We start from the raw sequence: 144179 nt of genomic DNA, 5'->3' as shown, positions 1-144179 counted from the left end.
GTGATCACCTGCGTAATGATTTTGATCTAGCAGACTTAAGGCGTCGTGTTGATGAAGGGCTTTTAAGTGAAGAAGATCTAGAAAGATTATTCATTAAATATAGAAGTCGAGGGATTTTGAAAGATCTGCAAGGTGTTAGAGAACAAATTTCTTATATATATTGAAAGGAAATATAGTATAGATATATCATTCTCTCAACATCTTTTAACTTTTTTTTTAAAAATAAATTTAATGGATCCACCATTAGATTTGTGGACTCATAAAATCAATGGTGAGTTTATCCATTCAATATCAAGAGATGGTTGTGAGAATGATTTTTATCATTTCTCATATTAAAATAAAGGAAAACTTCAGAAAAGCCCTTAAACTTCCATTTATTTTGGCACCACCCCCAAAGTTTAAAAAAACTCTCAATTAAGGGTATGAAGCCTTCAATTTCTTTCAATTACTCAATTTCGTTAGAATTTTTCGTTAATTTTTGTCAAAATGCCCAAAATACTCTTTTTAAAAAAAATTGCAAAAATGTTTTTTGTTTTAATAAAAAAAAAATCTGAATCATTACAATTTTTTATTTTATAATAAAGAAATATGGGTATTTTGAGAATTTTGACAATTTAATGGAAAATTCTAAAGGAAATGAGTAATTGAAAGAAATTGAAAGTTCGATACCATTAAATAATTAAGAGTTTTTGAACTTCGAGGAAGTACTCTGGGAATTTTGTGAAGTTTCTCCCCTTAAAATAGTATTGTTAAGTTGCTTAATTAACTTTTATATGAATGATTGTAACCAGATTTAGGGGCTTCCATTTCAAAACCAACGAGGCAACCAGATTCCCTCAAAAAAAAAAAAAAACCGAGGCAACCAGATGTATCAAACTTGGAATCTGAAACTACTTTCACAAATCAGAGACAAGAAGCAGATGCGGGAGGATCCTTGGATCTACCAACGAGTCATCCTCAAGAAGCGGATGGGAAAGATGCAAGTGTTGAGGCCCTTTCGCAACTTTTCGTTAAAATTCAGCCAGCTTTAAGCTCTCTTCTACGAGATTTGGCTGACTGGAACGCAGATGAAAGGAAATCACAAGAAAAATCGGTGCAGAAAAAAGAAAAGGAGGCAATAAAATCAACAGAAGGTGAAGGTGTTAAAAGCACTGAAACTAATGAGACTATTGAGAGTAAGTGCGGTATCATAGGCGTATTACGTGTATATATATAGGTGACAGGGTTTTTGAATTCCTTAATTATTAGCATTTAATTAGAAATATTCTGTTGTTAATGTGAAAATTTTCAGGGGAAAAAGGATTTGAATACCTTAAATATCTTCCCCTCTATCAAGCTGGCCTAAGAGGTGATTGGCAAGCTACAAAGGCCATACTTGAGAAATATCCAGATGCCGTTCGTGCTCACATATCAGAAGACAATCAAAATATTCTTCACATTGCAACGTTAGCAAAACGCTCTACTTATGTTGAAAAACTGCTAAAAGAGATGAGTCAGGAGGACTTAGAGATGAAAGACACGGATGGGAACACCGCCCTTTACTATGCTGCTTTGTCAGGAATTGTGAAAATTGCCAAGGAAATGGTGAACAAGAACAATAAACTGCCACTGATCCATGGAAAGGGACAAGTTCTACCAATTCACACGGCATCCACACTTCGAAATAAACAAATGGTGTCGTATTTGATGTCTGTAACTCCTTTTCAACAGTTGACTGCTACTGATCGCATTGATCTCCTTCATCAAACTATTTCCGCTGATTTGTATGGTACGTACGTTGTGCCTCGATCTCACTAATTTTGATTTGTTGTATTAATTTGAGAAATGCTAAATATTCTAAATTTTTGTTTTAAAAATTGGTTTCTAAATGATGTGTCACCATCTTATGAGTTGGTAATACATTTCTCAAAATAATAAATTTAATGAGATGGTGGCCCATAATTTGAGAACAAACTTTTGAGAAGAAAATTTAGGATGTGTAACACTTCTTAATTAATTTATAGAAACTTAAATTGGACGTCAAACTTATTTTATTAATCAAATAAATATTAATATATAACAGATATAGCATTGGATATTCTGAAAATGGATTCAACGTTAGCAACTGCCGAGGACAACAATGGGCGTATAGCATTGGAACTGTTGGCACACAAACCTTTTGCAGTTGGCAGTGGAAGTCAGATGTCAAAATGGCAAATATGCTTAAACTCTTGTTAGTTTGCCTCCAACCCTAACTTTTATATATAATGGCATTCTAACTAAGTTAATCAACGTACTATTTAAGCTCCACGTACGTAGGTGCTACTAAGATTGGAGGTGCTAGTTACTATGATCACGCTCAAATAAAATAGCCACAATTAATTTCTCTTGCCTTCACTTATACTTAAAAGAAAAAAAAAAATGTTTAGGCTTTTAAGCATAATCACATAGTTTTTGGCAACTCTTAATTTAGTTGCGCTCTATTTATCTCATTTTTGAATTTGAAAGAAGATTTGTGTTTGGGAGAGAGGATTTGTCCAATTCTCCATTTGGAAAAATCCTCGGGGGTGGCCGGCCATGAGAGGATGGTAGATTGACTTCCAAATTTTGACAGTACTCAGAAAGGCAAGTCAAATTTTGTTTTTAAAAATAAATCTTTTGTCTATTTCCAAAATTTCAAATATTCTTACAAAATTAATTCAAAAATTTCGAGGGTGGGCGGTAGGGGTGAAAATGCGGTTACGGTTAGTGGTTATTGGCTAAAACTACTAACCGTAACTGCCTAGGCAGTTGCTCGGCTACTAACCGCTAACCGCTTTTTAAAAGAAAAAAAAAAAAAAAATACAAAACGATGTTATTTCTATGGTAATACGATAATATCATACTACATACGACATCGTTTCTAAATTTTTTTACATTTTTATATATATTTAAAATTTTAAACACAAAAACAACATCGTTTCATGTATTATATGTATATATACGGTTAGCGATTAACGGTTAGTAGTTAGTGGTTTAAAAAAAAAAAAAAAAAAAACTGCTAATCGTAGCCACCTTCAAAAGCGGTTAGCAGGTGAATATTAATCGCCTGTCTTTTCACCCCTAGTGGCCGGTTAGGAAATTGAAATCCGCCCAACGCCAAACCCTCAGCCATTAAACCAAAAGTCATTTGGAAATAAATTTAGAAAAACATTTTAGAGTTAAAATCCAATACCTATTCTAATATACAACCTAATAGATGGGCCTGCATATATACTCTATGCTCAAGACATTGGGCTTACTTAAGACCCAACCTAATAGTGAAATAGGAGGGGTCTTACAGTGGGAAAAATGTAAAATTAGTTTCGGTGATTTATCTGATTTACAATTAACTTCTTACAGTATCAAAATAAACTTAGAGGTCTCGAGGTATGCTAAAATAAAAATTTAGTCTCTACAATCAAATTCTGTCAACTAATTTAACAGATTCTGTCAATATGACTATGACTTAAATAAGACAAGTGTCATAATTTTATTTGCTTTGACTTTTCACACTATCAGAATCTAATAAGTCAAAGAACGTAATTTGATTGTCGGGAATAAATTATTTTTTGGCATACCTTAAGGATCTTTAAGTCCATTTTAATACCATAATGAACTAATTGCAAATAAGGTAAACTGCATGGACCAATTTTACATTTTTCCATACATTATACAAGGTAAATATCATCATTGTCTATAATTTTTTTTATTTTTTTTATTTTTTATTTTTAAATTCATGCTAATCATTATTTTTTAAATATTATTAAGATTTTAAATTACTGGATTTTATTTAGGACTTTATAAAAACTAACATTATCAGCCTTGTATTTGTAATAAGAGTAATGTTATATTCAAGACTTCTATTCCTCTCTTATCCTTCTAAATCCAATAGTAATCTATCTCAAATTCAATAGTACAGAAATCATGTCACATTTAGGGGATAAGAGTCTTGCATATAGCACTACTATTGTAATAAAACATATATAATTTTTTTCTTCATGAAATAGACTATATTATATTTCATGAATGAAAAAAAAAAAAACATATTTTATATATATATAGACACACACGTAGTTATATCAAGACTCACAATTACATTTATTCAAGCAATATTTAACACATTTCGAAGAGTATTTTCTTGCATATTTTTAAATACTTAAGATGTTCTCATTACAAAATTAATAATAATACTATTGAAAAGAATAAAAATAAAGTTAATAGAGGTATATATAAATCGAATTTATATGAGCTTATATATACGAGCCAAGTTGAGTTTATATAAATTTGACTCATTTAATAAACAAGCCTACATAAATAAATAACAAAGCATTTCATCATCTTCATTTGTAATTCAAATTTAAATATTTATTTCCTTTTATGGATCTCACAAGGTTAATAGATATAGATTTAATATTTTTTTTTACCAAATGATCTTTGAATAGATTTTTTTTTCCAAATCTTAGGGTACAAAGAGGACGGGAACAAAGCTGTCATGCCGAGGTTTGCCCATCAATTGACTGAAGAAATTTGGAAAAATATTCAACAATTGCCAAACAAACAGTTCTTAGACCTCGTTGACAAACATATCTCTTTACTCTTTGTTGCTGCGAAATCAGGGAATATTGAATTTCTAACCATACTTTTACGCTCTTATCCTGATCTCATATGGAAGATTGATGAACAACAACGAAATTTATTTCATTTTTCTGTTTTATATCGGCAAGAGAGTGTATTCAATCTAATATATGAAATAGGCGCCCTCAAGGATATGATTGCAGTCTGTGTTGACGTAAAGAAGAACAACATGTTACACTTTGCTGGACAATTGGCTCCTATAAATAGGCTAAAAATCGTATCAGGAGCAGTTCTTCAAATGCAACGAGAATTGTTGTGGTTTAAGGTGTGTATTGATATAATTCAAATTTCCTTAATTTCTTCTAGTTGCACTTTCGTTATGCAATTTACACCTTTGTTATTGTAGGAGATTGAAAAAATTATGCCGCCTACATACTTGCATTTGGAGAATTCAGAAGGCCAAACACCCCAGGATATATTTATAGAGACCCATAGAGATTTACAAAAAGCTGGTGAAAAATGGATGAAGGAGACAGCAAATTATTGCATGCTTGTGGCAACATTGATTGTTACTGTGGTTTTTGCTGCAGCCTTCACTGTACCAGGTGGAAACTATCAAGACAATGGCAGCACTGTACCAAGTGTAAACCATCGAGAAAATGGCACCCCTTACTTTTTGGAAAGTAAATGGTTTTCGGTATTCTTCATATCAGATGCAATCGCATTGTTATCCTCTTCGACTTCCATATTAATATTTTTATCGTCAATTCTTACATCTCGTTACAAGGATGAGGATTTCCTCAAATCTTTACCTAGTAGGTTGGTGTTTGGACTCATTGCGCTTTTCATCTCCATAGTAGGCATGGTGGTTGCGTTTAGTGCAACTTGCATTTTGGTCTATAAGTACAAAACGGCAAGGATTCCATTTGCTATAATTATTCCGGCTGGTTTCCCAATTGTTTTGTTTGTTTGGCTAATTTATGATCTTTTGCTTGATGTAATCTGCTCAACATACCGGTCAAGATCTCTTTTTGGACCACGTAAACATGGGCTTTTCCAGCAAATTGAAGATGCGCCGCTGACCCCAACAATTGATCCGTAGAAAAGGAAGGCCAAAGAAGGAATGTAGCAAAAATAAAGAGTTTTCAATTGTTGTCCATCAAAACTTCAATTTAATCTTCATTTTAATTATTCTCGTTTGTGTGAGAAATATGATTTCACATTGCATTTTTCTAATTTGTAAATCCACGATTGGGTTTTGACTGAAATCAACGTACCATTTTCTGCAATTGGGTGATTAGAATAATGGTTTTTTTTTTTTTCCACAGATCTCTTAAGGTTAAAAATGCTAAGAAAACTATTACCTATTTTTGGGATGAGCATGGTAATAAAGTAGATGATGTTGAGCAGATAAAGAAGGTGGCTGAGGATTTTTATAAGAATTTGTTAGGGACAAATTAGTTGCAATTCACTGATGCAAAATCATAACGAATTAAGCAGCTTATTCCTATTGCTATTTCTTTTGAACTTGCAGCTAATTTGGAGAGGGATGTTTCTGCAGAAGAAATCAGAGATACTTTGTTTCATATGTAAGCTAATAAGGCCCCTGGTCTTGATGGATTCTCTGCAGATTTTTTTAAATCTACTTGACCATTAAATTTTCTCAGCCATGGGTCCCTGCCCATTCTCAAGGCTGGCTCCATCCTTGACCATGAAGAACCCTGACATTTCTCTTTTTTTTTTTTTTTTTTTTTTTTTTTTTTTTTTTATTCAAAAATATCTTTTACCATTTAAATAGTTTACAATATCTGGGATTCGGTTTAAAAAAAAATAAAAACTGCGGATTTCTTATCAATAAAGTTTACCTAATAATCTCCAAACCATATGATTAAGAGTACTGGATCCACATGACAATCTCATTGGGCCAACCAAGTTTGCCCAACCCATCTTCAAGGACTGCCACATCAGCAGGATAGTTTCGAAATTGCCCCATTTAATTAAGCAACTTTAATACATTACATATCTGGACTTTTCTTTTAATTTCTTTTTGTTTTGTTTAATTCCCACGGTTTCTTGAAGGGAAGCGTCCTCCAAGGAGTGACCGTTTAGTGTGTGTGGTCTATATTTACTTCTCCACTTCGTCTATCACCACCACCGAAAACAATAGCAGGAAAGTTGGTTCCCAATGGAATGTTGTTCTATCCGAGTATCGTCGCCTGTGTCTTCCTCTGTTCTCAACCTTCAGGTAACCTCCACACCCAAAAAAACAAAAAAACAAAAAAAAAACAAAAAAGACAAAATTGATGAAATTTCTTATTCTTTTGTTACGTTCAAGTGTCTCTTACTTCTCATAAAAGGTGCAAAACTTAGAGATGCAGTCTCTATGGTAAATTACTTGGTTAGATGAAAAGTCTATGAAAACATAAAGAAAAATAGCTTGTGTGTGACAAAACAAAGCTAATGAGTGTTTAGCATGTTAAAGTGAATAAGCTGGTAATCATGCGATGTTGAAAATAAGGAAGGGTGATGGATACTGAACTGAAATGGTTATGTTTTATCATCTGGGATTGTTTCAGAAAGAGTAGGGTAGATTATAGACAATCTTATAAACAGTATGAATATTGTCTTCTTTTTTTCTTTTTTTTTTTAATTAGCTTTTGGTCTTCCTTTGTGTCACGGTCATGTCGATCGGACTCAAATCATGTTTGTTGCAATGTTCAACTGATTTTCCTAGAGCACGGAGCCTGACATTATTACTGATACTATTTTAATGAATTCCTTAATTTTCCATATGCTCTTAAACCATCTGGCTTTCAATACTGCCTATTATATTGTTCGATGTATATTCCCACTCCAATATGAAAACTTCTTAGGTCAGAAATGAAGAGATTCCGAGAAGGATGTTGGGCCCAAAGATTGACTTGGTGAGATAGCTACCATTTAAATTCAAACCTTGACGAAATTGATGCATTAAATTTTTCTTCCCAACTAAGTAATTTTACGCTTTTGTCAAAAGTATTGTGTTCAAATGTTATATTTGGGTGAATTCCTGATGGAGTAATATGACCTAAAACTTTATTTTTTCTGCTCCCATTTACAACTTTAGCATTTCTCATGCACAATGTATGACGTATGGAGTTCACAATAGCAAACAACAATAGAATCATAACTCTTCTTAATCTATCATAGTGGGTTCACAATAGCAAACAATAATAGAATCATAACTCTTTTCAAACCAAGATTCTATCAAGGGGTTGACGCAAATTAAAGAGATAGAAAACTACTCATTTAGTGTTTTATATTAATAAACTGATCAAAATACATAAACGCAATGGCAAGGCATCTTATTAGACCTATATAGACCCTAAATTCAAAACCCTAAAAAATACTAATAAAAAAATGAAATAAAAATACTTTGTGACAACTTTTCCCTAATAAATGTTGGAATTACAAAATTTTCATAAAATACGAAATTTTAGCCCTTTGAATAAGCTTTCCAATGCCTTCAAGTTTGTCTTAATCTATTGTAGAAATCGAAAGATATAATTTTTTTTTAAAAAATAAAATGGGTCTATCCAAAAAGGGGTAAAACTGGCCTACATCAAATATTTACTAGTCAATCGAGTTTTCCACATTCCTCCTCGACTTATTCACATATTTCACTGACCCCTCTATTCCTTGGATCTTCCACAAAAAATTCAATCTCATTGGCTAAACCTTCTACAACATTTACCCAATATGACTGATCATACAAACAGAATCTTCCCAGGAACCTTGTCGCTCTAATAAGGTAAGAGCACCTTCTGCCTATCTCCAAAATTATCATTATTTTTCTACTCTTACTACTTTTGAAAGGCTAGTGCTGGCCCTCTTTGGCAGAAAGCTAAGTCTAATTTACTAGATGCCCATACCAAAACTCATAAGTGGGACCTAGTGAATTTGTCTTCTGGAAAGTCTGCAATGGAATGTAAGTGGGTTTACAAAATCAAGACTCACATAGATGGATCAATGGAAAGCTATAAGGCTCACTTTGTTGCGAAAGGTTTTGCTTAGGAATATGATATTGATTATGAGGGGACTTTTGCGACTGTAGCTAGGCTAACCTCTATTAGATCTTTGCTTTTAGCTGCTAACGTTTGTCATTGGCCGTTATTCTAGATAGATGTTAAAATTGCCTTCCTCTAGTGATGTAGACTACAATGCCTGGGAGTATATGAGGAAGACCCGAATGGATGATTGTGTGAAGACGCCCCGAAAGATGGTGACACGTTCCCAGACTTGAGCAGCAACGGAGGTAGTTCCTGGAATTGTGATCGATCGCACCTTGACTGCAATCGAGCGCAGTGCACTTGATATGGAGAAGGTCGTCTCTGGAACTACGATCGATCCACTCCTGCATCAGTGATCGAGCGCATAATCAAGCGCAGAAGTCCTTGGAAGTGCGACCGAGCGCACGACCAAGTGCACAAGTCCCTGGTAGTGCGATCGATTGCACTATACCTGTGATCGAGCGCACTTGGGGTAATCTATGTTAATTTTTCGCTGCTATTTGCTTTAAACCAACTTTGTTTACTTGTTTTTACTAGGATTAGGGTTTTGGGAGCCTTATTTCCGTCATTTACTAGTATTAGGAGTCTTGGGGCTATAAGTACATGATTATAGCCTCTTGAAAAGACAGTTTATGTTATTTGATTAGTTTTCTCTAAATAAGAATTACTCAGAGGAGTTTTCTTCATATTTTTTCGTGAAATTTTAGATCGATTCTATAGTTCTGAGAAAAATTCTCAGATCCTTGATAGACTCAAGATCTAAGAATTATTTATCCTTATTCTTGTATAGTTTTATTCACTTCCCACTTAGTTAGGCTGTATCAGTTGGTATCAAAGCTCAATCACTTTCCATGGCTCCAAACACAAGAGGAAGGAAGGGCAATCGCTTTGCAAGCTTGCACGACATGTATGAATGTGATGATTCAATTCATGAAGAACAAGAGGTGACACCTGGAAGGCGCGAGGAAGGGTAGATTGCGGCTATATGGGATCAGATTGAAGACCTTACCACCCAACTGGCTGACGCATGCCTCCATGACTAGCGTCGACGTCGACCCCCACCACTCGTGCTGGAGGAGGAAGATGAAGGCGACGACGGGTATGGATCTGCAAACCCTTTTGTGGAGCACCGAACGCAAGGCTGTTGACCCCCTGTGCAAACTCATGCTAATCGGTGGGAGAGCGGATTCAAACTTGAGATTCCATAATTCCAAGGGGGTCTTCAACCCGAGGAATTCCTAGATTGGGTGGCAATAGTAGAAGAGATTCTCGACTTCAAAGGGGTACTAGAAGATCAGCAAGTTTCTTTGGTCGCAACCAAGTTTCGAGGAAGGGCTGCGGCATGGTGGCAGCAATTGAAGCAAGCTAGGGCTCGAAAAGACAAGAGAAAGCTCGACAATTAGGAGAATTGTTGAGGAAGATGCGACCCGCCTTTTTGCCCGACAATTATCTACAAACCATGTATCAATGGCTGCAAAATTGGAGTCAAGGTTCGAAGTCCGTGGATGAGTACATGGAAGAGTTCTACAAGTTATTGACACGAGTTGATTTGTCTGAATCGGATGAACAATTAGTGTCCCGGTATATTGGGGGTTTGTGGCCGCAAATCCAAGATACATTGAACCTCTTTGATCCAGCCAAGATGTCGGAGGCCCACCAAAGGGCTTTGTTAATTGAGAAGGCGTTGGCACTAGGGTCTTCAAACACATTTGGGCGTGGCGGTGGTGGAAGCTACAACCGATCAAGGGGTCCGTTCACAGCTCGGGAAACCTCTCCTCAATTGACCAGTCCAAGTAAAAATCCCACAATCATGGGGCAACCAAGCTGACCCGGGGCTACAACCTGTCCCAAGTGTCTTCGATGTGGGGAGTTGGGTCACTGGATGGCGGATTGTCGCAAGGGAGAGAAGTATGGTAAGGGCCTACTCGTGGATTCGGGAAAAGCCTTCGATGAGAAAGGCTATGGAGAGGAGCAAGAAGCAAATTTCGATGACTTTGGTGGGGTCGATGAAGAATTTGCTACTAGGGATGACACTCCTCTATTGATGGTTAAGAGGATATGTTATACACCTCGGAAGGTAGAGGGGGATGGCGGGTAGCGCCACAAACTTTTTCACACAATTTGCACGGTTGGAGGTAAGGGATGCAAACTTGTTATTGATGGGGGCTGCTGTGAGAATGTTGTGGCTGAAGAAGCGGTTTGGAAGTTGGGCCTTGAGATGGAGAAGCACCCTACACCATATCGATTGGAGTGGCTCAAAAGGGCAACGAGGTAATTGTATCTAAACATTGCCTTGTGAATTTTTCCATTGGGAAGAGGTATAAGGATAAGGTGTGGTGTGACGTGGTGGCGATGGATGCATGCCACATACTACTAGGGAGGTCATGGCAATATGATAGGAATGCGCATCATGACGGAAGGAAGAACACCTACAATTTTTTGGTGGACAATGTGAAGCTCACTCTCCTACCTGATCTGAGAGAAGGGCCTAAACCTTCAATAGGGACGGGTCAAACTCTGTTGACCAGACATGAATTCACTAAGGAGATGTTAGAATCAGATTGAGGGTATCTACTAGTGGTAAAGAAGGCAATAAAATAGAAGAGGTTCCAGAAGAAGCCAAGGGGTTAGTAAAAGAATTTGCAGACGTATTTTTGGTGGAATTACCCAATGAGCTACCCTCTTTTCATGACATACAACACCAATTTGATTTGGTGCAAGGATCGAGTTTACTTAACCGGCCACACTACCGTATGAACCCCAAAGAGCATGAAGAGTTGAGGCGACAAGTGGAGGGGTTATTGGCCAAAGGGCATATTCGAGAGAGTTTGAGTCCATGTGCGGTATCGGCTTTACTCACTCCCAAGAAGGATGGTTCATGGAGGATGTGCGTGAATAGTAGAGCCATCAACAAGATCACTGTGAGGTATCGGTTTTCTATTCCCCGGTTGGATGATTTGTTGGACCAATTGAGCGGGGCAATGATATTCACCAAGCTGGATCTAAGGAGTGGGTATCATCAAATTCGGGTGCGGCCAAGTGATGAGTGGAAAACAATGTTTAAGACATGAGATGGGCTCTTTGAATGGTTGGTGATGCCATTCGGATTATCTAATGCACTTAGCACATTTATGAGAGTGATAAACCAAGCCTTTTAGCCTTTTATAGGGAGGTTCGTAGTGGTATACTTTGATGACATACTTATTTACAACCCCAATAGAGAGACACACATTCAACATGTGAGGGATGTACTTCAAGTGCTCCGAAAGGAGAAGTTCTAAGCATCACCGACCAAGTGCTCATTCATGACAGATTCGGTGCTTTTTCTTGGCTATGTAGTGTCTAAAGACGGGTTGGCGGTGGACAAATCAAAAATGGCAACCGTATAGGATTGTCCCGTTCCTACTACATTATATGAGGTGAGAAGTTTCCATGGTTTGATTTCATTTAATAGGCGTTTAATTCCTGATTTTAGCACCACTGTGGCGCCTATCATAGAGTGCATGAAGGCAAGAAAATTCTCTTGGAGTTAGGTGGCTACTAAAGCATTTGAGTTGATTAAACTTAAGTTGACATTGGCCACATTGGTTGTCCTTCCAGATTTTGAATTGCGATTCGAGTTGCATTGTGACGCTTCCAAAGTCAGCATTGGAGCAGTATTGAGTCAACACTACAAAAAAATGATTTTTTATTGACATAAGTTTTCTGACGTGTCAGGTGGTTTGACACGTCAGCAAATCCTCCTGACGGGGCAATTTTGACGTATTTCAGGCGTTAAGATTGTGGGTGTCAGGAATGGAAAATTTCTTACGTGCCAAAGATGGCATGTCAGAAAATTTTCTGACGTGTTAAATTTTAACACGTCATAAATTTCCTGACGTGTCAAAATTGACACGTCAGGAAATTTAAAAATTAATTAAAAAAAAAAATATATTTTTTAAAATTTTTTCTGGATTTTTTTTTTCAATTAAAAAATGTATTAATTTATTTTTTATTTTTATTTTTTTGTAATTTATTGAGTGGTGCAGAGAAACGAATTCTGCACCACTCGTTTCTCTGCACCACTGAAGTGGTGCAAAGAAACCCAACAAATTTGTTGGGTTTCTCTGCAGAGAAGATTGCACCACGAAAAAATTTTCTCGTTTCTACAAAAATTTTCTCCAAAATCTTTTCTCCGTTTTCTCACTTCTTTTCGATCTCCATTTTCAAAAACCCAAACCCACACCGAAAAATCTTCAAACAATCAAAAACCCAAATCAAAAAATCGAAAACCCAAATAAAAAAAACAATCTGAAAAATCAAAAACCTAAATGTTAAACCCAACAAATCTTAAAAAACATAAAAAATCTTATTCTCTTCTCTTATTCTCTTATCTTCTCTTCTCCTTTTTATTATTTATTTATTATTTTTTTTTTCTTTTGCTTCTCTTCTTCTTCTCTTCTCCCTTTCTTTTTCTTCTGCTTCTCCTCTTCTTCTCTTCTCCCTTCGTTTTTCTTCTCTTCTTCTTCTCTTCTCCTTTTCTTTTTCTTCTCCTTCTTTTGCTTTCTTAGATCTGCAGTGGAGAGAGAGAGGAGAGAGAGAGTGTAGGGAAAATAAATGAAGAGGGAAGAATAAAAAGAGGAAAAAAGTTGAGGTAAAATAAGAAGAGGGAAAATTTTCAAAATTCTACCCCTTTTTTTTTTTTTGACGCGCTATTTTTAGCATGTCAAAAAATTCTGACGTGCTAGTTGGACACGTCAGAATTTTCTGACGCGCCAAATTAGCGCGTCATAAATTTCTGACGCACTAAATTTAGTACGTCAGAAATTTTCTGACGTGCCAAATTAGTGCGTCAGAAAATTCTCTGGCGCGTCAAAAAATTCTGACGTGTCCAACTGGCACGTCAGAATTTTCTGACGTGCTAAAAATAGCACGTCAGAATTTTCCGACGTGCTAAAAATAGCACGTCAGAATTTTCCGACGTGCTAAAAATGGCACGTCAGAATTTTCTGACTTGCTATTTCAACACGTCAGAAAATTCTGACGTGCTATTCTTAGCACGTCAGAAAAATATTTTCTGACGTGGCAAAAATGCCACATCAGAAAATGGTGACATGGCAAAAATTATGTACTGTTTGCCACGTCAGAAAAAAAATAATTTTTTTGTAGTGCAAGGTGGAAGACTGGTTGCATTCTTTAGTGAAAAGTTGAGTGGCTTAAGGCTCAACTATAGCACCTATGACGTGGGGTTTTACACATTAGTGCAATAATTGAGGCATTGAAACTCTAACCTAGCCTACAATGATTTTATCTTGTACTCGAATCATGAGGTGTTGAAGCACCTCAATAGTCAAGATATACTATCCTCCTGGCATGCAAAGTGTGCTGCATATGTGCAACAATTCTCCTTCTCCATCAAACACAAGTCAGGAGCTTTGAACAAGGTGGCTGACGCCCTTAGCCGGAAGTCGACGCTCTTGACCACCATGGAGAATAAGGTAATTGTTTTTTATCTTTTAAAAGATTTTTTTATCAACTGACCCTCTTTTTGGCCTTATTGTTGATGATGTATCTTCGGGAGTTTGGAGTGATTATTGGCTACAAAATGGGTTCCTCTTCAAGGGGACTCAACTATGCATTCCCGACGGCAGTCTCCAGTTGAGGATTATTCAAGAGCACCATAATGAAGGGCACATGGGGCGTGACAAAACTTTCCAGCTGGTGGCGGAGAAGTTTTATTGGCCAAGCATGAGGAAGGAGGTGGAGAAATTGGTGCGCTGTTGTAGGGTATGCCAAGTATCAAAAGGAGCGGCTACAAATGCCAGTTTATATATGCCGCTACCTATTCCGGAGGGCCCAGGGACTAATGTGAGCATGGATTTTGTGTTGGGTTTACCTCAGACCCAAAAAGTTTCAGACCGCGACACGCGATTCCTTAGCAACTTTTGGCGGTGCTTATGACAGTTATTTCTAACAAGGCTTGATTTCAGTAGCGCTTACCACCCACAAACGGACGGGCAAACGGAGGTTTTAATCGGTCATTGGGGGCGTTGCTTAGGAGCTTGATGGGTGAGCATCTCAAATCATGGCACTAGCAGTTGTACCAAGCTGAGTTCGCTTAATATCGGTCCGTCAACCGGAGCATTGGCCTTAGTCAGTTCACCGTCATCTATGGGAGTAATTCGCGAGCACCACTGGATTTAGCACCTCTCCCTGATTTAAAATGGATACACACCAAGGCGGAGGATCTTATTGCGCAAATACAAAAAGGTCATAAGTTAACCATCAAGAACCTACAAGAATCAATGGCGAAGTACAAGGCCGATGCGAACAAGAATCGGAGTGCTTTGAAATTTGAAGAAGGTGATTTTGTGTGGACGGTTTTAACTAAAGATAGATTTCCTATTGGTGAGTACAATAAGCTAGCGGCTTGGAACATTGGTCTGGTAAAGATTGTGAAGAAGATCAACCCCAATGCTTATCAGTTGAAATTGCCGAGCCATATCAAGATGTTCGATGTTTTCAATGTCAAGTATCTTGTGCCGTTTATGGAAGACTCGTTGGAGGAGGATGTGAATTCGAGGGTGAATTCTATTCAACCTAGGGAGAATGATGTAGACTACAATGCTTGGGAGTATATGAGGAAGACCTGAATGGATGATTGTGTGAATATGCCCCGAAAGATGGTGACACGTTCCCAGACTCGCGCGGCAATGGAGGTAGTTCCTGGAACTGCGATCGATCACACCTTGACTGCGATCAAGTGCAGTGCACTTGATATGGAGAAGGTCATCTCTAGAACTGCGATTGATCCACCCCTGCATTAGCGATCGAGCGCAGAAGTCCCTGGAAGTGCGACCTAGCCTACGACCGACCGCACGGTCGAGCGTACAAGTCCCTGGTAGTGCGATCAATTGCACTATACTTGCGATCGAGCGCACTCGGGGTAATCTATGTTAATTTTTGGCTGTTATTTACTTTAAACCGACTTTGTATACTTATTTTACTAGGATTAGGGTTTTGGGAGCCTTATTTTCGTCCTTTACTAGTATTAGGAGTCTTGGGGTTATAAATATATGGTTATAGCCTCTTGAAAAGACAGTTTATGTTATTTGATTAGTTTTCTCTAAATAAGAATTACTCAGATGAGTTTTCTTCATATTTTGCCTTTAAACCTTAGATAGATTCTATAGTTTTGAGAAGAATTCTCAGATCTTTGATAGACTTAAGATCTAAGAATTATTTATCATTTTTCTTGTATTGTTTTATTTGCTTCCCACTTAGTCAGGCTGCATCATCTAGTCATCTTGTAGAAGAAGTCCACCTAACTAAACATCCTCCACACAAAGTTTTCAAGCTTCGTCACCCACTATTTCTTAGTTTGATGATAACACATTACCTTTTAATTGGAATTGAACCAAAATTATTAAAAAAAAAAAAACTATTATTAATTATTTTTTAAAAACTAATTTTTTTTATAAAAAAAAACGCTTAATCGTAGGAATTCATTAAGTTGTTGGCCACCCACATAATTGATTACCATTTCAGGCCTTTTTTTTTTTTTTTTTTTTTTTTTTTTGTTTTATATATTTATTTTATTTTTAAGTTTGAAAGAAAATAAAAAATAATATGGATTTTTTTTTTTTTTGAGAAACATTGTCTATTCCTTTAGAGAAACTATTCCTTTCACTTTTTAGAGGAATATATATTTCTCTTTGTAAGAAAATAACTATTCCAAGAAATAGGCTCTACCAAATTAAAGAATATGTACATTCCATTCCATACCCCTTTTCCGCGAATCAAACGATGCACTATAGAAAATGACTAATTTAATTATTTAGTTTGCATTCATTCTGGTACTATGAATGAAATTTGTGCAAATGAGAAGAAAGAAAAATATTCATTTACTTCCAATCCATAAACTTGTGCAAAACAATTTACGTACTTTTGAACTCATTCTTCATCTATTCACATAATTCAGTATTCTATATATATACATGCATCATACATAATGAAAATCTCGACAAGAAAGTAAACTTAATTAGCCTGGATGCTGATTTGCAGTCTTCAAGATGGTGCAAATGTACGAGTTTGATTCGTTATGTCCAAATGATAGAAATTGAATTCAAATTGGTTCATTTTGCTACAACTTTTTAGTTTGGACGTTGTTATATATATATATATATATATATATATATATATATTAAGAGTTGTTCACGTACAATTCTGGTCCACAACTATATATGGTGGTATAAAACATATTTGGCTTAGTGCCAGGGGAGGAAAGAGTATATATGAAGAAATTCATAAATAAATTAATAGGAAATAAATAAAATAGAAGAATAAATAGAAAATACAGACATTAGTGAAGAGCCTAAATGGCTATATCCTGCTCTTATTTCTTCATTATATTTTCAATATAAAATGCTCATATTTAAAAAAGAATTAGGGTATGTGAAGATAATACAAATTAATATGGTATTAGGTGGAGATATTACCAAATCATATTTTTATACAATCAAATTTGATTGTTATATAAAATCGAAGATGATGGCCGAAAACTTGTAAGAGTTGGTGACAAACAAAGCTAGCTAGTGACCAGAGTTGATGGCGGTCAGAAATGGTAGCAGCCGATCGACAACGATGACCAAAGATGGGTCTTTAACAACAATGGGCCAAAACATGACCAACCATGGGACAAATATGATAATGAACTTATACTTAAAAAGGGATGAAAATAGAGCCAACTATAGAGCTTTAAACGGCCGTGGATCATCAAAGCAAGACCAACAAAAGCCAAATTATTAGGCCAACAAAAGGCCAAAAGATGAGCTATACAGGCCTAATATAGGCCACTTGGCTTCTTATTTTTATTCAACCAATTATTATTATTATTATTATTTTTTTTTTTTTCTCTAAGTTTCGCTTTTTTTTTTTTGAAGTACTAATAAACAACTAAAAAAACTGACTGTCCTTTGAGAGATGCTGAAGCACAAGGACTAATTAAACGACACTGTCTTTTGTTCTTTTGAGAAGACAAGCCTTGGGCAACTTGACAAGCTTCACAAACAAACAATCAAACAATTTGGGAAACTAAAAGTAACTAATTAATTGTTTAACTAATTTCCTGGAATCCGCCATTGAAGTGCGACAGAGGTGTTTCATAATCAAATCTTCATCGTTTGGATCCAAGAATGCCATAGTGTGAGGACAAACAAGATGTTGAGTTGTTTTCACAGCAAACAATGTTTTCTTTGGAACAATTAGCGGGGACCATCCACGTTCTTTAACTTGTCACAAAATGATCAACATGTTAATTAAAACAAAAAAGAAAAATGCACTATCGCAAAAGCCAAAAAGCTAAACGCGCCTTACGATGAGCATCTTAAGTTCGAACAGGTGCTAGACCTAGTTTGAACGCCCACACTCTAATCTGGTACGTCCAAATGTCTTCATAAACTCAAATGACGTACAAATGTGATATGAATAATAATATTTAACTATAGGATAATGCATTTTTTGTATTTACTAGAAGCAAGACTTACAACTGTCCAAAACACTCATTATCTCATATGCGGATAATGGATTAACGGCAATAACCACACATAGATGTGGATGGTAATTGCAATATGCGAATGTTGATATACTACAAATTATTATTCGCATTTTGCGAATGCAGGTAATGATATTGCTAATGTTGGAGATGCTCGATCTTATCAATGGTGCGAGCCACTCTGTCACTGAAAAGCTTTTAAGATATCACGTGCCTGGTTTTGAAATATTTGCTTAATTTGAGAGGAATCGAGAGGGCCCATGGGAACCTTGGTGAAGAATTAAGATATACCAGCGAACTGGCATTGGCCCTTGGGAACCCATGGGTTACAAAATATGTTTATGAAACATTACCTATGATTAATACTTTTATATGACAAGGTTTTCTTGGATTCTACTAATTCTCTGTCGCTTTCTGTCGTCCGTTCTCTTGTTCCATTCACTGGACACAAGCTGTACACTGCAATATTTAACTATGTTTTCAAGTCACAGTAATCGAGATTATTGCAAATTTAGTTTCATTAGTGAGAAAAGAAAAGAGATCTCGGATCGAGGAAATGCATATATAATATTTAACTACGTACGATTATTCTACATTATTTAAGTGCAATTTTAATCGTGTTTATATGAACTTTTGGGCACTCATTTTTTGGAAAAATACTATGCAATTATTTTAATATAAAAGACATTTTTTTTTTTTTTTTTCTTTCTAGCTCTTTCTTATTTCTTTCATCTAACATTTATTTGAAAGAATATTTATGGCTATGATATATATATATTGACAAGTCATGTTTGGATGAGCATCAAGTTGGTCAAAGCTCTTCAACATGGGCGTTTTTCTGATGCTTCAATTTTTTTATTTTTTATATTTTTATTTTTTTGATTTTATTAACACCTTTCCCACAGTGGAATAATGCTTTCACATGACCACACGTCTTTACACAGGCGAGGGTGCATCGGTTCATGAAGTTTGTACATATCTCTTTATATTATATTTAGGATCAACTCTTTCTATGTTGTTTTCCTTTTGTAATGCTCGTATTAGACAATGAGGTAATACTTTTCTCCCTTATACTTGTGGGAGGACACAACTTGATCCTTAATCTATGATATAATTATATGTAATTGACAAGAAATCAACGAAAGAATATCAATTCAAATTCCGAATTTTGACAATTATCGAGAAAAATCAAGAATTTCCTTTATTTATTAAATTTATATATGTACCGAATTCAATTAAAACTACGTCATTATTGTGAGATTGGTGGTTGTGAGATAAAAATTATTGTACTTTATAAAATTCTAAAACTCCAAATTTGTTCCAAAAGGGAGTAGATTAAACATACACCTTCCATGAAAGAGGAAAGATCAACTCATAATTAAGATTCCAAGCACGCTCATTTGAGTAATTCCATCATGTACCATATTAAACGTGTAATAGGTATCGAGAAATTTAATTTAGAGTATGTTACAATTAATCCCTATCAAATTAACATGCCGTTACTCAGAATTCTCATACTTTGGCAGCATATTTTAATGGTAGTCTTATAGTAGTAGTAAGAGGAAAGATAAACAAACCAATAAGCATTATAAAGGCTCCGTTCGTTTTGGCGTAAAACGATTTTTGAAAAATAATTTTAGTATTTTTTGGTGTTTGATGTGATAGAAAATAATAATCAATGGAAAACATTTTTGGTTTGAACAAAAAAGCTTATTTAATTTTCATCAAACAGTTTCCCTTTTTTTAAATTTGTAAACTATTTTATTATTTTTTGAATTTCTCATTCTTAAACCACCAAGACTTCGCCGCGACCCCTTTAGGATACTGCCAGGACTTCGCGAGGGACACCATTGGGACTCCGTCTGGATAGTGGAGAGATTTCATCAGGGCTCTTTAGGGATTAGGTCGGGACACCACTGGGACTTAGTCAGGACACTGCCGAGACACCTCTAAAACCTAGGTCGGACACCTTCGAGACCCTGCCAAACCCTAGCCAAGACATCGTCGGGCATCTGTCGAGACACTGCCAAAATCCTGCTAGGACACAACAGGACATCGTTGGTGAGACTTGGCCAAGACACCATTTGGACTTCGTCGTGACACAGTTGGGACACCACTAGGCCTCTACTGAGATCCGAACAGGACATCGGTATGGGGTGGCAGGTGATCCCCAACCCCTATGGAGTGGTAGCCCTACTGTTGGCCACCCCTTCATTTAAAAAAAAATAATAATAAAAAGAAATAAAAAAATAAAACTTTTTTTTTAATTAAATTATTAAATAATTATTATTTTAATGTGATGTGGCAAAAATGCTCACTTGGCACTAACATAAGGCACAATTTTGGATGGAAAACCAAAGGAAAGATATGTTGCACCTTTTTGATAAGCTTAGGCTGTTAAAATAATAATTAAAAAAAAAAACATTTGAGGTATAATTTGTTTTTACACTTTGACTCAAGGATATATCTAAAAAATTCCTTTTATTTAATTAAGACAAATGCTAGAATCCTAACAATAATTAATTAACTAATAGCACGAATTTATAAAAAAATAAAAAAAAAACAGTCATTATATTTACATTAATATATAATGAATGAATAAGTTAATTGAGAAACTCATGAAAAAGTTTAAATTCGTTCAAAAAATAAATGAACCATGCTTAAAGAGAGTATTTAGCTCAGTGATAAGCTCGAACATGGCTTGTGTTTAAAATAAAGCTAAAATAAACCGAACTTGAACATTCTATATTCAACTCGATTCACTTACAATCTTAGTTTAATATGTGACCGTGAGCTACGTGGAATAAAATTAAATAGCAAAATAAATAAACCAATAATGTAGTGAACTGTGTTTATTACATTTGTTTTTATCTCTATATAATGATGAATACTATCTTTCACATCTACTGCTTTGTTTTGGCCAAAACTCATGCAAGGTTGAGAATCAAAAGACTCCCCGTTTCTTCGGACTGCTCAAGAGGCTCTGAAGCTCAATCTGTAAGGGCAAGAATTCGAATAGTAAGTAATGTCAATTACGTGTAGTAAATCTTCATCATATATATATTTTTTTTATCATCATGACTTTAGCATTTTTCTCTTTCTCTTTACCATTATTCTTTTATTCTTAACTTCGTATATTGTTTCAATTTTTAACACTAGCATCATACCTTTATTTCTTCTTTCGAACCCTTAAATCAAAATCTTGGTACTTTTGTCATGGTGGTTCTGATTAACCATTTCGCAAATCTGGTAGAAGAAAAGAAAAATGAAGAAAAGGAAACATGAATTTGTACTTAAACCAGTATTTATTTTTTTCTTTTTTTACTTTGTCCTCTTAAAAAGAAAATTTAAATCCAGCCCGGCCTCTAAACTTAAATTTGTACTTACGTATCTATGAGTTTAGGTTGTGTAAGTTCAAGGAAGAAAACATGAAATGAGCAAGAAAAATGGAAAAGAATTCCATACTGTATTTACTCTTCAATCATTCTCTCTCCCTCTAAATCTTTAACTTGTTGATATCTCAATACATAACTTATCTAAAAATGTTCATATCTCAATTTTCTATCAGAATTATTTTTACGAAACCAGCAAAAAAAAAAAAAAATGGAAGACGGTGCAAGTACTGAAATATCTCCAGCAACAGGTTCGTCCTACATATCTACTCCTCCTAAAACATCGTCTTCAAATATCTCAAGTGTGTCAAGTATTGAAATATCTCCAGCAACAGGTTCGTCCTACAGCTCTACTCCTCCTAAAACATCGTCTTCTAATATCTCAAGTGTGTCAAGTACTGAAATATCTCCAGCAACAGGTTCGTCTTACAGCTCTACTCTTCCTCCTAAAACATCGTCTTCTAATATCTCATGTGTGTCAAGTACTGAAATATCTCCAGCAAGCAATAATTCAGCTGGGACATCAAAAGGAAAGTCCCCAATCCCAAGTGAAGATCTTGAAGGTAAGTGTCACTATCTCTCTTTGGTCATAACAGGTGACTGAGTTATTTTCGATTTATCTTAGCTAGGGAAAAGTGTTGCGAATGCGTTTATACCATGTTTAAAATTTTTTTAACAAAACTCATAAAAACCCATATTTAACAAGCTCCCTTCTTTACTTTTTATTTAATTCTTATCATAGACGTGCCTTACATTCCAAGAGCCAAAAAGTTAAAATTATATAATTTTTTAAGCTTATAAAACGTTCCTTCTAAAACATCGTCTTCTCATGATAATGCAATCCATCAAGGAGCCGCTCCTAATCATCACTCGAGTATGACAAGTTCTGAAATATCTCCAGCAGGCAATAATTCAGCTGGGACATCACAAGGAAAGTCCCCAAGCCAAAGTAAAGATCTTGAAAGTCAAACTGATGCGGGTAAGTGTCACGCTCTCTCTTTGGTCATAACAGGTGACGGAAAAGTGATGCGAATGCATTTATACATCTTGCAAAAACTGCATTGCATGTGAATCTTCTGTTAAGCACACCTTCTGCATATATCTGCATACACCATTTCTGATTTATGTAAGGCCAAAGTGTCACCTTCTGTAGGCCAAAACAATAATAACAAATAATGAAGAAAACGAACAATTACAAAGGAAAAAAACAGAAGAAAGAAGACAAAATTTCACTTGCTGCACATACGTAAGGTCATGGGATAAATTAGTTCATCCAACATCTTAGCATGCATCCAAGTGGCATGATTTTTCTCCACAGGTTGAAATTAATACACTTGAGTTTTTTCTTTTTCTTTTTCTAAATAAAACATAAAAAATTTCCAGACGAAATAATATTACATGAAAAGCGTACCACTGGTGCTCCCCTCCTTCGAGCTGCCATAAGAGGTGATTGGCCGGCTGCTAAGACATTTCTTGAGGAAAACCCAGAGTATGTTCAAGCTCCCATAACTAGAGAAAAATCGACAGTACTTCACATTGCGGCGGCAGCACAACACACCACTTTTGTAGAAGGATTGTTGTCTTTGGAATTAGGGATGACTCCGGAGGACGTGGCAATAATGCAAACCAGTTATGGATATACGGCCCTTCACTCTGCTGCTCAATCAGGAAACGTCGATATTGCTGAACAGCTAGTGCGAAAAAACAAAGAACTGCCATTCGTCCGTAATGAAGAAAAAGAAATGGCACTCCATGTTGCAGCTTATCTAGGACAGACAAACTTGGTCTCGCATCTATTCTCTGATACTTTTTTTGAAAAGTTGACTCGTGAGGAACGCATTAAGCTCCTTCATTATACTATTTGCAATGATATGTATGGTAAGCCCTATGTCTCACTAGAAACTTTGTTTGATGAATTTGAGGAAGTTACACAAGCTGGATGGAGTTACCACTTCTCTTGCAATATTTGCTACCATACTATAAGGATTTCTTAATTAACCTTTTGACAATGACTAAACTAATGTGCCGTTGTTATGGACAGATATAGCGCTGAAAATTCTGGGAATGGATGCAGAATTAGCAACTACCGACTATAAAGGTAGCCCATATGGGTGGACAGCTTTGAAAGAGTTGGCAAAGAAACCTTTTGCAATTGGCAGCGAAAGTCGACCATCATACTGGAAAAGTTGCTTAAATTCCTGTATGTTTGCCTCCATCCAGACTTCTTTATTTGCAGGGATATATATATACACACACAACACTTCCAAGCAGCTGTTTTATTACATTAATCACAACTGGATCACCTTGGCATAGGGAAATGCTCTTATTTGATTTCATCAAATCTTTAGATGATATGATCTACTCCTAAGCTAAGGAAAATTCTATGAGAGAAATTATTTTCTATTTTATAAGTCTCAATCTATTGTAATATACTTGTAACTATTTCCTTTACACACACACAAGGACATGGGGTAGCATTTTTTCTTTTCTTTTTTAGGAAAAAAGCTAGCATTTTTACTTAAATTCAAAAGATAGAAGAGATTTAAAGCTAGCATATCTTAAGAAGTCAGTAATTAGGACATGACTAGCCGCATCGATTGCTTTAGTCATCTCTGCATTTTCATTTTATAAAGATTTCAATATAATTTCTTATTATGGAAAATGGTAAAATAATTAAATATATTTAATATTTCTTTATTACCAATTCACCTATGATTTCTGAATAGATTCTTTTTCTCAACCATAGGGTTCAAAGGGGTCTATAACAAAGATTTGACAAAGACAAGAGACAACCATCATCAATTAGTTGATGACCTTTGGAAAATGGTTCAAATTCCAGAGAAACAGTTCTCACCAAACTGGGATCGCTATGATGTGACTTTAATTTTTGAAGCAGCAAAAATTGGAAATGTTGAATTTCTAATTGAACTTGCAAACTCTTATCCTGACCTTTTATGGCAACTAGACAAAACTCAAATGAGCATATTTCACATTGCTGTTTCATGTCGCCATGAGAGTGTGTTCAATCTAATATATGAGATAGGTGGTAACAAGGATAGCCTTGCATCCTATGCAAATTCAATAACCAAAGATAACATGTTGCATTTAGCTGGACAATTGGCTCCTTTACATCGACTAAATATCGTATCAGGAGCAGCCCTTCAAATGCAACGAGAGTTGTTATGGTTTAAGGTGAGTAATAAAATTAATTTTTTTTCCCTTCTAATTGCATATATAATGGTTCAACTCTTACCTGTCAATTTATACCTGGTCAACTGTAGGGGATAGAAAAGATTGTGCCACGGTCATGCCTAACCGACTTGAATTCACAAAACAAAACACCTAAGCAAGTATTTACAACGGAGCATTCAGATTTGAGAAAAGATGGTGAAAAGTGGATGAGGGACACATCAAACTATTGCATGCTCGTGGCAACATTGATTGCTACTGTGATTTTTGCTGCGGCCTTCACTGTACCAGGTGGCAACGATCAAACAACAGGAACTCCTCTTTTCTTTAGAAGCAATTGGTTTATGGTATTTTTCATATCAGATGCAATAGCACTGTGTTCCTCTTCCACCTCAATAGCAATTTTCTTGTCAATTCTCACGTCACGTTACACAGAAGAGGAGTTCTTAACGTCATTACCTTCAAAGTTGATGCTTGGATTTGCCACACTCTTCTTCTCCATGGTGGGCATGATGGTAGCCTTCAGCGCAACTTGCTTTCTAGTGTATACAAGAGTAAGGGCTCGGGCTTCGTTTGCAGTAGTCATATCAGTTGGTATCCCAATTATTTCGTTTGTTGGACTACATCTTAGGCTTTTTGTTGATATATTCCACTCAACTTACAATTCTAGATTTCTTTTTCGGCCAAATGAATATAGACTTTTTCAGCAAAAGATGCAAGACAAACAAAAGGAAAAGAAAATTGGAAGAGGTTCAAGTGATCTTGAAGATGGGAGGTAAAGGAAAGACAATTGATTGGTATTTATCTTAAATTTTCCATCGAGACTTATTTGGTTTGTACATACTATCCTATAACCTGAGCTATGCGAGGGTTTTTCATTATAATTTAATTCTAAAAATATTTTTGCGAAAACATCTTAGAAAAAAATATAAATAATAATAATGAAAAGGAAAAAAAAAAAAGGAAAGAAAATAAGGGTTATAGAGGAATTCATTAAATTCAAACACCTATTGATTTTTGCCCTATGGTAACGATTTGGTGGACCGAATTAACCAACACTAAACAAAAAAATTAATACAAGTCATAAAATGCCAGTTGTGACAAATTTAGCTACCCTAAAACCATTTTACATATCAAAATTTGGTTATTTTTCAACCGACTCTTTTTTAAGGGTTAAATTCACTTTACCCCCTTCATGTTTCAGGAGTTTTTCAATTAGAACCCCAATGCTTAAAAATTGGCAATGTACCCCCTAATGTTTCAAAAATTTTCAATTCAGACCCTCCATTACTAATTTTCATCTAGTTTGAAGAAATCATCCCACGTGCATCTCACGTGGGATTTTGATGGCCTCTATTCCAATTTTGCCCTCATTAAAACCTATAAAATTATGTAACTACCATCAATTTCATAAGTTTTAATGAGGGTAATTACGTAATTTTATAGGTTTTAATGATGGCAAAATTGGAATAGAGGGCATCAAAATCTCACATGAGACGCACGTAGGATGATTTTCGTCCAATTAGACAGAAATTAGTAATTGAGGGTCTGAATTGAAAATTTTTGGCACATTAGGGGGGTACATTGTCAATTTTTAAACATTGGGGTTCGAATTGAAAAACCCTTAAAACTTTAAGGGGGTAAAGTGAATTTTCCCCTTTTCTTAACCATTGTTACTTCAATTATTTCACAACTATTGAATGTATATGCAACTAAGTAAGAAACCGTTAAAAATGTTGGCCTATTTAACAATGTTAGCAACCCTAAAACCATTTAAAATGTTAAATTTTGGTTAAAATTATTATTATTTTTAGTGCATTATTTAATAATCATTTCATTAGTGGTGATGCATATTGTTGTCAGTGGAATATTTGGCCTCAAGAAAGTTATTTTAGCTTTGAATTTAACTATTCATTTGCCAATTTTCAGGCTTCTTCCCAGAGACTACATTATAATTTAATTTCAAAAATATTTTTGCAAAAATGTTTTAGAAAAGAATAACAAAAAATATAAATAATAATAATAATAACGGAAAAGAAATAAAAAAAAATAAAAAGAAAAGAAGAAGAAAGAAACGAAATGGTATAGAGAAATGCATTAAATTTCAAAGATAGGGTTTCTAACAACCCACAGTATTAATCCCAAACACGTAGCGGAAATACAACAGATAGTAGTTGGTACACAATATTTATACTCTCAATGAAGCCTCTAAATTTCGTGCGTCAAAAAGAAGTACCAAGGACTGAGACAAAGCAATCTTTAAATAGCAATAGGATTCTGTAGTAGCAGCATCTGAACAAGTCTTAAAATGTCGGAACATAGCTAGAGTTTGGTAATCCTAACCGCCTTCCACGTCCAAACATCTATCCTTGGTTTCTCGACATCTCTCAAGTTGCGAGCACTTATCCGCTACAATGTCCACACTTCTTAGCTGTTAAATATATTAGAGAGATATATTGATGAAGAGAGAGAGAGAGAAGAGAGAGCGGAAGCACATAAGGACTACATTCTAGTAATACTATATTATATGAAGGATTACATAGACCTCTATTTGTAGAAAGGCTATGAGTGATAGGCAGTAATCTAGTAGACCAAGAAAATGTAAACCTAGTAGACCTAGAATACATAAGGAAATAAATAACCCTAGAATAATATCTAATATATTTTTACCATTCCCCCTCAAACTCAAGGTGTAAGCTTGAGTTTGGGAAAAAGAATAGGAAAGAAAGAGTTGAATTCGTCGAAAAAGCCGCTCATGATCTTCTAGCCTCCAATGGATTTTTGCTCTAGGAAGCGGTGTGTCTGTTTACAATATTTAGAGGCCTATTTATAGGGAGCAAACAAGTACTAGAAGCCCAAGGAATCCCAGAAAAATCGTACTTCAATCTCCTGGTCAAATTAGGAAGCAATCCAAGTACAAATCGGAATAGGATTCGTCCAAATTTACGTTCTTTTATTGCGGAACAATTTTAGCGTAGCAAACGTCCGAATTAGGAAAATCCTACTTCACAATGATTTGTAGAATTTTTAGTTAGCTTTCCAATGCCGCTAGAGTCACCTTAATCTGATATTTGAGCGGAAAGTTATAGTCAAAGTACTAAGACATGTGCAGAATCTAAATTTGAATCAAATCCGATTTTAACTCTAATTAGAGAAATTCCGATTTAATCATTTCCTTTATTTGATTAAACTTAACCATATCATATAGGTCCTCTATTATGATTGGCTAAGCTTAATCATATCTTCTAGGTATTCTTAAAGTGTGTTTTTAAGCCCAAAATCAATGAAATTAATTGCATCTTTATTTAAAACTTGAAAACACTAAAACAACACAAAATCAAACAAATAATAATGCTAAGAAATTAACATATGCGAGTTAAGGGGCTTCAATGTGCAACATTTAACGCTTATCAGCCACCATCTCGATTGAGGAAATAAAGTCAACTTTAATTTCAATTATCTCCACTATATCTTGAATATAGTGATACATCAATGTGTTTGTATTTGGAGCTATGTGCTCAATTTTTTATTTACAAGATAGTGGAATTGTTACCACAAAACATGCTTATTGGTCTGTTAGGTATACATAAATTAAACAATGGACAAAACATTAAATTCAGTCTAAATTATTTACCATTGTGCTGCGTTCAATGTATTGAACTATAATTCTACAACACAATCTTGTTTCTTACTCAACCAAGAAACAACAATTCCACCAAATAGGAATATGCATGTACTTATAGATTCTCTATCATCTACATAACTTGTATCACTACAACCAATAAAGTCAAGATCATTTAGCCCAATACACAATTTCATTCCTTGGTTCCATGCAAATATCACATCATTTGCTTCACTACCTGTCAATGTACTCTACTTAGATTGAATTTGAAACATGCTTATCCCACTGCATGACAAATGTCAGGCCTAATTCATGTCACAACATACATCAGGATGCTCATAGCCTGGTCATAGGGAACATTTTTCATTTCTTGTTATCTCATCATTTCTTGGGCACATAGTCTCTTTTAGACTCTACTCTTTGTAGACAACTATGTTCAAAACTTTACAATTCTCCCAATTGTACCTTTTGAACTCTTTATCCAGATATTTTTCCAATCCAAATACAATAATCCTAAGTTTCTTTATCTAGAAATTGTTATACAGAGAATATGAGTGACCTTACCCATGTCTTTCATTTCAAATTTGGATCCTGAGAATGAATTTTGCTTCATTCACCATATTTGAACAATTACCAGCTAACAATATATCATTAACATATAATGACTATGTTGTCAACTTATCTTGACACTTTATCTTAACACCTCCATGTGTAAACATAGTGATCTAACGTTCTCATCTCATATCCTATTTTCAATATTGCCCGGTGGAACTTCCAATACCATTGTCTAGAAGACTGTATGAGTCCATATAGGGATCTCTTAACTTGTAGACTCTTTCTTCATATCTTTCCACTTGGAATCCTTCAAGTTATATCATATAGACATCCCATTTCTACGTCAATATTCCAAGACTTGTTTAAAGATGTCCAAAATCCACTTTAGCTTTTGCTTCAGGATGCACAAGACCCTCACGAAGACCCCACTAATAATCAGGACCCTCATGAAGTGCTAGACTATATTTAAATGACCCTAAAGTTAGAGATTTGAAGAAGATTGATAAAGATTAGATTAACCTAATTTTAGGGTCATTCAAATATACTCTAACACTTCATAATCAAATCTTTAAAATTAAGCTAATCTAATATTAATTAATCTTCCTCAAATCCCTAACTTTAGGGTCATTCAAATATACTCTAACATGAACATCCCACCGATGCCACTCCTAGGGATGGGGAGTATTCTACAGATGTGTTGCTACCTTATTTGTCCTTCGGGACAGAAAATGGGAGATGTATGTTGGAGAGCAAAAAGACTTGGAGATGATCATTTTGAGGGGGAGATGATTCCGTGGAGGGGGAGTTGGTGGATTCGAAGCGTTGATTTTTTCTTTGTTTGTTTGTTTTTTTTTTTTTTTTGTGTGTGTATCTTGACTACTCTTAATTGACTTCTAATGGTTATTTTAGAACTGTTATATGATTACTTGGTTGTAAATTCAAACTCATGCATGCTTTACGTTGTCACACCCTTTGTGTGTGATCTTTTCTGCTTCATCTCAATGCTTTTGATGAGTTTGCTATTGGTCTCCAAAGAATAGGTACATGACTTAGTTGATCTAGCTTGGTTTAGTTGTGGTTTGATAAACTTGAGTGGGTTTGTAATTAGGTGTTGTTTTCCCTGTATTTCTGTTGTGTTTTTATTGTAGTACGTTTTGTCACCAAATGGTCGAAGGAGAATATTGTTAGGTTTTAGAAAATTGGCAACATTCGGTGTGCAAATCTACTGTGAATTTCCATTCCAATACCTTGTGTTTTAGTATGAATTGAAATTGTAAGGTTTTTGGGTAATTAGTGAGTTTCCGCTCACGGCACTTATCTCTATTTGATGCACCTAGTATGTATTTATTATGTAACCAAACCGTGTCTATATTTAATGAAATTGAGGTACTTCGGTTAGTTCATATGTGTTATATGAGGGTTAACTATTGTTTTAAGAATATATATATATATTCTGGTGCGAGAATCTATCTGTGACTTCATAACATCACATACGAAATGAAATATTTCCACTTACGATCTTGTGATACAAAGTCGAGGTGTCACATATAATTGGTCATCTTGTTGACCCAAACCCATCTCGATCTAGGCCATTTGTTGGCCCAATTTCTTCAAAGGCATTTGTGCTTTTCTTTAATGATCCATACCCATTTAAGACTTGTAGTTGGCCTAATTTAGTAATTTCAGTTTGTTGGCAAGAATTTTGGCCCATTATTGGCCTTATTTGGGCTATTGCAAATGCCCATCTCCGATCATCGTCTTCGGTTCACTGATGTGGGCCACCGCCAATTTCAGAAAGTTTTTGGCATCTACTGCCGCCTGCCATCTCCATAAAAATTAAAAATTCTTTCCAAACTCAAGTTTTTAGAATTTTTCACTTTGAGTTTGGGAGGAGACATTCGAGTACATTTGGTTACCTTACATTTAATTATTTGATGAAGATTTGATTAAATTACATTATCCTAAATAAAGGGATCTGATTAGATTTGAATAAATTCAAATAATTGGTGGGCTTTATAAATAGAGCCTTTTGTACACAATCAAATAATAAAGAATGAGAGCAATAATATTGTAGCCATTTGAGCTTTAATAAATGGATGTAGATTATATAGACTGAACCACTTAAAATTTATTGTATCTATTTTCTTCTTTGTCTTTTATCTTTTAATTTTTCTAGTCTAATAATTTTCTTCAAAACCGATCGAATAGGCGCAGGAGAAAAACAGAGAAAACACAAGAAACACGCACGGCAATGGAGTCTCATGACCATTGGGTTCGGGAGAAGTCTCATCTCACAGGGATATAGGAAAACTCAATAATTTCATTCAATGATCCTTCCAGCTAGAACTGAAATACATCATTTATAAGTAGTCTACTACCTGCTTATTGAAGGAAACGACAAACTAAAAGATTACAAAAGAAATGATAAACATTTATTTGGAAGACAACCATGTAATCTCCATTCCGTCTGCAGCTGCTTATATATATGAAGAGTGATTGCATGTAGTGAGCCTGGACTCCCCGGTGATCTTCTATCAAGAGTCCCATATATATATATATATATAGAAGCTTGGCACAAGGGCGTATACTTCTCTTCCACGGCATGCAGTTGACACCAGAATGTAGATGGAGTCTTACTTTTACATTACATGACTTGTAGGACAGATGAAAATAAAATGGAGACACATTATAAGTAGGTAAACACAAACACACATGCAGGTAGGTTGATAATGGACGCTGACTCCGTCAACTTCCTTGTCCAGCCCTAAAATAAAATAGTAAATGTATTAATAAAATAGAAACTAAAATAAACAGGATATATACAGAATTACTTGCTTATATATAAATGTTCAAACGGCACAAGTCTAATCCTCATCTGGAGCCACTAGGTGGTTTCACCTTACTTCTCAGTGATGGCATATTTCTTCACCACGGCTTCCAACTTCGTTTTGAATTTGTTGAGCATAGCGTCAACAAGTTCGCTCATCTCCGTAACCAACTCAGGAGTCTTGTCCGGAGGACTGGGAGGAGTATCCCCTGGTATATTCAATAACAAATTAACGTTAACATTGTTTCTTAATTTATATCGAGTACAACTGACACCTTAAACGACATAACCTAACAACTTATTAACCAGATGATACATGCAAACACGCACACACCGGCACACGGATTGTCACATGTCTTACCAATAGCTAATTAAGATTAGTCTCGCACAGACGCCCAACATGCATCACGAATGGATCCGGCTAATTGTGTGCTGTATTTAAAACTACAGCACACTGTTAAATTATTTAACGGTTCAGATTATCTAAAAAATCTGACGGCTCAGATGCTCTTCCCCCACCAAAGAAAGAGCATAGTTTGAGCTTCAATTTAAAGGAGAATCCAATTTAAAGGATGATCTATATTTTTATTTCAAATTTTTCCCAAAAAAAAAAAAAAAAAAAAAAAAACAGACACAAACTAGCCATCGTCCTCTTCAACAACAAGATTCCTTATATATATAATTCCCTTTTCCCCTTAGATAGAGATCTCTTCCCCAGAATAGAAAATAAGAGAGAGAGTTAGCAGAGGATTCGGTGCTCATGATGGGAAATCTTTTGTTTGGATTTTAGATTTGGGTTGAGATTTGAGATGGGGTTTGAAGCAAGGAGTTTGAGGGGTTATAAAATGGTCAGGTTTACAGAGAAAGATGCAAGTGGTCAAGAAGTATCTGATATCTGATTGAAATGTGGGAGGAGCACCGAACTGGAGGCTACCAGATTTCTTCTAGAGCGTGAATCGTCTGATTAATTCCAACTACAGCACAACCTTTTGATTAAAAAAACAACAAGTAATGACATGACATGAAAATTTAATTAATATACATGTCTAAAAGCCTTGAAACGTACTCCCCAGCAAATTAATGACATAACATGAAAGTTTGCTAATTAATGACGAAACATGATATATCCAATGCAAACACACGCACACAGATATATCCCAAGTTTCCATATGACAAATATATAGCTGATGATTGGAAGGAAAAAACCTTCTTCAAATGATATTTTGTGAGCATGCGTAGATTTCCCAGACTTGCTTTGCTTCGTAGACATTTTGCGCGCCCTTGTAGAATCAGCAAGTGTAAATTAAAACGTTACGAATGGCACCAAATTAAGAATGCTCAAGAACTCAATGATATCTCTATAAAGTATATACATAAATGCTATACATACTTGCACTCTCACTCTCTCTCTCTCTTAAATTCACAAACATTGTGACGTGACACTAAAAATCGCTATTACATTTTGAATAATTCATTATCACATTTTGAATCTAATAATGATTTTTAGTGCCACCTTAAGCCGTTAATGTGTTTGAATTTAGGAATGTGAGTAGAAATATGTGTAGCATTTCTCAAATATATAGATGTTAGTGGAGCCAGAATTTTAGTTTTGAAGTAATTTTTTTTTTTAGGAAAAAAAAAAAACAGTTGGAACAAAATTGATTGTTGAAATTATTAAATTACATAAACAAAATAAAAATAACTAAAAATTATTTAATTACCATTTAAAAAATATATAAATGTAACTTGTAATTTGTTTTTTACATTAATTTGTTTAGTTGATTTAGATAATTTTTTTTTTATTTTTTTATTTTTTTTATTTTTTATATATATATATATATTTGGAATTTTCTATATAATCATCAACACATTAACTACAATTATATAGTTTTACAGAATTAAAATATATATAAAGATTGTATACATACTCATCAACACATTAACTTAAAAGAAAAATCCAAATATTAAAATTTAGAAAGATAATTTGATTACTTAAGTTTAAATTGAGAAAATAAATACATGCGAAAGTACTTTGGTAACATATTTACATTTTTTTCTTAAGAAGTTCGATGTGTGCCTTAATTTACAGATAGAGAAGGAAATGAAAAAAATATATAAAGTCTCATGCTTCTCTTCTATATTGTTGTTAAAATAAAAAGATAATTGAAAATCTAGCTCAATCTAATTAATAGTAATGTTATTTAGTAGACTCACATAAGACTATTATAGAATTGAAATAATGAACACAATGAAGAAGACTTGACAAATAGTATGAGACAAACAAATACCTGTACGTACAGAGAAGATGATTACTCAAGAAAAGTGTTGTTACTCTCCCTCAACTAATCAATCAAACCTAGCTAGCTCAAGGAGTGCAATGCAGTTGCAGTTTCTGTCAGGCCAGCCTTGAGGATTATTTATAACAAAAACCAAGGAGACCTTCATTATCACAAAGTCAATAGCAATGTGCTGGCTTTTCTTTTTTTTTTTTTTTTTTTTTTTCTGAAGATAGTTGAAACCCCCAGAGACATCAATATTCAAACAATTCCGGTCGTGCCGGATAATATTAATAGTGATCGAGAATTAAGGGGGTTCGTGCATCTGTACTAGCTAGGTTTGGAGGAAGGGTCGTGCTGATCAGGGTGCATGTGTTATGGCGTAGATGTTTGCGGACAAAGGGAGTTAAAAGGATAAATTATGGATAAAAAAATATTTTATGCCTTGCACGTACATATAATAGATGGTATTTTGCACTTAACTGAAAATGTTTATAGTTGTCATCTGTCTTATTTGACGAAAAAAAAAAAAAAAAAAACAGCCCACAACACCAATCGACATGAGAGAACCTAAAATGAAACTTGCTAGCATTTTGATGCAGATTGCGTAACTATCATTTTGTTTTATTTTATGTTGTTATTTTATTAAGGTTAGGGTTTTGGGAGTCTTTATTTCTTTATTTTATTAGGTTTAGGGTTCGGGGGTATTTATGTCATATTTTATTAGGTTTAAGGTTTTGGGCTATAAATATATACTTATAACCTCCAGAGAAGAGGAGTTTTATGTTGATTATTAATTTTGTTAAATAAGAAACCTCAGAGTTGAGCGTTCTCCTTTCTTTTCCTTCAAAGCCTAGAGAGCACTTAGCTTTTGTCAAAAAGATTTCTTAGATCATTGATAGAATCAAGATCTAGAAGTATTTATCCGTTGCTTATTAATGTTCTTCGCTGCAGCCCACTAAGTCACGCTGCATCACATTTGGTGTTTTTACATGCCTTGGGTGTAAATATTGGTGGAGTCGAAGGCGATTGGAATCCTAATTCGATCCAGTTATATGTATAACACTATGAAGCAAATTCTTTTTAATCTTTTTAAATAATTAATTAACTTGTTTTCATTACAAAATTTAAAAAAAAAAATAAAAAAAAAAATTTATATGTTTGGTGCAATTGTCAATCTCAGTAGTTCTTATCATCTTTATTAATTCATGATAAACGACTTATATCATAACATTTTAATTACTTAATTTAAAAAATAAGAATTATAATTAATTTCAGAAAAATTACATAATACAATATTATAAAACTTCTAAAAGATCATTATTAACATCTTCATCGACCTTGTTTTCTTTGATGAATTTGTTGGATATTCACGATGGTTTGTAGGTAATGTGTTGACTTTTGGTGTGGTTATCATGTGATGTAGGGTGGAACTGCATGCGTTGCTTGTTCGAACACTCATCAGATAAAACTTAAAGAAAACACAACTTATATTCTTCGTTTGCAGGCTCGTTCAGACGGACAAGCGAATGAGAGCTTCTATGACTCCCTTGGATTGTCTCATTTACAAGCTCGTTCGGGTCATATCAAAGTATGTGTATAAGACTATATAGGTCAATCCTAAAAATAGGCTAAGATCTTCGATAAAGTATGGTAGTGAACCTATTCCGTGCTCAATTTATCAAGCGCATAACAAAATTCTTTAGTATAGGCTCTTAGAGGAAACCTATGCCTCTTTCATTAAGTATGGAAATTAAATTCTCTGAAAGATTTTATTTACATCATAACCGTCTTTAAATAAACTGACAATGAGATAGCACCCAAACTGATAAGAAGTTTAATCTTAAAATATCTTAATTCTTATTAAATAAAATCTTAATATATAAAACTCAGCATCTAATTAATCTTTTACATCCTAAACCTCTAACAAAGTCATTTGAAAAATGGCCATGGATCTATGGAATAGGAGTGTAGGCGTCAATATGTAATTGCCAGAATTAATAACGAAATTAAATTAAATTTTTCTTTTTCTTTTTCTTTAGACAATTCAATCACATGTGAATAAACATACCAGAACTGCTTAATTTATAAACTTCTATTTAAATAAATATTAACATTGTCATTTAATACTTTAAATACACACTATATGATTTATTAATAGGCCGGGTCAGAAACTATGGCAGCAGGCATTCATTCCATGCAGCCTTTTTACGAATTTTAAATTACAACCTGGTAAACTTCTCCAACGAGCGAGGAGGATCAGCCCGTGGCGCCAATCTATCATGCAGAAAAAAGTATTATCATGGAACTCAGACATGCACTTCATGCAACAAACAGGGACTTTATAATTCCCTTGACAGCCAAGAAGGGAACCGGATTCCTAGTCCTTGGGATCTGAATTTACTGACTTTGTTGTACAAGCTAGTTGCTTGCAGAAATTAAGGCATCACATGCATTAATTCTAGAAAATATAAAAAATAAAAAAAGTCAACGCGACATTCATGGCTTGATCACTAGTTCTTGCGTATTATATGGAGAGGAACTTCTTGGAATTTTCTGTTATAGTATTAAACTACGTACAACTTGGTACTCAATCGCAGCAAATCTCAGTTTACAAAAATTAATGAGTAGGCCTCAAAGGTGATTGGCCAAATTAACAAAATCTAAAGAACACTACGTATTATATTTGCATGTCAGTCAATTAATTAGAATATTTCAATTCCTTGACATTTCTGCTGGCATCTTTCAAGCTGCTCTAAAAGGTGATTGGCAAGTTGCTAATTAAGGCTCGTGATCTAGTACTTGACAAATATCCAAATGCCTTACCTCATCCCAATTAGTTTTATAATATATATATATATATATATATATATATATATATATATATATATATATATATATATATATAATTGCACTAATCAAGCACTTTGGGACAATTTTACTCAAATCAACTTTGGATGAGAAATTAAGGAGTCTTCCTTGAAATAGATAGGTCCTTGAGACAAACTTAATTAGATCATTCTTAGTAATGAATCAAGAAAATTATAATGCCTGCCATATATCTATCTTAAACGTACACTTGATCCTAATTGCCTGGTTAAACTTATAATTAATATATATGTAAAAATGAATACTTTTGTTTACGTCTATTCATTGTTTCTTTAAGGAATAAGTGTAATGATTCAATATTGTACTCATTATTTAATGATAATTTTGAATCAGTTCTTTCGACATTTTTATTTCTATAATCAGTTAAAAAGGATACTTTTGAAAAGAAATTTGATTATTTATAAATTTGGTCAGTGGGTGCTTAAGGAATGTATTCTGGTCCTATAAATTTCTTTCTAACTTCATCATATTAAATTGTTCACTATTAATAATTTCAGTTTGGTTAGAAATTTGGGATCTAGATGATGAATTCCTGAACAAAGAACTCCCTAGATTCTAGACACCATAAGATGGGTTAAGGTTTTCTTGAGGGAACACCAACGAAGCAACCCTACAGATCTTCTTTAATTTCCAAGTGGGCTGACCAATTGATCAATGGCTTACCACACAAGAGACCTTATTATACCACAGCTTTTGAATTTAAGAAAAAAGAGTCGTAATGATGTGACCTTATATTGATATTTAGATTTGTTTTTGACATATATTATATTCAAATAGAAAATAACATAAATCTAAATGAGGGGACAACTTCTCTTGTTGTAAATCTCTATCGTTGTCATATATTGGATTTTATGTTTTCTTATCCATAATGCAAAATGTCAAATAGAATGAGAATTGTTCTAACAGTGTATGGCAGCAAATAAAAACAAAAGATTGAAGACTATAAAGGGAGCTTACAAAGAGAGTAAGTAAATATTAGGGAAGAAAATGACCCTAGATGGCCCAAAGAAAATAAAGAATAAATTTGAAAGATTGAAATTTGATTAGTTTTATAAAACTAAATTGAAAAATAATACAAAACATATGCCTTTATATAGGCTAGTTTTGAATTCTCTCTAAGCAAAATACTTACAGAAGAAAAAGCAAAACAAAAACAAAAACAAATATAACCTGAAAATTTAGAGACAAAGGAAAATACCTGTAAACAAAGCAAAAAGATATTATTCAAAAAATAATTCTCAAAACTTATGCCGGATACTTGCCATACTTATATATGTTGATCATCTCTCTCAAGCGATTCCAGCGCCATCAATTTGGTATATCTAACAACTCATATGCTAATTCTCCTTCATCAGGCTTCCCGGGGTGGAAAGAATTCATCATCGAATTCAAATTATCTTTGCCTCGATCTGAATTTCAGATGCCAAATCAATGCATTTTATCTCGTACTTCTCACCACCAAAACAACTTACAACCTATCACAACATGACTAGAAATAGTAGATCTGAAGTTTGTCACACTGGGATAAATTAATCTTTATACACTCTTGAATTATTGTTTAAAAATCACTTTCAGTAAAAAATTTTCAAAAATGATTAATTCTTTCTTGACGAAAATAAAAATCAAAATTTCCTTAACATCAAGATTTTGATTAGGAAAAATTGACATGAATTTTAAAATCCCAATAAAATCGATATCATTAATATTTTTCTCAACACCCCATTGAGATATTTCAATTTTCACTCATTAGACTTCAGTCAAAAACACGTGCAGTGGACACCATTCTCTTCGATGGTATCAACCAAAAAGTTTATTTCCTCCAATTGATCCTCTTTGTCATTATAGATGTTGCAGATCGGTGGGAAGTCCTAATCAACTGAAGAATCTCTCTCGAAAAATTCATTTTGCTTCTCCATATTGAGAAGGACAAATGGGGGCACACTACTTGTTGATGAATAATCCCACATTGCCTACGGATAAGATCTTAGACATGTTTATAAGAAATAGGCAACCCTCTTTTATTGAACCAGTTTTATGAAATGAGTTAAGCTCACAAATTTTTTATGGTATCAGTCCCTACCACATGATAAATGGGGCCCATACTACTTACCCCGTGACAAGGATCAGGAAAGGCCTGCACATGAAGGAGGGTGTTGAGGAATAATCTCACATTGCATATGAACAAGATCTGACGTGTTTATAAAAAATGAACAACCCTCTCTTATTGAACCGGTTTTATGAGATGAGTTAGGCTTACAAATTTTTCACATATGAGGATTTGACAGATGGACTCGAGGCTTGCTAACAATGGTCAAGGCAGTGAGAGAGCTAGAAAATTCTGGATGCTCAAATATGAAGCCTAAGCCCAAAGTATCCATGCATCATATCGATCATGGTGTTCTTTGTGTCGCCAAATGCTGGGTTAACACTGCAACCTGCTTTTGCATATATATATATATATATATAAAATAAAGTATATGTTTCTTAGGATTGATAATTGGACAAGAAAAGATATGGACTTTAAATTGAACATTCTATGATGGACCAGTACTGTCTACTGATGATATACGTACGTAAAGTTTATTATGCCTGCTTGAGCTGCAGCTACATGTCTGCTTTTTCCTTTGAAATAAATTGACATTGGACCGTACGTATTTGTTATTAGTTTTAACTTTTTATATGGGCAGGTAATAATCTAAATCAGTATGGGATGAATCTGAACTTGGGCATATTTTGGCCACTTTACTAGACCAATCTAAATCAGTATGGGGTGAGTAAAATTGGACAGATTTCTGTTCTGTTTTATTTCTCTGTGTAGTAGTGTTTTTAGACAATGATTATATTTTGGAAAAACTTCAGAAAGCCCTCCTGAACTTCCAGCCAATTTGAAAAACTCCCCCTGAATTTTCAAAACTCTCATTTAGGCCCCTTGAACTTTGGTTTTCTCTCACTTTGGACCATTTTAACATTATACTACGTCGTTTAGGACATTTTATACCCATTTTACCCTTCCCCAAAATTACGTCGTTTTGTGTCCTAAAATTACAACACCTACCCAACCCAAAACGACGTCGTTTTAGACATTAATTTTTTTTTTTTTTTTTTTTAAAAAAGCAATATATATATATATATATATAAACCGCCTTGGCCGGTCTAGGGGTGGCCGGACCACCCCCTTGGCCAAGCCACCCCCAAAAGGCCAAAAAAAAAAAAAAAAGGGGGGGGGGGGGGGGGGTGTGGGGTGCATTTGGGGTGGCTGGACCACCCCCAACCATACGGCCGGTATGGGGTGGCCGAAACCACCCCAGCCCCTCCCCCCCCCCCCCCCCCCCCTTTTTTTTGTTGGCCAAGGGGGTGGCCGGACCACCCCCATGGCCATGGGGGTGGTTCGATCACCCTCAGATCGGCCAAGGGGTGGCTCCAGCCACCCCCAGATTGTTTGAAGTACATTGTGTAGCTTATATTGACAATTAACATATAAGTGACAATCCACATGCCCCCCTCAAAATATTATCCAATTCACAATGTCTTTCTCAAACTTTTAATTGTAACAATGTCCTTCCAAGTTATCAAAAAATTGACAATATTACTCCAATGACAAAAATACCCTTAATTAAGATAAACCAAAACAAATTTATTTTAAAAATAAAAAACTAGGGTGTGAAAATTTGAAATTTTTTTCTTTAAAAGTTTGGGGGGGACATTGTCAATTGAGTAGTAATTTGAAGGGAGTATGTACGTAGACTTTTTCTCAAAAGTAATGTAACATTTAAAATCACAATTATGTCAAAATTCAATAGTAATTTATCATAAATTAATTATTAATGTTGGCATATATTTATTTATTATTCTGATCTTATAAGTCCCTTGACTGACAAGAAAGGAATGGGATTCCTAGTATTTAGGATCTGAATTTACTGACTATGTTGTAATTTTTTTAATTTTTTGGGTAAACTCTTTTTTTTTTCAGAGAATTTTTTGGGTAAACTTGAAATGCCTACAAGTGGCTTGCAGAAATCAATAATTGAGTTGTTAAACTAAACTTAATAGATTAGTGCATCACATGCATTAATACATGCATTACAAAATTTTAGAAATAAAAAATGTCAACGGGACTTGCATGGCTTGAGTATAAGTGACGTGCTTACACGAAAGCATATTGCAAGATATAAACCTAATTAAGGAGTAAAGGCAGTAGACCTTAACTCGAAGGTAAATCTTCTGGAACGAGGGGACCCTGGTATATGTGTAAAGCTTTTAAACACTTATATATGGGTTCGATTACGGGTAACGTTATTTAGTAGACCATTAAACGACTATTTTATGATTGAGACGACGTGACAGTGAAAATCAATCCTAAGAAACTATACTTACACCCCTCGAAGTTTAAAAAATTGTAATGTTGGTATTTTATGTTTTAGTCCCTTTTAATTTCACCCATTTTTTGTTTGTTAAAATGCGCATTGCAAAACCACTTATACTAGAGCAACTGAAGTTTTTTTATTTTTTTTTATTTTTTATTTCTTTTTCTTTTTTCTTTTGAAGGGATTAAAAAATGCTCAAAAATATCTCTCTCAAAGAAAACTCTCTAACCTCTCTCCTCTAGAAAACATCTCCGGCCAGGGAGAGAGAGTCACGGCTTCCTCCTCCCAACCCTTTTTTCCCTGCTTATCCCTTCTTATTTCCCCATCCCCATGCAATTGCTGCCTCTTTGGAGGTCTTATATGCCTCTTCAGAGGCTTTATCTGCCTTTTCGGAGGTCCGATCTATGTCCAATAGCACCAGCAGCTCAATCGTCACCGCTAGTTGGCCAATTTCAGCATCTCATCATCATTTTCTACTCTTGATCTGCCAACGTGAACTTTTTAGATTTAATTTTTTTTTTAAAATTAGATCTGTAAATTTCAGGAAGTCTCACCCTCAAACACGTCACTCCACCGGGATCCTAGGCCTCCCATCTTTCAGCCGCCACTAGCCGAGCCACCATCCGACCACCACGTGCTGGCACGTGGCCCTCACGTGCCCGAGAGTGGATCTTACTCTTGGGCGCATGGTCCTCACGCGCCGACGCGTGTTGCACCATTGCCAGCGCGTGTGGCGTTCCTCCGCCCCTCCATACTATTGCCAGCTTTTTCTAGCGTTCCCCGACATCACTCTCTATCCAGGTATTTTTCTATTGTTGATTTATTATCCTGTTATATATCTCTCTTCTCAGTTTATTGTTGATTTTTAATCCTACCATACATCTCTCTCTATACAGGTATTTCTCTATCTCATGTTAACTTGTGAGTCTATTTTTTATTTATTACCGTGTCATACATCTCTCTTTATGCAGGTTGTTGGTTTTTGAATTGCTAAATTCAGTGACAAAATATATTCATCTACAATCTCGTTTGCTGTGCATACATATGAGGTGTTGTGTCCAAAGAAGACCTAAAAACTATGGTTTTGATTGTTAACAACAATTTTGGCTCATTACTACTACATAGTACTGTCTGAACATATATTTTCTAACCTGTGTGAACCACTAAACAAGATCAAACGAGAAGGGAGATGGATAACTAAAGTTCAGCTAATAAGTACTACAATATACTGGGTAGAAAAAAAAAAAGGAAAAAAAGGTACTACATTATATTCTGTTTTTAAGAAATATTATGTTTCCAACTATGGGGGAGTGTGAGTTTCAAGATCATTATTCATTAAATAATTAAATGAAAATGAGTTTAAGTGCACACGTGAGTATGAGTGTTATAATATTCATTAAATGATTAAATTTCTATCAACTTAACCTTTTGGAATAAGTGATGATTTAACATCCTTCACCTTTGACTAGCGGAGGTGGCCATTTAGTAGGAATAGCTAGAATCTCTTGAGTATAAATTAAATATATATTATTTAACGGTGTATATGAAGTTAATACACCATTATTTTATTTTTTTTGCCTAATTAAATGGAAATTATCCTTATCCCATTTAGCATAATAATGTTATAAGGAAGACTTTATATTTATTTTGTCTCTCTAATGATGATCTGACTTTTAAAATTACCATTAGATCAAAATTTCATTTAGTATAATAGTGTTTTTTTCCATGGCACACTTGAAAAAAAACTGTCTTTATGGAAAAACGATGTGGTTTCATCAATTCTGAACATCTAGACTATGTATGCAAATTTAGCGGGTCTATTTATGGTTTAAAGCAGGCACCGACAACTTGGTTTAGTTGTCTCTCTCAGTCACTTATGTAGGTAGGATTCATCAGTTCTCTTGTTGATATATCTCTTTTTATGTTTCACAAGGATGGTATTCACATGTTTCGTATCATTTATGCAAACGAAATAATTGTCACAGGAAATAGTGAACTTGCAATTTTTTTTTTCTCAAATTAATACTTGGGATAAATGTAAAATTGGTTATTGTAGTTAGCCTAAATTACAAATCACTCCATATGGTATAAAAAATAACTTATAGGTCCTCAAGGTATGCTAAAATAACAATTTACTTATTGAAATCAATTTCCGTTAAGTAACTTAATAAAATCTATCACTTTGCCGTGTCATACCTAAAAAAATTCATGGGCCTAACCCATTTCATAAAACCGTTTCAATAAGAGATAGTTGCCCATTCCTTATAAACATGCCCAAGATCTTATCCACAGGCAATGTGAGACTATTTCTCAACACCCTTCCTCACATGCAGGTCGGTATTTTTTCTGGTCTTTGTCACGAGGTAAGTAGTGTGAGCCCCCATTCATCTTGTGGTAGGCTCGGATACCATGAAGAAATTCGTGGGTCTAACTCATCTTATAAAATCGGTTTAATAAGAGAGAGTTGCTCATTCCTTATAAACATGCCCAAGATCTTGTCCACAAGCAATGTGTGACTATTTCTCAACAATACCCAATAAAAACATGGCACGTATTATTATTAATTTATGACTTTCAAAAATGATAATTATGATTTTTCATATCATTTTACGATGGCAGCTAAAATTACACATCAGCCCTTACTCCACGTCATACGACTACATCAAATTAACCTAATCTCTTATATTCCCAAAATTTTACCCCTTGCGTAACCCTCATCTTCATCTTGGTTAGCCGCTTAACAAAATGTTCTCAAATCGTGGTGATGAAGATGAAAATGAAGGAGGGTTATGCACAAAGTAAAATTTTGGGGATAAAATATATTAGGTTAATTTACTATAGTAGTATGACGTGACAATGTAATGGATTCTATTAAGTTACTTAAATAAATAAATTTTAGGGAGTAAATTGTTATTTTGGCCTATCATGAGAACTTATAAATTATTTTTTATATCACATGAAGTGATTTGTAATTTTTAGAGATCCATATCCCCTCAAAGCAAAATGACTATATAGTTTGAGCAGCGGGGATCTAGATCCCCTCAAATTTTTAGAGAGTTTGAGTTTTTCAAATTTTTAAATCCATTATATCTAAGAGTTAAAAAAAAAATGCTACTTTTTTTGGGCTTATTAAGGAAACCAAAAAACTTGTTTTGTTCCCAAAATTAAAAAAAAAAAAAAATCAACGCACAGATGGTCCTTTTTCTTTTTTTTTTTTTCTTTTTTTAAGTGATTTATTTACTTCGTTAGCCTCTCAAAACAAAAAATAAGTTTCCCTTTAAAACAAAAACAAGTCACGACGCTTCTTCTTCCCCTACCTTCTTCCTCATGTCAAAGTAAAAAAAAAAAAAAAAAAATCCTAGCTTTCGCAACCTGTTATGGAAAAAGAGTATTATGCAATCAAATACTTGGAAAGAGTATTACATACATACATTTGAAGAACATTCTCAAGAACGCCTATACCTTTTATGCAAAAGAAATTCTGAATATATATATATATACATAAAACCAGAATATACATACATTTTTTTTTCTTCATAATTTATTCTGCAAAAACGGTTGGCCGTTGTGCGTGAGGAAGGAGGAGGCAGAGGAAGAAGACCAATTGTGTGTTGTCGTTGTTTTTTTTTTTTTTTTTTGAAAAAAAAAAATGGGAAGAAAACGAGTTATTTCATTTCCTTAATTAGTAAAAGCAAAAAACATGGCATTTTGTTTAACTTTTAGATATAATGGACGATCATGTTAAGTAATGATTAAATGATTAAATTTACCTCTTCCTATTAACTTAAGCTTTAGAAATACTGGTAATTTAATATGATTTCAGAGCTAAAGGTTCTGCGATCGAACCTTGACTCCGTCAATTCACCCTGCATTTAAATTAAATATTCCACATATTGGGCCTCACCCCTTAAAAGGGAGTTTGAGCCCATACGTCAGGGGAGTGTTAAAATAATAATTAAATAATTAAATTTACTTCTTCTTATAAGTTTAAGCTTATGGCATATGAGATAATTAGTAATTTAACAAATCATATATTTAGAAGTTTGAGAAACTCGAATTCGAAGGGATCCTGATCACCTTATTGGCTCCCTTGTTTGATGTAGATTATTGGAGTATATTATTTCTTCCCATCTATTGGTCTGTGTAATAATTGTATTCCCTTTTTGTTTCCCCTTTGTAACAATTAATATAAATATCAATACACTTCTGGTTTGGGGATAAGTAAGCCAAAACCATTTCCTCATCAGCTTGTTCATGGTGTACATATGAGAGCCCTTATAGGCCAATGCCTCTGATTTTTTGTTACCCACTTCCTCATGGCTACTTCATCTTCAAACCCATCTCCTGCATGTAGAATATTTAATTTAAATATAGGGTAAATTGACGGAGTCAAGGCTCGATCTCAGGACCTTCGGCTCTAATACCATATTAAATCACTACTTTTTCCTTAAGCTTAAGTTGATAGGAATAGATAAATTTAATCACTTAATCATTAGTTTAACATTATCTGTAACAAAGACTATCTCACTCAGAATTTCATCTATATATTCATTGATTTTAAACTGTTACCGCAGAATACTTAAATAGATTGACAAAAAAATTCTAACCTTAATTTGAATGACTTTGGGCTAAACTCATTCTTGAATTGCAAAATAACTTAAAACTTTGGGTCAAACCCATTATTATTATTATTATTATTTTGTTATTTTATAACAAACTGGCATTCATAAAATAAAAAGGAAAATACAAGACAGACATAAAGTTAAAACTAGATTAGACAAGAAGCTAAAAATAAGCTTAGATAGGTTAACCCTTTCCACATAGACCACTAGCACCTCATTGAATTACAAATAAAATTGATAACCTATATAAAACTAATAATCTAAGCCTTGAGGACCAATAAGCTCCCAAGCGGTAGCTTAATCGACTGGGAACTACGCCTTATGAAGTAGAGGTCACTAGTTTGAATTCTCCATTCCCCTTGTGTACATATATATAAAAAAAATAAAAAATAAAAAAAGGAGTCATCAACCGAATCACATAAAATCCTTATATCTCTTTTATTAATTATTCCGCTATTATCTTTTCTTTCAAACTTATGGGTCTATTGTTGATTAATTATCCTCTCATACATCGCTCTCTAAACAGGTATTTGTCCATCAAGTCTATTGTTGATTTTTTATCCTCTTGTACATTGCTATCTGATCAGTTTTCTATCCAGGTATATATATTAAGTAGAAAATACACCATGAGAATCAATCAAAATAATTTAATATACATACTAGTAAACAATAATCCATTACAAAAATGAATTTAGTATGCAAACAGTCATGCATGCGTGTCAGACGATAATAACACCTCAACCAAAAACTGATGCAACATAATAATGCACCGTTGAGCTGGTCTATGTATGGATCGCAATAGAATATTGTCCAATGCAAACAGCCAGGTCAGACGATAATAACACCCTCTCAACAAGCCCAAATTATACTCATTTGATCGCATGGGTACAGAAGAAAAAAAAATTATTGTACTCATTTTCTCATAATAGCCTCCAATATATATATATATATATATATATATATTTGATTTTGGTTTTTTTTTTAATACTGATTTTGGGGTAACTGGAGTGATAAAAGCTAAAATGATACCCAAAGTGAAAGGAAAATAGAAGAAGAAAGAACACAGGAAATTAATATGATTCATCCTTAATGGTCCGCGCCTACACATATATAGAAAAAATATTATTTACGTCAATTAATAACACATTAATTTACACGTTTAACTAAATTTACACAAATTGAAAGTAGAAAATTAATTAAATTAATATATTGCATGTCATATTGTGATTTTATTTTTTATGCTGAGAATCAATCCCACCATAATAAAGATCATCAATTTCTTGACGAGTGAATACACTTTCTTTTCTTTTGACTCGAGAGTTGTTAATTGTACAATTGAGGGAGATAGTCAGATAACTAACCCTTCCGCTAATAACAATTGAGTATTGAATAAGTAGTAATTTGAATAATTATTTTCCAAAATAATATTGGTCCCTAACTCTCGACGTACGAAACCTAGCATCCTTGATATCCCCTAAAAAATACGACTTTTTCTTTCTGCTCATATATATCTCTCTCACCAAGACAGTTGGATTCTTTAAAACTTTGAAGTATTTTACTAACCACAATTAAATAAACGTGCAAGAAACTTTCTTCCAACTGCATTACGTAAGAGTGCTTTCGTGGGAGCTTGACGTCACGTATCAAGTCATGCATGATTGATTCAGAGCCAGTTGTCACAAGATCAGAAGCATATGCTAAAATATTAAACGTACATTAAACAATAATCAATTAGTCACACGATAACAACTGTCAACTAGCCCTCCATGTGATCCTGCTGAAAATGTGCGTGGATCGCAATAAAACACTGTACAATGTAATAACACCTCTCAACAACCCGAAAGCGAAAAGGATACTTATCCCAATTAGCAATTTTCATGAATCTAATAACCTTAGCGTTAAAATATATTATCAAACTTTCTTAACACTTGGAATAGTCATTTTTATTGCTTTAATCAATTTCTCGTAAACAATGTGAATAATTATTTCAAGTCTATTCATTTTTTTATAAATAAAACAATCATTTTGTGTACTAAATGCATCCTTAATCTTTTGAATAATATTTTACAAAAGTTCGTCCGTACGTCCTAATTGTGAGAGGAGGGAAGAGATTGTAAAGCCAAATGTTTTTACAATACTAAATAAAATTACAAGAAGTTTCTCGATCTAGACAATACGTAAGCAATGCTTTCGTGGGAGCTCGAGGTCCATGGTACGTACATTAGGTTTGAGATGGTTTAATTTTTAGGAAAATATAAGTAGCTCCGACTTGGGGAGGCTTATCCATAAACAACTTTGGTCCAATGAAATCAAATGCTGACGTCCATTGAAATAGTTGAAAAAGGAGAAAGGGTTTTGAATAATCCTTATCTAATCCTAGCAAACTGGAGAATGTCGATCTAGTGGCCAGGGCTTGAATCCCTCCGATCCATATATATAATATGAGAGAAATGACATCAAAAGAAAATATGTTTATAAGATTCTACTTCCGAGTGATTGAGGTCTTAATCAAGATTGTATTTTTGGAAATGTAAATAATTGTCCATATTTTATTGCATAGACACAGTTTTTTACACAATCTAGCAACCAGATAAGCAATTTAAGATTCATTTTGTTTCGACCTAAAATACTTTTCGAAAAATACTTTTCGTATTTTTTTGATTTTTGGTACGACATAAAAATTATGATCAAACTAAAAACAATTTTTCAGTCGACTAAAAAAACTTATTTATTTTCCGTAAAATGGGTTCTCTTTTATAAAACTGTAAGCAATTTTTTAGGATTGAACTTCTCATTCTTGTACACACATGCTCTCTCTTAGCTTGCACACACCCGCATAATATACTACAAAAAAAAAACAATTTTTTCCTTACTTGAGTTTTCTGACGTGTCATGGTGTCTGACACGTCAAAAAACTTTTTGACGTGGCATTTCTGACGTGTGTTGAATGTTAGATACATAAGAGTTAGTAAATTTTTTTTCTTTTTCTGACGTGTTATTGTTTAGCACATCAAAATTTTCTGACGTGTCAACTTTGCCTCGTCAGGAAATTATAACACATTAGAAATTTATTGACGTGCCAAAATTGACATGTTAGTAAATTTATAACACGTCAGAAAATTTTCTGACATGCCAAAATTGACACATCATTAAATTTTAAAAAATTAATTAAAAAAATAAATTTTCTTTTTTAAAATTTTTTCTAGAATTTTTTTTTTCAATTAAAAAATTTATTAATTTAAATTAATTTTCAATTAAATTATTATTTTTTTAGGAATTTCTCTGCATGGCACCTCTCTTCTTTTCTCAATTTTCTCTTTCTCTCTCTTCTTTTCTCCGGCCAGCTCTCCCTTTTCTCCATTTTCTCACTCTCTCTCTCTCTCTTCTTTTCGATCTCCATTTTCAAAAACCCAAACCCAAACCGAAAAAATCTTCAAAAAATCAAAAATCAAAAAATCAATCTAAAAATCAAAAACCCAAAAAATCTTCTTCTCCTTCTCTTCTCCTTTTTTTTTTTTTTTTTTTTTTTTTTTTGCTTCTCTTCTCCCTTTCTTTTTCATCTTCTCTTCTTCTTCTTCTTCTTCTGCTTTCTTCGATCTGCTGCTCCTCAATTTTTTCTCTTCACCTTTTCTTTTTCTTCTTCCTCTAGAGGGAGCTGCCGTGCAGAGAAGGGAGATTGAGAGAGGAGAGAGAGAGTGTGGGGAAATAAATGAAGAGGGAAAAAATAAGAAAAGGGAAAAAGTTGAGGGGAAATAAGAAGAGGGAAAAAATTCAAAATCCTGCCCCTTTTTTTTTCGTGACATGTCAATATTTAGCACGTCAGAAAATTCTGACGTGCTAAAAATAGTATGTCAGAAAATTCTGACGTGCTATTTTTTGCTATGTCAGAAAAATATTTTTCGACATGGCATTTTTTGCCACATTAGAAAATGGTGACGTGGCAAAAATCATGTATTGTTTGTCACGTCAGAAAATTGTAATTTTTTTTGTAGTGATAGGGGTATAATCAACGCAGATGCTCAAAACCACAAGCTTTCTCATTTTTGTTCTCCTTCATTTTGACAATCGAATCTAACTTCGAACATTCCCTCGGGTAGAAAATTCAAAGAAAAAAAACAAGACTCCTCTTCAACCATTGGAATCATTCCAAACACATTCTACTAATAAGAGTGAACTTAGCTTGATTAAAGATTGGGGTATTACAAAACATACTGTTGATTTTGGGTGAACTAAGCATTTTTGTATGATCAACTACATTAAATAGATCTCACTAGTCAACAATAAAATTTTGGTAAAGTCTCACTGCCTGGGAAACATGAGTCACACCGCAAATTGAGAAACCACATCGCAAGATACTTAGCATAAAACTTTAATACTTTTTTGATCCAAATAAACTTGGGTACATTGATATGTATAGGCACCAATCTCTTATTTGGCAAACTAATATAACCACAACTAAAATGATAACTATTACTAGCTAGGATAACATAAATGATAAACACTGGTACTTTAGTAGCTGATCACACATCAACTATGTTTATTGAAATGATAAGATAAACAACTCCTTTAACTGTCCATTGCAGTACTCTACATGAGGAAGTTCTTGTAAATGGTAGCTTGACTATAATCAACACACTATGGGTTTATAGAGAAAATTACAAAACAAAATAAAAATAATGGTAGTTCTTAGCAATGAAGATCAAGTTGAAGTCTTACAATGATGAAGGTATAGATAATAGATATAAAGTGAAAGTGCAACAAATAAATATGCAATCAAAAGAAGCAATTATTTCAAATCATATAATTACTACCCACCTTAAACTACGTACAACAACTCTCGTTGCATTTGAAAGGGTGCTCCAGATATGATATTAAGTCGATCTAAAGGAGCCAATTGTCCAGCTAAGTGTAGCATGTTGTTTTTGTTGTTTGTGTCAATATATTTTGCAATTATACCCTTAATAGCGCATATCTCATATAGTAGATTGAACACCCTCTCTTGCTGATGTTTAAGAGCAATGTGAAATATAGTTCGGTCTTTCTCATCTACTCAACATTCCCTAATTGTGGAGCTTTAAAAAGAAAAGTCAAATGCTTGTTAAATAGGTTTGCGAACTCGTCTTCTGGCAATACTAGAACCCTCTCTCCAAATGAGTTGAACTAATTCATGAGCGGGTGTCTGGATCAAAGCTTTGTTACACATCCCTTTGAACCATGGGATTATATATATATATACTCAAATATTGTTTGATAAGAAACAAGAAACAAATATTAATTTTTTCGTGAATAAATATGGGAACAACGGTAATTATCTGAACAAAATTCATAGGAAGATATGATATTTAAACTTGGGAAAATTATTTTGTGCTTATGACATTGAGACTTCAATTTTCAATTTTATAAATTTGAGACATCTACTACAAACTTTTTTGAATCGAGATCTCAATTAACTTTCTCATCTAGTAGGATATATAATTGAAATAACTATAACATTATAACTACCCCCATTATATTAAAAACATTGGATAATTTTTTTTTTAGAGTTGACTATGGAGGCCCCCAACCATTGGTATCCTCCTTACCTTTTAATGACCATGTCCACCCACCCCTCCATGAATTATGATCATCTCCAGTTCATTTGAATTGAATAATATCGAGTTAGTTATAGTTGAGGAGTATTTTTGTCCTATTAAAAAGTAAAAAGACAAAAATACTCCCCAACTATAACTAATTAGATATTATCTAGTTCAAATAAACTGGAGATGATCTTGTTCCCCCTCCATGTGGCCCTCCTTCATGACCTTTGTGAGGGGTGGACCTCAACAAGCGGATTGCAGAGGTCCTAGGATCCATCTCTCACAATCATGGAGGCGAACTCATAGGTCACATGGTTAACAAAATATTCCTAGTTTTGTTTTTTCAATAAAAAAATTGCAAAGATTGGGCTTTGGTCAGGATTTAACAGAATTTGCAAAATACCAACACTAAATCTTTGCAATTTTTATTAGAAAAAATAGGGGTATTTTCGAAATTGGGAAAATATTTAATAGAAAATCATAATGGTAGGGATATTGAAAAAAAGAGTATTCACAATCTTCTTCTTGGAATCACTACAAAAAATTGTACAATTTGTAGCGGCACTTTAGTAACGTGTCTGTAGCACCCCAGATTTTTAAAGTCTTATTTTAGAGATATTAATTTGATGCTATTAATGTTCATATTAGGTAATGACATTTACTTTGAGGTTGAGATATTTATTGATGATATTAGGTAATAATATTTATTCTTGAGGAACTTATTAGATCTTATGAATATTATTGGAATGAATATTGATTTGAGGTTATTATATCATGATGATGATTTTATATTGATTATTTTATTGGGAGATTTAAGAGATATGATAATTGATGATTGATTGGTATAATTTGGAGTATGATTGTAATAATTGGTGATATAATAAGATAGTATATGGTAGGTATAAGGATGGTAGAATAAGAAGGTAGAATAGTATATGGTTGGTGAAATAGTATAGGGTTGGTGGAATAGTGTAGGGTTGGTGAAATAGTATAGGGTTGGTGGAATAGTGTAGGGTTGGTGGAATAGTATAGGGTTGGTGAAATAGTATTTGATTTTCTCCTATAAATAGAGCTCTTCTCCTTCACAATTTTCACAACTCATCTCCTCTCCCATCTCTTGCATATATTCTTCATTCTTCCGCTTTTTACTCGGTCTTTCTTCTTTCTAAGAGTGTTTAAGAGAGAGAGAGAGAGAGAAAGTCAGTGAAGGGATTGTTATGGGTATGGACCAACTGCAGCAGAACGGGTTTCAAGTAATTACCTTTGATGATCCATTCATGTAATCCACTGTAAGTATTCTTACTTACTGAGTATGATATTGATATCCAATAATACGGATTTTTGTGGTTTTATAACTTGTCTAGCATTTTGCTATATATGATTCAACAATGATTTATATTATCGGAAATCAATTGACTCACTACTTCACAGTTTTTGTAGTGCTTGCAGGAATGGAAAATCAAGGTAATTATGCAGTTGTGATTAGAGATTCATATTGAGATGTACAGAGATTCCAAGTTGGTTAAGTTTTGTCTAGAGTTTAGACTGTCGGATAGATTTGTATAAATGCCTTGTACGACATAGCTTTGGGTATTTTTGTATAAAGAAAAGTATTTTAACAGTATACTTTTGTATTGATAATTACAGTTTTTCCGCTATATGAGATCAGATCGTTACAATAATGGTATCAGAGCCACCTAGTAACGCCAGGTCATGTGGTATTGAAGCACTGCATGATGAGAAGAAGCCCACATTGAGTGGGTAGTTTATAGAGATAGTCATGGGTGCTAAGTCCCACATTGCCTAGTTACTAGGTGAAACTGGGCTTTATAATGAATTCTAGGGAAGCTCCAAATTGACTAATTCTTTTGGGGTAATTGCGCAGATGTGGCTAGCGCTTTTCCCTGGGATGTTTCAAATGGTATCAAAACATTACCCAGCCTGAGATGGTGGGAGTTTGAACAAGCCTATGAGGGTCGCTAGTGGACACACGTTGGTGATGCCAAAAGTGGGTTATATTATAATGGTGTTAGATAAGACACAATGAAATGTATAAGGGCCAAAAGTTAAGGGCCGAGAATGAAGAAATTCCCTGAGGATTGCCAACGGTGACACTGGTGCCCAAGAAGAGTGCTTGTGAAGTCTCACATCGCCTGGGTATGGAATATGTTATGATATTTATTTATGAACAGATTGAATTTAAAAAAATTTTATAGTAACTTGAGTAAGTTATGGTTCAAGTGTGATTTGTTTTTAATTTGGGTTGCTCAATTTGGAGATAGGTGGTAATTTATGGGCTTTAATTTCGAGGACGAAATTCTAATAAGGAGGGAAGATTGTAGCACCCCAGATTTTTAAAGTCTTATTTTAGAGATATTAATTTGATGCTATTAATGTTCATATTAGGTAATGACATTTACTTTGAGGTTGAGATATTTATTGATGATATTAGGTAATAATATTTATTCTTGAGGAACTTATTAGATCTTATGAATATTATTGGAATGAATATTGATTTGAGGTTATTATATCATGATGATGATTTTATATTGATTATTTTATTGGGAGATTTAAGAGATATGATAATTGATGATTGATTGGTATAATTTGGAGTATGATTGTAATAATTGGTGATATAATAAGATAGTATATGGTAGGTATAAGGATGGTAGAATAAGAAGGTAGAATAGTATATGGTTGGTGAAATAGTATAGGGTTGGTGGAATAGTGTAGGGTTGGTGGAATAGTGTAGGGTTGGTGAAATAGTATAGGGTTGGTGGAATAGTGTAGGGTTGGTAGAATAGTATAGGGTTGGTGAAATAGTATAGGGTTGGTGAAATAGTATTTGATTTTCTCCTATAAATAGAGCTCTTCTCCTTCACAATTTTCACAACTCATCTCCTCTCCCATCTCTTGCATATATTCTTCATTCTTCCGCTTTTTACTCGGTCTTTCTTCTTTCTAAGAGTGTTTAAGAGAGAGAGAGAGAGAGAAAGTCAGTGAAGGGATTGTTATGGGTATGGACCAACTGCAGCAGAACGGGTTTCAAGTAATTACCTTTGATGATCCATTCATGTAATCCACTGTAAGTATTCTTACTTACTGAGTATGATATTGATATCCAATAATACGGATTTTTGTGGTTTTATAACTTGTCTAGCATTTTGCTATATATGATTCAACAATGATTTATATTATCGGAAATCAATTGACTCACTACTTCACAGTTTTTGTAGTGCTTGCAGGAATGGAAAATCAAGGTAATTATGCAGTTGTGATTAGAGATTCATATTGAGATGTACAGAGATTCCAAGTTGGTTAAGTTTTGTCTAGAGTTTAGACTGTCGGATAGATTTGTATAAATGCCTTGTACGACATAGCTTTGGGTATTTTTGTATAAAGAAAAGTATTTTAACAGTATACTTTTGTATTGATAATTACAGTTTTTCCGCTATATGAGATCAGATCGTTACAGTGTCAATAGGGTTGACACGTTACTAAATGTTAGTAACGTGTCGGGTGTGTTAATAATTTGGGTGTTGCTAAATCCATTTTAGTAACATGTCAATTTTAACACATTACTATTTAGTAACATGCCAAAATTAACATGTTACTAAGCTTTTCGTAACGTGTCAATTTTGACACGTTACTAAAGTTTAGTAACGTTTTAAGATTGACACGTTACGAAAATCTTAGTAATGTGTCAATTTTGGCACGTTACTAAATATTAGTAATGTGTTAAAATTGACACGTTACTAAACTTTAGTAACGTGTCAAAATTGACACGTTACTAAACTTTAGTAGTTTAGTAACGTGTCAAAATTGACACGTTACTAAATAGTAACATGCCAATTTTGACACGTTACAAAACCATGCAAAATTTTTTTTTTTTTTTTAATAAATTTCTCCGAAATTTATTTATATATACACCTGATAACAATAGCTATTAATTGTTATTGTTACCAACATCAGCATACATCATTTCTCAACATACATCCATATCCGATACATCCATTTGGATCTATTTCTCAACATACATCCATTTCTCAACATCAATAGCTATCAACCTAAAGAAAATTTCTCAAGTCGTATTCGAACTATCAATCAAGATGATGTCCTCAAAACATACATATATACATCATTGTCTATATACATCAATATTGTTAATAAACAAATAAATCCAACTATATATATATATATATATATATATATACATCAACAAAACATAAGAAATACAACTTAAGTGATTCGTGAATATATTACGTACAAACACGCAACAAAAAACTGAGTGAACACCATCATGACTGGTCTACTTCTCCGCACTCATTGCAAATGATTAAACAACAATCAATCAGCAAACAAACACTCGAACAATCAATCAGGAATCATCAAGTCCTAAGCGATTAGCAACGTCAAAGTATACGAAGGTCATACTCAACAACATTCAGGTTTAGTGACGTGTATAAATGTCAGATAAACAATTCTTCAACGCTATATCTACACTACCAACACACACCTCAGGATATATACATAGTTTCAATGATAATCCATTCAAAATGTGAAAATGATCTGAAATTACGAAGCATATATATGATCTACGCGTATCCAGCATTTCCACAACCACAACCACAACCCATATATAAACCAAATTCAACAGGATTTACAATATCATTAATGAGAATGACTACAACATGTCCAAACTCTAAATTTAGAAGTGAACATATATATATATATATATATATATATATATATATATAGGGACAGTTCTAAAACCACATTGACCATTAAAAAATGTCATTACCTGATCCACTATCGACCGGCAATCGCACAATCGCAAAGGGTGGGGAAGCTCTATCTGGCGCGGAGCTCGACAGCATCATTTCTTCGAGCTAGCGAAAACGGGCATCACACATTACCGTCATTTGAGCCTCCTTTTCAGCCAACTGCGCTGAAAAGGAGGCTCCTAGTCTTGACTGATTATCTTCTTTATGTACAGGTATTTGTTTGTCTCATACTACTCTGATCAGCTTCAGAGTCTTTCGATCTGTTAAAGAAAATGCTGGAGCGTTTGGCTACAAAGTCCACCATATTTATAAAACTATCTTCCTCAATATGTAGTGATCGCGAGAGAAACATAAAATGGAATAAAAAACTTACAAGTTAGTCAAATAAATGAACCTCGTTTTTAAGTCTGCCCCTGAGTGCGCTCACTTGTATAAAATATTCACCTTGTCAGCTGTCTCTTTTGTCTTGCATGTAGGATGGTGGATTCTCTCACCTTTACATCTAATTTTATTAATTTATCCAAAAAAAAAAATTTGCTGCAATACTAAATAAATTACACGAAGATTCTCTGGATAGATAATACGCAAGAACTGCCTTCGTGGGAGCTTGACGTCACTTATAAATACACACTTACGAACGATGATCAATTAAGTAGATGATTTTTTTTTTTTTTTTTTTTTTTTTTTAAAAGATGATTAATATAAAAAATTTTGTAATGTATTAATGCATGTGTGCACTAGCTAATATTTTAAGATTAGTTTAACAACCCAAATAATGTCTGCATGTTAGTTGTATGTATTTCAAGTTTCTAGAATCTACTTAAATTAAGTACAACAAAGTCTTTCCCTCTCCCTCTCTCCTGTATTGCTCAGGAAAAAAGAAAAGAAAGAAGTAAAGTAAAACAAACATACTTGATCATGTCTGTAAATCACTAAACTCTTATCGAAAAAAGCAAGCGGTGGATTTATCAATCTCTTGTACGAAGGTGGACAAGAGATATTAATAGACAAAAGATGAAAATTGTTAGGAATAAATTCACACTATAAGTCCATCAAATTTCAGCCCAATGACCAATGATAGGCCCCATTTATAGAGATTCAGGATCTGAAGCTCAAATTAAAGCCATAAAACAAGTAGCTACTCCTACTGCAATTGGGACTTCTTTTAAGCCAACCCACGAAAGAATTCCACCTCGACTCCCCTCTACCAGAGAATCCATGAATTCCGGGCACCTGTAGTAGCTGCAAGGATGGGAAAGACAAATAACCAGCCAACTATGTATGCCTTCGATCAAGCCCGCCTTCCTATCATCTTCCTTATGGAATGGGCTCCTCCTTAGAATTAACGAGATCTAGAATCTGGGATGAATCTTCTTGAAACGGGTTGATCAACGCTAGAAGACTCGATGGCTTAACAGTCCAATGAATAACCTGATATCTCTTGTACGAAGGTGGACAAGAGATATTGATAGACAAAAGATGAAAATTGTTAATTAAGAATAAATTCACACTATAAGTCCATCAAATCTGAGCCCAATGACCAATGATAGGCCCATGAAGATATTAATTAAATAGCAATGGCTATTTAATTAATTAATAGAAGATATATTCTAATTGGGATTGTATTGGAATAAAGAAGCTCAATCCTAGCTCATGCTCCCATGAATTCAAGACTATCTCTACAAGATGGCTACTCAAGATTATTTGTATATAATAGCTGTTGAGTTCTATCTCAACTCTGGATTCTCAAACCAACTCAAACAAGAGAAGAACTAGTTCAAGCCTATTTCAACTCCTCAAGCCTATAAATAGATCCCTACACAAGGTACTAAAGGATTTTCTCATACTCTCTCTCAGAGCTCAATTAATTCCTTTGAGTATATTGAATGATTGTGTGCAGAAACACGATCTTTCTCAATCGGCCTGACGGTAACTCATCACTAACATATTTTTTAAAATAATTAAAAATTATTTTCAAAATCAAAATACTTCTCAAAAAATAAATCATTCTCTGAAATTTTTTCCAACCAATTTTCTTTTGTAGACGCTAATATAAGACTTAATTATTTCAAATGTATTCCCTACCAAATCAATTCTCAACTTTTACCTATGTTACAAAACTCTTTTATTATATATATATATATATATATATATATATATATATATATAATATGGAGTGTATCAAAGAAACCAAAGAAAGCTAGCTATCCACGTGATCACCAATTTGTTTTATATCTGGACCGGAAAAGAAAAGTCCATGCCTCATTGCCTCTAGGAAAGAGATCGATAATTACAATATTAAGAAACCTACTGCGCGCATTGTCTCGGGTTGATTTTTTTTTTTTTTTTATAAGTGTCTCGGGTTGATTTTAAGGTTTATTTATTTCGATCTAAAATATTTTTAAATATATGGTTGCGTTTGGGACATTTGGCCAACCAATTAACTGCATTCACACTTGCAGCCATCACATGTTGAATTAATTACTTTCACATTATGGATGGCGACTTGGCGAGTATATATATATATATATTTTAAGTCTCTGGGGTTAATTACATTAATCATGTTAAGAAAAAAAAATGGAAAACCAGCTCATTGACGTTGACTTTGTCATAAATTCATAATGGTCTCTTAGGTTTTTCCAAAATGCTGATCATTGCTATAAATCCTCCAAGCTAGCTGATAGAAATGTATTGCACTCTTTCAGATTGGATTGATTTGTTGAGGGAAAGTGTACCAGCGCACTCTATTACTGAGTGATTATCTTCTCTAGCAATATACAAGGTATTTGTTTGTCTCATATACTCTTGTCATGTGATCTTCTTCATCGTGTCCCTCATCACCATCATCTATGTCAAAATTTTCCGATTAATCCATGCACACCAATTATAATTAGTAAATAAATACAAATTTTCAATTTGAAGCATTCAAAATACCAAGCGAAATCCTAGCTTACATTATCAAAGCGCATTCGCATTAGATATAACTTTGAGTAAATTGCTTGAAATTGCTTTCATTTCTCATAAATATCATATATTACTGATCAAATTCCTCTTCGAAACTGTGAAACCAAAAAAAAAAAAAAAAGGTGTAGATTTTGGGGTTGGAGTTATTTTATTCAGGGAGCTGCTAGCTATGGAAGAGCATCACCAACATATTTTTTGGGGGTAAAATGGCATGTTGAAATTTGTCCAAGGATTATGTTTAATATATTAGAGAATAGTTTATCTATTGCAGGTGAAGCATTTCACATGTGATGAAGTATATCCTTAGACATAGAAATTTCGTTTTTCTTAAGAAAAAAAAGTATAAAAAGAACCAGAAAATAATCAAAAGAAATATAAATTTTCTAAATTTTAGTATATATATATAATATTTCAGTATTTAACCTGAAACCTAGTTCCTTAATATGTCATCTTCTTTAGTTTAGTGATGTGAAATCAAAGTTCAATAAGGTCCTTTGTGAATTAAAGTACGTACTCTAGCGTCGGCTGTGATGAAAGGTTTCATAATTAATTTCGATTTTATGATGTATCTTTTATCCTTAGTTATACATTATACTATTTCAAAACTCTGGATTTGAAAATACAATTTTTGAAAAATGTCGTTACGCATTTGTTAAATTTGTAGTTTGACATTAATTTAGATTTATAAAAAAACGCATCAATTACGTGTAACCTTCATGTTTTCTTAAAACACACTCTCAAACGAGGCAGTTTTCATGATTTGTTTAAAAACGCATTTTTAACTTACAAAATCGTAATTCCAAACATATTCTTAAAAAAAGCAGCCGCATGAGTTGCGGCAAAAAATTAGTATAGGCAGCCTGCTAGCTAGTTTATATGGAAGTTACTGACTATTGAGAAGGTAAGAGGGAGAGAGGAAGAAACACCGAGAAATATTAGGGACTATAATATTTTTCCCTTAATGCATTTCTTTTCACTGATGATTTATTTATACAAGTGATTACTCTGTTACTAACCGTTATACATTGCAGCCATTGCTTTATTTCCTTTTTTTGCTTTGTCTCGTTATCTTGTATTGCTTGATAGTTTACACGTACGTGAAGGTACTATTGAGGCATAATATTATCAGATTCATTAGGTGTTATTTTATATTTAATTTTGTTTCTTATAGAAAAGAAGAAACAAATGGAAGACGGTCATCCTCAAGGGGCTTCTTCTGAACAAGAAGATATCTTGGATCTGCAAACGAGTCATCCTCAAAGGGCTCCATATCAACAACCAGATATATCAAACTTGGAATCGGATGCTGAAGATGCAAGTCCTAAGGCTCTGTGGCCGCTTTTCATTGAAATTCAGCCAGCGCTAAGCTCTCTTCTACGAGGTTTGGCTGACTGGAACGCAGCAAGGACATTACAAGAAGAATTGGAGCACACAGATGTAGACGAGGAAAGCTCAACGGGAGATGTTGAAAGTGATAGTCATGAGAGTAAGTGATCGATCTCCCTTTCTCTTTATTCACATGAAGTTTTTGAAATATTCATTATGTTAGTTCTTGTATTGGCTTAATTCAGTTCCAAAATGCAGATGTTACTGTTCACGGCTCAAACACTGATATAGAATACTCATAATCCAATCTCCACCGTTCATAATGTAGATTCATGTGTTATGAACGTCCTTGCAAAATTTCAGCTCAATCGGACCACAAAAGCCCATCGATCGGGGCTGTTGATCAAGACTGGACAGCACCCATGTCCGGACATGCCTTCCCCGGGTCCGGACCTCATTTCCAGAAACTCAAATTTTGCTCCGTAAAGCCGTGTCCGGACAGCCCATTAACATGTCCGGACACCTCGTAAGTTTGAGGCCCAAAAACGTGATTTTAAGTGGTTTAGGTCTAGGGTTTTGTCGGGGGTATATATACATCATTATAGAAGAGAGAGGCACGAATTTTCACCCCCAAAGAGTTCGTCGGAGGCTGTGCTAAGAGAGATCATATGTGGTGAGCGTTAAAGTGAATCTCTTAGAGTTTTAATTATTCCTTTGATAAATCTACGGTTGAGAAGTCTATCGGAAGGGTCCGGTAAAGGAGAATCACGTTGAAGAAGATTGTGAGCGCGGAGACGAGTTGTAGGCTTGTCGATCTTACAGAGTCAAGGTCTTGCAAAGGGTTGTAAGTGTTCCTAGTGTCTGTAATCTCTGGATAATCTTTTGATAGTGATTTCCTGGGTTTGGCTGCCCCGGAGAGGTTTTACTTTTAGAACGTTTTCTAAAAGGTTTCCTCTTCGTAACCAAAATATCTGTGTCTGCCTTTTTATTGCTTTATATATTTTGGGTGATTGAATTGTTTATTGCTTCATAATATTAATTCCGCATAAATTGTGATAAACAAGTTTTTGGAGTCGGCATAGCGTTTTTCACATTATAAGTTATAATGTGAAAATTTTCAGGGGAAAAAAGATTTGAATACCTTAACATCTATCTTCCCCTCTATCAAGCTGGGCTAAAGGGTGATTGGCAAGCTACAAAGGCCATACTTGAGAACTATCCGGCTGCCGTTCGAGCTCCCATAACAAAAGGCAATCAAAATATTCTTCACATTGCAGCTGCATCAAAACATGATACGTATGTAAAAGAAGTGCTGAAATGGATGAGTCCGGATGACTTAAAATTGAAAGATGGATATGGTAACACAGCCTTCTGCTTTGCTGCTGTATCAGGAATTGTGAAAATTGCCGAGGAAATGGTAAAAATAAACAGTAAATTGCCATTGATCCGTGGTAGCAACCATCTTTTACCACTTCTCATGGCATCTTTGATGGAAAATAGAGACATGGTGTCGTATCTATATTACTCTGCAACTCCTTTTGAACAGTTGACTGCCAGCGAACGCATTGATCTCCTTAATAATATTATTTCCACTAATTTGTATGGTATGTATGTAACCACTTCTAATATTGTTGCAATTTCATTAATATCATATATATATTTTTGAACCAACCTTTGACACTCATCAAATTAATATTGTGTTTTTTTTTTTTTCCAAGCTAATATTGTGTTGATTGGTTGAACAGATATAGCATTGGATATTCTGAGAAGGGATACAACTTTAGCAACTGCCGAGGACAACAAAGGGCGTATAGCATTGGAAGTGTTGGCAAAGAAACCTTTTGCAATTGACACTAGAAGTCAGATGTCAACATCGGAAAGATTCTTAAACTCCTGTTAGTTTGCCTCCAACCCCAACTTATATATTTGCCAACCACTTGTTTTTATTACGTTGATCAAATCATGATCTACACTTTTTCTTCCGGCAAAATTTCAATCAACCCCAAAATATTGTTCTTACGAATTGTCGACTAGCAGGGGAGAAACTTCTCTTGGCCGAAAATTCAAAATACACATAATATATAAATTTTTATACTGAAATCTCCCAAAAAAACTAATACAACATATTTTTTTGGAAAAACTTCACAAAATTTCTTGAACTTCCACTTGTTTAATTAATTTGACACTACTCCTAAAATTTAAAAACTTTCAATTAAGGGTATCAAACTTTTAATTTCTTTCAATTACTCAATAATTAGGATTTTCTGTTAAATCTTGTCAAAATTTTCAAAATACTTGTTTTTGGAAATTTCCGGGGTGGCCTTCGAGCCAGCCCCACCACCAATGCGGCAGCCACCCCTCTAATTTTTTATTTTTTATTTTAAATTTATTTTATTTAAAAAAATAAAATTAATTTGATTTTTTATGATATATATATAATTTTTTGGGAATTTTTTTTTAAAATTTCTTAAAGATTAGGGACATTTAAAGTATAAAATGTTCCCTTTTAAAAGGAGACGTGCACTGTACACATGCCCCCTTTTAAGGCGATTTGTCAGTTCACTGTTTAAACATTCCTAATTTTAATTTTAGATACTTTATTTGGAACATTTACAAAATGTCACTATTTGAACGTCCCTAATTAAATAAAGACATTTTCTGGCCTAAAATGTCACCTTAAAAATGTCCATAACTCTAAGTTTTTTTGTAGTGCATACTACCACGCCCCAATAACCAAATTTAACATTTTAAATGGATCTAGGGTGACTAAAATTTTTAAAGCCTGAAACTTCTAGCATTTTCATACTTGGGTGCATATACATTGAATAACTATATAAAAATTTCATTAACCAATATGGTTAATAAAAGTAGGTTGAAAAAGAATCAAGATTTAATATATGGTTTTAGAGTGGGTAAACATGTTAGAAGTAGCATTTTATGATTTTTTTTTTTATTGTTTAATTAATATTGGTTTAATACAATCCACCGAATTGCGGCCGTAACCAAATGGCAGAGATAAATAGTTGTTTGAATTTAAAGAAATTTTTTTTTTCATTATTATTATTTATATTTTTTGTTATTCTTTTTAAGACATTTTTGCTATAGCGCGGGCTATAGGCTAATTTGCAAGTAGAATCTGAATCATTTGCAATTAGACTAGAGCTTGTTGCATTTGATATGCTTCAAAAGACATGCAAAGACAAAACTTATCCAAAAAAAGTTCAGAACTAGTAATTGCATTAAAGCATTTCATTATCTTCATTTTTAAATTCAAATTTCAATATTATTTTCTTTTTATAGATCGTGCCAGTGTCATTGATACAGATTTAATCCATTTTTACCTAATGACCTATGAATGGCTTCTTTTCCTAATCCTAGGGTACAAAGGGGTCCGGAACAAAGCTTTCATGCAGACGTTAGCCCATCAGTTAATTGAAGGCCTTTGGAAAAATATTCAAATATTGCCTGACAAACAGTTCTCAAGCTTTGTTGACAAACATTCCTCTTTACTTTTTGTTGCTGCGGAATTAGGAAATGTTGAATTTCTAACCATACTTTTACGCTCTCATCCGGATCTCATATATGAGGTTGATCAAGACTACAGAAGTTTATTTCATATTTCTGTTTTATATCGGCAAGAGAGTGTATTCAATCTAATATATGAAATAGGTGCTCTCAAGGATATCATTATACTCTTTCATGACAAAAATCGTAACAACATGCTACATTTTGCTGGACAATTGGCTCCATCAAAGAGGCTAAATATTGTATCAGGTGCAGCTCTTCAAATGCAACGAGAATTATTATGGTTTAAGGTGGGTATTGATATTATTCCAACTTCCTTAATTTCTTCTAGTTGCATATATATTGGTTGCACTTTCGCTATACAATTTATACTGTGGTTATTGTAGGAGATAGAAAAGATTATGCCGCCTGCATACTTGCGTGAGAAGAATTTGAAAGGCCAAACCCCTGAGGATATATTTATAGAGACACATAAAAAATTGCAAAGAGATGGTGAAACGTGGATGAAGGACACATCAAACTATTGCATGCTTGTGGCAACATTGATTGCCACTGTAGTTTTTGCTGCAGCTTTCACTGTACCAGGTGGAAATCAACAAGAAAATGGCACTCCTATCTTTTTAGGAAGTAACTGGTTTATGGTATTTTTCATATCAGATGCAATAGCATTCTTATCCTCTTCGAGTTCAATATTAATTTTCTTGTCAATTCTTACATCTCGTTACAAAGAAGAGGATTTCCTCAAATCATTACCTGGAAGGTTGGTGTTTGGACTTACTGCACTCTTCATCTCCATAGTTGGCATGGTGGTCGCCTTCAGTGCAACTTGCTTTTTGGTCTATAAGACCAAAACAATAAGGATTCCAATTGTTATAATTGCTTTGGCTGGTGTCCCAATTATTCTGTTTGTTTTGCTACATTATGATCTTTGGTTTGATATAATCCGCTCAACATATTGGTCTAGATTTCTTTTTCGGCCACGTAAACATGGACTTTTCTAGCAAATGGAAGATGCAGACCCCATCAATTGCTCAGTAGACATGGGAGGCCAAGGAAGGAATTTAGCAAAAATCAAGACTTTTCAATTGTTATCCATAAAACTTCAATTTAATCTCCCTTAGAGTTATTCTGGTATGTGTGAGAAATATAATTTCACATTGTATTTTTCTTTCTTTATTTGTAAACCCATGATTGGGTTTTGACTGAAGTCAACGTACCATTTAATAAGAAATTTCAGTTGTCAAATAATGTACTGTACCTTTCATTTGACCTTTTATTACAACCATAAGTGAATTTTGTTAAAAAGTTCTCAAAACTAATGTAATTATATATATGCATGAATATCTATATTTTGTTTGGAAATCTTTTATAATTTTAAAGAGTTTTGGAAGAGAAGAATTGCAAGTGAGAAAGAGAGAAAATGATGAAAAAGACCTTTAATTGGTAGATGCACATTTGTGTAGAGACGACCTTTGTCGTCACTAGTGATACTTTTGTTGTCGATAAACAAATAGGCATCTGAGGCATATTTGTTGTCGCTGGTATTTGTGATTTTTTAATTTATTTATAATATTATTATTTTTTCCAATTGTTGTTTTAATTTTTACTGATTATGAGAAATAGATATCGAAATTTAACTAGTTGATCATTTGTGCTCTTACTACATCATTCCATAACTGATCATTACATGATACTGCATTATTACAACAAGACATGTGTTCTAACCAAATAACATCATTGCATGTAAAATTCATTACAAAAAATAAAATAAATATATAAATAAGTGGTGAAATGTCCTTTATACATTTTTTACTTTGAAATGTTTTCTGCGTATATGTATATGGAAATTCGTTTAAAGAGTATTATGCACATATGCCCCATGCACGTGCGTACGTAGATGATGGTGCAGGACGCAGGTGTATTAAACAGACACATTCTTTCTTTTAGTTCTTCATCAATTAAACGAAAAATATCTTTGGCCACCAGAATTTTGGAGTGAACAAGTCGTTTGCCAGGTTGCAAATTGAATCTTAGATTATAAAGGTCTTGTAAGTTGACTAATTTGTTACATAAATCTTTAATATATAATTGATACCTTGGATTGGTCTGCCCTTGAATTAGTTTTACTTTTGAAAATCAAAATAATTTTAAAAAATTATTTTGATGTGACATAAAAGTGAAAACAATTTTAAGCTTTTTATGTTTTGAATTGATTTGAACAAAAAAAAAAAAACAAAAGTGAGAAAAAGAATGATTTTTTTTTTTTTTGGAAAAATATGGAACTTACATTAATGAAATTTAACTAACATAAAACTCTTACATCACTGAGCATACAGCTCTGAAAAATCATAACAAAAAGCTATGAAGGTTACAAAGTTATAAAAATGACTTCACGCTTCCGCTAACCCATGTACAATTACATTTAAGAAACATATCTGCTTCGTGCAGACTAGATCTAGAACATGGGTAGCCCAAATACAAAAACTAAAATAAAAAACAACTAGAAACTAAAATTTCAGCTGTGCCCCCACACCGATATATTTCATCCTCAACCCGAAGGCCAGGATAATAAATCCATCCTTAACCCGAAGGCCAGGACAAACAAAATAATAAAAAACAAATAATAAAAACCCCACAAGCAGTAGTGGAGGAGCACGGTATCGTAGACATCCCTTTGGAAGACACGCCTTAGCCGAAGAAGACGATCAGATCTAAGGTTGAATAGACTAGATCTGGATCTAAATCTAGATCTACAAACTAGATCTAAAGCAACTCACCAAAAACGGAGACCAGAGGAGCCTACAGAGAATACACTGAGCACTATTACCATGAAAGAAAAAGAGGAAAGATCTAGCCTGAAATTTATCTTGGTGTTGTCTAGAAGAAGAGAGAAAGAGGAGAAAAAGAATGATTTAACAAACAAAGAAATGCTAATTAATTAATTTTCTTGACATGCATTGGACCAATATTAATTAATCAAATCCCTGAATGGCAAACTAAGCTTAAAGTACCATGATAATTTTCATTAATTTTCTGGTCACACAAATACCTTCCTATTTTTTTAATTTCTTAGAAAACTAAAAATAGTAAAATTTCAATCAAATAATTAAATTTCATAATTTTTTCTAAACTTAAGATTTTGAAATAATTGATGATTTAACATAATAACATATTAGATGTTTTGATTTCAAATTTTATTTCCGTAATTTACTTCTTATTTTAATTGAATAATGGAATCATCGAGAGAAGTTTAAACCAACACTTAAAAGAAAAAAAATGAAATAATGAAATTTATAATTTTCTATCATTCATGTCACATGAACCAGAACATATAATAGGACTACATGTGGATCAATCATGCTTACCAACCATTGGAATAAAAACCTTAAGTAGGACCCATGTAAATAGGGTCCACAACTCCACAAATACACATGTGCTATATATATATATATATATATATATATCCACCAAACATTGTCCCACATGGATAAAATATGATAATATCTTTTCAAATTTCCGAGCTAAATATAGTGCAACTTCTTCCAAACTTGGAACCTCATGATAATCATTCACCAAATAAGAATCTCCCATCATGCCACCACGATCTCCCATGATTGCATACAGCCATGCACGTCCTCATCATGGTTCCCCACCTTTTCCTTAGCCTTCTAAATTAAAATCTTGTCTCTTTTCCAGTTTTCCCACCAAGCTTTTTCTTGTATTTTATCCAAAACATTAATTGTCCTTCTTCTTCAGATTTGTCAATGACCTCTCCTCCCCCAAGAGTTCAGCTAGTTTCCAGGTCTGTTTCCGACCGACTTGCTCAGAAGTTCTATGATGTCTCTGAATTCGACTTCGATTACGAGAAAAGTGGATTGTGGTCTCCTCCGGTCCAAAGACGGGTGTTCATGAGCTCCTCCGGGAAGATATTCACGGAACAAGATACTCTTAAAAAATTCAGAAGCGTCATGCATGGTCGGCGTGGAAGAAAACGCAAAGCTTGTTTCGATGTATGAGTATAATTATCTACTGTCCCTTTATTTTTCTGTTAATTATTGGAAAGTGAGAAGATTGATGGCTCATCATTACCATTTTCTTCTTGTTTTGCAGGTATTAAATTGGTGTTTTTGAAGATGTTGAACTTGAAGGCAGCCTGAAAATACAATCCAAATTGACCCTTTTTTTTGGGTAATTATAACTTTCTTCCACTTGGCAATGTAAATTTTACATATGTTTGAAATTGTAGGAATATTCTTGTGTGGGAGTGGTCCAGTCCCACATTGGATAGAAACAACGAGAGTACTATGTGATTAATATAATACTATTGGATTCAAATCTATAAACTTAAGATCCCTTAACAAAATGATACTCCCTATACTTAATTTGTTGTTGGAATATTTGGAAAGCCAGCTGCTTTGCTTGTGCTAATCAATTTCCTGCTGATGAAAGATTCAAGCAAGTATTATTCATTGAATAGGAGTCATCTAAATTCTCATTACAGCTATATTTTACAGTTTGTTCCAATATCAGAAATTTGTTTAAGTATTACGCTGCCTACATCAAGTTTGCTCAGGCTAGTGCATTCTTTTTCTTAAGAATATGGAAAATAGACAGTATCAAAGTTTCCTGTCAAAATTCAAGATCCTAGGAACTGTCATCTGGCTTTTATCAGCCGCTTGATGTCATAATATATATCAAAGTTCAATCATTGACCAATTGCTTTCTTTAATATTATCTGTCTTGTTAATCAATAAGTTGCGAGCTTTAGCCAAAGTCCAAATCATTACTTGCTGTAAATTGAAAGAATAATTTTCAATATTCGAAAGCTCCATGTAATATTAAAAATGTGTATAATAAATTTATTCTATATTTTAACTAAAAAAAAAAATACTTTTCTCTATTTAAGTTACCAATTTTTCAAAGTAACTACATTTATTTAAATATATATTTTTTAAAGATTAGTTTATTTTATTAGAGGAGAGAATGTCTGAATTTTTTTAATGTTCTTTTCATATTTGGTGAGTGCTCACCAAATTAGGTGAGTAGTGAGTACCGTATCGCTCACAAATTTGTTGAGCCAGATGTTGCTCATTTTAGTATTCCGGCTGGCAAAAATAACATTTGCGTTACTTTGCTAGCTGGACGAGAATGCCCTTTATGGCCTTTTTGTGAGCTGACAGCAAACAATCAGGCACATAGCCTTCTAATAAGTAAGGAAGATTTAAACCTTTCTTATCTTGCCGATAGCAAATTAGAGTGCAAAGCATTTACACTAGCGTTAAAGAAGCTAATTATATAATGTCAATTCTCATATTCATGGACTGCAAATATAGTAGCAATAAATGACAAGACCATTTGTTCTCATATTCTGTCGGAGCTATAAATATTGTCTTCATTTGTTGCTTTTGTACAAAGCTGATTAAAAGCGCAAGTTGGAAGGAAGCTTTCAAAAAACGAATCCAAACAGTGCCTGCTGGCAGCCTAACCCGACAGCCATAGATACATAGAGATAAAGATCCACGAAAACCACCGTACTTCAGAAAATTTCCATAGCTCAATGCATTTCAAAAGTTACTGCAAAAAATTTACAAGTGAGTAAAATATATACTATATAAATCATTCAAGGCATATGGAAAATTGAGGGTCCTACTAAAAGGGGACAACATTCTGATCACATATCTGTATGCAGAAGCCCACAATTTGTCTCTTGTCTTGGTGTTGTAACTTTGCATCAGACTTGTAAGACAGCATGCAGTACTTTTTACAATCAAGTTGCTTTTACCCTCTTACCAGATGCCTTCTTTTAGGCGAAGGAGAAGTACAGCTAGCCTGGACTGAGGACACACACAGAGAATCTCGTATTGATTTTTGTTTTTGAAAATCTTCCCTTGAAAAACCAATGTTGATTTTCAACCACAAAACAAAACCCATCATTTTTGACAAATTGAAACAAAAGATTGTCCATTTCTGGGGCCTAACCATTGAATCAAGCACCTGTCTACTGCAAGAGAGAATCTCTTGGTTAATCCAACGTCAACCAGCTACCAAATGCTCCATCTGTGCACCCATGGAAAATTTCTTACATTGATTGGTTCTTAATTCATTGGAAACTGAGTCGCCATGCTGGCTTTCAGGGTTAAACCGGAGAAAGAGAAGAATGGAAAGTTAAAAAGCGCCAAAAACTGGCTCTGAGATGAAAATGCAGACATGGTTCAAGTAAGTCAGACAGCGTAGGAACATAACACTGATGTAAGGCTGATAATTCATGTTCGCACGTCATGTTCGAGTCATATTAAAGCACAGAAATAAAATTATATACATAAACTCTAACCTGATCCATTTAGATAAATATGTCAAACTTTTCAACTTTAATCTGCTAATTTAAATTTGAATTCATGTCAAGTTCGCAAGACGTGTAAAAACTTGTTAGCTCTAAATATTGCATGTCAAATTTAGGTCGTATTGAAACATATAAACCTATATAAGACAAACTTAACCCGACCTATTTAATTAAACATGTTAGACCAATCAACCTTAATTAACTTGTTAATTTCAAGTTAAGTTTGCACCAAATTCACACGTCAAATAAATAATTGCCGCTCTACAAGAATGTGTCTTAACATATATTTTTTTTATTGCAGAAAGTGTCTTAATATTGCTACTAGAAGTCTAAAACAGTGAGTGGTAAACGTGTTCACTTCCTTTTATTTTTCTCAATAAGCATAATTAAGTATACACACATTAAAAGAAAATGTATATAATCGTTAACCCTTTTTTATGTAAGTTGTTATATTCAACAATCCTCTTTTTTGATTCATCTATACATAGACATCAATTGAATGCAAAGCTCAAGAACATTATATTTCCTTTCCATGTTTATATATATATGTTTCTTTAGAAACCTCTCCTCCGCTTTCTCCCAACGAATGTATACATCTGCATTGATCAACCGTAGTTAGTAAAAGAGTTCCTCAATCTGCTTTACTGAGTCAATTAACATGTCAACAAGCACAAAGATTTTCTTCTCAAATCCTTACCAAGATTTTGTTCGGAGACTCTACATAGTAAATAAATATATAATCACCTTGCTTTAGCATCAGACTGGAACAGGACTTTGTTCCAGGATTTCTTTTCCTGTAAATGCCCTCCTTTAAAGTTTTGAAGTATACATCGTAGTCCTTCTCCGGAGGCAGATTTTCAGGGTCCACGGTGAAAGGCTCACTAAATGGAATCACACTTTTAACCTGCAGAAGACACAAAAAGGACATGATAATGTCCAAAACCCCAATAAGAAAGGGGATATGTCCAAAAGCATATCTTGGACACCTATATGTTCAACAGTAAAATTTGATAAGCTCAAGAGTAATAAGGAAGGATGACAAGTTTACATATTCTCCCACTTTCAGTTCATGTTATAGTCAGTCAAGCTTTTAATCAACTCAAAAAGAAGTTCCATGGTAAATAGTTAGCACTTGCCTTATCTACTCGTAGTGGAAAAATCTAAAGTGATCATCTAATTGCGAAAGGATTTCCAACTTTTTGTGTAGACAAAATGATCTGCAGACTATTTTTAAACATTTTTGGCAACCGTTCCTCAATTTTCCAAGAGAGTGCAATAGTGCACCCTCCAAAAGATTTTATCATTTATGTTAGAATGATGAAATTTGCCACTTTGGGATTACGATTTCAATAAATGCGATTTTAAAAATTATGTTTTTTAAATCACTACTTTTAAAATCACAAAGGCATTTGATAAAACATGTTCAATAGTATTTTTTTATTAAATATTTGTTATGAGAAATCATAATTTAGTTTAAATTCGCGCTTTTTCAAATAAGTACCTCATAACCTGCTTATAAAAATCGCAGATTTTTTTTCTATTTTAAATTAAGTGTTTTTTAAATCGTAATGCCAAATGCCTTATGTTTTGCGATATCTTTTAAAAATTCTAATTATTCTTGCGAAATCGTAATTTCAAACGTACCACGGTAAGGGACAGAAGGAAGATTATCAAAGGGTGGATAACAAGACCCTTTGAGCTTGAAATCCATATCATGTAAAAGAATTTGCAACCTGTTCTCTAACATCAATGGTGGAATCAGCAATTACGATTATAAAGGTTGCGCGAAGTAGTGATAAAATAGAATCAGAAGCAGCACTCGCCTATCTCTATAGGGGCTTACAGACAAGCACTCCTATTAATTTGTAAACTACATACCTCCAATTGGGTGGGAGGAAGAGAAAAAAGTTCATATAAGTTAAAAATTCAGATTTTATTTATGTATTAAAATATGGTTCTGTGAGTTGGATTGCATAAAAAACTGCAAGCATCCTTAGTAAAACTTGATCTTGATCAATATGCCACATGCTAATGCTTTATTCAGAATCACCTCAAACTATACCAACTAAGATGTCTAGCTATCACTAGAAAGTTGATAATATGCCAAAAAAGGGAAGCAGGAGTATTACAATAGGCTACGGTTACGACCTCTTGTGAACTCTCTGGAATTCCTGTCCGGGCCTCTCGGGAAACACTGTCCGGACACCCAATCGATCGTCCCATAGAAGTCTGTTGATCTCTCTGGAAATCGTGTCTGAACATGGCTTCTAGCTAGGTGTTCGGACACTCAAGGCTGAACAAATCTTTCTTTCTGCATTTCTTCAGACTAACACGCATTTTGAACCTATTACAATAAGACCCCGAATGAGCCAATCTAAAACTAACACTTACGCCATTTAGCAATGTCTTGCACACATCAATTAAAACTGCAATATTATTTATGGAAGCTAGCTTCATAGATAAAAGACTCCAATTGCTACGCCAGAAGTTGGGGGTAATCAAACTTGTCAAATACAAGAGTACAATGTGGAAATAATGTTGGAACTTATGATCTTTATTATAATACTATATTAAATCATTATTTTTTCTAAAAAGTTAAAACGATAAAATATAATAAATTTAAGTTATGTTCTGTACATGAAATGGCTATTCTATTAAGAAAAAAACATATTTCTATTAAGAAGGGAAGAACGTTGAATCGAATAGCCTCATGTTATACATTAAATTATTATATACACCCAAATTAATCTTGCATGTTTTGAACCAACTACTTAGAAAAAAAGATTAAGTTGGCAAAAAAACATTTTTAGCAAGAATAAATCATACCAGCGTGGTTTGTTAGAACAATTTTCCTTGTGTTATTAGACACTAAATCAACATGTTTGTGATTGCGTTGGATAGTTTAAAAAAAAAAAAATACTTTTAGTACTTAAAAAGCTGTGTCAAACAAAATGTGGCATGTTTGGTAAAAAATTTCAAAAATATTTTTTTGACATTTTTATTTTAAAAATGGTCAAAACTCATTTTTGGCAAAAACTTTAAAATGATGCTTTTGACAAAAAAATATTATTAGGTTTAAAAGCTCTATTTTCCAAAAGCAATCCAAACACGCCCTTAAACTTGCAAAAGAGAAAATAGATATGCAATAAAGCCTGCCAAAGGATACTAGTGGATAACTTTGATGCTTATAAAATCAGCAAAATGTACTTTTAGAATGTAAGTAATGAATTGCTAATGCACAAAGTTTTGGGTAAGAGACTAAAAGTTCATTTTTCCTGACTGTGAGTCATCTTTTATAGTGACTCGTTTTCAATTGGTTTCCATTGGTTACTTCATGAACTCTTCTCTTTAGGGTGACTTACCCACCGAAACAAGGTATTTTAAGTAGTTTGCTAGGGTACAACTCAACAAGGCACTCAAACTTTGTCTCCATAGAACTTGACAAAGCACTTATGTTTTGGTCATTTTTAGGCTTCTTGACATTCAAAAGTGCTTTGAATTTTTTTTTACCAAACTGACCTTTTTTTTTTTTTTTTTTTTCAAACGAGCTTTTAGAATGTTAAACACATTTTTAAGCTCAAATGCAATTACAAACATGTCTAATAATTATTCTAACAGAGTATACTCGTAATGCATGCGTAAGCAGAAATTAAAAATTGGTATTTTTAATCAATGCATGATCAAGTACATTCATGTTGCATTGATATTTTTGTCTTCCAAAATTTTGTAATTAATGTATGAATGCATGTGATGCACTAATATTTTAAGATTGTTATAACAACCCAAATAATGTCTGCAAGCCTGTTGTTAGCATTTCAAGACTAGGAATCGTGTTCCCCTCCGTTGCCACGAAACTTATAAGATTAGAATAATAAATGGAAAGAACATTCTTTAATGCAAACAATCTAAAATACATAAATGAATAGAACCCAAATTTGAAAAGTTAGTCAAAGTAAATAATTTTGTTTAATACTAAACGTACGAAAATTGCAAGATAAGACACGAGCAATGCTTTCGTGTGAGATTGACGTCACTAGCTAGTAATCCACTCATTCATTGAATACACAAACTACTCTTAATCCTGACCATGAAAATGCAGCCTATTCTTTTTTCCTTTCTCATTTCTATTTAAAAAGATTAAACTATTTTGTTTGCATCAACCCACCATTATTAAAAAAATGTACATTTATTTATAATGGTGAGTGGATTTTGACATTTTGTAGTGGTGGATCAGAAAGCATACAATCCAGACTTCGACCACGAGAGAGAATTAAAACGAGAGTAGTTGCCCACTCATTTTCAATCATTTTTTTATTTGAATATAATATATGTGTCAAAATAATATTAATAATATAATGATCAATATAATGTCACATCAGCAGTACAATAATTCTTTTAAGCTTTGAACGTACGCCATTATAATTAACTTAATATAAAGTAACATATAAATATAATCGACCCATAAATGAATATCTAATCAGATGTATGAAGAGATCAGGAATGTAATCAGATGTAATTTTAGAAAATGAAAGGACGTATTTGTAAGACTAGATTAATTGACGGAATTCAAAATATAATATGGAGATCAATAAAAAATAGAAAGTCTAATTAATTAAGTAAGCGATTTTAGAAACATAATTTTTTTTTTTTTTTTGTCGTTTTTCATATTTGTTTTTGAGTTATTAAATTGTTATATATACACACCCTTTTTTTCTTTTCTTTTTTTTTAAAAAATTTTTGAAAACATTCAAGCGCCTCCCATATATATAAAACACTTTAATAAGTACAACGTTAGAAAGAAGCAATATTAGAGATAAATTGGAAAATTTCCACCACGAAAGCATGCATATGTTCATCGCTAAGAGAAAGCGCTTCCTTTGCAAGCCGATGAGTTACTTCATTGCCACTTCGCCACACACACCATTTTTCTAGACAACCCAATGCACCAAAAAAAAAGAACACAAAATATTGTACAAAACACTCTTCAAATTGCTATATATCCACGTGACCAATTTGTTTTTTGTCTGCACCAAAAAACAAATGTTCATGCCTCAAGGAGAAAGATGGATAATTCTAAAAATTAAGAAACCTATTGCATTGTCCCAATTTGATTTATTCGACGTAAAATATTTTTTATATTTTTAAATATTTGGTTGTGTTTTGGGGAAGTTTGGCCAACCTACTGCGTTCACACTTGCAGCTGTAACATGTTGACTAATTAATCAAGCCTATTGGGTTACAATAATCAACTTAATTAATTAAGAAAAAAAATAAAAAACCAGATCATTGTCATTGACTTGTCATAATTAGTGTTATAAATCCTCTAAGCCTGATAGAAACTGCATTGCATTCATTCAGGTTGGATTGATTTGTTGAGGCAGAGTTTACGATTGAGTACTCTGTTCTTGAGTTATTATCTTCTCTATACAGGTATTTTCTTTGTCTCATACTACTCTTATTCATTCTGTTAAATTATTGATTAAATGATTAGATTTATCTCTTCCTATTAGTTTAAACTTTTGGTATAACTTGTAATTTAACATGATATCAGAGTCAAAAGTACTTGATTCGAACCTTGACTCTATCAAATTCACTACATCATCACTATCATCTATGTTAAATTGTCTGATAAATCCAAATATACCGATTATTATTAGAAAAATAATTATAACATTTCAATTTGAAGCATTCAAGCTAGCAAGCGAATTCCTAGCTAGCTTTGAGTTTAATTACTTGAAATTGCTTTTATTTCTGATAAATTACTTTTCGAAACTGTGAAAGAAAAAAAGATGTGGTTTTGGGGTCGCAGTTATTTTATTCAGGGTGCTATTTGTACGGAAGATTTGTCCCCTGTGGTTTTTTCTTTTGGGGGAAATTGGCATGTTGGGATTTGTCCAAGGATTACGTCTAGCATTTCACATGATGAAATCATAAAAAAGAATAAAAAGTATCTTTTCTATATATTTTCTTAATTTTAGTATATATATATATATATTCAGTATTTCAACCTGAAACCTAGCTAGTTCCGTAGTAAGTCATCGATCTTCTTCTGTTAGTGATGCCAAACCAAGAGTTCAGTTGGGTATAAGTCATGAAATTACTTTAGCGTCGGCTGTGATCTATGAAAGGGTTTTTATTTTTCGATTTTATGATGTATATGTTTTTTATCGTTAATTTTTATATTATAATGTTTATAGAGGATTTAGATTGAAGTAGAGTTTTAATTATCTATTATTTTGACAACAATATTGAACAGACGTATAAGACTTTAATAATAATAAATTACCCTTACAAAAGTCCTGAAATCTATTGAGAAGTAAAGGAATATATATATATTATATATTTTTATAATATATATATATTCCTTTACTTCTCAATAGATTTCAGGACTTTTGTAAGGGTAATTTATTATTATTATTAGAGAACGGTGGACTAACGCAGCGTGAGGTCGTGGGTCTCAAACAACAAGCAAGTAACAATTCTTCTTAAAAAACTCAAGTATATCAAGGATTTAAGGACTAAACATAGAAGAAACTCAACTTTGAACTTTGGTATTGAACAACTGAATAATTATCACAAAGTTACGTTCTTGGGTCTATAAATTAAAATATATAGGGAAAACTTCACTGAAAACTCTCAAACTTCCACCCGTTTTGAAACACCCCACATAAACTTCAAAATCTCTCAATTTAGTCCCCTGAACTTTCAATTGCTCTTAATTTGGACCCTTCCGCCAATTTTAGCCGTTAAAAATATAAAAAAGACCAAAATATCCCTGATTTTTTTTTTTTTAAAAAAAAAAAAAACATTTTGGAAGTTGGAATTTTATACAAAAAGCAGGGGTATAAACTTCATGTAATGTTCAAAATTTGACGGAGGGTAATTGAAAGTTCAGGAGACTAAATTGAGAGATTTTGAAGTTTAAGGAGGGTTTATCAAATCAGGTGGAAGTTTAGGGGTTTTCAATAAAGTTTTTCCAAACATATATTTATACGCCTCAAACTCCTAACCTTAGTAGTAAATGTAAAAAAGTAGGTTTAACATAACTGAGCTGCTTTTTAATTCGGACGGCACAGAGGCTCATTGGAACGAGTATGAGATAAAACTAAATAAAACACAACTCTTATTCTACGTTCGCAGGCTCGTTTGGACAAGCATTCTCTGTGGCTCTCTAGAATGTATCGTTCGCAAGCTTGTTCGGACAGGCTAGTGAACGAGGGCTTTTGTGGCTCTCATGGAATGTCTTGTTTGCAAGCTTGTTCCGAGGGACTAGCGAATAAGGCCTTCTTTGACTTCTTTCTAAACAGCTCGTTCAAACGAGCTTGTGAGGTCATTCGGACGCCCCTGGTTGACACTGATCTGAACACTTGCATCTGGTCCAATCATCCTCGTAATAAACTCTCATGCACTCTGATCTACACCAGAATAATTAATATACTATTTATTTCATTCGTTCTGATTAGATATAAGAACTTTTATAGAATAAGGCTTACGGGGCTTTTCTTAGGACAATATTAGTATATTGCTACCAATACATAGATTTATATTGGGTGACATATATATATACTTCCAATTATCATCAGCTAGAAGGGCAAATGGGCGCTGGTGCTAGTGCTGCTCAGAACAGGAGACGCCCAGCAAGAGGTCATGCCCAAGGTATTTCCTTCCAATTATCATCAGCTACTTAATTAAATAAAGCCATGCATATTGAAACTTCGAATCTCTGTGTGTGTTTGCATATATATATATATATATATATATATATATATATAGCTCTTTTTGTAAATTCATTATTAACTGATTATTAAATTTATAGGACGTATACGTGGTCTTACATATTCAATAGTAAATTTGCCAATCTCTTATAGAGATAGACAAAGACAGATGGAAACCAAAATCTTCATGTTTTCTTACGTTCTTATGCTGTCTATATCTAACCAATGTTTAGTTACTATTAGGAGTTAAAGAAAATGGTCCTTTGTATAAAATTTTAAACAGTGGATTTCGTTTTAATGTTCAAACACTAGCTAAATAATGTTTATAGCTATTACATGCCTAAACTATTATGGGTTTGATCTAATATCTTTAAGAATATTCTTAGATTAATATTCACCAGCTGTGCGAGACTAACTATAGTTATTTATCATAGTTGGGCAAAGGCGGCAGAATGCATACCCAAGGCCCCATGCCCCCAAGCCACCCAATCCAGGTCGAAGGACCATGAGTACTATTGGAGCTAGGGTTAGGTGGGTGGCGGTGAGTATTAGGGCTCGTATCTACGTCAAAGAATATTCAGTTCGCAAAAATGGAAAGTAAGATTGGTGCTCTCAGTAGCACTATATATACGAAGGATTTGCGTTCTCAGTTCATTTAAAGATCAGACCTATTTGTATTATATATACATGTGCTGTATTTGCTGTTTGAACGTACATCTTCGATCTATCATGCTTGTTTATTTTGTTTTCTACATACGTTAAGTATTTTGTTGGTTTTTATTAATGTCTTATGATCTTTACTAATACATTTCATATTTTCTTTTAATTACCGGCTGGTCGTACATTCTCTCTTAACTATATCATCCTTTTTCCATCAATTCGCGACAAAAAAAATGGACGTAGAGTCATGTGTTGTTGTGGCTTGTATTGCATGTATTTAATTTGAGTAATGTAAAGTAATTGTACTTAATGGTCTATCACGAAATTGCAAAACGAGGAAATTAAGTCTATGTTTTGGAATTAGCATATTTAGTATATATAAGACATCGAAGCCCACAAAACCCATCATTTTTGACAAATTGAAACAAAAGATTGTCCATTTCTGGGGCCTAACCATTGAATCAAGGGCCTGTCTACTGCAAGAGAGAATCTCTTGGTTAATCCAACGTCAACCAGCTACCAATTAATGCTCCAACTGTGTGCCCCATGGACAATTTCTTACATTGATTGGTTCCTAACTCATTGGAAACTGAGTCGCCATGCTGGCTTTCAGGGTTAATTAACCGGAGAAAGAGAAGAATGGAAAGTTAAAAGACGCCAAAAACTGGCTCCGATATGAAAGTGCAGACATGGTCCAAGGAAGTCAGAAGGCACAGGAACATAATACTGATGTAAGGCTGATAATCCATGTTTGCATGTCATGTTCGAGTCATATTAAAGCACAGAAATAAAACTATATACATAAACTCTAACTTGATCCATTTAGATAAATATGTCAAACTTTTCAACCTTAACATTGATGAATTCACGTCAAAGTTCGCAAAACGTGTAAAAACTTGTTAGCGCCAAATATTGCATGCCAAATTTAGGCCGTATTGAAACTTATAAACCTATATAAGACAAACTTAACCCGACCTATTTAATTAAACATGTTAGATCCATCAATCTTAATTAACTCCTTAATTTCAAGCTAAGTTCGCGCTAGATTCACACGTCAAGTAAATAATTGCCGCTCTACAAGAATGTGTCTTAATATATATATATATTTTTAGGTGTAACTTCACTGAAGACCTCTGAACTTGCTCCCGATTTGACAAACTCTCCCTAAACTTCAAAATCTATCAATTTAGTCCCTTAAACTTTCAATTACAATCAATTTAGACCCCTCCGTCAATTTTAGCCGTTAAAAATACTAAAAAAGACAAAAATATCCCTGATTTTTGTTTTTTTTTTGTTTTTTTTTTTTTTTTTAAATAACAAAAACGTTTTGGAATTAAGAGTTGAGTTAAAATTTTATACCAAAGTCAAGGGTATAAAAGTTCATAATAACGTTTAAAATCTGACGAAGAGGTCCACATATATTGATAGCAATTAAAAGTTCAGAAGACCAAATTAAGAGATTTTAAAGTTTGGGAGGTTTATCAAATCGGATAAAAATTCATGGGTTTTTATAGTAAAGTTACCATTTTTTTTTTTTATTTTAGAAAGTGTCTTAATATTGCTACTAAAAGTTTAGAACAGTGAGTTGTAAACGCGTTCACTTCCATTTATTTTTCTCAATAAGCATAAGTATACATACATGAAAAGAAAATGTACAATCGTGAACCCTTTTTTATGTGAGTTGTTATTTTCAACAATCCTATTTTTTGATTCATCTATACATAGACGTCAACCGAATGCAAAGCTCAAGAACATTATATTTCCTTTCCATGCTTATATATATGCTTCTTTAGAAACCTCTCCTCCGCTTTCTCCCAAGGGATGTATACATCTGCATTGATCAACCGTAGTTAGTAAAATAGTTCCTCAATCTGCTTCACTATCTAGGTCAATTAACATGGCAACAAGCACAAAGATTTTTTTCTCAAATCCTTACCAAGATTTTGTTTGGAGATTCTACATAATAAAGAAATATATAATCACCTTGCTTAAGCATCAGACTGGAACAGGACTTTGTTCCAGGATTTCTTTTCCTGTAATGCCCTCCTTTAAAGTTTTGAAGTATACATCGTAGTCCTTCTCTGGAGGTGGATTTTCCGGGTCCACGGTGAAAGGCTCACTAAATGGAATCACACTTTTAACCTGCAGAAGACAAAAGGACATGATAATGTCCAAAACCCCAATAAGAAAGGGGATATGTCCAAAAACATATCTTGGACACCTATGTTCAACAGTAAATTTTGATAAGCTCAAAAGAGTAATAAGGAGGAACGATGACAAGTTTACATATTTTCCCACTTTCAGTTCATGTTACAGTCGGTCAAGCTTTTAATCAACTCAAGAAGAAGTTCCATGGTAAATAGCTAGCACTTGCCTTATATACTCGTAGTAGAAAAATCTAAAGTGATCAACTAATTGCAAAAGGATTTCCAACTTTTTTTGTGTTGACAAAATGATCTGCACACTATTTTAAAACATTTTTGGCACCATTCCTCAAATTTCCAACGGAATGCAGTAGTGCACCCTCTAAAAGATTTTATCATTTATGTTAGGATGATGAAATTCGCCACGAGTCATTCAAATGATTTAAGCACAGAAGGAAGATTATCATAGGATGGATAACAAGACCCTTTGAGCTTGAAATCCATATCATGTAAAAGAATTTGCAACCGGTTCTCCAACATCAATGTTGGAATCAGCAATTGCAATTACAAAGGTTGCACAAAGTAGTGATAAAATAGAATCAGAAGAAGCATTCCCCTATCTCTAAAGGGGTTTACAAACAAGCACTCCTATTAATTTGTAAAAAGCTCAGATTTTTACAAAAAGTTCATATAAGTTAAAAATTCATTCAGACTTTATTTATGTATTAAAATGTGGTTCTTTGAGTTGGATTGCATAAAAAACTGCAAGCATCCTCTGTAAAATTTGATCTTTATCAATATGCTACATGCTAATGCTTTTTTCAGAATCACCTCAAACTGTACAAACTAAGATGTCTATCACCAGAAAATTGATAATATGCCAAAAAAAGGGGAGCAGGAGTATTACCTCAAACGTCTTATCACAAGCATATGTGCTTTCCAAAGCAGCAACACATATACGAGCAACCTCTTCTCTTGAGATCTTACCCTATATTTATTACATAGGCAAAAATTATTGTCATAAGAAATTGGAGCCTTGGAGGCCTAACAAACAATCCAAAAACTCAGTTCCAGAGCAAGTTCAGCTTATAGAACCCTCATGTTGGATATATTCTAACATTAATTAGTAAAAACTGAGATGTAATTTAAAATGTCGTACTGTTATATTGTCTCCCTGGTCAAAAATGAGATCTGCTCCAGCAGGCTCCTCAGTTAATGCACATGGCCTAACGATTGCATATGGCATTCCACTTTCACGTAATTCATCCTCCCCCTATTGCAGAATTGGCCAATGTAAGAAAATGAAAAGCACACATGTAGCTTTTACACTTTGGATCTATGGCTTACAGATAACGAAAGAAAAAGCATAGCTTATGGTACTAGAAGAAGACATGACATCAAGCTAATTTGAATTTAACATCTTCTCTTGCATTTTATTTATTTCATTTACTCTTTATTCACAAACTTATTTATTTATGTAACTAACCAATTATAGTCAAACATCACAGAACTGGCATAAGGTGGTTTAAGACAACTTTCTATGTATATCTAAATTGTGTTTCTTTTCCATTTCAGTTTGATTTGTCAATATTTGTACCAAGTTTGAGTTAGTATATTTATTGTTGGTTAGATGTAATTTTCTTATTTTACTTATAGTGGTGCTTCTCTAGGACACATTTTTATACTGATTTGCATCATAGAAACTATACATAAGTGAGAATGCTATCTTAGATATTACTTTCTTTCCCATCTAGACACGTTCAATTCATTTTCTAGGGAGCATATTGTCAACTCTAATAGTACAGAATGACAATGAATGTCTCAAGCCTTTCTTGCAATGAATTGATCCACTTGTTTATTCTATCAATTCAGTTTGGGAAGAACAAGTCAACAACAAAGAAAATTTTAATTGTCAATGACCAATACGATCGCAAGTTTGATTCACTCACTTGAAAAAGCATATACTGTTTCAACATGCATCAGTCTAACCATCTTTTTAATATTTGAATAGTATATGAACTTCTAATTGAAAATTACCTATATATGATTAAAAGTGCAATCTTGTCAATTAGTGCAGCAGATGTCAACCTCCATTGTTTTAGTGATATATTCAGTCTTGATTGTCTATGAATGTGTTCATAAAAGAGATCAATTCCCAATCTTTTTTTTTTTTTTTTTTGGTAGATGCACATTTGTGTAAGAATATCTACTAAACTTAAATAAAGTAATTAATATTTCTATCTTCTTTATATTTTATGACTACAAGTCAATTGGGTAAAACTATAATTATGACTGCAACTCAAATAATTATATCTTTATTAAACAGCTTGCAGGTTTTAGTTTTAAACCTTCAACTTGAATGTGAGAATAAAACCCAATTCCTTGTTTAAGCGGACAGCAGGAGGTTGTTTACTCAGATCAAGTCCAGGCCTTTCAGGTCGCGTAACTCCTGCTGAACTCACATGTACAAACCTACAGAAGAACAAAAGAAATTATCTAAAGCAGAAAATGCACCTAGCATACCAATTAGATTAAAGTGTGTATATAATAATAACAGTTTTAATAAAAAAAGATACCCAAATGGAAAGAATTGTTAAACCTAGAACATATAGGATCCTTTATATACGTCCGAATGCTTGATAATGGAAGCTGAAATGCACCTTCCACAAAAGTTGGATTCAATTTCCCATCATACTCAAACTTGCTGAACATGAGCTGCAGTAATTTGGATATGTCGGTCAGAAACAAGGTAACCATGCAGCAGAAAATAGACAAACAGTGATTAACCAGAAACATGCCTGCAATGATATAACACTGGTTGGGTCAAAAGGTGGGGCATCTGATACAGTTCGTGCTCGAAATATAGGCCTTAAAGAAGAAAATGGCAAGCGTATCTGCGTGGGAAAGGGCACATCAGTTTGTGAATTGTGATTATTAAATGCAACTATTTGATCAAGGGGTTTATAATGTCACTCACTGACTGCCATTGGTCTGCTACGGTGTCGAAGCTTGCTGTATAACCAACAGTGTCCCAATTGCGGCTAGTGCGAATGATAAGTTTATACCTGCGACCATCACCTTTAAGGCGAAGCTCCAAGCCCTCATATGCAGAAACATCCTCTGGGACTGAGAAATTCTGAAAACCAAATTCATGAGTTTTCTTTCCTTCATACAAGAAAGTGTATTTATAAATTAACTCATTCCAAAGGCCAGAACACAAACAAAGATAAGAGAGGAGAAAAACAAGAATTGAGGGATATCCATTGGGGTAGAAAATCCAGGAAAGTTGGGCACAAGCAAGACTCTCAAGGAAAAGCTTATTTCCCTAGATTTTTTTTTTAACAAAAGAAGCAACCTTTATTAATAACAAATGTTCCCTCATCCATGAAGACTCCACTCAAAGTAGAGATTTGGCAATTAAGTGATGTTTATCTTATAGTCTGGCCCAGAGCCATGGGAAAAACGGAGGGGGGGTGGAGGGGTCAGTGTTAAGGAAAGCAGATCCACAGGGAAAGCAACTCCTTTGTGCAAACAAATTATTGTCCATAGAGCTACGTGAATAACAGAACTATATGGAACTAAGCAGTCCAGAGAAACATAAAAAATTTCATGTCAGCAATGGATTGAAGGTTGTTACAGGTAATAAATCAAATGAAGACATGTTTGAACATCCTATAGATGAAATTATTGCATTCCATTTCCTAACAAATTGGGAGCATCAATAAAATCAGTTAAAATTACAAAAAATGTCACATCTTGATCAGCTGGACAAATGCCACCAACACTTCATATAGAAAAATGAATTAGGCTCATTTGAGATGTCATGGAAGACCATTTATCAGCATATACACATTGAAAGGAGTCCAGACCAAGGATCAGAAAAGGATATATGACACAGGGTTATGAAGAAGTCAAGATAAATCATTAGTCAGTGTTCAGGAAAGGAGATCCACAGGGAAAGCAACCCCTTTGTGCTAACAACTTAATGTCCATAGACCTACGTGAATAACAGAACTATATGAACTAAGCAGTCCAGAGAAACATAAAAAATTTCATGTCAGCAATGGATTGAAGGTTGTTACACGTAATAAATCAAATGAAGACATGTTTGAACATCCCATAGATGAAATCATTGCATTCCATTTCCAAAAGAATCAGGAGCATCAATAAAATCAGTTAAAATTACAAAAAATGTCACATCTTGATCAGCTGGACAAATGCCACCAACACTTCATATAGAAGTATGAATTAGGCTCATTTGAGATGGCATGGAAGACCATTTATCAGCATATACACATTGAAAGGAGTCCAGACCAAGGATCAGAAAAGGATATATGACACAGGGTTATGAAGAAGTCAAGATAAATCATTAGTCAGTGTTCAGGAAAGCAGATCCACAGGGAAAGCAACCCCTTTGTGCTAACAACTTATTGTCCATAGACCTACGTGAATAACAGAATTATATGAACTAAGCAGTCCAGAGAAACATAAAAAATTTCATGTCAGCAATGGATTGAAGGTTGTTACACGTAATAAATCAAATGAAGACATGTTTGAACATCCCATAGATGAAATCATTGCATTCCGTTTCCAAAAGAATCAGGAGCATCAATAAAATCAGTTAAAATTACAAAAAATGTCACATCTTGATCATCTGGACAAATGCCACCAACACTTCATATAGAAATATGAATTAGGCTCATTTGAGATGGCATGGAAGACCATTTATCAGCATATACACATTGAAAGGAGTCCAGACCAAGGATCGGAAAAGGATATATGACACAGGGTTATGAAGAAGTCAAGATAAATCATTAATTATATTTTTACTTATCAAAAAAAAAAAAAGAAGTCAAGTTAAATCATTGCATTTTACCTTTGTTCTGATACTAGTAAAGCCACCATTGTTTGCAGTGGAAACAACACCTGGAGAAAATACACCAAAAATTGCTAAAGAAATGAATAAATTAAAGCATTTGGAGATTGAAAGCTACTCGCCATGTCCTCAAGGAATTGCCTCCAAGAAAATAAAACACAGACAGAAAGTTGGAAGTTTCTAACAAGAACAAACCTTTGAAGACCCCAGTTGGTCCACCAACTTCGCTGCCTGTTAAATCAATCTGAAATGTGCTTTCACTAACTCCTCCCATTACAACATCATCTAGAGCACCCCAAGTGAGTTCTCTCAAATTATTATCTGCAACATAGGAGCAGGAAAAAAAATCTAAATGTCAGACACATTTGTGTTTCATGAACAGATAATGAGCAACGACATTCAAGATTTGGTTAAGTTTCAAAGCACTGATGACCTCTATTAATTGGTCTATTGAGCTACCTAACCCACACAGTCAACACATTTTCCCCCTTATGTAAGAGAGTATTGATAATCTTGGATGAATTGTTATTGAATAATACCAAATCTCTTGATCTCTTGTAGGGTACAAAACAAACATGATAGAATTATAAACGTTGTGCACAAAAAGGCCATGTTATAAATTAAATTTTCATATCCACGTTTTATGATATCTATAACTTAATGAAATTTTGTTTTCATTGTGCTTCTTTCTGGCATACTGCACATGGACTTGATTGCTTTGCAATGTACCTTACTTCAGTTTTATTTTACTCTTAACCAGCGTAACCACATGTTTAAGGACTCAGTCAAATGCAAAATCTTGGTTCTAGATCACAGATTTTCACCTAGAAAGTGGCGTACCTTCAAATCCAAATAGTAGTTTTCCCTTTCGAAGTCCGACACTCCCTTTTACAGCATTGATTAAATTTTTCATCCCAATGTATTCCACCATTTCAGGAGAATCACCTTTTATCTGCTCTCATCAATTAAATAAGGTCTCATAGTTATCCAGTGCCACGTGTTTGTATAATTTGCAAAGTAATGGGGAAATGAACTTCCAATTTGAGGAAAAATAAAACACACCTCCGGTTCAAAGAACTTGATTCCCTGCACCAAAATATTTTGTATCGTGTTAAAGAACAACCTATATTGTGTTAAAGAACAACCTATGGAAAATATTATGGCATGTATACAACTTTCATTATTAATAGGCCCACCATATTGGATGACAATGGGATTGATATTCTAATTGAACTCTTCCACATCTATATGTGAAACTATGAGTTTTCACAATCTTAAAAGCTTTCAAAAACATACTTGGCTGTATTTTGCCCTGTCAGGAGTGTCTCCTTCCTTTGGCCCAACAATGACAGAGACGGCATTAATAACTTTCCTCACTCCTTTGAAATACTCAGGGACCAGAGTGCTCTCCTTAGTAATGTCTCCAACAATCTGAGATATTGCAGAAAAGGGCACTGTTGGAAGCATAGAAAGTAAAGAAAGAAAACACAATCAAGTTTTCATATAAAATGCTCATTACATACAATAAGGCTGAAAGGCTCTAATTGTTATTGCATTTTCGTGTTAAGCAATATACTAGAAACATTTTGGTGGGTTATTAGATTAAGAGACTCTACTGAAAAACTTGAGAGTATCAAATATCAAAACTCTAAAAAGATCATTTTTTTTTTCAGTCCAAGGAAAAGTAGCACAATTAGATATCTAACTATATCGGGACCAGATATGAATTCAAAGACTTCAGAAGAAATTTTACATCGAAGTACATAATATGGATGGACATGAATAATTTTACTAACAGAGAAGGTGGAAATAAACCCAAAATTTGGAAGTCCATCCCACCATACTTGCACAGAAAACATACATCCTCCAGACCCGTCATGAGTTGACCTGATTATCAATAAATGGCAGCCAGAAAACTAAAGTTGTCGATCATATTACTCTATTCAGGAATTCACCCAAATACAACATTTCAACACAAAAATTTTGACGAAGGCATAAAATTAATCAGTTGGAAAGAGAAATTTCATGCAACAATTTCATCAAAGTATGAATGTAAATGGTAGCTAGCTCACCAAGTCAATATCTGGGCCCAACATCCTTCTTGCCTTCTCTTCATTTCTGACCTGAGAATTTTTCATATGAGAGTGGGGATATACATCGAAACAAGTTAATAGGCAGTATTGTACACCGAAAGTTTTAAGAGAGAATGGAAAATTGTTTTCTTGAATAATGCTACACTGGCTTGCAGCACTTTCAGGTAAGCATGCATTACAAATACATTAGGAAGGTAAAAGCAGAAATACCAAAACTCGGACTGAAAATCCTTTCTTCTGTAAGATATCAACTACTCTTCTACCCACACCGCCAGTAGCTCCAGCTACCAGGATAATACCGGAAGTATCCATGGCCTTTTCTGGTTTACTAGGTGATGGACTGGATAGTTTCTCAATCAGAAATTCAAAGAACTTCACAATTCCACAATATTTAATTCTTGTTAGTAAGGGCAAGATAAGCTTTCCATGTTAGATGTGATCAAAATTATAATAGACACCATGTCTGACCTTAGCAGGAGATGGGGGTCCATTGAAAAAATATATAGTTTTCAAAAATCTACCGAAGTCCCAACTCTGCTTAGCAGCTTCTGCTGATATGGATCTGCTCTTTGTTCTTGAAGAGAGAGAAGCTAAGCTTTTTCGGGAAATAAACGACTGTGGTCTGTCATTAAGTTGAAGAAATGGTTTAGGAAGCGGAGAGGACGGTAACCAAGGATGCAAAGATTTGCTCGAAAATTTTCTATCATATGGTGATGAAGAGCCCTGCAGTGTCAATTGATTGAGCCATGCAAGTTAAACCAATCACAAATTTGAAGATGCTGGAATGTAAAAACTCAAGCTCAACTTTAATCATGCAGTAAACTTTAGTTTAGTGATAAAGATGTAGAATCGAGATATAAACATTTGTACATTTCTCATTCTCATTAAATGTCATGGACAGTATTTTGGGCTTCAATTCATCTGTCATTTTCCAAGGAATCCTGGACATTGTGACAGACTCCGAATAAAAATTAGAAATGGATGAATGCCCACGCCAAAATAACAACAAATTACGGATATAATTAGGAAAAATATTGAAAGAACAATTTGGATATACTTTAGCAACACACACACACAGAGCAGCATAAAAGATGCAATACAGAAAGAAAAAAAATAAAGAGAGAAAACATCCGCTTGATTAAAAATGATTAGGAGTTGTTCCGGAACTTAACAAAATGGAAATGATTTTGGAAATTCATATTACTAGTCACAAATTAAGAGATTCCTTAAAATAGTATTGGGTAGCATAAACTTGATTATAAATTTGAACTGAACATGATAATTTCCGAACCCATCTCCTTGAAATGGGAAGATTTAAACAGTAATAATGTCAGGCTCCGTGCTCTAGTAAAATCAGTTGAACATTGCAGCAAACATGATTTGTGTCCGGTCGACATAACCGTGCAAAAATTACTCACAGGAAGACCAAAAACTAATTCAAAAAAGACAATATTCATACTGCTAAGATTGTTTCTAATCTACCCTACTCTTTCTGAAACAATCCCAGATGAAAAAACATACCCAATTCAATTCACCCATCATCCTTCCATATTTTCAATATTGTATGATTACCTTATACACATTTAACATACCAAACACTCATTAGCTTTGTTTTTCACACAGCTATTTTTCTTTACGTTTTCATAGACTTTTCATCTAACCGAATAGTTTACCATTAAGACTGCATCTTTGAGTTTTGCACCTTTTTGACGAGAGAAACTCTTAAATGTAACAAAAGAATAAGAAATTTCATCAATTTTTTTTTTTTTTATCTTTTTATTTGGGTGTGGAGGTTACCTGAAGGTTGAGAACAGAGGAAGACAAAGGCGACGATATTTGGATAGAACAGCATTCCATTGCTTTTCGGAGAAAGAGAGTTCTTGAATTGCTTGGGAACCAACTTTTCTGTAGTTGTTGTTGGTGCTGATATATATGAAGTGGAGAGTAAATGTAGACCACACACGCTAACAGTTACTTTTGGCTGCAATTTGGAGAACCTTCACTTCTAGAGTAGGCTGCAACGTGGAACCGCTTCATAATCATTTCCTTTTTCTTTTCTTTTTTTCATTAACGCATTTGTAGCTTTCCTTAATTAAACAAAAATTTAAAAAAAAATTCCAGAGTTTTTTTTTTTTTTTTTTTTTTCAAAGCAAATAACGAAAGAGTTGCATAGTAGGGGTGGGCACAGGTTGGATCAGACCAGGTATTGGTTATTTTGGTATTTGACCCGCAAGTTGCGGGTATTAAAAATTAGATCCACAACCGGGCTGACTATAATGAACAATATTCGTCGGGTTTCGAGGTGTGCGGGGGTGGGCAGGTCGGAGCGGGGAGGATGGTGCGGGTTTGGGCCAGGTATGTGAGTATGGGCATCACCCAAGTTCCAGAGAAGAGTGCCACATATGAGAGAGAGTGAGAGAGAGAGAGAGGGAGGCGAAGAGAGAGAAAGAGAAAAGAAAGAAGAAAGAAGAAAATGAAAGAAGAAGAAGAGGTGGCTTGAAGAAAGAGATGGGTTATTGTTTGTGGGTATTAGGTTTTTAGGTTTAGGGTTATTGAGGGGGCGGGGCGAGTATCCAGAATTTTTTCAAAATGCTACTCGCCCCAGCTAGCCTGCGCTGGTATCTTAATATTAGACTTGGATCCGAGTTTTTTGTGAGGAAAACTGGGGGAGATGGGGTGGGCATTGCGGGCGGGTCAGATATTTGCCCACTTCTACATAAGGGGGTCATTCCAATTCTTGATATGAAAGGAAGTGAAAATGGGAGACTAATCGAGAATGCTTTCAAACACAAGGTTGGAAACGGCCCATCTGATTACTCACTATACACTAAAAGTGCACTACCATTAAAGCAAATAACAAATGAAAATGAAAAAACATAGATCCAATCTTTTGATGCGGGCAGCACAATGGGGACTTCACTAGCGACAGTAGCAGACGAGAGACATGTGGTGGCAGCCTGAAAAATTTTACACTTGCAAATTAAAGACCTCTCTTAACCACAACAACGAAACATTACAATGAAACCAACACAGAAACATATTAGATCCGAGCACTAAAACAACCAAACGTGAAAACTAAAAAAATACAAAAAAAACAGGAGCATTGGTGGAAGGTGAGGAAGGCGGCAAGGTTATGATTGACGATCGGCGAGTGGGACCCACGCACCACTGTGTGAAGACCACTCTTCAGCAGTGGATGGCAGGATACAACAAATGGATCTAGCATACCGGTGTGAGGTAGTAGAGCGACTGGAACCAGCCTTCACGCATCGGTGCGTGTTGAACACGCTTCGATGTATGCTAGCCGAATGAAGGCAGGGCTAGCAGCGCCTTGTGGCGATGAGACCCATGATCTTGATGGTGTGGTGCGCGCAGGGGTAAAGCTTCCTCAAATGGACAAATATGATTTTGAAAAAATCAAATCTCAAAATTTCTAGAAGGGGATGGATTTGAGGTTGAGGATGGCTGGAGTTGGCGGTGAATGGACGGTTGACGGTGGAGGAGGAAATGACGGAGCTGTTGATACAGGATAAATCGCCAAAAGCGAAGGATAGGGCCTTCGATGAGGCAAATGGTGCCTCCAAGAAGGCAATTTTAGCCTCAGAAGAGGCAAGAAAGGAGCGCCCGGGCGGGGGGATTGATCTTTGAAGGGGCCAGTTTTTATTTTTTATTTTTTTTATTTTATGTTTTCTATATATATATATATATATGATAAACACAATTTAAAATAGAAATGAAACAATATGATAAACACAATTTAAAATAGAAATGAATTGTTTCATTTCCCAAATGTGTGTAACAAAAATTATATCAGGCAACTTCATAAATATGTACCAATATTGATATATTAATAAGATAACATGTAGGTACTAGTGTAAAAGGAAACAAAAATGCAAGAATGAAGATTCTTAAAATTGCAGCTTACGCACTTTTAGAGAACTAAAATCACTAAGGCCCCATTTAAGATTGTGTTTGAGGGGCTTAAAAGTGCGTTTAACATTAAAAAAGTCCGTTTGAAAAAAAAAAAAAAAAAAATTACTCGTTTGGTAAAACAATTAATTTTTTTGTTTTTTTCATCAATATAAATACATGTCTCATTGTTGGACCGTGATACACAGCACGCGGCGTGCCGCGCAGGCCAGTACAAATTTTTTTTTTTTTAATTTTAAAAAAACAAAAAAAAAATTTTGCACTCGCATGCGTGGAGCGCCGCGTGCTGTTTTACTTCAACCCTCATTGTCTTGTGATCCAGTTGTCCTTGCAACTTGCAAAGAAGTAATATAATGCAAACAAAAAAGCAACTGAGAGGGAGAGAGCGTTTGAGAGGGAGAGAGAGCGAAGGAAAGAGGGAGAGAAGACTTGTACGGTGTGTTGGGGAGGAAGAAAGCAATTTAGAAAGTCAAAAAATTCTGTTTTTTGGAGGGGCCATGCTGGCATGCTCATATAACTCAAAAAATACTGCCTACAAATTTTTTTTTTAAAAAAATTTCTTTGGGGGGGAGGGGGGGGGGGGTTGGTCGATAGCCACTGCTGGCCCAAATGTGCTCCGCCACCGCTCCTTGGCTGCGGGAGAAAAAGGGTGGGGATTACTTGAGGAGAGAGAAGAGAGCTTTTTGCCCTATAAGAGCATTCCCAGCAGACTCCCTATAAGGGAGTCTGTTCCCTATATATAGGGAATATGTCTAAAAAATCGCAAAAAATGTCCCCAGCAGACTCCCTATATTGTTCCCTAAACAATCAGATGCTACAGTAGAACCCAATGTTTTGGGTTCTACTGTACCGATCCTGATGAATTATTTAATTCTAAAAACACTCTCTCTCCTCTCACGGCTATCTATGCACGCAATCCTTCTTCTTCGTCTTCGACGTCTTGCTTCCTCTTCTTTGTTCAAGCACGCCGAAGAGTACTCAGGCGGCGGCCACAAACTGGAAGTTCATGGATGAGTATCAGAAATCGCCGAAGAGTACTCAGGCGGCGGCCACAAACTGGAGGATCTCTAGTCGTGGAGTGCTTGCTTTGGATTGAGGGTTGATCTGCTTGGGATGGCTTTCGATTAGAATCATAATATGGGTTTCTTTGATTTTTGAAGGGAAATTTTGGTTATCATGGTGATTTGGTTTGCTTAGGGTGTTCTGAAATGTTGAGATGGGTCCTTTGATTTACCAGGTTGAGATGGGTCCTTTGATTTTGCAGCAAGGGCAGAGGACCGGCAGAAAGAAGAAGATGGAAAAATTTTGCAGCAAGGACTGGTTTTCTACCGACAGAAAGAGGACCTGCAGAAAAAATTTTCCCTTCCAGCAAGGGCAAAAAATCCAAAGTAGAGGGAAGAAGAAGATAGCTACGGGAAGAAAGAAGAAGAAAATATGAGGGAGAGAGAGAAAGTTTGTTTAATAAATTAAAAGAATAAAATAAAAAAGTAAAATAAAAAAAATAATATTTTAATGATATAGGGAATGACGAAGGGAAGCTACTGGGGTGCATATTGACATAGGGAAGCATAAAGTAGTTTGGATCCTTAAGTTTAGGGAAAATGACAGGGAAGCTGCTGGGAATGCTCTAAGCTGGTTTCCAAATTTGTTTTTAAGAAAATTCCAGATTGTAATGTATTAAAGTTGCGTAAAGGGCGCAATTTCGAAACTACCCTGCTGATGTGGCAGCCTGGGCAAACTTGGTTGGCCCAATGAGATTTTGATGTGGATCCAGTACTCTTAATCTTATGGTGTGGAGATTTTTAGGTAATCTTAATTGATTAAAAATCCGCATTTTTTTTTAAAACAAAATCGATCCCCAGTTATTCTAAACTATTTAAATGGCCAAAGATATTTTTCCATACGAAAAAAAGAGAAATGTTAGGTTTCTCATGGTGTTTTTTTAATTTTGGTGTTTTCATAATCCTACATTGATATTATTTTTTAAAATAAATACAAAGGACCGGTGGGGTAAGTTTATTTTAGAAAACAATATTCACATAACATTATGAGAATGCCAAAAAACACTAAAAGAAATCGTAGCATTTTTTTTTCATAAAAAAAATACGGAATATTTCATCTTTTAGATTAGTTTTGGTAATATGAGTTCCAAGGTGCGTGAACGGGAGTTCAACAAGTTCTACCCGCTTTACGTTATTTTGGACACCGTCGTCCTAAAGCCTCCCGATATGGATGATGGACCCCTTGTCGCCTTCAAGGCGGGTTTTCACTTGCCTTTCCCTCCTCCTATTTGAGAGATATATGCCTGGCTCAGCCTTCTTCCTCAACAATTGACACCGAATAGCTAGTAGATTTTGATTTCTTGGAGCGATCTTGTGGTCGATGAACTTTGGCCACCATAATAATCCCAAATATTAATTAGCCCATGATCACACAAATTGTTTTGAGAGTATTATAAGTAATGAATTGCTAATGCACAAAGTTTTAGGCAGAGACCAAAAAGTTCCTTTTATTTGGCCGTCTATTATCTTTTATAGTGACTTACTTTCAAAAGCTTCTTGTTGGTTACTGCACGAGGTCTTTTGAGTACTTGCCGAATGTACAACTCGGCAAGGCACTCAATAAACCTCGTCTTGGGTACACACTGGGAAGGGCACTCAAAAAACTTTGCCTCCAATATAACTTGACAAGACACTTGATCAATTGATGTCAAGCAAAAACTAAAATTGTTCTGACAAAATATAACTATAAGCAGAAAATTAAAATTGAATTATGATCAAATACATGCATATTGCATTGATATTTTTGTCTTCCAAAATTTTGTAATGTATGAATTCATGTGATGCACTAATATTTTAAGATTGTTTTAACAGCCCAAATGATGTCTGAAAGCCTAGCCTGTTGTTAGGATTTCAAGACTAGGAATCCCGTCCCCTCCTTTGTCAAGGAACATTTTTTAATGCAAACAATCTAAAATACATAAAGGAATAGAATTTTTTTTTTTTTTTTTTTTGAATAATTAGTCAAAGTAAAGTAAAATTTTTTGAAAATTGTAATTTAGTTTAAATTCGCGTTTTTTCAAATAAGTACTCCCTAGCCTACTTATAAAAATCGCAGATTTTTTTTTTTAAAAAAAAAAAATTTTAAATTAAGTGCCTTTTCAAATAAGCACTCTTTAGCCTGCTTATAGAAATCGCAGTTTTTTTTTCCTATTTTAAATTAAGTGCTTTTTAAATCGCAATGTCAAATGTCTTACGTTTTGTGATATTTTTTAAAAATACTGATTATTCTTATGAAATCGCAATTCCAAACGCACCACCCTAAAGGACTGAAGAAAGATTATCAGAGGATGGATAACAAGACCCTTTGAGCTTGAAATCCATATCATGTAAAAGAATTTGCAACCTGTTCTCTAACATCAATGGTGGAATCAGCAATTACGATTATAAAGGTTGCGCGAAGTAGTGATAAAATAGAATCAGAAGCAGCACTCGCCTATCTCTATAGGGGCTTACAAACAAGCACTCCTATTAATTTGTAAACTACATACCTCCAATTGGGTGGGGGGAAGAGAAAAAAGTTCATATAAGTTAAAAATTCAGATTTTATTTATGTATTAAAATATGGTTCCGTGAGTTGGATTGCATAAAAAACTGCAAGCATCCTTAGTAAAACTTGATCTTGATCAATATGCCACGTGCTAATGCTTTATTCAGAATCACCTCAAACTATACAAACTAAGATGTCTATCACTAGAAAGTTGATAATATGCCAAAAAAGAGGCATGCCGACGGTTTGATTTGTGAAAACGTGTGGGTCCTGTGGGATGACTTAAAAAGTCAAAAGTTAAAAGAAGTCCAATAATGATTCAAGAAAATTCCAGGCAGACACTACCTTAGATGCTGCTGAAAATTTTCTCACTTGACTGGGTTATCCAATCAAATCTTGACACTCGGCATAAAGGTTGGTTTCGCATATATAGGTGCACTAATGATTTGGATATTGAAAATGACTGGGTTATCCAATTAAATCTTGACACTCGGCATAAAGGTTGGTTTCGCATATATAGGTGCACTAATGATTAGGATTAATTTCCACTAGCCCCATTGAAAATGACTATGCTAGATGTGCATACAACTTTAATACCATTATGAGATTTCCCCAAAAAAAAAAAAAAAAAAAAACCATTATGAGATCCGGCTTCTTGCTGTATCATTATGAGATAATAATGATACAACTTTAATACCATCTTTCCTTCCAACTTACCAGACATATGAGCTTCCGAAACAACCCCTACCATTTCCAACCAACGAGTTTACTGGCATATTATACCCAGAACTTTTCCTCTGCTTCAGAAAGCTAAGTTCTTTTCTCTCGCATGGCTGCCGAAAATCTCGTCTCTATCTGGGTCTTCCTTCTTTTTCTATACCCAGTAAAATTTGATCTAGCCAATGGTGGACTCTTGCTGAGCGGATTCAGCAATGGGTTTAGTACTAGTGCTGCAAGAAACAGCATGAGCTTAAACGGCTTTGCAGCGTTTGGGAACAATGGCATGCTTCGGCAAACAAATGAGTTGCTCCAAGTCGTCGGCCACGCGTTTTATTTTTATCCAATCCAGTTCAAAAACTCCAGCGGCGAAGTCATGTCCTTCTCCACCGCGTTCGCTTTTGCTGTAATCACCGCGCATGATCAGACAGGCGGGGATGGCCTTGCTTTCACAATCTCTCTCACAAAAGAGCTTCCGAGGGCTGCTCCAGGCGCTTATCTTGGTCTCTTCAACGCCGGCAACGATGGGAACTTCTCAAACCACGTATTTGCGGTCGAATTCGACACTTTCAAGTACCCGGAGCTACATGACCTCGACGACAACCATGTTGGCCTCGACACCAATAGCATCGTATCGAAGAAATCTGTTCCGGCTATGGAGTTTAAGGGAAGTGATACGAACATGACAGGGCTTGATTTGAAGAGTGGTCAAGTAATTCAGGCTTGGATCGAATATAATTCGCAGGTGAATCAATTAGATGTAAAGGTTGCGCAGGACTCAGGTAGACCCAGGTCTGTACTTTTGTCCTATACAGTGAATCTGTCGGATATTCTTCAAGAATCCATGTACATCGGGTTTTCTGGTTCAACCGGTTCACACGCGAGCTCGCATGATATCCTGGGGTGGAGCTTCAACATGAATGGAGGAGATGCTAACAATCTTTATTTGGATAAACTCCCTCAGCTCCCCATTGGGGTCAAAAAGAATCACACAGGCCTAATTGTTGGTGTCCCTGCATTAGGTGTTTTGGCTGTGATTTTGCTTATTGCTTTGAGGTATATCTTCAGGAGGATCAGGGACCCGTGGCTGCCTTTTCTGTTTTGCTGGGATTCTCCGCCTGGGCCATCGATGGATGGTCTAATTGCTATTAGACCGCGCAGTTTTTCTTACAATGAGCTCAAGAAAGCAACAGGGGGTTTCAATGACACACAGATAATTGGGGTTGGTGGTTTTGGTCAAGTTTACAGAGGAACTCTTGAAAACTCAGACACCCAAGTTGCTGTCAAGCGTATTTCCCATGGTTCAAAACAAGGTAAGCGAGAATTCGTGTCGGAGGTTGCTAGTATTGGCTGTATTCGTCATAGATGTTTGATTCAATTGTTGGGTTGGTGTAGTCGGCAAGATGATCTACTACTTGTGTATGAATTCATGCCGAATGGAAGCTTGGACAAGCACCTCTTTGATGAGCCTAAAACAATCCTGAGCTGGGAGCAAAGGCTCAGGATCCTCAAAAATGTGGCTTCAGGGCTTTCATTTTTACATGAGGATTGTCACCGAAAGATACTTCACAGAGACATCAAGGCAGGAGATGTGTTATTGGATTCTGAGTTTAATGGAAAGCTAGGCGATTTTGGTCTTGCTAAGCTATACGAGCACGGGCTGCACGGCTCCAACGCAAGCACCACCAGGGTGGTGGGCACGGTGGGTTATTTGGCTCCTGAGCTCATGAGCACCGGCATGCCTACAACCAGCTCCGATGTGTTTGCCTTTGGTGCTTTGTTGCTGGAAGTGGTATGTGGTAGAAGACCCATTGATCCAAATGCATCCCCCGAGGAGTTGATGCTGGTGAGCTGGGTGTGGAAGAAATGGAGACTACGAAAAATTCTTGATGTGGTTGACCCAAGGCTGGGGGGCACGTTTGATCCGGTTGAGGCTTGTTTGGTGCTCGAACTGGGCTTGATTTGTTCAAACCAGTCACCTGAGGGACGCCCCACGATGACCCAGGTGAGGAGGTACCTGGAAACCTGGGCGGAACATGATCTTGACGTGTGTGGGGGAGAAAACTTAAAAAAGAAACTTTTTAGGGAAATGAAAAATAAACTTTTCAAGGAGGATACTCATAAAAACAAATCATTTAGGGGGGTTTTAAAATATTTGAGAAAGCTGAAGCCCGCCCCCACCAATAAAGGTGGTTCCATCATCCCCTAGAAGGCGGGTCGGAGCTGCTATAGGAGGTGACCGTGCCGGTTCGCGGTATGATGTTGAAGCTTGTTTAACCTTGCCAAATTCAACTTTGAAGGTAGGTAGGCAAGAGAGAGTCCCAAGCTCCTATAAATTGTTTTGGATGTTCAAGACTCAAGTTTCCTTTTTCACTAGGCTTTTGATTTTTATCTTTGGTGACGAGTAATTTTAAGTATTGTATTTTACAGTGAGAAAATAATAATAATAATAAAAAAAAGTAATTAATGTATTTAAGACTATATTTGAGACTGTGTTTGTGAAGTCCAGCTTTTAAGTCAAAAAGAGTTTTTTGGTAAAAGTTTCATTTTTAAGAGCATGTGTACGTTTTGGACATTTTTAGGCTTTTTGAACTGCTAAAAGTGTTATCAATTTTATTTTACTAAACAAATATTTTTTTCTTCAAACGAACGTTTTGAGTCTTAAACGCACATTTTAAGTATACCTATAAGCAGAAAATTAAAATTGAGAAAATTTTAATCCTGATCATGAAATGAATATACTATCTATTTCATTTAAAATTGAGAAAATTCTTGTCCTGGCATGTTAATTGGCGCGCAGCCTGCTCTTTTTTCCTTTCTCATTTCTATTTAAAAAGATTAAACTATTTTCTTTGCATTAACAATAACTTTATGGAGGGTAGAACTTCTATTTATTTATATTAATGGTGGCTTGCTTTTGACATTTTGTAGTGTGGATTCGAATCTCCCCTCCCGCTTCCTTTATGTGGACATGTTAAAAAAAAAAAAAAAAAAAAAAAAAAGCATACAATCTAGACTTCGACCATGAGAGAGAATTAAAACAAGAGTAGTTGCCCTCTCATTTTCAATCATTTTTTTTATTTGAATATAATATATGTGTCAAAAATAAATCTAATGATCAATAAAACGTCACATCAGCAATACCACTTCCTTAATAGTAATAGATAAAAGGACGGAAAGCCATCCCTAATCCCTATGAGGTAGTCGTAATCCACTCCTAGGGGTTAGGAGTGGCTTGAAAACCACCCCTAACCCCTGGGGTGGCCGCAAGCCACCCGATAGGGGTTAGGGGTGGATTTCCGGCCACCCCTAACCCCCAACCTTGTGGGGTGGCTTTGCAGCCACCCCTAACCTCTATGGGGTGGCTGCAATTTTTTTTTTTTTAGATTTAATTTTTAAATTAAATTAACAAAAAATTAATATGTTGGCGTGCCAAAACAATGTGTTTAGTTTGGGATTGACGGGCGTTAAATCATTGTAACGATATGGGTTAATTTGCCTTTTCGATTAAACGATTGAGTAAAAAGTCGAAAAAAAATGTTTAGAGAATTTTTAGTTTTGACTCGTTTGTTAGGGATTTATAATATATTTACCTTAAATATAATCAGATGTATGAACTGATCAGGAATGTAATCAAATGTAATTTTAGAAAATGAACGGACGTATTTGTAAGAATAGATTTACCATGTGTTTGATGAAAGTTCACATAATGAAGGATCTCAGTTGAGTCATGAGCAAATATGTTATGTTTATTTCCTTGGAAGTGAAAATTTTATATCAAATTCTCCTAATAATAATTCCGATGTTGGTTTTGGCGTGTTGGACGACAATTTTAATTTTTGTGATCATGAAAGAATTGATCTTTTTTAGGAGACTTTTATGGAGCTTGAATTAGAGATAATAAATGAAGAATGTATGAAAATTGATTTATGTTAAGTTGGTGCAAGAAACTTCAAATCTAATATTCAAAGTCATGTTGTGATTGATGATGGATTGCAAATTGTTTCTCTTCTGATATCAAGTTGCTTTAATGTTGAGAAGTATGTGATGGAAGAGATTTGTTAGACATTCAAAAGATCGAGAAAAAGATGACTTGAATTCGAGGATGAATTCTTTTCAACCCAAGAAGACTGATGCAGGAGAATTAGGCATAAGATTTGATTTTTTTTTTTTTTTTTAATAAGATCGGCACAAGAATAGTAAGAATCAGACATAATATTTGAAGATTATTTATTTGTTTACAACAACTTTACTTTTTATCTCCAAGTTTAGGAACATTTTTGTATTTTTATATTTTCTTTTTCTCCAAGTATTTTGCTTGGAGAATTCTCAAATCCTAGCCTATATAAAGACATCTAGTATGTGTTGTTTTTTAAATTCAGCTATGAAGTATCAATTAAATTTCAGTCTTTTAGTGTTATTTCTTTGTTTGCTTCTTTGGGACGATTAAGGTATTTCTCTTCCCTAGTCATTATTTTTCTCTCTTCCAAAGTTCCATTTTCGGTCTTCAATTCTGAACTTATATTGCTATCTTACGCTTTCATTCAAACTTAGTTCTGCCTGGCGAAAGTTGCATTGATATAGTGGAAGACTAAGGTAACTAATCAAAGAGTAGCATCTTTGATTTTACAAGGAAGGTTAAAAGAAAGATAAAATTCTGCATGAGAGAAAATTCTCTGATTTGATAATGATTCAATGAATAAGTTTTACATAATAAGTTAGCCTATTTATAGAAAAGAACTACTTGTAGAAAAAGTAAACCTAATCCTAATAGTAATAGTAAATCTAATCCTAGTAGCAATAGTAAACTTAATCCTAATAAGGAAAGGAAAATAATTAAAGCAAATTATTTAAGAAAATAAAATAAAATAAAATCATAATATAAAATTGACAATCAACGGGAATCGTGACAATCTTTCATTTTGTACTTCCATTGTCCAAGAACATGTAAAATTATGATCAAGCAACGCTACTCAAATACTATTTTTGATATTTTCCTTATTTTCGTTTTTACTGAAAATATAGGTCAATATTGTTCTACATCATGCATAAAAAAAGAAAAGATGAAAAATAATAATAATAAAAAAAAGAAATCGTGTATATAACGTGTACTCTTATGAAAAATAATAAGAGTACTAGCAGAAGTTTCCCTTATATTTTCCTTAAATGTAGGTAAACCAAACTACTTTTTGCTTCATTATTCAAATAAACTCCACGATAGCTTCCATTATTATTTCCAAAATTATTGAAATATGAAAAATAATTTGTGTCAATAACTTTCTCATATTTTCTCTTACAAATCAATTATTAGATTTGTGTACTTATGTAGACCTCACATAAGTTAATGGTAGACTCCACAAATTTAATAGTTGATCTATTACATTTGTAGGAGCATATGAAAAAAATATAGACAAATTATTGACACCAATCATTTCTCTTGAATTATTATTTAAAAGTTTTTACTATATTTAGAAAAATGAATGTAGTTTAGCAAAAGAGGAATGATAGAGATACAACTTTGGCCAAACTTTTCTCTTATGTGGGTTTTTTTTTTTTTTTTTTTTTTTTTTTTTGAAGTAATAACATCCTTTATTTATTTATTTTGACTTTCTTTTTTTTTTCCTTGGGTTAATCGAAAAGACGAATTAACCCCTATTGTTACATTTTTTTTCCAAATGTTTAACGCCCGTCAATCCCAACTAAATGCACCGTTTTAGCTCACTTTAAAATATTAATTTTTTATTACTTTAATTTTTTTTAAAAAAAAATTTGAAGGGGTGGCCAATGGTGGGGCTACCACCCCTAGCCACCCCAAAACCAACCATGCAGCCACCCTCAGGGGATTAGGGATGGCTTTCTGGCCACCCCAACACCCATGGGATGGCTTTGTGGCCAACCCAAATGGCCCAACAGGGTGGCTCGCGGTCGCCCCATGGGTGTTGGGGTGGCAGGAAAGCCACCCCTTCAATTTTTTATTTATTTAATTTTTAAATTAAATTAATAAAAAAATTAATATTTTAAAGTGAGTTGAAACGGTGCGTTTAGTTGGGATTGATGGACAGTAAATATTTGAGGGAAAATGTAACGTACGGTAGGGGTTAATTTGCCTTTTCAATTGACCTAAAGAGTAAAAAGTCAGAAAAAAAAAAAGCTTAGGGAGTTTTCAGTTTTGATGCGTTGACTCAAGAATTTATAAGATATTTACCCTAAAAAAAAAAAAAAAAAAAAAGGTTTCAGCTAGCCGTTGCAAATTGAGCTTAAGAGTCTGCACTTGCTCGAGCTTTATAGGCTACAAAATCCACCAGATTTATAAAACAATCTTCACAATTATTTCGTGAGAAACATAAATAAATGGAAAAAAAATACTTAAAAAGTTAGTCAAGTAAATGAACCTCGTTTCAAATGGTTAGTGGTGGTTGGCTAAAATCACTAACTATAACCGCCTATGCAGTTAACCGATTGATGGTTAGTGGTTAATAATTATAATAATCGTTACCACTTTTTAAATGAAAAATGAAAAAAAAAAAAAAAAAAAAAAAAACCCAAAATGACGTTTATACGGTAATATGAAATTTTTTCTAACCGTTAGCGGTCCGCTCGCCTTTTCACCTGCACTAAAGAGGTCCTAATTATATTCATCCATTGGGACCATCCCGTATACTTTGTCAGCTGCCACTTTTGTTCTCTTGCGCATCATTGTAGGAGGGTAGATTTGATCTGAGCTTACATTTAATAAAATAAAAATAAAAATAAAAATGTTTCTATGGATAAGACGTCACTAATTAGGAATTATGATCGCATTTACACTTTGTTTTCCAAACTTTTATAATGTATGAACGCATGTGATGTACTAATATTTTAAGATAAATTTAACCAGACAACCTAAATAATGTCTGAAATTTCAAGTTGCTAGAATGCACATGGAGTACATCAAAGTCCGTAAACTCGGATCCTTAAGCCTAGGAAATTCTGTCCCCTTGTTAGCTGTCAAGTTATAGCATTCTCAGTAGACCTTCAATAAGGGAGTTATTCCCTAAGTTTAGGAAATATATTCAAAATATCACAAAAAAATATCTCACACCAGATTCCTTATATGGTTCCTAAACACTCTCTCTCCTCTCACACCTTTTTACGCACATCTCCATTATTTTTCTTTGTTCTTTCTTCTCCGTCCTCTTCCTCTTCTACACTTCATCTGGACACAAGCCATTTGAAGATTGCAAAAGAACCCAGATAAAAAAAAAAAAAACCCAGTAGATTGCAAAAACCAACCATAGAAACCAAAAAAAGAAGACGGTAGATTGCAAAAAAAAAAATAGAAACCAAAATCAACTATAGAAATAGAAACCCAGTAGATTGCTTGCTGGTTGTATAAATTTGGCCGCTGCCGCCCCATGTCTCAGCTTCCACCAGCTTCAGATTTCAATTCCATGGCTTCCAATCTGAAGGAGGAGGGGTTGGAGAAGATGGAGGTGCAACTCCTTCCAAGAGCCATAGCCAAGCAGAGAAGCGGCGCAAGGACAGAATTAATGCACAACTTTCAACTTTTAAGGAAACTAATTCCAGTAGATTGCAAAAATCAACCATAGAAACCAAAAAAGGTAGATTGCAAAATAAAAAAAAATAGAAACCAAAATCAAAATCAAAATCAAAATCAAAAACCTCAAGAAACCAAAATCATTATAGCTTGCTTGCTGGTTGTTCCTCTTGATCTATGCTTGTTGGTCTGTGGTTGCTCCTCTTGCTTGCTGGTCTGTGGGGGGACAAGAGTGAGGCAGAGAGTGAGATCGAGAAAGGGTGAGAGGTGCGGCTGGGGCGAAAGAAAAGAAGGAGATGAGAGTGAAGAAGTCAGGGAGAGAAAGAAGACGGAGATGAGAGAGATGGAAAGAAAAAGAAAAATGTTTTTAGAATAAAAGAAAATATTATTTTAATAAAAATAAATAAATATTTTAATATATAGGGAACGATAAAATGAAGCTATTAGGGCATATTTTGATATAGAAAAGTAAAAAGTAATTTAGATCCTTAAATTTAGAAAAAATGAAAAAAAAAAAAAAAAAAGGTGCTGTGAATGCTGTTATATATAATGGTCATGGCATATTACCACATTTCCTTCAAAGTCAACTAGATCACAAAAACTACGGGAGCATTAAGACATGGTCAATGGCAATGAGCTGGGTTTACCACTCTGATTTTTGTTTTTTTGGAAAGAAACCCCGAGGCTCACAATTAATTCAAAAATAAAACAGAAGTAGCACACGCTATTATATTCTCAATGTGAAAGTAATTAAGTCAAAGAGTGACAGTTGCAAGTGTGAAAGCACAGACTACTGAAGCCCAGACACCCCTACTCAAATAAATAATAATAATAAATTGGAAAGAAACCCCGAGGCTCACAATTACTTTATTATTATTATTTATTTGAGTAGGGGTGTCTGGGCTTCAGTAGTCTGTGCTTTCACACTTGCAACTGTCACTCTTTGACTTAATTACTTTCACATTGAGAATATAATAGCGTGTGCTCCTTCTGTTTTATTTTTGAATTAATTGTGAGCCTCGGGGTTTCTTTCCAAAAAAACAAAAAAACAAAAAACAGAGTGATAAACCCAGCTCATTGCCATTGACTTTGAAGGAAATGTGGTAATATTGCCATGACCATTATATACAAACCCACGAAACCTGACTGAAACCGCAATACATTCCTTGAGGTTGGCTTGATTTGTTGAGGGACTCTAACCAGTGGGAGTGTATTGCGCAAATTCTTGACTGATTATCCTCACTATCATATATCTCTGCAGGTATTTGTTAGTCTCATACTCTTTTCATGCGTCATCTTCATCATCACCATCCACTATTTATATCATCTGATCATTAATACATGTATAGTGATTATAAATAGTAAGATGTATACATTTTTCAATTTTAAGCATTCAAGATCTTATCGAAACAAATTTCTAGCATATATTGTTCCTTCTTTAGATATTACATTACTTTAATTAATTAGAAAAAAAAAAAAATTACATTGCTTTGGCTTATACTATGAAAACGCATTTGCATTAGATATAACTTTGAGTAAATTGCTTTCATTTCCAACAATAATCATTACTAATTAATTTTTGTTTTTGGAAACAGTGAAAAAGAAGAAGAAAAAATGGTGGGTTTTTGGTTTTGTGTTATTTTGGTCTTTTTGGGTTTCTTTGTTTTTTTGGGTTGCATGAAGAACACCCAGGAAGAGAAACCAAGAAGGAATAACAAGAAGTCAGCTACGGCTAAGAGAAGTGGACACCCAACAACAGCTGCATCCCAAGGTTTGTCATATTGGAACTTCGTATCCGTGTGTGTGTGTGTCTGCTTCTATAATCCGGTCGGCAAATTTTCTTTTCATGTCATGTTAAGGTTTTTTAGGGCTTATAGACATATTAAAACTTCGGACTTGATAAGCATTCTTTGGTGACATTTGTGATGTTGGGCGTTTGTGCGAGACTAATTACACTTGCTAATTCTAGATGGGCATCGAAGGGACTCATATCAATCGAAACAGCCGGAGGAAGCTGAGTTGATAGAAAATGGTAAATTTAATTACTTAACCATTACTTTAACACCCCCTTATATATGGGTTCAAACTCCCGTGAGACCTAACACAAAGAATATTTAATTTAAATGAGAAAAATTGACTGAGTCAAGGTTCAATTCCTGGACCTTTGGCTTTGATACCATGTTAAATATAAGAATACATAATATGATAAATATAAAAGCCTACATCTACACATCAAAGCCTTAATAGGCTACATCTTTCATTGATATATGATTTGAGTACACAATTCTATTTATAGATGATTTGAGTACACAATTCTATTTATAGAGCTTTATATGTGATTTGAAATATTTCAAATACAAACATATCTCTTAAATCGGGTTAACAAATATTATCTAAATCCCTTAATTTAGGGAATACAAATTGTTAAGGATATAAATCATTGGTGATAAATGTTGATTTGTATTCCCTAAATTAAGGGATTTATATAATATTTGTTAACCCGATTTAAGGAATATGTTTGTATTTGAAATATTTCAAATTACATGTAAAGCTCTATAAAGGCTTTAATGTGTAAATGTAGGCTATATGCTGAACTACTTTAATTTATGTGTTTATTCTATTTCCTTTCTTATTATGTGTTTCTATACAAATCAACATTTATCACTAATGATTTATATCCTTAACATGCCCCCGTAAGATGAACGGTCCGTTAGCGATCGTTGATTTTGAACATCGAGTGGCTGGAGTTGATGGCGTCTGATTGAAAGATCGACTGCCCTTGAACTTCGGCGACTGTGGATTGAATTTGAATGTCGGCAACTTTTTGGCCGGCATCGGTTACTTTGACCGTAATTTTGACATCGGCAACTTTGGCTGGAATGAGCCAATTATGGGCTTGAAATCGGCCACAAGAGGCAAAGCTTTTTTTTTTTTTTTTCAACTCAGCAATTTCTTTCTTCTTCTTTTTTTTTTTTTTTTGCTCTGACACCATATAGAAACACATAATATGATAAATATAAAAGCCTACATCTACACATTAAAGCCTTAATAGACTACATCTTTCCTTGATATATGATCTGAGTGGCTTTATTTATAAAGCTTTACATGTGATTTGAAATATTTCAAATACAAACATATCCCTTGAATCGGGTTAACAAATATTATCTAAATCTATTAATTTAAGGAATACAAGTCAACATTTATCACCAAGGATTTATATCCTTAACATTAAACAACCAGTTGTCTCAAAAGCTTAAAGTGTGTGTGTTTGGATATATATCATCTAGTTTGCAAATTTTCATGTTATGTCATTTATGGTATTTTAGGGCTAATAGACACATTAAAACTTGGACCACCTTGAGCATTCTCTGGTGACATTTGTGATGCTGGGCATCTTTGTGAGACTAATTATACTTATTTCTACTAGATCAGATGTGTAACATCCCTGGCTCCAAGTGGTATGATATTGTCCGCTTTGGGCCAAGGCTGTACAGTTTTATTATTGAGTTTACTCCCAAAAGGCCTCATACCATTTAGAGAGAGTATATTTCATATAAACACATCATCTTTTTCATGCCCAGGCAATGTGGGACTTCGCAAGATGAGCCCTATGTCATGTACGTCGCGTAAGCTAGTGATACCCCGTTTGACAATTAATGGAGATGGAATGGAAGCCAACCAAGATCATTCATACACGTCAATAATTTCAGGTATAACCAACATAGTAATCCTATTGAAAGTTTGGATCTATCTGTTTGTTAAATTATTGATTAATTAAATGAATAAATTTGTCTCTTCCTATTTCTTTAAGTTTTTATGATCAACATGGTATCAGAACTAGGGTTCTTGGGTTTAAACATTATTTCAGTCATTCACTTTCATTTCAATTCAATATTTCGTGTATAGGTTGGCCCTTACCTGTTAAAATGAACATTTAGCCTATACATGAGGGAGCGTTAAAAGTATTTGATTAAATGATTCAACTTATTTAAAGGTGTTTTAGGGCTTTTAGACATGTTAAAATTTCCGACTTCTTTGAGCATTAATTCTCTTGTGCCATTCGCGATGTTGGGCGTCTGTGCGAGACTAATTAGTTTTACTTACTGATTCTAGATATGCAAACGTCACATACAGAGTATAAGCGCACGCGGGAGATACCCCGTTTGACAATTAATGGAGACCGAATGAAAGCCACTCAAGATCATTCCTCCAAGCCAAGCAATTCAGGTCCAAGCAACACGAGGAACGCCCAGGAAAAAAAAACACACAAATAGCAGCAATAAGCTATTTGAAATACGACAGTACAGTACACATCAATTTATTTTCATCCATCAGCTTTTGCTTGGGAGGTGGTTTGCAACAACAACGTCAATAAGAGAAGTGGAAGTCTTTGGCTTATGGAATTCTCTTATCGATCCACTTTTTTTTCGTTGAAGTATGACTTATGTTTTCCTTACTGTTCTTTTTGTTTACGTCGAGTCTTATATATGTTATTTGTTGAAGTCTGATTCAAGTCTTTCGTTACACTTAGTAGTTCTTTTTGTTTACGTCTCTTTAATAAGTGGATATAAATGTAACCTGTACTAGGATTATTGAAGAAGTTTGTTTCCAGATATATGGTTTGAGCGTGGTACCTAAGAATTTAGGCTCCGTTTGGTTTACGGAATAAACTCCTGTAATGAAATAGTCATTTTTTTTGTTTGGTAAGGTCCTATTATTAAAATAGTTATTCCTAATTCCTTACATAGAGAAATAACTATTCCTCTAAATAAAAAAAAAAAAAAAGAGAAATAGTTATTCCTGAGGAAATAAACAAAGTTTTCCAAAAAAAATATTATTATTATTATTATTATTTATTTATTTATTTATTTTTCCTACCTATGGTATGTTTTGTATCATAGATGATACATTTGTTATCGGTAAATACATACGGGGTTAGTAGCTCCGTTAAGTTAGCATTTCATCCATAAAATTAGTGAATCACCATGTCAACCCAATCACAACGTGCCATGTGTCATATGCCTCAATAAAAAATTAAAAAAAATAAAAACTTTGAAAATGAATAAAAAATATAAACAATTTAAAAAAAAAACTTGAAATTTTTTTTTGAGGGGTGGTACGAGCCATCCATGGCCAATTTGGAGTTGGTTTGGCTACCCCCAAGGGCCCATGGATTCTACTTGTTTATATCATGTGTCCAAATAGGCAATGATGCTAGGTGTAAGGTCATTGAACAAATTAAGTACCATAAAAGTCAGCATGTTTGATGGGCTTGTTAGGATACTCCCTAATGTCAGATATATTTCAGATCTTAAGAAAAATTTGATCTCATTAGGCACATTGCTTTGGGCTATGGTTATTTTGCCAAAGATGGAGTTATGAACATAACTAGAGGTGCTATGGTGATAATGAAGAGTAGGAAAATTGACAATTGGTATAAGTTACTCGAGGACATAGTTAGGTGGAGCTGGAGTGTCCACTTCGGCAAAACCAGATAATGATAGTACTACTTTGTGGCATATGCGGCTAGGTCATTTAGGTGAGCACAATATGTTTGAGTTTCACAAGAGGAATTTTTTGAAAAGTGTGAAGTCATGTAAATTAGGTTTTTGCAAGTACAATGTGCATGGGAAGCAATGAATAGTCAACTTTAAGGTGGCGTCTGATACAACCAAATGTGTTCTCGACTATATTCACTTAAATGTTTGGGGACCAGTGGTGATGCGTCAAACGGAGGTACACATTGTTTTGTCAGTTTTATTGATGATTTTTCAAGAAAGGTATAGATTTATTTTATGAGGCACAAGTCAGAGGTTTTCATCACCTTCAAACCGTGGAAGGTGCAGGTGGAAAATCATACTAGATGAAATGTAAAGTATGTGAGATCCGACAATGAGTTATAGTACAAAGACATTGCATTCTTGGAATTTTCAAAATATAAGGCATTATTTGTCACTTTATGATTAGAGGGACTCCACAACAGAATGGAGTTATCGAGAGGATGAATAGAACACTATTGGAAAAGCTAGGCAAGATGTATGAGGTTGAATGCAAGATTGTGAAAGACTGTTTGGGCTTAGGCAATTAATTATGCATGCTTTGTCATCAACCAATCTCCAACCACATTGATTAACTTTAAGGTTTTAGAAGAAGTATGTTCAAGTAAACCGATTGATTATTCTATGTTGAGAATATTTGTTCGTCTGATATCTGTTCACGTTCAAAGTGAGAACAATTATAGTTAGATTCAAAGTCAAGAAAGTGTATTTGTCTTGGTTTGAATTCTAGTGTTAAAGGCTATAGGCTTTAGGATCCAGTCTCAAAGAAGAAGATTGTTAGCAGAGACGTAGTATTTGCTGAGGCCTATATGTTAAGAAAGAGTGAGAATGAAGCATCGACTGAGAGCCAGAAAGGGAAGTAGGTAGTGGAGGTGGAGCTTGATGAACAATGTATACTTACAAACATATGTGACAATGAAGAATTTTCAAGAGATTCAGAGCACCGAGAAGAGCCTTATTCTTTAACAAGAGGTAATGAAAAATGTGATTGAAAAGCACTAGAGAGGTATGAAGTTAAGGACATGGTTTCCTTTGCTCTGACAATTGATAATGGAGACTCATCATTTCTTCAGAATGGCATGCCGACAGAGGTGGAGTCACTACAGGAAGGCAAAGCTTAGGGATTGACATAATTGCTCAAGACAAAAAAGGTAAAAGGTGCAAATGAGTCTAGAGAAAGAAAGAGTCAACAGAGAAATTTGTGGCCAAGAGGACTAGTAGAGAAGTGTGGTGTTCTATCTAAACCAAGTCCGACGCTCAAGTTCAAGAGGTGCTTGGACTTGAGTATCACTTGTGGATAGTGATAGGCCTTAGGGACTTGGGTGGAGGCATCATAAGGAGATTCGTTTTGTTACGACTTGATAGGTTTCAAGTTAAGGTGGAGATTGTTCATGTAAGATGTCTTAAAACCCATCAATTATTGTGCTTCTCTAAGAAGGAAAGGCTTATTCTTTTGTCCTAAATGAAATCCAAGGACCACTTGTATTAGAGGAGTCACTGATGAAGTTCACCAACTTTAGGGGCTATATAAGGAGAGCCTTGCTTCTATTCTTTATGCAAACACGAACACATGAGAGCCGCAAAGAATTCTTCTTGGTTTTGAGGAATAGAAACAAGAGAGAATAGAAGGAAATCTTGGGATATGGTGATGAAGAGCCCAGCCTGTGTCAGATTAGGAGACTTGAATTTGTTCATCAGCCTTACCGTGGGCCCCAAACCATTATGGTTACTTTTACATCCCATACTTTTTAACTTAAGTTTCTCTCCCACACATCCATTTTGTCTCTCCATTCATTAAGCTTCTTCTAGAAGCTTTGACAAAAAGGCTTTGTTGTCTCCTATTGAAGCCATTCGGTCATTAAGGAAAGGGAGGCAGCAACTTTAGCTAAAAATAGAGAGAAAGAAGAGCTGAAGTTGCCGAGAGAGAGAGAGAGAGAGAGACTTGTGTTGCAGTGAGAAGTAGAGATACACCATTTTTCTTCAGTTTGATCTCACGTTTGGAGTGCTGAAAAGCTTAGAGAATTTTAGATAATATTTTCTTTTATGTATTTAATTCTCTTTTTAGTGAGATTGGGATGTATTAGGACTTTTGGGTTTGAGTGGTTTTGTTCATATTACTCTTTGTACTCTACTATTTTGTTAGTGAATTTTTCCAGAATCGTCTCCGCCAGTGGATGTTGGCTTGTTAAGCCAAACCACTTAAATCTTGGTGTCTTGTGTGGTTGTGTTATTTTCTATTATGCACTTTTCTACTTCTTTAGTGATCTTGGAATTTGCATTTGCCACAACAAACTGGTATCAGAGCTCGAGTATTTATTTTGCGGGATGACTATTGCAAAATTTGAAGTAGAGAAGTTTGATGGTCAGAATAGTTTCAGCCTTTGGCGCATCAAGATGTGAGCATTGTTACGACAACAAGACTTGGTGAAGATTTTGGATGGCGAGGTTGCATCAACATCATCAACGGAGGAAATGAAGGAACTTGAAGAAAAAGCCCAAAGTGCAATTTTGTTGTCTCTTTCAGATGGAGTTTTAAGAGAAGTTGCCGATGAAGAAATAGCCGTTGGACTTTGGAAGAAGCTGGAGAGCTTGTACATGACAAAATCCCTCACTAACTGATTGTATTTGAAGCAACGGTTATACAGCCTCAACATGAAAAAAGGTATGCCTCTTTGTGATCATCTTGATGACTTTAATAGAATTATTTTGGATCTGAAAAATATTGATATTAAAGTAGATGATGAGGATCAAGCCCTGATTTTGATGTGTTCACTACCGGATGCCTTTGATAATTTTGTTACTTCAATGTTGTACGGTAGAGATACGATCTCCTTAGCGGATGTTAAATCTGCTTTAAATTCTATGGAGTTGAGGACAAGATTGAATAGTAAAGGTAGTGACAATCAGGCAGATGGTTTATTTGTTAAGGGTCATTCTGAAAATTCTTCTAATTTTAGAAGTCGATCTAGTGAGAGGGATTCGGGTAAAGGTAAATCAAGAGGCCAATCGCAGTCCAGGTCAAAGAAGAAAGTCAAATGTCACTATTGTAAAAAGTATGGGCATTATAAATCCGAGTGTCCGAAGTTGAAAATTAAAGAGGAAGGTGACAAGCAAAGTTCCTCTTCTGTGGCTGGTGTTGTCGAAGGAAATTCTAAGGGTTCAGACCTTGTCCTTGCAGTTACCGTTTCTAATGATCGTTCTAACGACAAGTGGGTCCTTGATACTGCTTATACACTTCATATGTCCCATAAAAAGGATTGGTTTACTACCTATTATTCAGTCAATGGTGGTTCAGTCTTGATGGGAAATAATGTTGCCTACAAGATTGTTGATATTGGTACAATCAGAATTAGGATGCATGATGGGGTTGTGAGGACTTTGATGAATGTTTGACATATATCAGATTTGAAGAAAAATCTTATTTCATTTGGCACTTTGGACTCCCTTGGACACAAGTATTTCGATGAAGGTGGAGTCATTCGGGTTAGCAAAGGCTCATTGGTTATAATGAAAGGTAACAAGGTTGATGGCCTCTACTTTCTTCAGGGTAGTACGGTAACATGTTCAGCTGCTGTGTATTCTTCAAATGATCTAGATTCAGACACTACCCGGTTATGCCATATGCGATTGGGTCATATGAGTGAGAGGAGTATGACAATCCTAAGCAAGCGGGTTTTGCTTTGTGACAAAAAAACAGGATCTCTTGACTTTTGTGAGCATTGTGTGTTCAGGAAACAGTGTAGAGTCAAGTTCAGTACAAGCATCCACAGAACAAGTGGTACATTGGATTATATCCATTCAGATCTATGGGATCCCTCTCAGGTTCCATCAAAGGGTGGTGCTCGATACTTTGTTACATTCATTGATGATTATTCGAGAAAAGTTTGGGTGTATTTTTTGAAGAAGAAAAGTGATGTGTTTGTCACTTTCAAGCAATGGAAGACATTAATTGAGAATCAGACTGGGAAGAAAATCAAGCTACTCAGAATAGACAACGACATAGAATTTTGTGGTGGTGAATTTAATAAATTCTGCAAGGATGAAGGCATCGCTAGACATCGCACAGTTAGTCATACTCCATAGGAAAATGGGGTCACTGAGAGGATGGACAGGACTCTCTTGGAGAGAGCGCGTTGCTTACTTTCAAATGCCGGGTTGTCTAGAGATTTTTGGGTTGAGGGGGTCAATACTGCTTGCTATTTGGTCAACCGTTCTCCATCAACAGCCATTGATTGTAAAACTATGAGGTATGGTCTGATACTCCTGGTGATTATTCATTTTTAAAAACTTTTGGTTATCCTACTTATTGTCATGTGAATGATGGTAAGCTTGAGCCTAGGTCAAATAAATGTATACTTCTAGGCTATGCGGATGGGGTGAAGGGATATAGATTGTGGTGTTCTGATCCTAAATCACCTAAGTTTATAGTCAGTAGAGATGTTGTATTTGATGAATCTACCATGCTTCACCCGTGAAAGGAGTCTATTGTTTTCGCAGGAAAGGAGCAGGGTTTTAGCAAGGAGGTGAAGCTTCAGGTGGACGCTTCACAGAGGGTGTGAGATAACACTCAAGATTAGCCTGTTACAGATGTTCATGATTCCAGTTCTGATGATGATGATCCACAAGAAGAGCAAGAGACCAGTATTGTAGCTGGTAGACCCAGGAGGCAGATTAGGCCACCTCAGAGATATGGCTATGCAGATTTGGTAGCATATGCACTTATTGTGGCAGAGGACACTGCAGTCTAGAAGCCTTTCTGTAATACACACAACTGTCATAGCTACTTCTTGTGTAACCATGTCCGATCATAAAGTTGTCAAAGCGCTTGTACCACTGTCTTGGAGATTGTTTTAAGCCATACAACAACATCCTCAACTGACAAACATGATCTTCTTTACCTTCAGCAATGAACCCCTCTGGCTTATGCATGTAAATGGTTTCCTCAAGCTCACCATGTAGAAATGCAGTTTTCACATCAAGTTGCTCAAGTTCTAAATCATTTAGAGCAACTATGGCAAGCAAAACACGAATAGAACTATGTCTCATAACAGGAGAGAAAACTTCATTGAAGTCCATACCTTCTCTTTGACTATAGCCCTTTACTACCAAACATGCCTTGAACATTGCATCTTCAGCACCTAAGATTCTTTCATTTTTCTTAAAGATCCATTTGCAACCAACAGTTTTAGCGCCTTTAGGCAATTTCACCAATTCTCATGTTTAGTTCTTATGAAGAGACTCAATCTCTTCATTCATGGCAACAACCCATTGAGCAGACTCACTACTTATGACAGCTTCTAAGCTCTCTAGGCACCTTCTTGTTGTCGAAATTTTTTACCTTTTCTTTTTGGGTGTCGAGCTTGACGTCTGTGTCCCATGATATAGCATGAGCTTGTGTCGTAGGATATTTTCTCCACACTCCACGCCCCGCAAGAGCATTGACAAGTTCACTCTCAACGATAAATTTGTCTCCCACCCCTGCGTTCTGCGGTCTTGGTTGATGACGACGAACGCTCGAACCATTCATGTCGGCTAAGTGATCGGTAAGGACCCCGTGTTGGGTGCGCTTACACTCCTTCTTATGCACGTCTATACCACCAAACCTCTTCTCCATGTGCCGCAACGAATCGCTGGTTGCTCCTTATGTACTGCCTCCGTGCGCACGTGCACTTCGTTCATGTCTGTTAGTCGGTTGGCCCTCTCCATTCATGGAAAGTAACTTGGGCTCTGATACCAACTGATGCAACGTGACTTAGTGGGCTGCAGCAAATAACATAAATAAGCAGTGGATATCTATTTACAGATCTAGATTCTATCAATTATCTAAAAAAACTTCTCTAAACGCTAGATACTCTCTAGGGTTTGAAGGAAAAGTAAGAAGAAACTCAAATCTGAGTAATTCTTATTAAACAAACTCAATAATAATCCAAATCTACGTTTCTTGAGGCTATAAGCATGAATTTATAGCCTAAAGACTCCTAAACGTAATAAAACTATGAATTAGAATAAAAATTGAAAATCTATGCTGCCCGTTCAGACGGGACATACTCCCGTCTGGACGGTCCCTCACAAAACCGTATTAAATCTACGAAAAACAACTAGCCGTCCGGCCGGAACAAACCTCAGTCCAGACCGGCCTACTGGAAGTCAAATATGAGACTAAAAAGTAAAACTAAACCAAGTAAAAGACTAACAAAGAAACCTAATTCAAATAAAAGTCTGAAAGGTAAGACAGGCCGTCCGGGCAGAATGCAAGCCTGTTCGAACAGAATGAAGGCATGTCCAGACGGCATCCCGATTTACATCAGTTTTGAAGGAAAATCAAGAAGAAACTTAACTCTAAGTAATTCTTATTAAACAAACTCAATCCTAAACAACAACAGCGTCTCGGGTACACACTCGGCAAGGCACTCAAAAAACTTTGCCTCAAGTATAACTAGATAAGACACTTGAAATGAAGTCAAGCAAAAACTAAAATTGTTCTGACAAAGTATACCTATAAGCAGAAAATTAAATTGAATTATGATCAAATACGTACATGCATGTTCATTGATATTTTTGTCTTCCAAAATTTTGTAATGTATGAATGCATGTGATGCGCGCACTAATATTATTATAATTTTAAGATTGTTTTAACAACCCAAATAATGTCTGAAAGCCGGTTGTTAGAATTTCAAGACTAGGAATCCCGTCCCGTCCTTCGTTGTCAAGGAACTTATAAGATTATTAGAATAATAAATGTAAAGAACATTTTTTAATGCAAACAATCAAAAATTTGAAAAGTTAGTCAAAGTAAATAATTTCGTTTAATACTAAACGAAAATTCCAAGAAGCTCCTATATATCGTCACTAATGATCAAGTCATATTTGATTTGTAAAATTTTTTAATGTATGAGTGCATGTTATGCACTAATATTTTAAGATTATAATGTTTGCAAGCCGATTGTAAGCATTTCAAATTTTTAGAATCTTCATAATTAAATTACAACAAAGTCAGTAGAGGGCTGCTATTTATCACACTCTTATTTTGTTTCATACAATTTTAGTCATTGGAAAAAAAAAAAAAATCATTTCCCTCCATTTTTGACCTTAAGTACCGTAAACCACCAAACCCTTACGGAAGAAATGGTAGATCACTAAGGGCTTGTTGGGAATTGCATTTGAGGGGCTTAAAAGTACGTTTAACACTCAAAAAGTCTGTTTGATGAAAAAAGTAGTCGTTTGGTAAAAAAAATTAGGAGAAAGTCCACATAACCCCCTCAAACTATTACTCAATTGACAATGTCCTCCCCAAACTTTCAATTGTGACAATGTCCCCCCCTAAACTACCAAAAGTTGTTAATGTTCCCCACAATGACGAAATTACCCTTAGTAAAATTACAAAAAAAAAAAAAAAAAAAAACTAAAACTTCTAGAAAAAACCTAATACTAACAAAAAAAAAAAAAAATCCAAACGTTGGATTTTTTTTTTAAAATCAATTTTATAAGAAAAAAATTTTAAAAATTTCGATTTTTTTTTTATAAAAATTGAAAATTTCCATTTTTTTTTTGTTTTATAATTTTATTTAAATAAAAATTTACGTTTAAAAAATAATAAAATTTTCGTTTAATAAAATGAAATTTTTTGTTTTTTAAAACTAAATAAAAAATAGTTTTTTTTTTTTAAAATAAAATTTTCCGTTTTTTTAAAAAAAATATTAAAATTTTTTGTTTAAAATATTTTTTTTTCTAAAAAATATTATTTTTAAATTAAAATTTTTCGTTTATTTAAAAAATCAAAAATTTTTTTTTTGAATTTATAGGGGTATTTTTGTCTTATTGAGAAATCTATAGGGGTATTTTTGTCTTATTGCTAGTCTTGGGGGGGACATTGACAATGTTTTGGTAGTTTGGAGGGGACATTGTCACAATTGAAAGTTTGGGGGGAACATTGTCAATTTGGTGATAGTTTGAGGGGGGTATGTGGACTTTACCCAAAAAATTAAAAGCGCTTTTAAAATGGCCAAAACACACTTTTAGCAACAGCTTAAAAATGAAGCTTTTGTAAAAAAAAAAAGCTTTTTGACTTAAAAACTCTATTTCTCAAAAGCAATCCCAAACAAGCTCTAAATAAATAAAAAGTCTAGACCATTTGGTAGGAATATCTAGGATTATATTCATTTAAAATGATTTAAAATTGGTATATCTAATTGTTAATTATATGAAGTCGATATTAATACAAATTTTAAAACATTTAAATAAGGTAGAATTATCTACATCGTCGAATGCACAAACTTCTAATCCTGATGTTGAAATCCAACTTTCTGTTATTGCGATCGGTCGCACCCATGGTGCGATCGATCGCAATAACAGAAAGGCTCAAATATATATATATATATATATATATATATATATATATATATATATTTTATTGCTGCCCAATAACGTCTACTAAAATTGTGTATATATCACTGCATTATTTAAAAATTTTAAATAAAGTGGCACAATATGCACCGTCGATTCCATCCTCCTAAAGAAAGATTTTAATTTGTATATATTTGCCATTTGGTTAGTTGTTACATTTGGACTAATTTGAAGAGTTAATTCCCATTTCATAATTCATATTAAATTTTACAGATCTAATAGTGTATATATATTATATGATGAATATATTGATACCTTATGGAAAGATTTTACACTGTTAAATATAACAAAATAAAATCTAAACCGTAAAATAATTCATCTCAGTTTTAAGTGAAAGTATATTGATACCTTGCAATTCAAAAACCGGCCATGTGCAAATACGGGGTCATTCCCATAAGAAAACACAAAAGCAAGTCAAAAGAAACAAAACTAAAGACAAATAAAAAGATTAACTTAAAACATACTAAACAAAATAAAAAGGGTAAACTATGAGGTGCCTCCCATGAGCGCTAAGTTTAATGTTTTCAGCCAGACAGTAGTCCCTGCTTACTGTTGTCTAGAAGATGATGCTCCTGCAGATGGTGGTGGCAACCGGTTGACAATGGAATGCATCAATTCTTCTAAGGCGCCTAGGCGTTTGTTCATCAATTAGTTATTTTTCCGAGCCTCCTTTCTTTTTCCAGCCAACTCTCTCCGAAGGCCCGCTATTTCTTCACTAAGTGAGCGGTTTCGTGCTTCACGAAAAATTCTCGGGGCCTCCTCCTCAGCTGTCTCTGAATCAACTATAGGTTCATCTTCGGCCATTGGCTCGGCCTCGTACTCTTCCGCACCAACTACTGGTGCTGGAGCTACCTGGGGTATGTAGGAGAGGCTCTTGTTCCATTGGCGAATGCCAAATATGGGAGTAGTAGTGACTGGTTCATCAGCTGCGGTACCCTTGACGCATTTCTTCCGGAGGATGTAGGAGATTAAGTATTGGAAAGGCAACCCCCATGAATGTGTGGACCCCGCTCCTCCAACGTGCACCCCATTCCAAAATTTGTAAATTTGCCTCCAAATTATGTCGGGAATGGAGTACCAAGCACCTTTATGGAAGGCGTAGAGTGCTTAAAGAAATTGATCCCGCCTCTGACTTTTGTGCCCCAAGGGAAAAGCATTACGGTGTAATACGGAGTCCACAAACCAAAGCCGTTGAGGTAGCTTGGATCGGCTGGCGGCATTTTGGTGGGCATCAGCATATATCCCTTCGCACATGTCGTCAATAATTTCCGCCACGTAGAAGCTGTCCAGTTGGTCAGCAAGTTGTGCGGCTTCTGGAGGTTGCTCATCATTGCATTGAAGGGCAGTAGCAATGTCGGCCCGTGTTATGTCAATAGCTTTGCCTTGCACTTTCAAAGAGAGGGCAGCTATCTTCCTGCAGTCATGAGACAGGTGGGCATAAAACTCGATCACCAATTTTCTGTAAGCAGTGGGGGTGACCGGCTTGAAAAGCTTCATGAGCCCCCGTCGCTTGAACTCGGCGACCGCCCATTGAGTCCCCTCAAGATTTTCAAAGTCTTCGCGAATGGCGAAAGTGGTCTCAAATAGCAGCTCCCGTTCCTCAAAAGTGGGCGGGGGAGAAATGGCTCGGGTATCAAACCCTCGGGAGGACGAAGCTCGAGTTCTTGGCATGATGAGCTTGATTGGGGACTTTTGTCGAACACCTGGTGTGCACTAGAGATAGGCAAAATTGCAAAACAACGCAACTTCGCTCAAAACCCCCTGCAAAAACATCCAAATCCAACCACAACAAAGCAATGTGGGTGGATGAACACCCACAATTGCAGAAATATGAGAAATTTTTTTTTTTTCGAAAGTGCTCGTGGTTGGGGTGTTGATGGGAATGGGGAATGGGGTGTAAAGTAGAGATGGTGAAAAGTACCTGGTATGGTTGCAGGAGAAGAGAACCGTGTGGTGGTTGTGTGGTAGAAGTGATTAAAAATGGTGGATGAGTGGTTGTGCCGGAGGTGCGTGGGTGCCTTGGAGAGGTATACGGCGCAGGGAGAAGAAAATTTTGTGGGGGGGGTGGGGGGAAAGTGACCTAAAATAGGTCACATGGTGTGCTGTCCGAGTGCGATCGATCGCACCATGTCGGCCAAGGATGTGCGTGGTGATTCTGTTATTGCGATGGATCGCACCTTGGGTGAGATCGATCACAATAACAGAATCACCATATATATATATATATATATATATATATATATATATATATATATATATATATATATATTTTATGCAATTATTATTTTTTTTTTAATTTTTATTGCATAATGTACGACAACTTCGATCATGATATGATCAAATGATCGATCAAACTTAAAACAATTGAAATTGAATGTTTGATTAGACATCCAATTCGTCCAACCTAGTGCATTCGTTCGATCGATCGTGATAACATCAAATAATCGAACAAAATTCAAACAAATTAAATGTTCGATCGAACATTGAATTGAACTCTAAGCATTTTCTATTATATTAGTGCATTACTTAAATTGATCGGGATACAATCAATAAAACTTGACATGATTGAAGGTTCAATCAAACATCTGATAAAATCAATTCCGATCGATACTATTACATATTAGTTCGATTGATCGTGATAGGATCAATCGTTCGATCAAACATCCGATCGATCATAATGAATTAGTTCGATTGATCGTGATATGATTAAATGATCGATCAAACATCCGATCGACCCTAATGAATTAGTTCGATTGATCGCGATAGGATCAATCGTTCGATCAAACATCCGATCGATCATAATGAATTAGTTCGATTGATCGTGATATGATTAAATGATCGATCAAATATCCGATCGATCCTAATGAATTAGTTCGATTGATCGCGATAGGATCAATCGTTCGATCAAACATCCGATCGATCATAATGAATTAGTTCGATTGATCGTGATATGATTAAATGATCGATTAAACATCCGATCGATCCTAATGAATTAGTTCGATTGATCGCACGGATATCCTATTAGTGTTATAATTTATTTACTTCATTTTTGATCGATCAAACATCCGATCCGATCGATCCTAATAAACATAAAAATTAGTGTCATATTTATTTACTTCATTTTTTATTCTTTTTCACTTCTCTCATTCTATAATTCTAGTGCAATTTTTTCTTTTCTTTTTGAATTTCCCTTTATTGACAAATCAGGGCATCTGTCTCCAACACTAATCTAATCTTCAACTGTCCACGTATCAGGCTATTTTTTTTTTAACAAAAATTTAAAAACAATAACAAAATATCTCAATATATAAAATACTAAAAACTACTTTTAATTTTATATTATATTACAACCAAAGCAAAAAAATAAAACACACACACCACACACACATTTTAAAAAATATTAAAATTTAGAGCATCTCCAGTAGTGTTTTTAAACTAGCTTTTTAGTTAAATTTAGCTATTTTGTTAACTTTTCTTGCTCCAATAGACACTGTAAAATAGAAGATTTTCCTATTACTGCTACAATGAACTTTCAAGAGCATCTTCAGCAGTAAGATGTATTCTACCTAGTCAAAGCACAATTCTATATTTTAGCTACTCATTTTTTAATACCAACTCCATATTCTTTATTTTATTAAATATTATTTTTTAATCTCTTTTTTTTTTTTTTTTGATTCGGGAATGCTTTTGCATCGTCTTGTAAATTGCAATAGAATTGATTCACGTAGGATATCCGTGTGTTATTTTTATTAAATGTTTTTTGGAATAAATAATAAATAATTAATCACTGTAGTTTACCTAAATTACAAATTGCTTCATATCGTATGAAAGTAAAATTAAAGGTACAAAATTTGACTTCAGGGAATAAACTGTTTATTTTTTTTTAAAATATCTAAAGAACCGTACATTTGATTTTACTTTGTTAAAAGAATAGGGGTATTATAAAAATATAACAAAATAAGTAGACTTTTTGATACAATTTGGTAGTTTGACAGGCTACTTTAATCCGTTATGAACATTGAAGGACTATATTACAAACGGCTCGTAGTTTGGAGGATTTTTATTTTTATTTTTCTCTTTTACTTTTTTTGTAAATAAAATACCCCAAATATTTAGCTGCACAAAAAAGTTTACCAATAGCTTTTTTGTGAACTAAATTTTCACAAAAAATTTTCGGAACTAAAATTGGCGGGGGTTCTAAAATTTTCGGAACTAAATTTTCACCAACTCCCACACCTCCCGCCAATCGTCTCTCACTCTCACTCTCACGCTGTCTCTCACTCTCACTCTCTCACTCTCACTCTCTCGAGCTCACTCTCACTCTCTCCCTCCCTCTCTCTCGAGCTCTCTCTCTCTCACTCACTCCACGCAAGTTTCTCTCTCTCCGGCAGCTGTTTCCGGTGCACGTCTCTCAATGCCAGCTCTCACTCCGGCGAACTTAACGCTCTCTTGTAGCTTTCTCAGGTATGAGTTTCTCCTAAACCCTTAAAAACCTTAAATGCCTCTCAATCACTCAAATAGTATCCATGAATTGTGATTTGAAGAAATGGGTAAAGAAAAGGGGCAAGAATGGGTAAAGAAAGCGTGAATTCTTATAAATTCAAACTCTAATAGCTCAAGAATGGGTAAATAATGAATTAGTTTCACAATATTTCTTTACCCATTCTCAAATGAATTAGTTTCACAATATTGCTTCATTTCTCATGAAATTGCTTGTTCCAATAAAATTGCTTCAATTCTCATTGCTGACATATGATCTTGTTAAGTGAGGGTTTATTTCTCTAGAATTTGAGATAAACACAATTGCTTTTAATGAAGGTTACAAGCTTAATTTGGAGGAAAAGGTTATTCTTCATAATGCAATTTCAAACCTTCCTACTATTGAGAACTATGAACAACATGATGAAATGTCATATGATAAAGCTCCCAAGACATATTTTCAAATGTTTATCATATTAGGCAAAGATGAATTTTTGGGTGCTTTTCCAAACTGTTGACCATTTGAACATCTCTTCTATGATCATTGTCTATTGAAATTGAACGAGAATAATTATCAACATGTTTGTAGGATCGTTAAGGAAAATGGATAAAATTCAAAGATTTATATGGTGTTCGTGTTTGTCCTGAAAATAAATTTGAATAGGAGCCTAACATAAAGAGGGTACTTGGAGTTAGGAAAACATTTGGTACCTGTTTATGAAATTAGTTTTGTTAATGGCAATTCAACAAAACCATTTGGATGTTTATGGCAGGAAGAATTGTACTCATAGTTGTTACGTGAGCAGAGCTTCACAGCCAAACGATCTTACACCCTAAAAGAGATAGGGTACTAACAATACATAAAAGTGCCACACTTATAGGCTTTCTAGATTATTACATGCTTTTTCAGCCTGTTAAAGAGATACATGTTCAAGTTGAGAATGTCGTCTTAGTTCCAGTTGCTCAAGCTTTGGGCTATGTCTTAGGTTTAGCATGTCAAGCCTCCAGTATTCTCGATGAATCCTTATTCAGGTTGCCTCCAAAATTTACAAATATTTTGGATTTTATTCCTCTATAACATTAGAAGGTGATGTTATAGAGGAATTAGTTTAAACTAAGCCATTTAAACTAATTCATTTTCTTCGCTTAAGTGTATCCACAATTCACAATCTCTTAGGTATGAATTGTGATTTGAAGAAAAGGGGCAAGAATGGGTAAAGAAATATTGTGAAACTAATTCATTTGAGAAACAAGAGGCACAAGCTCATTGAAGTTTTTTATGGCATTGAACGCCTATCTGCGATCGATCGCATCAGGCCTGCGATCGATCGCAGAGTACTCTGATTCTCAGTTTGAGCTTCTGATCCTGCGATCGATCGCAGTTTGCTCTGCTTCTCACATTGAGTTTATGGTACTGCGATCGATTATATGATCAATCCTGCGATCGATCGCAATTTGCTCTGATTCCCACCTTGAGCTTCTGGTACTGCGATCGATCCTGCGATCGATCGCACGTGACCTGCGCTCGATCCCCTAAGGACAAGCTTTAACATATTTAAACAGATATAATCTTTTGTGGTTCCATTAAACCTCTCTTCTTCTCTTGTTGTTGTGTTAAACCTTGCTTCTTCTCTTATTATTACTTTTAGATTAGTATTAAGTCTTATTCTTAGATTACTATTATGTTATTAATTTTCTACTTCACATCTACTTCTGTTATCAAAGTTGGTATGGATTATGATTGTATTGTCTTTTCTATTTAAGTTCAATAAGGAAGCAGCACAGTAAACTTGAAACAAGACAACATTCTATAATAAATATCAAACCTAACAACAATACTAAAAAAATGTAAAACTGCCATTGAGCTAAACTAGTAAATAAATTACAAATAGAAATTTGTTCTAAACTAGTAACCCACTTCTAGAATATTTTGTTAGGTAACATCGCATTGAGCTAGCATCATTTCGTGTATATTTGTTCTAAACTAGTAACCCACTTCTAGAATTCTCTCATTACCCATGCTCCTTTTAAACTTTCCCTCCCTTAATATTTGAGAACAAACCTCCCATTTAATTCTATTAATTCTTAAGAATCTGATCTTCTAATTCCCTTGTGTGCGTACATGTACGTAACGAATAACCTTTAATAGGGACATCAATATGGATAGGAGTTGGATGCAGGAAAGTACTCGATGTTCAGAGCGATTTCAAAAAGGTGTGGAAGAATTCATGGGAATGGCAGTTAAATCAGTTGATTCACGTGATATGACAAAGTGTCCATGCCGTAATTGTGCAAATCGATATTATTCTCATATTAGCGAGGTGAAGGGTCACTTGTACATGAATGGATTTACTCCGACATACACTAGATGGATATTTCACAGGAAAGAAGATCATTTTAGGGAAAACACTTCTACAAACATGCACACACATACAAGTGAAATGATTGAGGAGGTTGATGCAGTTGAAGAATTGTTAGACGATGTATGTATGGGGACATTTGTTGATGCTAACATCGGAGAATCCTCTACTTCACAGGGCCCCACAACTGATAATCACGAACAAACAAGCTCCTTCTACCAATTTTGGGAAGATGGTTTACGAGAACTTTATCCAGGCTGCAAGAAATTTACATAAATTGCTTTTATACTGAAGATGCTGCATATAAAGGTGTTCTGCAACATGAGTAACAAGGTGTTTGATATGATGATTGACTTGATAAAGACGGCCCTCCCAGATGGAGAGACATTGCCACGCTCGTATAGAGAAGCAATACAGTTTAGGCGACACTTGGGATTCGGTTACGATAAGATACACGCATGCAAGAATGGTTGTGTGCTTTTTTGGAAAGAACATGCAGACAAAGTGGTATGCCCAAAGTCCAACAATTCAAGATGGATTGATGGCAAAGGCAGAAAAAGTAAAATTCCTCAAAAGGTCTTACGGTATTTCCCAATAAAATCGAGGTTACAACGGTTGTTTATGACAAAAGAAATGGCCAAGGAAATGCGATGGCACAAAGAAGGTCAAGAAGATGATGGCAATACTCTCAGACACCCCGCCGATTCTATTGTATGGAAAGAGTTTGATAAAAGATATGAGTGGTTTGTAAGTAATTCCCGCAACGTGCGGCTTGGTTTAGCAAGTGATGGTTTCAACCCATATGGTAATATGAGTACAACATATAGCATATGGGCAGTAATGTTAACGGTGTACAATCTCCCTCCGTGGATGTGTATGAAGAGTCCAAATTTGATGTTGCCCCTTATTATCCCAGGGCCTTCAGATCCTGGAAAGAATATTGATGTATATTTGTGGCCATTGGTTGATGACTTGAAAGATTTATGGAATGAAGGTATACGCGTGTACGATGCATCAAAGAAAGAGACATTTCAATTGCATGCGACATTACTATGGACTATAAATGATTTTTCCGCATATGAAAAATTATCTGGGTGGTCTACAATTGGAAATCTTGCATGCCTAGTATGTAATAAGGATACATCGTTCAGGTATTTGAAGTATGGGCATAAGGTGTGCTTCATGTGTCATCGTCGGTGGCTTCCTCAAGAGCATCCATGGCGCAAAAGAGGAGATTTATTCGATGGTACAGAGGAGCATAGATTGGAACCTGAAGAATTGTCTGCAAGTCAATTGTTGAAACAACTAAGGGATGCTGAGGGTTTACAATTTGGAAAAACAAGCAGGAGAAAGAGAAAGTACACAGATGTTGTGTTGAATTGGAAGAAGAGAAGTATTTTCTTTGAGTTGCCTTACTGGTCAAGCTTGAAACTACGTCATAATTTAGATGTAATGCATATTGAGAAGAACATATGTGAAAGTATCTTAGGTACGTTGATGAATATCGATGGGAAGACCAAGGACACAGTCAAGGCACGAAGAGATTTACAGTTGATGGGTATACGTAAAGAATTGCATGTGCAGCCAAATGGTGAAACTTATAGGATGCAACTTGCGAAGTACACCTTGACAAGAGATGAGAAGAAGAGTTTATGTGAGTGGTTCAAAAGTTTTAAATTTCTTGACGGGTATGCATCTAACATTGGTCGATGTGTGAACAAGCTTCCTGGTAAAATTTCGGGTATGAAAAGCCATGATTGTCATGTGTTCTTACAGCGCTTGCTTCCTGTTGCAATTAGAAATTTCTCTACGTCGGAAATACGAACAACATTGACCGAGTTCAGTACCTTTTTTATGCAGTTATGTGCACGGACGTTGAAAGTTGATATCCTAAAACAAATGAAAGTCGACATTGTAATAATTTTATGCAAAATGAAAAAAATATTTCCGCCAGCTTTTTTTGATGTTATGATCCATCTAGCACTTCATTTGCCTCGGGAGGCCGAGCTTGCCGGTCCCGTACAAAACCATTGGATGTATCCGTTCGAAAGAGAACTTGGAAGATATAAGAAGTGGACGCGTAACAAAGCGCGTTCAGAGGGGTCTATTGTCAAGTGTTACCTAGCTGAGGAGAGCTTGACCTTCTGTTCCAGGTATCTTCGGGGGATTGAGACAAGATGGAACTGTGAACGGAGAAATGTTGACGTTGATGTTGTAGAAATGAGCCAGCGCTTGGATGTGTTCTCCCAACGAGTTCGGCCGTTAGGAGCAGCTAAATTAGTAACACTGGATGCTAATGATTTTGGTAGGGCACGATGGTATGTGCTTACCAACTGTAACGAAACGGCCTCATATTTGGAGTAAGTTTAGTAATGGCCTTTGTGTTTTACCTGTTACGACATGTTATAATTGTAGGGTTGATGATCATTTACCAATACGTTTATTTTTCATGCAGTGAACATTATAATATGATCAAAAGAGAAGGCGGCCGTGACATTGATAAAAAGCATGAGGCTAACTTTGAACGTTGGTTCCATAAACGTTTATACAATAGTGGGAGTACTGCAGACAATGACTCAAAACAATTATATGATCTTGCATGTGGGCCTGATCGTCATGTTAGATCGTATAGAGGTTGCATCGTGAATGGGGTTAGGTACCACACGAAAGAATGTGCAGAAACTCGTACTACCCAGAACAGTGGTGTTTCTGTTTCAGGTGAGGACGAAACCTCAATAACGGAGTATTATGGTGAGTTAAAAAATATTCTAGAGTTACGTTACCCTGGCCAAAATCTCGTGTACTTGTTTGAGTGCGATTGGTGGGACACTGGGAGTGTAACAGGAGTACGAATGGACCAAGGCTTCACGATTGTGAATACTTCTCGTAAATGGTGTGAATCTGACCCGTTCATCTTAGCATGTCAAGCTTCGCAAGTGTTTTACTTGGATGATCCCAAATTGGGTGGTAATTGGAAAGTGGTGCAGAAGTGGATCAATAGAGACTTATATGATATTCCAACAGTACAAAAGGGAGATAATACAGAAGATGACCAAAGACTCAGTGATGACATATACTAGGAAGGTGAATGTGTTGGAGGTAATATGGTCTTTGTTGATGAAGCAAATGTTGAAGCCTCCACTCAATTACGTAGAGATGATGCGACAATAGCAATTGACGAATTATATATTCAACTTGATGCAAGCATGTTTGCCAACGATAACTTGCCGGACGAGGACCATGATACAAACTTTGATAAGGAAGAGGAGTTATGTAGCGACAACGATATAGACTCTGAAAACGAAGATGACTCTGAACACGAACAATCATCTTCAAGTGACAGTGATACAGATTCTGAATATGAATCTGATGATGAAATGTGTTGAACATAAGCTCACATTTGGTGTAAGTACAAAGTGTATCAGCATATTTAATGAAGTTGATGCCCTCTCTCTCTCTCTCTCTCTCTCTCTCTCTCTATATATATATATATATATATATATATATATATATATATATATATATTGTGGTGTTTTTTTTTTTTTTTTTACTAGCATGATTATTGTATGTTTGTCAAAAATATTGAACATGCTATATGGTTATAATTTGACTAATATAATTTTGTGGTTTTTGACTTGTTAGCAGATTGATCACAACAATGACAACAACAGGACGCAAACGTGTTCCAGCAGCACGAGGCCGAGGCCGAGGCCAAGGTCAAGGTGGGGGCCTTATTGACGAGCATGAGAGTCCGACTCTCAATTCTGGGTTTGGTGATACATATATGCAAGTGTCGCCCTCGCCCCCCCTCCTCCTCGAGTCAGTGGATGGGCATCCTTCGCACGAGTCTAATAATCCTATTCACTCAGTGGCAGGATTGGATTCACAGGGAGCCGCCCCTACTGCATCTTGTAAGTTCATGAATTATATGTTTATGAACTGTTATTTTTGTATTATTTTGGTTTGTTATAGACATTTGACAATATACTTTTCCAAATATAACTTATTACGTTATCATGTTTTGCGTAACAGTTACCACGTCTGTCAGAAGTGTAAGGGGTAAGGCCAAGTGTAAGAAGTTGAGTGACCACGTACTTAAGAATGGTCCCTTAGTGCTAAACATCCCAAATAGACACCGGGCACCTGTAGGCGAGAATGCATCATGGTTTGCAAGCAAGATTGGGGAGATTATTCGTAACATGTGCAAACTCCATCATGGTGAATGGAAAAAGGTCCCAGCTGAGGAAAAGAGCAAGTTGTTATTTCATGTTCAGGTATGAATATCAATGTAATGTTTAATAATATGTTTCGTATGAAAAAATAATGTGACATTTTTTACCATTGTTTTCTTATCTATTATGTATCAGTCAAATTTCGCACTGACTATGGAATGTTACGAGCACATCAAAGCTGTTGAACTTAAATTGGGTCGTGCATATGCTAGGCTTCGTTCGAACTTGTATAGGGATCATTACAAGAAATATTTTGACGGCATTGATAAAGACGATGATGAGGGGATTGCCAAGGCTAAGGCTATTGGGAGGGAAAACGTGCCAGCAGGGTATGGTCTTGAATAGTGGAACCTAATATGTGACTCATTTGATGACGGTAAATGGAAGGTAAATATATATTATTATACTGATTAGAAAATTCAAATTGATATAATTTGCATGCACTTGAAGACATTTTATGAATAATTGTGTTTTTTTTTTCCTCCAAATTTCATAGAAAAAGTCTGAACGAAATATAAAAAACAGAAGCAAATTGGAAACAAAGCACACAGCTGGGACTTGTTCATTTGTCAACGTCATTTACAAAAAGGTAAGTATCTCGTACCATAATTTAATGAAAGTAACATTATTTAGTGTAAACTTTGATTATATGTATTATGTGTAGGAACAAGAAACAAAAGTGAAGCCTAATCCTGTTGAATTATATGAGGCTACCCATACAAGAAAAAAGGATAAACAGTTTGTGAACGACAAATGCAAAAGTCTATATGTAAGTAACTGTTTACGCTCCGATCATTAAGTTGATTAGTGAAGAACATGAATAGTAAACTTGCATGAAGTATATATTAAACTAAGGCCAACTATGACTTGTGCAACTTCAAATGCAAGAATTAACAACCAGTGAGGCCTTAGAGGAAGGCAATGTGGAGGGAACAAGTGTGGATGACCGAATGCAAGAAATAGTCACACAAGTACTAGGGGGCCGACGAGCTGGGCACGTTAGAGGAATGGGATGCGGTCTTATTCCTACCCCTTTAAGTACTTCATCTCAAGCGTTCACCCACTTCGACAACTACGACGAGTGTAGGAAAAGACAAGAAGATACTCAAAGCGAGCTTCAACAGACTATAATCGAACTTCATCAGTACAGGGAGAATTTGCAAGCCAACGTTGAGGAAACGAACAAATTGAAAGCCACTGTTGAGTTCTTAATGTCATGTATTGGAGGGTTAGTGAAACTCTACCTATGCATTAATTTTACAAAAACACACATACTAAGTAATCGTTAAAAAGCTTATTGATCATTATATGAAATTTTATTCTTCTTAGGTCTGGAGGGAGCTTGCTTGGAGGTGCATCAAGTGAAGCCAACAATTGAGGGAGCTTTGGAATAACTTTATTTAGGATATACTTTTTGATAGCATCTATTCGGGATATATTTTTTGATACTATGTATTTGGATAGTTGTTGGTACTTTCTATTTGCTAATGTATATTTGACTATTTGTTGATCGTGATCTGTTTGGTAATGTATATTTGTTGGTACTTTTTATTTGGTTTATATTATGTTAAGATATTCGCAAAATTTTTGGTTCAAGAACTTTTGAGTTAGTAAATCTCTCTTGACATGGTTATCAAGGTTAAAGAACTTTGAGTAAACAATGCAAGGGAGTAATAATATCTTTCTAAATTTTATTTTTAAGTGTATGCAGGATGACAAGAGTACAAGAAAGTTAAACCACCCAAGCAGGTTCTCGCTTTAATATATTTCATGAAGAAACACATTGTTAGTATCTCTTTCTCTATCATGTTGGGTTTCATTTTCATTGTCTTTGATATTATATATTGGTTCATTGTGGTAGGTTACTCAAATTGCTTATGAGGATGAATTGGCAAGGAAGAGGATGCAGATAAGTACTTTATTTTGGGTTATGAAATTTTGCTGCCCATGGATTGTAAAACATATATTTAATAGTTTTCTCCCTTGGCAGGTTTGGTTAATGGGGCAGTTCTCACATATTTTTTATAATTTTGATGAGGTTAGTCATTTTGAGTTACGTTTCTTGTTGGCATTTAGATTAGTTTCATTATTTCATACATTAATTGATTCATCAAACAATGTTGTTGTGTACTTAAACATAAGTGCAATGTTTCTTATAGAGGTACTCTACGTGCATTTTACTTGCCCATGCATGGAGTTATGTTTCTCCGGATAAGTTTTCCTGCTGAATTCTTTCAGTGTTGGTTTCTTCATAGTGAACTTTTTTTTTTTTGCCTCAATCTTGTTATTAGGCGCACAGTGCTTATCATGGTGTTGGCATTGTGAAATTGATGGGCCGTAGCAGTGGATATATAGGTATGCATGCATCCCTAGCTAGTGGACAAATTGACATATGTTTGATTCCTGAGGTAGTTATTACTAGCAATTAATTGGATAGTTATCTTTGTAAGCTGTTACTGATTCTACTGATATGCACATCTAAGGTATCTTTTAATTTGCACGGGCCTCATGGTGTTTTGAGTCATCTGAAATACCTGATTGAGACAGAGGGTTTGGCTGTTATTTGTGTCGCAGAGGGAGCAGGGCAGGTGAGTTACGTAAGGAATTCATATTTTCGCTTGTGGGTTGAATACTATTAATTGATCAGGTGATTTAAATTGTGCAGTTCTTTTTTGGCTTCATGAAATACTATGAAAAACTGCCTGTGTTCATTTAATTGCGTTGCATAGATCTTATAACTTCTTCATTATATTTTTCCCCAAGATGAAGAGTAAAATTCAGTATGTCGTTGTTTTCTGATGCAGAATTTTCTTCAGAAAACTAATGCTAAAGATGCGTCTGGGAACATTGTATTTGGAGATTTCGGTGTCCACATTCAACAAGAGGTTGGTGGTTGTATTTTGACTAATTTCATGTGGTCTTGAGCCATGACACTTGAGACAAGCTAAGTGGGTTGATAAATAATGAGCTGAATGAAAGTCTAATTTTTAACATCAGTTGATATGTGTTGCATGGATAAGAATGGACTACAGTTTGGCCTTTTAGTTGTCATTTCTCAGAGTTACAAATATGCTATGTTCTTAAGCCTTCAGGATCTAAGCTTTATTAGTGACTCTTTTGCTAAGACTAGATATGGTCAGTTGACTTTTGATGTTATTGGCAGTGAAGAAAACCAATGGTTCTTCACTTGAACTGGAAATCATTAGAAAAAACCTACTGATTCTGCGATCGATCGCACTTGGAGTGCGATCGATCGCCAAATTTTGAAAACCTACTGATGCTCCAATCGATCGCCAAATTTTGAAAACCTACTGATGCTGCGATCGATCTCACTCCAAATGCGATCGATCTCAAAATTTCAAAAACCTAATGATGCTGCGATTGATCGCACTCCAAGTGCGATCGATCTCAAAATGTCGAAAACCTACTGATGTTGTGATCGATCGCACTTGGAGTGTGATCGATCGCCAAATTTCGAAAACCTACTGATGCTGCGATCGATCGCACTTCCAAGTGCGATCGATCGCAAATTTTTTTTTTTTTTGATTTTTTAGGACCATTAGGGTCCACTTTGTGGACCCTAATGGTCAACTATCAGCGTCCACTTCGATTTGGACGCTGATAGTCAATTTTTATTTTTATTTTTTGGACCATTAGTGTCCACAAAGTGGACGCTAATGGTCGACTATTACCGTCGACTACTTCTTTCGTTTACATTATCTTTAGAGTCAAAACATGCGCCTTTTAGGGTCGATAAAGTGGACGCTAAAAGTGGTCATTAGGGTCGACTCTAAGTGGACACTGATAGTTAATTTTTTTTTTTTAATTTTTTAGGACCATTAGGGGCCACTTTGTGGACGCTAATGGTTAACTATCAGCGTCCACTTTGATTTGGACGCTAATAGTTATTTTTTTTATTTTTTATTTTTAGGACCATTAGGGTCCACTTTGTTAACTAAAAGTCGACGCTAATGGTTGACTATTAGCGTCGACTATAGCTTTTGTTTACATCATTTTTAGGGTCAAAACATTGCAACTTTTAGGGTCGATAAAGTGGACGCTAAAAGTGATCATGAGGGTCGACTTTAAGTAGACGCTGATAATCGTACATTTTATCATTAGGGTTGGACTATTAGCGTCGACGCCTTTAGGGTCGAAAAGTGGACGCTGTTGTCAACAGCGTGCACTTTAGGACTTTTAGGGGCGACTTTGAGTTGCCCCTAAAGACCTAATTTCTTGTAGTGTTTGCGTCCACTAGTAAACTTATCCTTATGATCAGTCTCTAAGTTCCCTCGTGGATTACCTCTAACTTCACCTCTAGGTTTCACAGGTACTTTTGAGTCTCGATTTTTAAACTTTCTATTTGCGAGTCTAAAGAATTTTCTAAATTTTTTAGCAAACATGGCAAATTCTTCATCATCCCCAGAATCCTCATGAGACGAACTACAAGAATTGACCTTAACATTTTTTGCCTTAAGAGCAATGTTTTTAGTTTTCTTGTGTTTTGGTAGAATTAGCTCAAAAGTCTGAAGGGAACCTACAAGTTCTTCTACTCTCATAGTATCTAAGTCCTTGCTCTGTTGTATAGCAGCAATTTGAGGTTTAAACCTCTCAGGTAAAGACCTTAAGATTTTTTTCACCACTTTAGCATAATCCATTTTCTTTCCTAAATTAATAGTAGAGTTTATAATGACACTAAGCTTTGAATAGAATTCATCAAATGTTTCATCTTCCTGCATTCTAATCTCCTCAAACTGAGAAACCAACATTTGAATTTTTGAAGTTCTAACAACCTTAGTTCCTTCATGTGTGATTTCTAAAGTTTCCCAAGCTTCCTTAGCTATCTCACATCTAGAAATTCTTGAAAATTCCTCATTTGAAACAGATATGTAAATAGCATTTATAGCTTTGTCATTAGCAGTAGCATTATTCTTTTCCTCCGTTGTCCATTCAGCTATTGCTTTGTCTAGACGTGTCCATCCAGATTCAACAGTATACCAAACATTAATAGATTTAAAGTATGCTCTCATACGAATTTTTCAAAGCGTATAATTAGTTCCGTCAAAGACGGGAAGGGAATTAGGAGCAACAGTATGAGACATTTGATATGGAGTCTCGGATCACACTCAGGAAATAATTCATTCACAGAGTGAACCTGCTCTGATGTATCACTCAGATTCAACGGAATAAGATCTAACCTAACATATAAAATCCAACCAAACACAAATAAGTAATGAACAATCAAGAACACAGATATTTGGTTACGAAGAGGAAACCATTTAGAGAACTCTCTAAATGTAAAACCTCTCCGGGCCAAACCCAGGAAATCAATCCACTATAAGAAGTATAAGGAATACAAGAAGAATTACAAAACCTTTGCAATTGACTCTTCCTTGCATACCATAAGCAACCCACTTGACTTCTATCGCATTAGTCATTTCCAGAATATCTGGCACAATTCTTCTATAAGATTTCCTTTCACTGGATCTCCAATTGGCTTCACGTATTTAATCTTTACTCACAGAAACTAGAACAATATCTCTCTCTAAGCTCTCTGTTTTTGCTTTCAAAATACGTGCGTATAAGAGGCAAAACAGATTGTTTAAATAGAAAATAAACAACAATTTAGCGGCCGTGTCCTGACAGGGATAAGTGGGTGTCTGGACACGGCTAGGGTAACATATGCGTAAACCCGTGGTGTCTGGACAGCCAAGTCATGTGTCTGGACAGGCCATGCAAACTGGGCTTGTTGGAAATTGGGTCCGGACCCAGCTTCTGGCGGTCCAGACATGCCCCTCAACTGCAGCTTACTGGATATAGTGTCAGGACCTGGCTTATGACGGTCCGGACAGGCCCTTCATATTAAACTTGCTGGATATTGTGTCCGGACCCGGCTTCTGACGGTCTAGACGGGCCCTTCAAAGTATGTTTGCTGGATATTGGGTCCGGACTTGGCTTCTGGCGGTCTGGATAGGGCCTTCAAAGAATCTTGCTTTCTGGAAATGCTGAGGTGCTCATTTTCAACAACTTACATGCAAACCGAATGTGCCAAAAACATAAACTAACAAATTTGATATTATGTATGATGTATGTATATAGAATACTGCCGAATTAATTGATATTCCTAAGCGTGTTGTTACGAGTCTAGTAATAGACATATTTTATAATTAAAATACTTAGAGATAACAAGTTATCTTTATAGAATAAGATTTATAGGACCACGCCTATTGAAGCGGAGGTTACTAGTTCGAATCTCTCTCTCCCCTCTTGTGCGGACATGTAAACAAAAAAAAGAATTAGATTTATAATTTAAATATTAGAGATAATATGTCATCATAAAAGATAATATATTATCATTAAAACTAGTTTATTTCTATTAGTATTTTATATGATCTACTATGTGTTGTAAGTCTCTATTTAAAGAGAGACAAGTTTATTAATGAAATAAATAAAAATTAACATTATCCAACCTTAAGTTGATTTGTGAGGTATTAGAGTTATTTGAAATACCCTTAATCTATCGGTTACGTGCTTAAGAGCATTCCCAGCAGCTACCCGATCATTTTCCCTAAATTTAAGGATTTAAACTACTTTTTGCTTTTGTATGTCAATTTGCTCCCCAATTGCTTCCTTAAATGCTTCCCTATATCATTAAAATATTATTTTTTATTTTACTTTTTTTATATTTTATTCCTTTAATTTATACTTTCTCTTTCCCTCATATTTTCTTCTTCTTTCTTTCCGATGCAGCACCCCATTTCTTCTTCTTGTGATTTCTTCCTTTTCTTCTCCTCCCAGCAAGGAAGCTAATGTCCTCACTCCCGTCCCTGTGATCCTCTGGCACCCAACCACCTCAAATTTCTTCAATTTCCAACACCCCCTCGCGATCGCTATCAACCCCATGTCATCCAAGTCCGCCGAGTTCTTTATCGACAGCGAATCCAACCCTTTGCACAACGCGACCCCATCCAACTGTGACCCAATTAGCGTGCACACTCCTTGACGCCTTGTGTCTTTAATTTGATTTCAGGGTTTCTTTAGTTTGATTTGATTTTTGGGTTTTCAATTTTCACTATTTTTTGAGCACAACTTTATGAGATTTATGGGTTTTTTTGGTTTGATCAGTTGAAATTTGAAACAAATCTCTGATTCGGTTTGAAATCTCTGGTTTGATCGTCTGGGTTTCTGGGTTTCTTTGGTTTGAATGCCTTTGCTGCTCGTTTGGTGGTGCGAGAGAGAGAAAGAGAGGTGAGAGAGAGACGTGAGACATGAGAGGAGAGAGAATATTTTTTTCTAATTTAATAGGGCAACGGATCGCTATGTTTTTTGTGATTTTTTGAACATATTCTCTACATATAGGGAACAGACTCCCTTATAAGGAATCTGCTGAGAATGCTCTAAGCAATTAAGCCTGTAACACAAAGACTATCAACCGGATTTAGCAAGTTTATGGGAATTGCATTGAAGGGAGGGATCATATTTTCTTTCTTCGTAGTTACAGCCGTAGATTGTGGAGAGAAAGTTCTAAAACTCTGTTTGATAATGGATCCTCTATTACGTTGGGATGATATCCTTTTAGGGGGAGAAACAAAGTTGAAAGGCCAGTCCTTAAAAGCATCTCTTTGCAAAATTAGTCTAGGTGCTGTGGTACTGTACCATGTGTGGAGCTAAGACCTTAAGCATGACAACCCTATCAAACCAGAGGAAAAAGTTATTAAGCAAATTGTGTGAGAAGTAAGGACTAAGATCATGTGGAGGGAAATTTGGATTGACAAGAGAAAATGTGAGTCTTTTTTGTCGCTCTTCTTAAGCAACATAGGTGCTGTGGAGTTGCTTTTAGTAACTGAGTTCCAGTTTTTACCGGATTTTTTCCCTTTATTACATTTCAATACAAATGATGGTTTATTTATACATGAGGTGTTGCACTGTTACTAGCCGTTATTACACTGTTCATAGCTTATTTTGTCTTCTTGTGTTGCATGCTTTGTCTCCTTGTCTTGTGCCTTAATACTAGCTTGTAACTACTCTAGGAAAATCAGTTGAACATTGCAGCAAACATGATTTGTGTCTGGTCGACATAACCGTGAAAAATTACTCACAGGAAGACCAAAAACTAATTAAAAAAAGGTTAAATACCTAATACTCCATAGGGTTTCATTTCTTTACTTTTTCTCCTTTAGGATTTGATTTTTATGATAGGAAATACCTCTGATTTTGATGAAGACCAGACAGAAATCCACGTCACTGACACGTGGACCTATTAAAATTCGACCCTTGGCATAAGTGGCCACGTCATCAGTGATGACTGGCCACCTAATTAAATTTTTTATTTTTTTCAAACAAAATTAAAACAGAAAAAAAATTTTCAAAAGAAAAAAATTTGTAGCCACCCCCTTGGCCATTTGGGGATGGCCGAAACCACCCTAGTGGGCATTGGAGGTGGCCGAGCCACCCCCATGGAGAAACCACTCCTAAGACCCTCTTAGGGGTAGTTTCGGCCCACCCCCTTGGCACCACCAAGGGGGTGGCTCGGCCATCCCCATGAAGCAAGGAGGTGGCCCCCATGGAGCCAAGGGGTGGCCGAAACCACCACCAATGGGTCTTGGGGGTGGTTTCGGCCACCCCCAAATGCCTAAAGGGGCCACCCCAATTTTTTTTTTTTTTTTTATTTTTTTATTTTGAAAAAATATATATATTTTTTATTTTTTTAAAGTAAAAATTTAATTAGGTGGCCACATCATCATTGATGACGTGGCCAATTATACCAAGTGTCGAATTTTAATTGGTCCACGTGTCAGTGACGTGAACTTTCATTAAGTCAACTAACAGTCAATGGACGGAAGGACCAATTTGGTCTTTATCAAAACCACAAGTACCTCTTATGATAAAAATCAAACCCTAAGGGGAAAAAAACAAGAGAGCCCCTACTATGTGGTCAGACCTTAAAAGTGGTGTTTTGCAACCTCCAATCACCTTATGACACATCATCTATTTAAGAAAAATGCAAAAAACGAAAATGAGAGCAAACACACCAGATGAAAATGAGAAAAATCAAAAACATCATAGCCGACAGCGACGCAGACCCACGGGACAGGTCGGCGAGACCCAGGCTGGCGTGGGTCTCGCTAGACCCACGACGCCATGGGTCTCTCCTCAAACCTGCCTCAAACCAGTTTGACCCACCTCAAACCCGCCGACCGTTTCTTCTTTCTTTCTCCCAAACCCTCTGTTCTTCTTTTCTTTCTCTCAAACCCAACATCGCTAGCTGTTTCTTCTTTCTTTCTCCCAAACCCTCTTTTCTTTTGATCTTCTTTCTATTTTCTTCATCCAGAAAAAACGGCTGGCGAAAAAACAAAACCAGCATCCCCAATCAGCCAAACCAGAAAAAACAAAAGCCAAACTCCAAATCCAAATACCCTCTTCTTCCCAAACTCAAAACCCCAATCAGCCAAACCAATAGAGACCCAAAAAAAAAAAAAAAAAAAAAAAAAAAAAGGTAACAAGAAAACGCAACCGGACCGGCCAAACCCAACTGGTACTTGAACAACCCAATCAGCCAAACCCAACCAGAAAACGCAAACCCAACCTCAAAATCAGATTTTAATGCCTCAAAAATCGATTCTAATGCCTCAAAACTCGATTGTAATACCTCAAAACTTTTTTTTTGATTCAAAACTAAATCATAGAGGGGAAGGTTAACCCTTTAGGTATTTTATCACCCTAAAGGGATCCACCGGAGAAGGAAGCCGCCTACCATGACCCAGCCGTGGGTCACGGCCAGCGTTTCAGCAGACCCAACGCCATTTCTTCTTTCTCCTTTCTCTCTTTTCTTTCTTTCTCTTTTTTTCATCTGGTGTATTTGGTTGTAAGTTAAGTTTGTGCACTTAACTTAGGTGGCAGTAGTTGATTGGGAGCTGCAAAAGTGGAGTTTTGCAGCCCGACCGCATAGTAGGTTTTTCCAAAAAATACAGAAATGAAACCCTAGGAGTATTAGGTATTTAACCCTTAAAAAGAATACAATATATATTCATACTGTTAAGATTTTTTCTGAACATACCCATTTCAGTTCACCCATCATCCTTCCATATTTTCAAGATTGCATGATTAACTTATACACATTTAAGATACTAAACACTCATTAATTAGCTTTGTTTTTCACACACAAGCTATTTTTATTTACGTTTTCATAGACTTTTCATCTAACTGAGTAGTTTACCATAAAGACTGCATCTTTGTGTTTTGCAACTTTATGAGAAGTGAGAGACTCTTAAACGTAACAAAAGAATAAGAAATTTCATCATTTTTTTTTTATTTGGGTGTGGATGTTACCTGAAGGTTGAGAACAGAGGAAGATAGAACAACATTCCATTGCTTTTCAGAGAGAGAGAGGGAGAAAGAGAGTTCTAGTATTGCTTGGGAGCCAACTTTCCTGTAGTTGTTGTTGGTGCTGATATATATGAAGTGGAGAAGTAAATGTAGACCACACACGCTAATTGTCACTTTTGACTCAAGTTTGGAGAATGTTTCACTTTTAGAGTAAGTTGTAATTCTACAAGTTCTTCTTGTGTTACTCTAAGAATGATGTGACTCTTAAAATTACCATTGAACTTGTAATCAATCATTATTAAATTTTGATTAAATGGTAATTTTAAGAACCACATTATTTTTGGAGGGACACAAGAGGAACTTCTACAATTACTTTGTAATGGTGGAACCGCTTCATAATCATTTCCTTTTAGCTTTCCTTAATTAAACAAAAGAAAAAGAAAAAGAAAATTTCAGATATGTAATGTATTTTTTTTTTAATTTTTTAATTTTTTAATTTTTTAAAGAAGATATGTAATGTATTAAAGTTGGTTAAGGGGGGCAATTTCGAAACTATCCTGCTGATTTGGCAGCCCTGGAGGATGGGTTGGGCAAACTTTGTTGGCCCAATGGGATTATGATGTGGATCCCCTACTCTTAATCATATGGTTTGGAGATTATTAGGTCATCTTAAGTCTTAAAAGGGGAATGGCAGATGCTACACTTTTTTTAAAAAAATTTCCCCAATTGATGTGTCCCAATCCTATATAATATATTATTTTTGAAAATTTGTTACCATCTCATGGGATTATGGCACATCATTTGAGGAGAAAATGGTAGTAGGTACTTGAGGAATATTCTAATATAGTAAATTTCCTTGTAACTTCGTAAAATTAAATTATGAGGAATGCTAGCTACTGTTTTTCTAGATATTCTCATGATCTTACGTAGGTATTGTTTTCTAAAAAGATAAAAAAATAAAAAAAATTTACCTCATCTTTTGTATTTTTTTTTTTAAAAAAATAATATCTATGTAAGATCAAAAGAACACCAGGAGAAACGGTAATATTTTTCTTAAATTATTCAGTATTAATTAATAATATCTGTTAGGTTAGAAATTTGAGATCGACACATAAAATTTGTTTTGGGTATATTATATTCAAATAAAACTAGAAAATAACATAATTCTAAATGAGGCGACAACCACTACTGCTTTAAATCTCTCCAAACTATAAAATGTCAAAAAGAACAATTACTAATAATTGTTCTTACAGCTTATATTATCAAATAAAAAAGAAAGATTGAATGCTATATAGCTGGAATTTAGAAGAAGAGAAAATAATGATTAGGGAAGAAAAAGACACCAAGGGTAGTGACGGAATGAGGGGGGCCGGAATAGGCCATGGCCCCCCTCAATTCTTGAGAAACAAAAAAATTTAAGGTTACATTTTAATTTTTAAATAATTGGCCCTTAACCCATGTATGCTAGAAAAAATAAAAATTGGCCCCTACCCACAATAATTCTTTTGGCCCAATTTATAAATATTTTTGACCTTACCTAATAAAAATTTTGGCTCCGTCCACTAAATATTTTGGCCCTACTGCTTTTACCCAAAAAGAATTTTTGATCCATACCCATTAAAACTTAAAAGCTGGTTACGCATTCTCAAATCTTTTAACCCTTACCTATTAAAAACTGTATTAACATTATTTTTGTCCATAACCCATTAAGTTAGTTACCCATTTGAGATTTGGATCTATCTATTAACTTTTATATTTCTTGAGCACTTTTTTGTACATCTCGTTACTATTCTAACCATAAACAAGCGCACGTCCACAATCGAGATTTAAGTTTCCTATATTGATTTAATTTTCCAAATGAAAAAAAAAAATAAAAAATGCAATTTTCAACACAGAAGTAGTGCAAAGTAATTTGTTTTTATCTTAAATGCGGCTTAAACTCACTATGTTTCCATCTCAGGGGTTTTTTTTTTTTCTTCCTGTGATTTTCAATCTAGGTCTTTAATTTTTTTTTTCTTTCTTTATGTCTTCTAGTTTATACCCTAGTGAGGATTTTCTTAGGCTGTTGAATTACCACTTTAGGTGATAAAAATAAATAAATATATGCCTCGGCCTTTTTTTTTTTTTTTTTTTTTTTAATCTTAAACCTCGGCCCTTGCCCATAATAATTTCTATATAGCTTTGTCCCTGCCCATGGGCCAAATCATTTTTTCTTTTTTTTTTGGCCCTTCGGGGTGGCCGAACCACCCCTAACAGCCATGGAGGTGGGTTCGGCCACCCCCAAGGGTCGGTTTGGGGTGGCTTCCCATGACCTTTGCGGGTGGATCGGCCACCCACAAGGGACAAAACATTTTTTTATTTTATTTGGCCCTTGAGGGTGGCCGAACCAACCCCAACTGTGGTGGCCTGTCACCCCTTATGGCAAAAATGGGGTGTCCAGCTACCCCTTAATTTTTTATTATTTTCTTTTAGTTTTTAATTATTTTAAAATATAAATAATATTTTATTATTATTTTTATTAATGGGACAGACCCATTTATGGCCTCAAGATCTCTCTAGAGAAATCCTACCCATTAACTGGATACTCTCCAATCCATTTTGGATTGGAGAGGATCCGAACCCCACAAGTTTCAGGTTGTAATGGAAGCTTGATACAACAAATTAATATGATCAAAATTCTACAGCTATTATGGTAGAATACAAATCGATTGACTTCATAGCCAAAATTTTTGTGTTTGTTTTATTTAATACTTTGCTTGATTTTGTGAAATTGCAAATGGTTTGTTATTTTTGTTATTTTTATCTTTTTTTTTAAATTGGTTTGTTAAATTTGAATCATTGGAAAAACATCTATTTCATATTCTTCTTCTTCATCTTCTTTTATTTATTTATTTATTTTTGTGTTATTTGGGCTCATCGGGCGAATGATTGCTACTTTTGTTTTTTTAAAATGAATCTGATGCAGTGTGACATCATGGGACACAAAGATAAACAGCAAGAAGAAGGTGTTAAATATATTGTTGAATATATTGGAGATGGAAGAATGAGAGAGAGAGAAGAGAGAGCAGAAGCATATAATGGACCATATTGTATTTAATCTGATAGATATGAAGGACTACATAGATCTCTATTTATATAGAAGCTATGAGTGATAGACAAGTAACCTAATAGACTAAGGAAAGGTAAACCTAGTAGATTTAGAATACATAAAAAAATAAATAACCATAACATAATATTCTTAATACCCCTCCTCAAAATCAAGGTGTAAGCTTGAGTTTGGGTAAAAGAAAGGGAAAGAAAGAGTTGAATTCACCAAAAAAACAGCTTGTGCCAAAAGAGTTGCCGAAGTAACGCCATAAAAGTTGCTAGAGACCGGTGGATTCTACCTAAATTAAGCTATGCATTTAAGCTGGAGCGTGGTTCACTTGGTGGTAATTTGACTTGAAAACCATATACTAGTAATGAAATAGCTAGCCTCGTCGGTTGAGCAGAGAGAAAACTGTCTCGCCTCGTTAGCTGACCTAAGTTGAGAGAAAAAGGCCGGTTGAAGGGCTAATCATGCCTGAAACCCATGGAACGTTGAAAGGTCTGACCCAAAAAATTTTGACTGGTAATGGATCAATGGCCTAGGAGAGGCTGTAGTGACCGGTGATGGCTGTGGTTGAGAAAGCATAAGTGGGTCGGTTGAAAGGGGCTTTTTTTGCTCGAAAACCCATGGACCGGAGGAAAGATTGGTCTGACCTGAGAGTGCCCAACGCATGAAGATTGAACTAGGTTGAACTGCGCCGAAAAAGGTTGTGGAACCAAATTGAACAATACATGAACCGACTTGAATCGCATAAAACGAACACCTAAATTTGGAGAAGAATCTTGTTTTCTGCCATATAGAGATGCCACAAGCAAAAATTGACCATAAATTTGAAATCAAGACAAAAAATTGAGTGGGAAACACTTGGATGGTCAACTTTGAGTCGGGTCAAAGTCAACGGTCAATGGTCAACACTAAAAGAAGTCAAAGTCAACACAAAAAGTCAAGTCTGACAAGGTGCTAACATGGCAGATATGCTGAAGTGGTAGAGGTGCTAACGTGGCTGATTTGCTGACGTGGCAGATATGCTAACATGGTAGAGGCGCTAACGTGGCAGCATTTCATGATGTGGCGCTAGGACTGACATGGCACGATGAGATGATGACACATGTCAGCAGAGAAGAGCACCAGAGCTTATGGTGCGTGTACGACATGCGCTTTAGGCATTGGCGCAACGGCGCGTGTATCCCACACGCAGAGAATTCTACCAGCGGGTGAACTGTCGTTTGGTGGTGCACTTGGCGGATATGGAATGAACGGCGGCTAATCTGTAGAGTGGTGTTGCAACCAAGGTGATCAGAGGAATGCAGCGGCACATGGACGGAACGTCAGCAGTCTTGGGCGGCGCATCTGTGCACGTGACGGCTTCGTTTGTGGAGCTCTTGACGGGTTCAGCCTCGTCTGGACCTGATCTATCGATTGGCGCTATTACCAATGTGATCGATGCTTTGTCGAGGCGCGTAATAGAATGGACAGATTCTCAGTAGTGTCTTTCTGGTGTGTCGACTACTGCAGCGGCACGTTAAGTGATGGACAGAGCCTTCTGAAGGCGTGTATGGGCGAGTGGAAGCTTGGATGCTCTCGATATCTTCGAATCTGGACTTGGCGGCGTCTGATCTATCGATTAGAGTGGAGCGTGTAGCTCTGTCATGGCTGTGGTGCAGCGTAGAGGCGATTGCCGGTGCGAGGAACCCTTGGAGGCATGTTTACTGATGGACAGAACCTTCTAGTGGCGCATGTGAGCACGTGGAAGCTTGGATGCTTCAGATCTCCTTGGATCTGTATTTGGCAGCGTCTGATTTATCATATGAGGAGAAGTGTGTAGCTCCTGGAGGCGCGTGGAGGCTTGTTTACTGATGGACAGAACCTTCTAGTGGTGCGTGTGAGCGCGTGGAAGCTTGGACGCTTTAGATCTCTTTGGATCTGTATTTGGCGGCGTCTGATCTGTTGTTTGAGGAGGAGCATGTAGCTTCAGCAAGGGCAGCGGTGGTGCGGGCAGAAACTGGATAAGGCGCATGGTGGCACGTCGAAGCATCGATGGTGGCGAATCTTCCATAGATCTATAGATCTGTGCCTCGCAAGCATGAATCTGGGATAAACTTTCA

At 34.9% G+C, this 144179-nt stretch overlaps 5 protein-coding genes across 6 annotated transcripts; 4 read left to right on the top strand and 1 right to left on the bottom strand.

Moving 5' to 3' along the window:
* The first annotated feature begins 636 nt into the window (after positions 1 to 636).
* LOC132169320 (uncharacterized) lies at positions 637 to 5679 on the top strand. The gene is made up of 6 exons (XM_059580374.2): positions 637 to 640; positions 792 to 1175; positions 1292 to 1768; positions 2063 to 2212; positions 4464 to 4900; positions 4982 to 5679. The coding sequence occupies exons 1-6, from the start codon at positions 637 to 639 to the stop codon at positions 5675 to 5677; spliced, it is 2148 nt and encodes a 715-aa protein (XP_059436357.2). The 3' UTR covers positions 5678 to 5679.
* A 16080-nt stretch (positions 5680 to 21759) lies between these two features.
* On the top strand, positions 21760 to 25516 carry LOC132169319 (uncharacterized). The gene is made up of 5 exons (XM_088513905.1): positions 21760 to 22111; positions 22932 to 23426; positions 23590 to 23748; positions 24295 to 24740; positions 24830 to 25516. Exons 1-5 carry the CDS (start codon positions 21760 to 21762, stop codon positions 25514 to 25516), a joined length of 2139 nt encoding a protein of 712 aa, XP_088370031.1.
* A 34885-nt stretch (positions 25517 to 60401) lies between these two features.
* Positions 60402 to 65068, top strand: LOC132169315 (uncharacterized). Its single transcript, XM_059580369.2, has 5 exons — positions 60402 to 60702; positions 61664 to 62146; positions 62288 to 62437; positions 63921 to 64357; positions 64454 to 65068. Exons 1-5 carry the CDS (start codon positions 60402 to 60404, stop codon positions 65066 to 65068), a joined length of 1986 nt encoding a protein of 661 aa, XP_059436352.2.
* A 5993-nt stretch (positions 65069 to 71061) lies between these two features.
* On the bottom strand, positions 71062 to 89837 carry LOC132168936 (NAD(P)-binding Rossmann-fold superfamily protein). 2 transcript variants are annotated; one of them, XM_059580033.2, is made up of 17 exons: positions 89693 to 89837; positions 88364 to 88618; positions 88106 to 88267; positions 87875 to 87925; positions 87099 to 87233; positions 86865 to 86888; positions 86643 to 86754; positions 85998 to 86123; positions 85803 to 85852; positions 83904 to 84062; positions 83725 to 83820; positions 83526 to 83641; positions 83275 to 83398; positions 82086 to 82199; positions 81834 to 81914; positions 80766 to 80924; positions 80364 to 80613 (listed from the first exon to the last, which is right to left on the bottom strand). In XM_059580033.2, exons 1-16 carry the CDS (start codon positions 89750 to 89752, stop codon positions 80778 to 80780), a joined length of 1812 nt encoding a protein of 603 aa, XP_059436016.2. In that variant the 5' UTR covers positions 89753 to 89837; the 3' UTR covers positions 80364 to 80613; positions 80766 to 80777. The 2 variants fall into 2 exon arrangements, with proteins under 2 accessions (XP_088367911.1, XP_059436016.2); XM_088511785.1 differs by lacking the exons at positions 80364 to 80613; positions 80766 to 80924; positions 88106 to 88267; positions 89693 to 89837 and adding exons at positions 71062 to 71311; positions 87647 to 87689 and having other exon boundaries at positions 88364 to 88480.
* A 6366-nt stretch (positions 89838 to 96203) lies between these two features.
* LOC148588030 (L-type lectin-domain containing receptor kinase S.4-like) lies at positions 96204 to 113269 on the top strand. Its single transcript, XM_088513900.1, has 4 exons — positions 96204 to 98138; positions 111617 to 111777; positions 111886 to 112523; positions 112590 to 113269. The coding sequence occupies exons 1-4, from the start codon at positions 96204 to 96206 to the stop codon at positions 113267 to 113269; spliced, it is 3414 nt and encodes a 1137-aa protein (XP_088370026.1).
* Positions 113270 to 144179: the final 30910 nt, after the last annotated feature.

The sequence above is a fragment of the Corylus avellana genome, chromosome 1, assembly GCF_965113065.1.
Source record: "Corylus avellana chromosome 1, dhCorAvel1.hap1.2, whole genome shotgun sequence".
Lineage (NCBI taxonomy): Eukaryota > Viridiplantae > Streptophyta > Magnoliopsida > Fagales > Betulaceae > Corylus > Corylus avellana.
The sequence above is the reverse complement of the archived record's forward strand: the minus strand, read 5'-3'. Positions and strand labels throughout refer to the sequence as shown.

What these genes read in the sequence shown, in the direction of transcription:
- LOC132169320 (XM_059580374.2), top strand. An exon ending in GCAAATATGCTTAAACTCTT is followed by an intron (nt 2,213 to 4,463) that starts GTTAGTTTGCCT and finishes TCCAAATCTTAG; the next exon opens with GGTACAAAGAGGACGGGAAC. An exon ending in GAGAATTGTTGTGGTTTAAG is followed by an intron (nt 4,901 to 4,981) that starts GTGTGTATTGAT and finishes TTGTTATTGTAG; the next exon opens with GAGATTGAAAAAATTATGCC.
- LOC132169319 (XM_088513905.1), top strand. Translation starts at nt 21,760, where the DNA reads ATGGAAGACGGTGCAAGTACTGAAATATCTCCAGCAACAGGTTCGTCC. An exon ending in CCCAAGTGAAGATCTTGAAG is followed by an intron (nt 22,112 to 22,931) that starts GTAAGTGTCACT and finishes AAAAATTTCCAG; the next exon opens with ACGAAATAATATTACATGAA. An exon ending in TATTTGCAATGATATGTATG is followed by an intron (nt 23,427 to 23,589) that starts GTAAGCCCTATG and finishes TGTTATGGACAG; the next exon opens with ATATAGCGCTGAAAATTCTG.
- LOC132169315 (XM_059580369.2), top strand. Translation starts at nt 60,402, where the DNA reads ATGGAAGACGGTCATCCTCAAGGGGCTTCTTCTGAACAAGAAGATATC. An exon ending in TGAAAGTGATAGTCATGAGA is followed by an intron (nt 60,703 to 61,663) that starts GTAAGTGATCGA and finishes GAAAATTTTCAG; the next exon opens with GGGAAAAAAGATTTGAATAC. An exon ending in GAGAATTATTATGGTTTAAG is followed by an intron (nt 64,358 to 64,453) that starts GTGGGTATTGAT and finishes TGGTTATTGTAG; the next exon opens with GAGATAGAAAAGATTATGCC.
- LOC132168936 (XM_059580033.2), bottom strand. Translation starts at nt 89,752, where the DNA reads ATGGAATGCTGTTCTATCCAAATATCGTCGCCTTTGTCTTCCTCTGTT. An exon ending in ACTACTATTTGGATTTGAAG is followed by an intron (nt 86,124 to 86,642) that starts GTACGCCACTTT and finishes CCTATGTTGCAG; the next exon opens with ATAATAATTTGAGAGAACTC. An exon ending in CCAGTGTTATATCATTGCAG is followed by an intron (nt 83,642 to 83,724) that starts GCATGTTTCTGG and finishes AAATTACTGCAG; the next exon opens with CTCATGTTCAGCAAGTTTGA.
- LOC148588030 (XM_088513900.1), top strand. Translation starts at nt 96,204, where the DNA reads ATGGCTGCCGAAAATCTCGTCTCTATCTGGGTCTTCCTTCTTTTTCTA. An exon ending in GGGCGGAACATGATCTTGAC is followed by an intron (nt 98,139 to 111,616) that starts GTGTGTGGGGGA and finishes GACTTGGTGAAG; the next exon opens with ATTTTGGATGGCGAGGTTGC. An exon ending in CTACAAGATTGTTGATATTG is followed by an intron (nt 112,524 to 112,589) that starts GTACAATCAGAA and finishes GACATATATCAG; the next exon opens with ATTTGAAGAAAAATCTTATT.